A 144,179-nucleotide genomic window follows, 5' to 3' on the forward strand; every position below is an offset into this window, starting at 1 on the left:
CCTCTGTTCTCCTTCCAACCACATCATGTGAGGGGGGGAAGTTTAAACACACCCCTACAACCAAAAACTGAACAATAGAAACTCTACCAAATTTTTAGAGAGCTCAGGTGAAACAAGAAACTCAGTTCTGCCCAACTCGGTGATTTTTGAGATTAGACTGTATTATGGTGGTAATGGCACTGTGGGCTCTTTTCCTTTATTCAACTAAAATTTGTTGAATAGTAAAATTAAAACTAATAGGCAGCTTGGTGCAGCTTTAACAAGTCTTTATTACAAATTCAGTAGGAAATAGAAAAAAAAAAAGATAAGAAAAAGCTGGGTGTTGGCATGCATGCTGGACCCCAGCCTTTAAATAGGTTTTGTATTGGTATCTTCTTTTCAGTATTACCAAGGCAATGGGCTAGTAACTTATTTCTTAGCCAGGTGGTGCCTCTGTCTCTGGACAGTGCACTTACTAAATGTAAGGATCAATACACTACCTGGCTTCTGCCTTTATTGTATTGGGCAGTATTGGTTGCTCATCAACTATGGATGCTTTGAAGCAGCACATGAAGTTTACATTTCCTACACTCCGGCTAGGTCACAAAGGAGAGGAGGTAAACAGAGGTACTCATTGGCTCTACAATTTTAGGGATAAAGGCTTTCATTGTCTCTAAGGCCTTAATTTCCTTTACAACTTTACTATAAGTTAATCATTAGAACAAAGGGCAAAGAGAGAGAGGAACTCTGTATTGTAACAGCTGCCTCCCTTCACTGCCTGAATACCTACATAGCACCCAGGCTCTGATTGCTTTTTACATTTGGGAAATTAATACCAAAGCAATTTTCCAATACCCGCACAGGCTGCAGCCATCTATTTATGTGTAAATTTAGCTGTTAGAAATAGCTTTCTGACCTCAGCTACAAGGGTCCCCTTGCCCTGCAGCCCATAGTGGCCCATAAACAACCTGACTCACTGGGTGGGTGCATCTGCATGCCAACTACAGAGAAAACTACCACCCAGCAGAAGAGTGCAGGGTATAGAAATATGAAAGTTTAAGTCAGGGAAACATAGATGACAAGACAGCTCCCTCTCACAAAAGCAGGGGGTCCTGGAAAGAGAGTGACTTCAAAGCCCTTGAGGAGTAGGCTTTTTTTTTTTTTTTTTTTTTTTTTTTTGGTGGTACTGGGGATGGAACCCTTCTACCTTCAGGCTACATTCCCAGACCTATTTTTTATATATTTTTTAAAATTTGGAAACAGGGTCTCTTAAGCCAGCAAGGCTGGCTTCAAACCTGCATGATCCTCCTGTCTCCGCCTCCCAAGCACAGGGATTACAAGCATGCACCACCATGTCCAGCTGAGGAGTGGGCTTTAAAACCTTCCTGAGGTTTTCTATATGTTCTTTATGATTGGTAAGAATTGGGTTCTGAGGAATCAATGACCTTTGCACAATTTTTACTCTTAATTTGAGTGATTATCTGTCAGGGCTGGTCAGGGCCCTGTTTTCTGGTACCCATCAGTCTCCTATCTTCCTGCTTGCTTTATCCAAACTCATAGAAGGGAAGATACAGATGGCTGCTTTATTTTTTTCTGTTCAAAATTCCTCTGCTCTGCCTCAAAAGTAACCCAGAAAGAACTATATTTTGTGGTAACAAATGGATATCCTTTAAGGATAGTTATGTATCTGCCCCCCCAGAGAGAGTGAGAAAATATCCAGGAAGTGATTTGTTCAAAAGCTATCGTGATAAACGGTCATTATTCCTCCAGTTCTTGTTGCGTCTTTTTGCTTTGTTCTCCACTCTCTCTGACCTCTCCATCCTCAGGGCACCTCAAGCCAGTGCTCCTTAAAGCACCCTATCCTTCTTCTCTCCTGCCTACTCGCTCCCTTTTCCTCTCAGCCCTCACTCTGCCCTCCTGAGGAAGGGAAGGGCAAGTGCTGGAGCTAGAATGGAGGACAAGCCCCAGGGAAGCCTGATTTCAAACTCTTTTAATTGGCAACTTCCCTTGTCCAGAGAGCAGAAATCTTTCCATTTTGATCCCATGGACTGTGCTTTGTGGCTCCTTTGGGCCACACCTGATCCAGTCATTGCTCTTGACTGGTGCCAGCTGCCACTGAGCAGCTGAGGTCCCCCAGCTCCTGGGCTTGCTCCTGAGTGCCATTTTCCACAGGAGCTGGCAGGGCTGAAGAGCTTCTCTCTTCCATATTCATGGTGGGCCAGCCAAAGCCTCAAGACATTGCCTTGCTTTGTTCAAATGTAGCACATTGCAAACTTTATGGTAAAATATTTTAGAGCAACAAGGAAGAGTCATAGAAAGCTCAAGCAAAAATTTAATGGGCATGTTTTAACCAATTCCTCTGCATTCTAGGCCTGAACATAGCAGACACAGACTGTGGAATCTCAAATAATTTTATATCTGGGGACCTAGATTTCCTTCTCTCTAAAAGAGAAGTGGGTAGGAATAATAACTGTTCTTCTTCTTTTTTTTTTTTTTTTTTTTGCAGTACTGGGGATGGAACCCAAGGCATTCTAGCTCTGAGCCACACCCCCAACCCCATTTTTTATTCTTTTATTTTTGAAACCTGGTCTTACTGCGTTGCAAAGGGCCTCACTAAGTAATGAGGCTGTCCTCAAACCACGATCCTCCCATTTCAGCATCCCAAATGCTGGGATTACAAGCGTGCACCAACACACCCAGCTTGTAAATGTTCTTGAGTTCCTTGCAAAGCAAACATGCTGAGAGTCTAGAAGGGGACATAGATTTTTATAAAATAGCAGACTTAAGTTTCCATAGGTAATTTTATGCTAAGTCTAGATGACCTAACACCAAAGATGCTCATTTCAGGATCTCTTAAGTATGAAGCCAGTGGCTCTTGAAAGCACCAGTTGCCATCAGTTGAAGCAAAAATATTTTTTTAAATGACTAATGTATACCTGCCACTGAGCTAAGATATACCTATACTAGCCCTTACCATCATACCAGCCCTAAAAACACTGTCATGGAAAAAATAGAGGTCCTTATTCTTCAGGAATATGTGTACAACTCTTTCTCACCACCAGCTCTGTAGAGCACATGCATTTTAAATCCAGCTGAAGGAGGAGGGGAGAAAATGGCGACAGAGAGACACAGCATATCTCACTAGCTGAAACAAATTAAGTTCAAGTACTGAGAAGGCAGTGTCTTAATAAACAAAATTAAATTCAGCTTACGACCCAAAACAGATTCAGATACTACAGTGGGAGAAATCCAGTAACTCTAACCTGTGAAATTCACTGCAACACTAAAAAAAGTACAAGTGAGCTGCAGACATGGGTGGCTGCCGAAGCCATAGCGGGCCATCAGACCAAACAGGGTTTTTGGGCGCAGCAGTCCAAGAATTGCATAGAAAAACCCAAGAGTCTGAAAGTGGCCATAGAACTCCAACATCTTAAGCTGCGAGCTCACCCAAGCACCTGAACAGCACTGTTTGCTCAACCGAGGTGGCACCCACAGGGGCGTAGAGAGACATTCAAGGGATCCGGACATTCACAGACTGACATTCACAGACTGAAAGTGAAAGGATGGAAAAAGATATACCATGCTATTGGAGACCAAAAAAAAGCAGGGGTAGCAACCCTGATGTCCAACAAAACAGACTTCAAGCTAAAACACATCAGAAGAGACAAAAACAGGGCACTTCCTTTTGTTAAAAGGAACAATCCACCAAGAAGATATAATGATAGTAAATGTTTATGCACCAAATGTGGGTGCAACCACATTTGTAAAACAAACCCTTCTGGACATCAGATCTCAAATATACCCAAATAAAATAATTCTGGGAGACTTTAACACACCTCTCACACCACTGGATCAATCTTCAAGGCAAAAGATGAGTAAAGACTCTTTAGAACTAAAGAAAACTATAAACCAAATGGACCTAATAGAAATATACAGAATATTTCAACCAGGAACTACAGAATACACATTCTTCTCAGCAGCCCATGAAACCTCCAAAACAGATCACATCCTGGGACACAAAGCAAGCACCAGCAAATTAAAAAGATGTAATATAATTCCTTGCATCTTTTTAGACCATAATGGAATGAACGTAGAAATCATCAACAGGAAACTAAAAAAAAAAAAACTATTCAAATACATGAAGATTGAATGATGAATGGGTAAGAGCGGAAATTAGGGGAGAAATAAAGAAATTTATGGAAATAAATGAAAATAGAGACACAATTTGCCAAAAATCTATGGGACACTATGAAGGCAGTATTAAGAGGAAAGTTTACAGCATTGAGTGCCCACATAAGAAGAACAGAGAATCACCACATAAAAAACCTAACGACACAACTCAAGGACCTAGAAAGACTGCAACAGTCTCATCACAAAGCCAGCAGAAGGCAGGAAATTATTAAAATCAGAGCAGAAGTAAATGAAATAGAGAACAAAAAAATAATTAAAAGAATCAACGAAAGCTAATTCTTTGAAAAGATTAATAAAATTGATAAAACTGTAACCAACTTAACCAAAAGAAAGAGAATCAACTCAAATTATTAAAATCAGAAATGAAAGCTGGGCGTGGTGGTGCACACTTGTAATCCCCGTGCTTGACAGGCAGAAACAGGAGGATCATGCTGGTTCAATGCCAGCCTTGTTGGCTTAAGAGACCCTGTTTCTAAATAAAAATGTAAAAATAGGTCTGGGAGTGTAGCCTGGAGGTAGAAGGGTTTCCAGGAACCCCAGTACCACCAAAAAAAAAAAAAAAAAAAAAGAAAGAAAGAAAGAAAGAAAGAAAGAAAGAAAGAAAGAAAGAAAAAGGAGACATCACCACAGATAGTGGAGAAATTCAAAGGATTATCAGAAACTATTTTGAAAATTTATACTCCAATAGACTAGAAAACATGGAAGAAATTGATAGATTTCTAAGCACATATAACCTACCTAAACTAAACCAAGAGGACATAGCAAGCCTAAATCAACCAATAGCAAACAAAGAAATAGAAATGGCAATAAAAATTCTTCCATCAAAGAAAATTCCAGGCCCAGATGGATTTCCAGCTGAATTCTACAAAACCTTCAGTGAAGAACTAATACTAATACTTTACAACTTGTTCTGGGAAATTGAAAGAGATAGAACTCTGCCACATTCCTTCTATGAGGCCAGTATCACATTAAACCCCAAACCAATAAAGATACCTCAAGAAAGGAAAACTACAGACCAATATCCTTAATGAACATACATGCAAAATTATACACAAAATACTAGCTATACGCATTCAAAACCATATCAGGAGAATAGTACACCACGACCAAGTTGGTTTCATCCCAGAAAAACAAAGATGGTTAAACATACACAAATCAATACATGTTATTCACCACATAAATAGAACCAAGAACAAAAACCACATCATCATGGCAAGAGATACTGTAAAAACATTTGACAAAATCCAACACCCATTTATATTAAAAAAAAACACTGCAGAAAATTGGAATAGAATGAATGTATTTCAATATCATTAAGGCAATAAACAACAAACCCAAAGCCAACATTATATTGAATGGGGAATAACTACAAGAATTTCCTCTATAATCAGGAACAAGACAAGAATGCCCACTATCACCACTCCTTTTCAATATAGTCCTTGAGACTCTTGCCACAGCAATAAGACAAGAGAAGTAAATCAAAGGATTTCAAATAGGAAGAGAGGAATTAAAATTATCCTTATTCGCAGATGACATGATGCTTTATCTAGAAGACCCAAAGAACTCAACTAAAAGACTTATGGAGCTGATTAACAAATTCAGCAAAGTGGCAGGATACAAAATCAACCTAAAGGAGAAAAGTGGGGCTTAAGAGCCCCGCTAACAACCAATCTCCATTACCACAAAATCAGTGCCTTTCATAGCCAGAAAACACCATCACCAGAGAAACAAAAAAATCACCAGGCTCCAGAGAGAAAGCAGACTGAGAACAGAGCTCAGAGCCACAGAGGAGATACACCGGCCTCACGCCCGAGGACGCGGCAGCAGCGCCATACTGCCGGCGGCAGCGGCAAGTTCACCGGATGGCTACAGCAAGCCGAGGTGAGCCGCTGAGGAACAGCCAGGCGGGATTTCTCGGCGCACGGAGCATCTAAAGCTCCCAGAGGCTGAGCTCAGCACATGCTGCAGGAATTCAGAGTGGAAATCAAAACCAAGAAGAAATATGCCAGCCTCATGGCTGAGGGCGTAGCAGCAGCGCCATATTGCCACAGGCGGCAGCAGCAGCGAATTCACCGAGTCCAGTACCGCTACATCTGCGTACTCAAGAACAGTGAGTCAAATTGCGGGCCACAGAGGAGAAATCCCAGTACTGTACTCCCTGGGACTTGACCCAGTGGGGGAGGGGCGGTGGCAGAGATATCACACCATAGGAGAACGTGCAACCTGGCACCCCCCATAGTCTAAAGCAGCCTCTATCGACTCTCTGGGTCAGAGACTCTGTGATACAACCCAGTAAAGGAGTAGTGGGGTCTGAGATACTACAGACTCGAGATCCAGAACACCTTAAGTGAAGTCATAGTGACCCAAGGGAAGAACCCAGAGAAGGCACAAACTTCCTAAATCATGGGAAAGAGGAATAACACTGGAGCAATGAATGCCCACAACCCCACAACATCAGAACCCGATAAAATAGAAAATCAGAGATTTCTAGAAGATCAAATTAGGAAAATTACTGTAGAAATAATAGAGGTGCTTCAAAAAGAATTCAGAGAGAGCCAAAAAGAGATAAAGGATGCAATTAATGAAGTAAAGGCCTCAATTCAAAGCACAAACAACCAATTAGACCACATGGAGAACAGAATCTTGCTCTTAGAAGATGATCATTCCAAAAATGAACGCATAGTTTCTAATCTAGAAAAAAATATCCGACAGCAGGAATCTGATATTGAAGAAATATGGGCCCATTTTAAGAGAGCTAACCTAAGAATAATTGGAATAGAGGAGGGAAAAGAAAGTGAAACCAAAGGGATCAACAATCTCTTCAAGGAAGTAATAACAGAAAATTTTCCAAACATAGAGCAAGAGGTTGATATACAGGTCCAGGAAACTTATAGAACTCCCTTTAGACAGGATCGGGGAAGAGGATCCCCATGCCACATAATTGTCAAAATGACCAATGTGGAAGCCAAGTAGAGAATCTTAAAGGCAACAAAAATAAAGGGCCAAGTGACATTCAGAGGCAAACTGATTAGAATCACTCCAGACTTCCCAAACCAAGTCATGAGAGCCAGAAGGGCTTGGAGTAACATATTCCAAACTCTGAAAGAAAACAACTTCCAGCCAAAAATTTCCTACCCAGAAAAACTTTCTATCAAATTAGATGGAGAAATAAGAAGCTTCCATGACACACAGAAACTGAAGGAATTTATGTCTTCAAAACCAGCACGAGAGAAAATACTCAAAGAGATTAACTACAAAGAAGAAATAGGTAACACATACCAGAACCAGAGAAACAAGAGTTTCCATCCAACAGACAACTAAGATTGGTTATCTGTGGAGATTCATTACTTATGTTAGTCTTTTACCTATCTCTAAATGGTATTGTTTGCCTTTATTGTTGTTAATTTTTAGGATTTCTAGTTGGAATATTAATATACCTTCAGATATAGCATTTGGAAATATTTTATCCCATTCTATCAGTAACTTTTAACTCTGTTTACACTGTCTTTGGATATACAATTTTTTTTAATTTTTAGGGAGTCTGTATACTCTTCTGTTGCCTGTGCCATTGAAATCATATCCAAGAAATCACTGCCAATTTCAATGTTGTGAGGTTTTATGACCCAGATTTTCTCCAAAAAGTTTATAGTCTTAAGATTTATATTTAGTTCTTTTATCTATTTTGAGTTAATACTTGTATATGGGATTAGGTAAGGGTCCAATTTTATTCTTTTCCCTGTAATTATTATTTCTCAACAATATTTAGTTAAAATATTATTATTTCCACCACCAAATGTTCGTGGAAACCTGGTCAAAAATAACTTGACAATATAGGGAAGAACTTAGCTCTAGGCTTTTATTTAAATCCAATGGTTTTATATCTGCCTTTAGAATAGTACTACACTGTTTCACTTATTGTAGCTTTATATGGTTTGAAATCAGAAAATATATATCTTCTAGCTTTGTTCTTTTTCAAGATCGTTTTGGGTATCTAGAGTCCATATTCCATATTAGGATAGATTTTTTTTCTGAAAAATAAATACATAAATATATGATAGTTTCACCTAAAAAAATAGAAAAAATATTCTCTGGTAAGAAAGAAAGTAAAAAGAAATATTGAAATGTTATCTTTAAGTCATCAAAAGCTTGGTATCAGACAAATGAAACTGTTATGTGAGATTATCATTTTTAATTTTGGATCAATTGCTATAATACTAGATGTCAACCACTAAGCCAAGAATGGGAGGGAGGGATGGGGAGATAATGGGGTGGGGATCGGGTGGGGGCTGACTCGGTGATGTGTGCATGTATGTCTACAAAAGTTTGTATCCCACTATGATGTATGAATACAGTGCACCAATAAAAAAAATTATAAAAAAAATCAACCTAAAGAAAGCAGTGGCTTTTCTTTACACCAACAATGAATCCACAATGAAAGAATTAAAGAAAACAATTCCATTCACTATAACCTCAAAACCAATAAAATACCCAGGAATAAACCTCAACAAAGATGTAAAAGACCTCTACAACAAAAACTATAAAACATTAAAGAAATACATTGAAGAAGACCTTCGAAGATGGAAAGATCTCCCATGCTCATGGATAGGCAGAATAAATATCAAAATGGCCATTCTGCCAAAAGTGATCTATAGATTCAATGCAATTCTCATTAAAATAACGACATTCTTCATAGACCTAGAAAAATCAATCATGAAATTTATATGGAGAAAGAAAAGACCCAGAAGAGCCAAAGCAATCCTCAGCAATAAGAAACATGCAGGAGGCATCACAATCCCAGACTTCAAATTATACTATAGAGCAATAGTAGTAAAAACAGCATGGTATTGGCACACTAACAGGTATACTGACCAGTGGAATAGAATAGAAGATACAGAAAGAAATCCACACACCTATAGTCAATCTGTGACAAAAGGGCCAAACTCATACGCTGGAGAAAAGACAACCTTTTCAACAAATGGTGCTGGGAGAACAGGCTATCCATTTGTAGAAAGATGGAACTAAATCCTTACCTCTCACTGTGCACAGGAATCAACTCAAGATGGATCAAAGATGGATTAGACTAGAGACTGTGAAGTTATTAGAGGAGGGCTTAGGCTCAACACTACAACATATAGGCACAGGCAGTAACTTTCTCAACAAAACCTCCAAAGCTCAGGAAATTAAAGCAAGAATTAACAAGTGGGATGGCATCAAACTAAAAAGTTTTTTCTCATCAAAGGAAACCATCAAGAACCTGAAGAGGAAGCCTACCGAATGGAAGAAGATCTTTACCAGCCACCACTCTGATAGAGGGCTAATATCCAGATATACAAAGCAGCTCAAAAGACTCTACACTAGCAAAAAAAACAACCCAATCAAAAAATTGGCAATTGAACTGAACAGACACTTTACAAAAGAAGAGATACAAATGGCCAATAGATACATGAAAAGAAAAGATGTTCAACATCATTAGCCATCAGGGAGATACAAATCAAAACTACGCTGAGATTCCATCTAACCTCAGTCAGATTGGCAAGCATAAAGAAATCAAATAACAACAAATGCTGGCGAAGATGTGGGGAAAGAGAAACTCTTACACTGTTGGTGAGAGTGCAAACTAGTTCAGCCACTATGAAGAAATGTGTGGAGATTTCTTAGAAAACTGGAATAGATCCACCATATGATCCAGCTTTACCACTTCTGAGTATTTTTCCAAAGGGGTTGAAATCAGAGAACTACAGCAACAAATGCATACCTATGTTCATAGCACCACAATTTGTAATAGCCAAAATATGGAACCAACCCAGGTCCCCATCAACAGATGAATGGATTGTAAAATTATGGGAAATACACACAATGGACTTCTATTCAGCTATAAAGAAGAGCGAAATAATATCATTCACAAGAAGATGGAAAGTCCTGGAGAGCATTATGTTAAGTGAGATCAGCCAAGCACAAAAAAAGAAGGGACATATGTTTCCTCTAATATGCCCAAACTAGGGAGCATTGGGGATATCAGAGGAACTCCAGATAATGGAGGGAAAACCTCAGCAAAGCTAGAATGGAAGGATAGGAGATGAAGAAGGCTGAGGTTGATTAATAGAGGAGTTACATCCGAATATGTGTAAAAGTATGAATATAGCATGGTTACCCTGGACAATCATTGGTGGGAAAGGGGGAGGGAAAACAGGGGTGGGGGGAGAGGGCACGAAGTACAGTTTAAATGTATACCATTTATTTTCAATTTAAAAAATCCAGATGGAAGCTGACTTTTATACTATGTGCAAATGTTGGGAGCTACTGATTTATTCGATTAATACTTGTCTATTTTAATATAGGAGGGGTGTGTGTGTGTGTGTGTGTGTGTGTGTGTGTGTGTAGAAGCATACTGTCACTTTTCTTAGTTGTCTACACCTAAGAAATAACCAACTGAATGGTTACCATGCCTATAAACTTTTAGACGAAAAAAATATTTTTCTTTTCCATTGCTAGATCCATGGCTGAACTATAATAAAAGAAAGAATGACAAGAAAAAAGCATATACATTTATTTCTATAGGTCTTAAGTGACACAGGAGCTGTTAAAAGGAAATGGAGACCCAAAGAAATAGGTATAGTGGTGTACTTTTGTGCTTGAATATGATGAAGAGTGACATATGAAATATGATTGGAGGATAAAAGTCTATGATCTAAGGCGGAAATCTAGCAAGGCCTGATTGTTCAGATTCTTCTCTCTGTCCCTGTATCTTCAGATATAATGGTGTTTTTTTCCGCTAGGTCTAAACACACAGCACCTCTCAAATGAGGGCCTTATGGTCTCCTTTAGGAGAGAAGGGATTGAGGATGGTTAGAGTGACTTTTCTACCTCGGCTATTTTCTCCAATGCCAGGGTATTTTAGAGTAAAGTGTCCTGAGTCCCATCAAGCCAAAGTTTCAGTGCTGTATTAGTCAGATTTTTGTCACTCTGACCAAAATATCTGACAAGAACAACTTAAAGATGAAAAGATTTATTTGGCTCATGTTTTCAGAGATTCAGTCCATGGAAGGCTGTTCCAAGGCAGAAACACTGGGATGAAAGGGTGTTATGAGTCTGACATAGTGGCAAAAATGACAGGTCACACTTAATGTCTCTCACGAATACTGTTTATTTAACAATGCTCATAACACTCCTGTCCTTCTCTAACTAAGCCACTGGCCAGATAGCATTTGGTTACCTGAGGCAAACAGGTCCCCGCAGGTAACCTAGGTTCAGGATCGCTGTCACAGCTGTCATCAATGGTCGAGGTGCAAATGCTTGAGGTCTGGGGAGTCAGATAGAGATGAGCCCAACTATCATCTAGAGGAATCGTCCAGGGGAGTGTCCCTGGCTGGGCTACCTTTCAGCCTCTTGGAGACAGTTGGGTCAGAGCCGCCAGTATGGCCATTTGCTAGGTCATATATACCTAAAATGATGTCACTGATTACGTAGGCTCATTGCTTTGACTGTCATCTTGCTCTCTCAGCTGTTTCATCCTACGGACACATGTCCGGGATGTGTGTCCGTTACTTCGTCCTTATCTTGTCTTCCAGTTGTTCCATCCTGCAGATGTGTGCCCGAGGTATGTGTCCATTAATTTGTCTTGGGCATGTCAGTTACATCCTTCTTCTGCCCCATTTTATTTGCATACCTGGCCAGTCCATCTGTCCCTACAATATTCCTATACCCTGACATATATTTCATATATTCACAACATTTTTGACATATATTTTGTATGCTCTCAACAAAGGGCATGACTGAGGAAAACTGCTCAACTCATGACAGCTGGCAAGGAGAGAGACAGACAGACAGACACAAGTAGTGGCCAGGGACAGATATACTCTTTAAGGCCATTCTTCCCTGTGACCTACCTCCTCCATCCATGTTGCACCTCTGAAACTTGCTGCATTGGAGACCAGGCTTTAAACATAAGAGCTTTTGTTGGGAAAGTCCATATCTAAACCAGAAAAAAAGTACCTTATGTGAATATAAGACACATTAAGTAACAGGGAATTCTATCTGGGAACTATAGACATGTCTACCTTATGTATTGTTTGTTCCTTAAAACTGTACCTAACTTATAACAATAATAACAGATAACATTTTGGAGCACTCCTGGGTGCTACCTCATTGACTCCCACAGCCACTCCACAGAATACAGGAAGTCAGTGCTTTAAGAGGAAGAAAGGGAGGCTAACAGAGATAAGGCAACTTCCTCCAGGTGGCACAGCTGGGCAGTATCAGACCTAGGGTTAGACCTCAGGTTTTGTCTGCTTCCAGAATCCATGCTCTTAACCCTACACGTCATGTTGGGATAAAATTGACTGATGTGCTAATAACTTTTGATTTAAAAAATGAGTACTGGGAGAAGATAGAGCAAACTGAGGAAATCCATGAACTAATATGACCTGACCTATCCAGTGGAAATCTTGCTGATTCCTTTGGAAAATGGAAACCTCAAGCCACAGGGAAGCAAAAAAAAAAAAAAAAAAAAAAAAAGGTCAGGAAACCTTATTCAGGAACTTCACAGAGTGGGGGTGGGAGCTTTGTGTTACACCTCTAAGCTTTCTTGAATTCACTTCATTTTCTCTGAGCCATACCATTCAATTTCAACAATGCCCTTTCTTCCTACTTCAAAACCATCATCTGTCCCTGCCAGTTGATTTTTATTGACATCCAATTCTCTTTGAGACTACTGACGTATAGTAATGCATATTAGGAATTTATAAACATGCTTTCAAAGATACCCCAGGAACAGTATTCAATTTTTCACACATTGCTTTGTTCCCACCTAAGGAAAAAAATAAGCGTACAATGGAATATAGTGAGTTAAAGGAAAGGTCTTAAGTGATAACAATTGATTTTCTGTGAAGTCTTTTCTTAGAATGCCTTTTAGAGAACAGCAGGGGTCCCCTTCACACTTCCCAGGGGTTCTTAGAACCATTATTCCCTCTTATCTTACAAGTGGAGGTGTCAAGCCACACAGGAGAGCTATGGGCTTAGCCCAACCCTCATTATCCATTCAGGGAGGACAGCTCCCTGCTCTCTAAAAGTTGTCTGAAACCAGCTCTAATGACAAACACCAGCAGCATTTAGACAGACAATGTGGTCATAATTGCTGCCTTCAATCTGGGAGTTTTGGGAGGAGGAGACAAATAGTCAAAAGCTTTATCAAATGGCTTCTGTATTAGGCCAGGTTTCAGGGCTGGCAGCCACAGTAGGAAAGCGTCCTGGAAGATTTAGCCCATGTCACTAATGATTTCTGGATTCTTTCCTTCTCAACTGAAAAGGCACAGGGGAGAAAGGTGGTAACTCTCTTCCTAAGGAAAGACACGTGTTTTCAAAAATTTTAACAGAATAGGAAATACTTCAGACAAGCATTATCTAATAGAAACCTAATGTGAACCACATTTGTAATTTTTTTCTAGTAGTCACATTAAAAAGGTAAAAAAAAAAGGCATAATACTTTTTATTTAATATAGCCAAAACAAAGTGAATATGAAAACATTTACTGGTGAGTTATTTTACATTTCTTTAGTCTATATTAAATCCCTGAATTCAGGTGTGTATTTTACACATACAGCACATGTCAATTTGGACTAGCCACATTTCAAGTATTCCACTGAGGGACATGTGGTTCACAGCCATTGTATTGGATAGGACAAATAGAGATGTCACTTAATGTCTGCTATGGCTTGGTTCTGGAGTGTCCCCAAGAGCTCATGTGTTGGAGGCATGGTGCCTAATACAGCCAGGTTAACTGGGAGGGCTCTTGGGAAGTGACTGGATCATGGGGGCTTTGACACTCATCAATAGAATAATACACTGATAGATTCATAGCTAAATGGATGACAGGAGGTGGACCTAGTTAAAGGGAGTGGGTCCCTGGTGTATTCCCTTAGGATGGTATCCTTTCCTCAATCCCTTGCTCCTTCTTCTCTCTTTCCTGGCTGTATGAGGTAAGCAGTATACCCTTCCACCATAATATTCTGCCTTACCATAGACCCAGAATCAATAGAACTAACTGGCCATGAACAGAAACCTCTGAAATTGTGAACAAAAATAAACCTATCCTTTTTAAACTTTATTTTCTCATTTATTTTTCTACGGTGATAGCTGACAAACACAGTATCAGTACAGGTACCCATTTATAAGGGCTAAGGAAACTTTCCAACCACACTCTTAAGATTTGATGATTGAGTCTGCTGAAGCAAAATGACAGTAGACAGATGAACAGGAGAAAAGGCAGACAAATGTATTAATATACAAGCACATGGAAGTCATTCATACAGACTAAGAAACTCAAAGATGGGCCAGATTGAGACTTAAATATCCTCTTCACAGGGTGGAGGGAAGTGGGGGCTGTTTGCAATTTTAAAAGGAGTGTAAATGATTTGTTGAGGAAATGAATGAGCAAGAAGAACAGACAACAGCCTGGGATTTTGGGTGTGCTGTGGATTCTCATCTTTCTTTGTGCCAGTTAATCTTGTAGAGGAACCAGCCTTTTACATAGACTGTGAAACTTCAGACAAAATTCCTCCTTGCACTTCAGGAGAGAAAGACGATTGAAAGGCAGCGGGCAGGGGAAGATCAGAGAGACCTTAGGCTGCTTCTTGATTCAGTAAGTCAAAGGGCCATACTTTGGAACATTTTTTTTTTTTTAGTTCGTTTCTGAGTCCCAACTCATGCTTTAATGGGATTGTAAAAATAAAATTCAAAATTTATTATCAAAGTTTACATAAAAACAAGGCACATAATTTTGTATTATTATTTTTGCTTTCTCCCAAGTCAGCTGCAAATACCTTGAGGAAGAAGGAACCCAATTCATAGCCAGGTCTATTGATTAAATAATAAACATTTTAGAGGAGGGTTTGATTTATACATTTGTAGGGTTTCTTTAAATACTAATTGTTAGTTTGTTAATTTTTATGTTACTCTATTTTCAAACATTTGATTTGGGGAGTGATGGCCACAATCTTATATTTAACCATATATCCAACCATTTAAAGACATTTCAAAAACAATATATCTAAGACTAAATTTTTTATCCATCCTCCCTCAAAAGAAAAAGCTTGCTACACCTCCAGTCTTCTGCATCTTAGTTGATAACAGCTCTATTCTTAAATTCCCAAGGCCAAAAAATTGAGTCATCTAGATTCTTGTCTTTCTCTCACATCACACATCCAATCTGTCAACTCATCTTGTTGGCTGTACCTTAAAATACATCCAGTTCTAACCACTTCACACCAACTTTCCTGTGATCAGGTTCAGGACACACTCTTCCAAAATATAGCACCTTGGCATTTCAGAAAATAACAGAAGCAAGCCAGGAGTGGTGGCTCATACCTGTAATCCCAGGACTTGGGAGGCTGAGATGAGAGGATCACAGGTTCGAGGACAGCCTCAGCAAGTAATGAGACTCATCAACCTAGGGACATCCTCTTTCAAAATAAAAATTTAAAAATAAGGCTCGGGGTGTAGCTAGGAGGATGCCCCTGGGTTCCATCCCCAGTACCACACATGAAAAAAGAAAATAGCAGAAGCAAAAAGGTCACTCTTACCTTCCTCTCCTAAATCAAGTCATAAAATCTAGGAAGTTATATTCTGACCTTCTCCCACTCTTCTTCCCTACAGTATATCATAAGACCCTTATTCAAGAGGCAATAAAATGGAGACATCTCCTCTTATTGTGTTATTGTCCAGTGTTTGTCCAGCGTATTTCAATGAATGAAGTCCAAGGAACAGTGAAGGGTACAGAAATAGTAATGCTTATTTTAAGTCAGGGAAAGACAGAATCAAAAAACAGCTCCTCTATACATTGCACCAATAAAAAATAAATTAAAAAAAAAAGTTAAAAAAAAAAAAAACAGCTCCTCTACCACAGAGGGGAAGATGAAGGGGTCACCCAAAGAGTAACCACTGAAGCTCTTGGGAGGAGGGTTTTCAACCTTCTGAGGTTCCCTACCTGCTCTTTTACGATTGACCAGAATTGGGTTTGGGGGAACCAACCTCTTTTTCCCAATTTCAGTCCTTAAATTGTTATCTTGTGGGCTTGCGCTCTGATCTCCTGGTGTTGGCCGGTCTCTTCCCTCTCTGCTCACCTCCCCACCCCCTCACAGAAAGTGATACAGATGGCCGTTTTTTTTGTTTTTGTTTTTGTTTTTTTTTTGGTGGTGGTGGTACTGGGGTTCCTGGAAACCCTACTACCTCTGGGCTACACTCCCAGATCTGTTTTTATGTTTTTATATTTTTTTATTTGGAAACAGGGTCTCTTAAGCCAGCAAGCCTGGCTTCCAACCTGCACGATCCTCCTGTCTCTGCCTCCCAAGTGTGGGGATTAAAGGCGTGCACTACTATGCCTGCCAGATGGCCTTTTTTAAATCCAGCCTGTTCCCAGGTTATCCACCCTGTCTCAGTAACCAATCTCAGAAAAAAGAAGCACCATTATCTCTTGTCTTAATAGTGTTTAATGCTATAACAAAATACCTTAGACTGGGCAATTTGCTAACAAATGACATTTCTCACAGTTCTGAAGGTTAGGAAGGCCACTACAGAAGCACCAGTAGGTCCCATGTGTGATGAGGGCCTATTCCATGGATGTCATCTCCAGTGGTACTCTCACATGATAGGAGTGATGGAATGATCATTGGGGGCCTAGCTAGTTCCCTCCAGCTCTTTTGAAAGGCACTAATCCCATCCATGAAGGTTATAGGAGCTTCTGCCATGGGTAGGGAAAAAAATTATTTTCCTCTACATTTGCTACCAGTCTAATCCAAGCCACCACCCTTCATTTCAGGATCAAGATGAATCTTTTAAAATCTAAGTCAGATTAATCTGCCCTACCTAAAAATACAAAAACAAAAACAAAAAAGCCAATGACTCCCATTTTCATATCGTGTAAAATCCAAAGTACTTAGGAAGCTTTAGTAGAATCTGTCCTTCTTCCCCATTACCTCCTGGACCTTGGGTCTCTCGCTCTGCTGGCCGCACTGGTCCCTGCTGTTCCTTGACTGTGCCAGGCACACTCTTGCTTCAGGACCCTGCCCAGGCAGATGCTCTTCCTCTCAGTAATCACATCACTCACTTGCTCCCCTTTTGCTGAAATCTCCCCTTTTAAAGTGTGCGTCTCTCATCAATCTACTTAACCCTCCCCTCTCTTTCCATCTTTTTCCACCTCTACGGTCTGAGTCCTTCTTATCTGACCTACTTCTCCCCCCGTAGCCCTGTAACACTCTTTTCCCAGTTACCCACACTCCCTCCCTTACCTAGCACATGTACTTGGCATGAGAGGCATTTGATAAAATATTTGTTGAATGAGTGAATTTTTGTCATGCAAAATGATGTACACCAATAAAATGTCCAAGAGCATAAAAATATTTATTGAGCGATCCTTCCCACACCTTCCACAATTTATGGGAAATTTTGTTTGGTGTTTGTGACTTTATTACAACAAATGCAAGATTGGTTCTTTACAAATTTATGGAATCAATAAAATTTCTTTTCCTAGCTAGGTGTAGTGGCACACCCTTGTAATCCCAGTACTTGAAAGGCTGAGACAGGAGAATCACAGGTTTGCAGCCAGCCTCAGCTACTTAGTGAGGCCCTCCGTAACTTAGCAAGACCCTTTTTCAAAAACAAAGAATAAAAAAATAGAGCTGGGGGTATAGCTTAAAGGTATAATGCCCCTCGGTTCCATTCCCAGTACTGGAAAAAAAAATGTGCCTGCTGCAACTAAATAACAGAGTTTAAATTTTTATTTAACTTTAACTGGTTTACATTTAAATGGCTGTATCTGTCTGGTGGCTAGCATATCGGAAAGGACATCTCTATCTGTAAAGAGAATGTACAAGCTCTTTGAGGGACATGTTTTGTCTTTTTACCAAAATATCCTTACAAATATCTCATTCATCATTATATGAGTTAACAAGAAAGCCAGTTGGTATTCCCTCCTATTTAGAATTTGGAGAAGTATCATAGAAAGAAATGACTTATTGAGAATCAAGTTTTAGACCACATATAAATATGTGTATGAGTGTGTGTGCGCACACACATACACAGCACTGGTGACTGAACCCAAGGTCATGCTATCTCTGAGCTACACCCCCATCTCTATTTTATTTTTTATATTTTATTTGGAAACAGGGCCTCACTAAGTTTCTGAGGCTGGCCACGAATCTGCTATCCTCCCAAGTTATGCTATCATCATACCCAGCATAAACTTTTAAATTAAACTGAAGATGGCCAGGGTTGTGAGAAGGGACTTGAATGAGAGGGATAGGTTTCCACTTCTGTTTTTTCTACATTTCACTTCCAGTAATGAAGACCATAATCATAGTATCCCTCTCTTGAGCATTGTACCAAGCATTCCACAAGCATCCTTACTTATAACCCCATCAAATTCTCACAATAACCTTGTGGGCCACTGGAGTATTATCATCCCCATTACACAGAAGAAGAAACTGAGCTGAAAGAATCCTCACTTCCCCCCAATCCCTCACTGCTAGCTGCCCTGACATTCTGTGTGTGTGATCCCTAGGCCAGGCAATGTGTTGACTTACCTCTCTCCCCTGCCAGGGATGAGACTCAAACTACCTTTAAAATAAATCAAAGCAAGCTGGGCATGGTGGCACATGCTTGTAATCCCCACGCTTGGGAGGCGGAGACAGGAGGATCACGCAATGTTCGAAGCCAGCCGCGCTGGCTTAAGAGACCCTGTTGCCAAAAATAAAAAATATAAAATAGGTCTGGGAGTGTAGCCCGGAGGTAGAAGGGCTTCCAGGAACCTCAGTACCACACACACACACACACACACACAAAAAAAAAAAAAAAAAAAAAAAATCAAAGCAAATGAAGAGCATTTCTACCATCACTGCTATATCTATACATTAATACTACATCTACACAAAAGATTAGGTAGCCTAGAAGTCACTTATTAAATTGTTTATCTTAATAATAAGGAGGATCAAGAGCTGGGGATCCAGAGAGTAGAATGTTAGGCTTTTGTCTTGCAGTAGAAACAGTTGCACCAGTTTACTTTCCCCTCCTCATTTTGGCTTTATGAGGGTAACAGATATTTATCTATGACCTCATTTTCATTCCTCTCTTTGTAAAAATGTGAAAATAATAATTCACCCATAGTTAGTAGCAATGAAGAATCCCCTAGCCTCAAGCATCCCCGCCCCTGCTTTGGGCTTTACTTCTCTACCCAGCAGGAGAGCCCTAGCATTTTATAATTGCATGTTAATGAAGAACAGAATCCTTCCTCGTTTTATTTTGCATTTCATTTCGAGAGTAATTTGATGTGTGTGTGTGTGGAGAAGGGCGGGTGTGAGGAAATGTAAACAGTATTCATTTATCACAGCTTTAATTTAGACCAGATCTCCCCCTAATCCAATTCTGCGCAGCACAGTTTATGCCAGTGAGCAGTAAACACTAATGAAGATCAGCTGCAGGAATAGGGGGTGGACAAGATTTCTGCTGGGTATGCCTTCCATTGAAAAGCACAAGCAAAAACCCCAACACATTCATAATTTGCCACATGATTTGACCAGTGTACAAAAATCACTATAAGTTTTATTTTAAACCATCTAGTCTAGGAGGTGTGTTCTTTCAACAATCTGCCACCCTTACCTCAGACTCACAGAAGGTCATATTCTAGGCCTTGTTACCACTAAAGCTAAAACCAATCCTTTTGTAATCTTAAATGCAAATTCTGAATTTTTAGCTCATTCCCTCCAGTATCCTGTGGTTGCGTTCTATTGCTACTATAATCAACTACCACAAACTTAGCAGCCTAAACCATACAAATTTATCATACAGCTCGGCAGGTCAGAAGTATGACATGAGTCTCAAGGGACTGAAATCAAGACTGTCAGGGCTATGTTCCTGTCTATAAAGTACAGATAGGATTCATTTCTTTCTCTTTTCCAGCTTAAAAAGGCTACCTGCATTCATTCCATGACTTGTGGTTGTTAGGGTTTGGATATGAGGTATCCCATAAAGACTCCATGTGTTGAAGGCTTGGCTCAGAGGTGGGGCTTTGGCAAGTGGTGGATCATGAGGGCTCTGACCTCATCAATGGGTAGTCTATTGATAGCTGAATGGACCACTGGAAGGTGGTGGAAACTACAGGCAGGTGGGGCATGGATGGAGGATGAAGACCACTGGAGGAGTGAGCTTGGGGACTGTATTTTGTCCCTGGCCTTGTTCTTTCTCTGTGTTTCCTGGCTTCTTTCAGTTGAGCAGCTTTCCTCCACAACACAGTTCTACCACAATGCTCAGCCTCATCTCAGGCCCAAAGCAATGAGGACAGCAGATTAAATACTGGAACCAAAACCAAAATAAATATTTCTTCCTCCCTTTTTTATCTTGTCAGATGTTTGGATCACAGCAACCAAAACTGACTAACAGTGGCAAATTGGATGCTTCTAACACTGTGTCATCCTGGCCTTCTTCTGTTGTCTCATCTACTTCTGATTCTCTTCTTCTACAACCCTCTTCCATTTTTAAGAACCCTGCTGTTACCTTTGATGATATTCCTATCCTAATTTTTCTGGTTAGCAACTTTAATTCTATCTGAAACTTTAATTCCCCTTTGTCGTGTAACCCAAAATATTCACAGATTCTAAGGATCCCCATATGGACCTCTTGCAGGGAGGCCATTATTCTGCCTACTCCTTATCCCAACCCAAGTCATCTTTTTATCTTCTGGACCCTAAAATCAATTGTTCCCACAGCTTGAGCTTTCTCTCGCCCTTCATATTCTTCATGTCTTCATTCCTCTCTTTAAGCCAGTCTGAATTCCATGATCAATTACAATCTGTTTCCCTTGTCCCCTCTCTTGCTTCATTGTTCTTTACTGGAAAAATAACCAACACCCTTTCTACTCTGAACCTGCATACCTATTGCTAGAAAATAAACAGAGTAAATAGACCATCACATAATAACCTTAATGTTGCTCACCAACTTATACGACATTTTCCTGATTCATTCATCCTCCTACTCTCTTACATGATAATTTCTGTTCTCAAACTTCCTGCTCCTCCTCTTCTATTCACATTTTAGCCAATGACCTAATTCATTGAGAAGACAGAAACAATCAAAAGAGAATCTTCTGCAAATTCCCTCCAACACATCTATCTACCCATAGCTTGTTTTCCCAGACACTGCCTTCCCTCCTAATATTCTATGAAACTTGTTCTCCTTATCCAAGTCTAATTCCTCCTTTACTATCCATGTTTCAATCCTTCCATTGAATCATTCTCATTAGCACAAGAGCATGCATTATCTCTCTTAAAAACAAACACACCCATCCATCTATTGACCCCACTGATACAGCTGACACTGTTTCTCACCTATCTTTTAAAGTAAAATCCCTCAAAAGTGTCACCCATATTTTCTGTCCCCTGTTCCTCTCATTCAGTTCTCCCTTCAACTATTGTAGTCGGTTTTTGATCCCACCATGCAACTCAAACTGTTTGTTAAAGTCACTAATGGCTGCTGTGTTGATAATCCAATGGCTAATTTTTAGCACCAATCTCACTTTACATATTGATTCCTTCATCATCCTTGAACCACTTTTTTGACTCAGATTAAAAAGCTCTTCTGGTTTTCTTCCTACTTCATTAGTCACTTCTCACATATCTTTCGGTGGTTCCTTCTAGACTGAAGAACTAGTATGGAACTCAGTCTTCATTTATTATCTATCCATACAGTCTTTTTAGTGAACTCATCCACTTTATTGGCTTTAAATAAATCTACATGCTGATGGTATTGACATGTCTGTATCCAAACCTAATATTCCTGGGCTCTAGACTTTATCCAGTTGATTACTTGATGAGAATTTAAATGTCTGTGTTTCAGACAATATCCCCACAGTTGTGACCCAATAACTTACTACACAATGTAGAGGAAGGATTATTTATTTGCTCACAATTTTTAGAAATTTCAAAGTTCAATTCATATCACTCCTGGTCTGCAGAGTTCAGGACATGGAGGTGGAAAGTAGAGAGAGAGAGAGAGTGCAAGCCTCTGCTATCATATCACGGAGGCTGGAAACAAAGAGAGTAAGGGAAGGAGAGACCATGCATAGTCTCCAAGGTCACAACCCTTCAGCAACCAACTGTACTTTTCCTTAGCAACCAAACATCACCTCTATCTTGTTTCCATGAGGACTAGGGCAAAATTCTATACTCAAACCATTACACTCTGCCTCTGGCCCCCTAGACTTCATGGCCACCTCACAATGCAAAATGCATTTAGTCCACCTCCAGTAGTTCCATAATCTTAACAGTTTAGCATTACTCAAATGTCCAAAGTCTCTTCTGAGTTTAAGATAAACTCTTGGCTATGAGCCCCTATGAAAACAAAAAAGCAGGTTACAAATATTCGATGTACAACGGTACAGAGTAAACATATGCATTCCAAATGGGAAGAATAGGGCCACAGAAAGGAATGAGACAAAAAAAAGTACTTGAATCCAGCACGAAAATCATTTAATCCCGTAGCTGCACTTCCGGCATCTGGGCACCTGGTGCTGAGATATGATTTACAAAGGGTTTTAGCAACCTCGCTCCTACAACCTGGTTGATCGCAATGGGCAGTGTACTGGCTCTTCTAGCCTGTTCTCCATGGCTAGCAGCTTGCAGATTTTCCTCACAGTCATTCCATGTTTTTAGCACTTCTAAATCTCGGGGGTCTTTTTTGCAACCTTGGCTTCACCCTCACAACTTCACAGATTTTGCCATTTGGGCCTGCTTTCAGGGGTTCCAACACTACCACATGTTGCCTGGCTTCCCAGGCCTCCCTTTGAAATCTAAGGGAAGACTCCATGACCCTCTCTTTTCTTTTTTTCTAGCAAATCCAGCTTTGCATGAGTACTGAGTTCAACTACAAGTGAAAAAGAATAGTCACACCCTCTTTAACCACTGCCACTGGGCACGTTTGAATCCTAGCCTCTAGGCTCACCTCTATCCTTACCACCACTGGGCCTGTCTGTATCTGGGCTGCCATTAAACCCCTCCTCATCATGGCTGATGCTGGTCCTGTCTTAACCCAGGCTGCCATTGGCTCCACCTCAATCATGGTCACTGCTTTCTCCTTCCTTTCATCCATTTTACTTTCTTCTACAACATCATATCTCTGGGCCTCAATTTTACACATGTCTTTCTAGACAATGTGCAAATCTATGAAATCTCTCTGCTTACTTTCTGCTCCCTAATTTTGGTGTACAATTTGCTGAATGGAGACATTAATGTTCTTAATGCAGTATGGATATTTTGCTGTTTTGAAACTTCCTCCACCAGCTTAATCAGTACACCATCTTTACAAAAAACACAAAGTTTTTGGACATGGGCAAAATGCCCATAAGTTCTTTGCCAGAATATAACATGTGGCCTCTGCTCCATTTTCCTATGGCGTCCTCTTTGCCCCCAAAATATCCTGAGCATAGCCTCTTTATTAGCCATTCTGGCCTTTCCAACTTCTTCTCACAAACTAGTTTCTCAGACTTAGATACAGTAGTGGCCCTACTCCTGGTACCAATTTCTATTTCAGACAACAGTCCCACTGCTGTGACACAATAACTGGCCACACAACTTAGAGAAAGTAATGTCATAGCTTTTGGAGATTTCAGGGTTCAGTCCATGTTAGGCTGGATCTGTTGAGCTAAGGGCATGGCAGTGGGAAAGAGAGAAAGAGGAGGGGGGAGGATGCAAGCCTCTACTGTCACATTATAGAGGTTGTAAGCAGAGAGAGTAGGGGGAGGAGAAACTTTACATAATCTCCAAGGCCACACCTCCACGTACCCCTCCCTAACAACCAAGCCCTGCTTCCAAGATTGCTACCTTGTTTCCATTACAGTCTGATAGACATCTTAAAACTCATTATGTCCAAAACTGGCTAATAATCACCTCAAAATCTGATCTGCAGCAGTCTTCCACATTTCAATATATCATAAGTCCATCTTCTTTCTTCATAGGACAAGAACCTTAATTTACCTTGCCTCTTTCTCTTATATCTTTATCCAAGCTCCTGCAAATCTGCACTTTACTTTAAATGTATACCCAATCTCTGTCCACTTCTCACCAGTTCCACTGCTACCATTCCTGGTCCACGCCACAATTATCTGCTCCATTGTTATAGTAATCCCTAGACTTTCTGCTTCCACCCTTTCCTCTCCACCAAAATGTAAGTCATGTTGCTTTGTCAGTGTTTCCCCCCATTTTACCTAGAATAAGAGCCAGAGACTTAATTTGATACATCTGGCTCTAGAGGTTCTGGTCCCCATTATCTGCACTGTTCTGGCTCCACCCCAATCACATTGAAATCCTTGGTGTTTTTTTTTTAACCCACTAGACATGCCACTCAAAGCGTTGGATTTGCTAGTCCCTTTGCCTGGACTAGTCTCATAATCCCTTATCTCCCATGTATAACTATATGGTTTTCTCCCTTGATAAGGTCATTCCTCCCCCCCCCCACACCTCCTCCCAAAACACTTTGACCTTATGCTATTCAACAGCTCTGCTCTAAAAGTAAAACCCAAATGCCTTACTTGACCTATGATTCTTAGAACGATTTGGTCCCTACCCACCTCTCTTTTCTTTGATTACCAGAGTCCAGATACTCCAGTATTTTTGCAGCTTTTGGAATGCACCAAGTTCTTTCCTGTCTCTCCTTAGAACTCTTTTTCCATCTCCTTCCCACTTGGCAACTCCAACTTGTCCTTTAATTCTCAGAGGAAATGTCACTTTCTGAGGGAAGCCATCCCTCAGCACTCCTGCCATCTATATTTGGGCTCTCACAGATCTCTATATAGTTTCTTCATAGAACTTAACACAACTTATAGCGTACTATCCTCTATATGGTTATTTGTATAATAAATGTTTCTCCTGCTCCACCACAACCTCCATGCAGTCAGAGATCTTTGCTGTCTGGTTAATCACAGGGCCTGGATCATCACACTTATTATAAGTAGATAGATGTGATTTAATCATACCTCAATCCAACTTGATAATTTTTAAAGAGAATTTTTTACCCCTTTACTAGAAAAATAAAGGCTTTAATTCTAACTTCTGATAGACTTCTGCATTTCCATATAAAATACTATATTCTTCTAGGATTCCTGTGAATAAACAAATAGCAAGTAATTCTCCTTGGTTCATAATATACAATATATTTCTATAGAAACTTCTTTGGAAAAATTTAAACATAAGATTATGCTGAAAGGCTTTTATAAGCATAAACTGAAAAAGTTCCCTTGAGGCTTAGATTCTCAACAAAGCAGTAAGAGCCCCATTATTTATAGGTCTCACTGAGTCCCTCTACAGCACTGCCTTAAGCTCAGAAAGCTTCTGGAACCCCTAGCAGTATGAAGATAAGAGTGTACATTTCCACATGGCAGGGTAATGTTTACATTGTACATTGAGCACACTTCTGATAAATCTGAATTTCTCTCCTCAAGGTAAAGTTACTGGGGTGTTGGGGTCGGGGGCTGCTATAGTAGGGTTGGTTGCTGGGAGATTGTTGGTATAATGAGGTGAGGAAGCTGGACATGGTGGCCCACGCCTATAATCCCATTACTTGGGAGGCTGAGACAGGAGGATCACAGGTTCAAGATCAGCTTCAGCAACTTAGCAAGACTCTCTGCAACCTAGCAAGATCCTGGTTCAAAAAAAAATCAAAAGGGCTGAGGGTATAGCTTAAAGGTATAATATTTCTGGGTTCAATCCCTAGTATAAAAGAAAACAAAAGAGAATATGGGGGTGTGGAGTGCAATGGTAGAACACTTGCCTAGCAAGCACAAGGGCCTGGATTCCATCCTCAGAGCACACAGATGTATATATGTACATCCTCAGAGTGTACATATGTGTATATATATGTATGTATATATGTATATGGATTACTCAGGGGCATTCTACTTTCAAGCTATAATCCCAGCCCTATTTTTATTCTTTATTTTGAAACAAGATCTCACTAGGTTGCAGAGGGCCTCACAAGTTGCTGAAGCTGGTCATGAACATGCAATCCTCCTGTCTCATCCTCCCAAGTACCAGGATTACAAGCATGCACCACCACACATGGCTAAAAAAATATTTTTTAATTAAAAACTAAATGAGAAGCCAGGCATGGTGGCCTGTAATCCCGGAACTTGGGAGGCTGGAACAGGAGGATCAAATGTTAAAGGACAACCTTAACAAGGTAATGAGACAATCACCAACCCAAAGAGACCCTGTTTCAAAATAAAAAAATAAAAAGGCAGGAGGTGTAGCTCAGAGGTAGAATGCCTCTAGGTTCAACCTCCAGTACCACAAATCTAATTCATTTCAAAAGGAGAGCTAGGTGTGGTGGCACATGCCTGTAATCCTAGTACATAGGAGGTTGAGACAGGAGAATTGCAGGTTTGAAGCCAATCTCAGCAATTTGGTGAAACTTTCTTTCAAAATAAAAAGGGCTGAGTATGTAGTTCAGAGATGGTATTATGTCTTTGAGTTTGATCCCCAGTGCCATAAAACTGAATAAATAAAAAGATAAAGTGTTTATGAAAAGCAGTGAAGTGGTCCAGGAAATTTGATTCAACCGATTCTAAGGGAGATGTAATCAGTATTTAACCAGAGAAACAGAACCACTAAGAAATGATATACAATAAATAACTTATTTAAGAATTTGACCTTTCACATTTATGGGATTTGGTTATAAAGTTCTATAAGGAACAGGGTATGGTGGTGCACACTTGTAATCCCATTATTTGGGAGGCTGAGGCAGAAGGATTGCAGGTTTGTGGGCAGCTTCAGCTACTTAGGGAGGCCCATAGCAACTTAGTGAGTTCCTGTTTCAAAATAAAAAATAAAAAATAGGACTGGGGGTGTAGCTTGGCGGTAGAATGCGCCTGGGTTTAGTCTCCAGTACTGAAAAAAAAAATCTCTATAAGGCTTTGTGCCTGGTGGTACAACCTGAAATCTTTGGCAGGTAGTTGGGAAAAGAAGATGGATATAAAATAGTAGTTCTCAGCCAGGGCCGATTTTGTCCCCAGGAGAAATTTGGTAATGTTTAGAGACATTCTAGTTTGTCATAACTTAGGTGGAGGATACTGACATAGAATGAGTACTCGGGCCAGGCTACAAAACATTCTGCAATGCACCAGGAAGGAAATGTATAATGCATTATTATTAACTATAGCAACCATGTTGTGCAGTAGATTCCTAGAGTTTATTTTTCCTGTCTAATTGAAACTTTCTACAATGAATAACCTCTCCTTTTCTCTTTCTCCAGCTTCAGGTAACCACTATTCTACTCTACATTTTACTTAGCTAAAAGGATTTTTATTTTATTTTTTAAAATCCATACTACTTATGTTGTTGAATCTACAGTTTGCTACTTCTCAATGGCATTATTTGGATTATGTTTTTAACTTGTTTTTGAGTTTACCTTTGATTGAAATGCTTATTCCATCAGCTTTTAAGGTTATTTCTAGTAAGTTGGTATTTATGAGGACAATGACACTGTCATTTGTTTTTTCTATGCCTTATGTTTATTTTGTTCTGCTATACTTCTACTACATTTTTCCTATTTTTAAAATTTTTTATTGGTGCACTGTAGTCATTCATCTTGATGTAGTACAAGTTGGTAGAGGTATACATACACACATCACTCATTTAGCCCTTCCCCAATTCCCACCCCATTCCCTCCCCCTGTCTTTCTCATGTTTGGCTTAGTGATTGTCTTTGATAGGTTTGTGAATATACATCATGTACATTAGGGAATTTCTCTCTTCCCTCTCCCATCCCCCTCAGGTAGGTCACCTTATTTGCTCATCTATGGTTTCTCCTTCTTTATCTTCAGTTCCTCCTATGACCCTTTTTCTCCCTAACCTCTGCATATTAGGGAGAACATCTAATTTTTTACTTTTTGTGACTAACTAATCTCATTTAGCATAATATTCTCCAGTTCCATCCATTTCCCTGTCAATGATGTAATTTTGTTCTTTTTGGTGGATGAATAAAATTCCATTGTGTACATATCTCATATTTTGTAATCTATTCTTCTGTTGATAGACATCTTAACTGCTTCCATAGTTTGGCAATTGAGAATTCTGTGGCTATGAACATAGATATGCATGTATTAGTTTGATATTTTGGTTTCCAATCTTTTGGGTAGATACCCAGAAGTGGTATTGCTGGATCATATGGTAGGTTTGTTCCCATTCTTCTGAGAATCTTCCATACTGTTTTCCAAAGTGGTTGCACTAATTCTCAATCTCACCAACAATATATTAGATTTCCTACTTCACATCCTCTCCAGCATCTGTTGTTGTGGTTTGAATGACTGCCCTTCTAACTGGAGTTAGGTGAAATCTCAGGGTAGTTTTGATTTGCATCTCTCTGATTGCTAATGGTGTTGAACATTTTTTCATACATTTATTGGCCATTTAAATTTCTTCTTTTCTGGAGTGTCTATTTAGTTCACTTGCCCATTTTTATTGGGTTATTTATTCTTTTAGCTGTAATAAGACAGTCTTTAAAGATGTACCCAATCCGAATGTCAGTAATGCTTATGCTGAAACATCTCAATGTAAAGAAAAAGAACCTTCGGAACCTATAAGTGCAAGCTGGAGCCCAAGACGATGGAGCTAGAACCAGTGCTTCTTATTGCTTCCAACTCCAGTGATGCAGGTATCCTGCAGTAGAAGCAAATGCCTTTCATGGCAGAGCTAATCATGTACTTCACTCACAGCATAAAATCCAAAAAAGATCCAGGACAAGTTGAAAAGCTGTAGGCCCAGCAGCTGCTCCACACCAGTGAGGCAGAGCAGCCAACAGCAACAAGACATGAGACCTGCAGTCACCACCCCAAAGCCCCCAAAGCCACCCCAAAGCCCCCAAAGCCCCCAACGCACCCCTGCAGTGCAGTCCCTGCCTCCAAATCTCATGCAAATGTCTCAAATGGCTCACCTTGCACACACAGAAGAGAGAATCTTAAAATCCAGCTGAGTTTAGTCAAATCGACACTTTATAAAGCCTCCACAGGATGTATACATCAAAGAATTATATACTATTCCAGGTTCTTCAGAGAAACAGAAACAATAAGAGAGAGAGAGAGAGAGAGAGAGAGAGAGAGAGAGAGAGAGAGAGAGAGAGTGTGTGTGTGTGTGTGTGTGTGTGTGTATAATGGGCTCACATGATTATGGTGGCTAAGACCCAAGATCTGCAATCAGCTAGCCATCTGGAGGCCCAGGAGAACTGATGATCCAGTCCAAGTCTGAAAGCCTGAGAATGAGGAGAGCCAACAGTGTTAAGTTCCAGCCCCAAATGCAAAAAAGTTTAATATCCAAAAAGAGCCAGTGTTTTAATTCAACTTTAAGGCAGGAAAGACCAATATCCCAGCTCAAAGGCAGTCAGGCAGAAAAAAAATTCTTCCTTTGCTTTTTGTTCTATTCAAACTTTCAACTGATTGGACAAGAACCACCCACATTAGGGAGGACAATTTGATTTACTCAGTCTAGCTTCTTTTTTTTTTTTTTTCAGTACTGGGGATGGAATCCAAAGGCATTCTACCACCAAGCTATATCCCCAGTCCTATTTTTTATTCTTTTTATTTTTTGAAACAGAGTATCACTGAGTTGCAAAGGGCCTCGCTAAGTAGCTGAGGCTATCTATGAACCACAATCCTCTGGTCTCCACCTCCCGAATGCTGGGATTACAAGCGTGTGCCACCATACCCAGCCTAGCTTCTTACATGTTACTTTCACTCAGAAACTCCAATATACATACTCAGAATAATATTTGACCAAATATCTGGGAATCCTGAGGCCCAGTCAAGTTGATCTTTAAAATTAACCATAAAAAGCACTTCTTAAGTTATACATCAATAACCATAGGGAGCTAGAATAAAGGTCCTCTCTTCAGATCTTCTGTAGAACTCTGAGTTTGTTTTATTATACCATATGTCTAGTTTTAAAAATAATTGCTTTTCACTGGTATCCAGCTATTTATTGGATCTGTATTTTATTCATTTTTGCATCTTCAGCTCTTAGCAAAGGGTTGGCACATAGTATGTGCTCAGTTGATATTGTCTAAATAAATGTAGGATTTTAATTTGGTCCATACAAAGAATTCTTGTCCTTTAAAAGTTCATTGGAGGCGGGCATGGTGGCGCACGCTTGTAATCCTCCCGCTTGGGAGGCGGAGACAGGAGGATCGCGCAGGTTCGAAGCCAGCCGTGCTGGCGTAAGAGACCCTGTTTCAAAAATATAAAATAGGCCTGGGAGTGTAGCCCGGAGGAAGGAGGGCTTCCAGGAACCCCAGTACCACTAAAAAAAAAAAAAAAAGTTCATTGGACTTCTAAAAAGAGTTCTCTTCTAGCCAGGCATGGCAGTACACACCTGTAATCCCAGACAGGTGCCTGAAGCGGCAAGATTGCAAATTTGAGGCCAACCTGGGCAACTTAGTAAAACTGTGTCTCAAAATAATCCTCAATGTTTCAATATATAAATTATAAATAAATAAATAAATAAATAAATAAATATTCTAGCTTTCCTACACCATTATCTTCACAGGCCTCCCTATGATATTGCAGAACTGACCTGTTGGGTGGCTTTTTTTTTTTTTTTTTTTTAGTAAAAAGCAAACTTGCCTTTTTCTACAGAAATAAATAAGGTAGAAATAAAAGTCTGAAGACAAATATTACAACTGCAATCAACTCTTCAGTTGTATGGAGATTATAGATTCAAATTAGGCAATTTTGTGATTTTATTATATTAATAGACCTTTAAAATCGTTTGCCACCACATCTGGCAGAATTTATCTTACTTTTAAAAACAGGTTCTAAATAGAACTATTTTGGTTTGGTATAGTGTTATACACTTATAATCCCACCTACTCCAGCGGCTGAGGCAGGAGGATTATAAAATCAAGGCTGGCCTGGACAATTTATGGAAACCCTGTTTCAAAATAAGATTTTACAAAGATCTAGCCATGCATGGTGATGCACTCTTGTAATCTCAGTAATTGGGGGGCTGAGACAGGAGGATCCGGGTTCTCAGCCAGACTCAGTTACTTAGTGAGGTACTCTGCAACTTAGTGAGACCCTGTTTCAAAAGAAAAAATAAAAAACAGGGCTGAAGGGGTAGCTCAGAGGTTGACTGCCCCGAAAAACAAAACAAACAAACAACAACAAAAAAAAAACGATTTGAGGATGTAGCTTGACTAGCATATGCAAGGTCCTAGTTCTAATCCCTAACACCATAAAAATAAAATAAAATAATTTCAGCCAAGTATGGTGGCTCACATTTGTAATACCAGTACTTGGGAGGCTGAGACAGAAGGGTAACAGATTTGTGGCCAGTGTCAGCAACTTAGCAAGACCCTCCACAACTTAGACCCTATTCCTGTTTCAAAATAAAAAGGGCTGACTGTATCTCAGGTAGAAAGCCCCTCGGTTCAGTCCCTAGTATAATACGTGCATACATACATACATAATTTCTAAAGATTATAAATAAAATCTCTATATGTTTAAGCAAAATTTTAAATTTCTTTATATTGAGTATCTGGGAATTAAAATATAACCCAAAGGCCAGGTGCAGTGGCACATGCTTGTAATCCCAGCATTCAGGAGGCGGAGACTGGAGGATCACCGTTCACTGACAGCCTCAGCTACTAAGCAAGGCCCTTTGCAACTCAGTGAGACCCTGTTTAAAAAAATGAAATGACTAAAAAAGTAGGGCTGGGTGTATAGCTCAGAGGTACAATGTTAATATACTTTAGTTAGTTCTTTTTCTTTCTTTTTTTTTTTGTGGTACTGGGGTTCTTGGAAACCCTTCTACCTCCGGGCTACACCCCCCAGACCTATTTCTTATATTTTTATTTGGAAACAGGGTCTCTTAAGCCAGCAAGGCTGGCTTCGAACCTGCGCGATCCTGTCTCCGCCTCCCAAGCGCAGGAATTACAAGCGTGCACCACCACGCCCAGTTTTAGTTTCTTAGTGGTACCTGTCTCTAAAATCATCACTAATATTTTAATGTATTTTAATAGGATATTACTGTTTTCATAAAATAACTTATAATCATTTTCATAGGTACACCTTATGCTTAATGATTTTGAAATTGCTAATACTTTCAATGACTCTTTTCTTTAAACCACACTACTTTTAATTGAAAAAAGTTCTTAAAAAATAGGTGCGAAGGTATCTGGTAAACTCAGTCAATTTTGTTGAACAGAGGATATGCTCATGTCTAATTGTTAAATTTAAACTTATATTTCAAAATTTTTTACATGTGTTATCTTTTTGTCTCCATCCAGAATGATCTTCTTTAATATATAATTTTATAAGACAAAGTCAGCAAACAAATCTTTATTATTGATTACCAAAATATGATACTCTCAATCTCATTACCTTCTAATAATGAATATAAATTTATCCAACTAAAAATAAAACAAAAAATAAATAAGAGTGCTCCAACCAAAGAGTAAATTCTCCTTTCCCTGGATAATTCTTAGTACTCTCCAAGTTTCAACTTATCTATCTTCCCCTATGTGGCCACTAAACGTTTTCTCCTCCCAGACTACTAGGAGCCCTTGGTATGCATTTCTACTCCCTCCTGGCAATGTCACTTAATGTTTCCTTCCACTAGGTTCCATAAGGTCTGTCTTCTTCACAATCATATGCAGCACCAACACAATGCCCAACACTTAAGTCCTCAGTAAGTAATAATTAAATAAATGAATGCTCAATTTAAAAGGGAAAATATAATCAGATTCAAATTGTAAGAACCCAGTAAGTTACCATGAACTTTGATTTAAAATAAATTGTTTTCCTAGTAGTGACATGACAGTGGAGAAATCTGGAAAACCTTCTGCTATGGTTTGATTGTATCCCCCAAAATTTATGTCCTGAAAACTTAATCCCCAATGCAACAAGTGTTGAGCAGTGGGGATTTTAAGAGGAGACTAGGTGCCTATGCATTAATGTTGTTATTTTAAGAGTGAATTCATTATCTTGAGAGTGGGTTTGTTATGAAAGTGATTTAACCTCCCTCTTCTCTCTGGCCACATGATGCTGTGTTAGTCAGCATTTCACTGTTGATCCAAAATGACTGACCACACAACTTAAAGAAAGAAATATTTATTTGCTCATACGTCTGGAGATTTCAGGGGTTCATTCCATGTCAGGCTGGGTCTGTGGATATCAAAGCATGGTGGCAGAAAACAGAGAGAGGGAGTGAGCAAGGCTCTGTTCTCATATCATGGAGGCTGGAAGAAAAAGAGAGAGTGAGGGATTCAAAGACACAGCACAGTCTCTAAGGCCACACCTCCAGAGACTCATCTCTTCCAGCCAGACCCCATTTGTTGGCAACCAAACTACCAAATTAATACATGAGTATCTATGTTCATAGCTGCACAATTCATCATTGCCAAAACTATGGAAATAGCCAAGATGTCCATCAACAGATGAATGGATTACAAAACCGTGGGATATGTACACAATGGATTTTTACTCAGCCATAAAGAAAAACACAATTAAATCATCTACAGGGAAATGGATGGAACTGGAGGACATTATGTTAAGTGAGATTAGTCAGTCACAAAAAATAAGAAATCGGATACTTTCCCTAATATGCAAAAGCTAGGGAGAAACGGGTAACAGGAGGAACTCTTGATGAGGAAGGAAATCCTATAGAGGAGCAAATAAGGTGACCTAACTGAGCAGATGGAAGGGGGGAAGAGATAAACCCTCTAAAGCACATGATGTTCTTAAACAAACATATCAAAAGCAATCACTAAACCAAGCATGGGTAGGAGGAATGGGGAGGGAATGGGGTGGGGATTGGGTAATGGCTAATTGGGTGATGTGTGCATGTATGTCTCCACAAGTTTTTTATCCCATTAAGATGTATGACTACAATGCACCAATCAAAAAAAAGAGAAAGATATGTTAATGAAAAAAATTATGTCAAAATAAAAAGTTTAATATTTCGTTAAGCTTGGCATGGTGGTGCATGCTTATAATCCCAGTATTTGGGAGTCTGAGACAAGAGAATCAAAGCTTCCAGGCCAGCCTCAGTAACTTAGCAATACCCTCCACAACTTTGACCCTATTTCAAAAATAAAATATAAAATAGGAATGGGGGTGCAGATTAGCAGAATGTTTCTAGATTTAATCCCCAGTACCACAAGAAAAAATTTTCTCTAGTGATTTTTTTTTGGTGTGTGTGTGGTACTGGGGGGTGGAACACAGGGGCTTTCTATCTCCGGCCTAATACTCCCAGATCTATTTGATATTTTTACTTGGAAACAGGGTCTCACTAAGTTGCTGAGAGCCTCACTAAGTAGCTGAGGCTGGCTTCAAACCTGTGCAATCCTTCTGTCTCAGCCTCTCAAGCGCAGGGATTACAAGGGTGTGCCGCCATGCCCGGCCTCCTCTAGTGACTTTTTTAAAAGAAAAAATAAATTAAACCTTAAACACCATCTTTACAGTGTTTTTCTCATGCCTGAATCTCTTTCATTGGCTCAGTATTATTTATCAAATTCATTGGCTCAGTATTATTTATCAAATCCATCTACTGCAAACTGCCCTAGCCTGACCACCTATGAGAACTCACTCCTCTCAGCCTGAGGCAGGCTTTCTGGGTTCATCGGTGCTGGGCCTCAGCATGTCATCTTCTGTCACTTGCCTAGTCTCCCAGTACCAATGACTTCCCCCTCTACCATTTCTGTGAAATCTTCCCTTCTGGAATCTTCCCTTCCCTGGGCTGATGATTCCTTCATCATGCTGGTGCATGAATGAATATGTGGGCTGGTACATGACTCTGCCATAGTGCTGTTAAGGCTTCCTTTGCATATATGCAGTAATGGCCAGATAATTTATAGGGAACCCTCTAATACTTATGACCCCAGGGTCTCTTCAGGCTCTAAACGTGTAAGTTACCTCTTAGCCCGTAATAGTTTATAAACGAGGAATGTACAGGTAAGAGAGACTCGGTGACTTTCCCAGGACCATACACATATAAGTGGCGGGGACCAGACCAGCCAGCTCTCCTGAGTGGCTGCGCATTGCTAAGCATGTGTATCAACATGCACTTGGTGGCAAGAGATGGGGGCAGGCCAGGTCCAGATCAGGCAGGTTGTTGCAGGTCAGGACAGAGTTTGGTCGTCAGCCTTCCAACAGTGAGGCACCACTAAGGATTATCAATAAGCATGGGTCAGCTCTGATCATATCACTCCCTTACCTAAAAAACCTCCATGGCTCCCACTGCAAACACAATAAACTCTAAAATCCTTAGCACAACATTCAAATATCCCCTCCTCAATCTGATTGTTATTGTTTGTGATGCTGGAGATCAAATCCAGTGCCTCACTGAGCTACAGTCCCAGCCCCCAGTCTGCCTTCGATTTACTCTTCCAACCTTCTCTCTTATGTTTTCCTTTCATGCTATCTAAATTCAAGCTAAACAAGCCGGGTGTGTTGGTGCATGCTTGTAATCCCAGTACTTGGGAGGCTGAGACAGAAAGATCACTGTTCAAGGACAGCCTCAGCTACTAGGTCCTCTGCAAGTGAGACCTTGTTTCAAAATAAAGAATAAAAATTAGGACTGGGAGTGTATCTCAGAGGTAGAATGCCCTGAGTTCCATCCCCAGTACCGCAAAAATAAACAAAGAAATAAACAAATTCAAGCAAAACAATATATTACCCATATACTCAACACCGTAGCCTCCCTAGCACTGAATGAAAGAATCCTGATTTTTCTCCCCAAGTCTTGGCTGTGACATTCCCTCATCTGGGAACATCAGTGAAGCTTTCTTTCATCTTTTTACATGGACTTCCATCTCATTTATTAAGGTGTAACTCAAATGCTCTCTTTTCCACAAAATCTGTTTCAATAAAATCTCTCCATCTAGAAGAGTGGTAGGATATCCCCTCCTCTCAGGACTCACAAACATCTCATCTCCTCACAAACATACCTATGGTGTAAGGCAGGGTCCATGTTTGTTCTGTTTCACCTCTGATACAAGAAAGACTGCAATATACCACCAGCTTCCTCTACCAGGCAGTGCATCCCTGCCCCAGCTTCTCCTAGGGTTGACAGCAAATGGCTCACAGGTGCCTCCTTTGTCCTGAGAATACGTCTCAGTTGTCAGGATCCCCCTTGATCCCTGAAGTGACATATCAGTCCTCACAGAGGCAGTCCACAGATAATGACTGACAGAAACAAGATACAAAGATCTGGGCCTTGCCTCAGTGGACAGTGACTTTGAGGTGCTGCTAATGCTCCAAAGGTCAGTACAAGCCTAAACTACCTGAGTTCGCATCTTCCCTTGGCCTCTTCCCCACCTTATCTTGTTTACTACCTTGGGCTTTCCTTTAAGTGCATTCCCTCAATAACTACTTTCACATAAAAAAATCTGATTTCAAGCTCTGCTTCTAGAGAAACTGACCTAAAACATCAGTGAACCTGTAAATACATAGACAAAGATGGCACTAAGGGTTACTAAATATTAGCAATGTGCCATGAACAATGTAAATATTTTATATGCAAGATCCATTTAATATTCAAAACAATTATGTGTGATAGCAACTATAATTGTTCCTAGTTTTGTAGAGAAGGCAATTAGGCTTAAATAGTAGTAATGACTTGAACACACATCTGTTCTTTCCATCACACCCAAGTGGTACACTAGGATAACCTCAACTATTACAGGAACTTAGTAAATGTTTGGGGAGCAAAAGAATGAGCCATATTTCTACCATATCAATATTCTCAACATGGCTCAGAGTTGGCTATTACTTTGTCCAGCTTAAAAAAAGTAAGAAAGTGGTGCATTTCTGTGATACTACTACTTGAGAGGCTGAGACAAGAAGATTGCAGGTTGGAGACCAGCCTCAACAACTTAGGGAGGCCCTCTGCAACTAAGTGAGGATCTATTTCAAAATAAAAAATAAGATAAGTCTGGGGTGTAACTGAGAGATAGACTGCCCCTGGGTTCAATATCCAGTGGAAGAAAGAAGGAAAAAGGAAAAGGGAAAAAGGAAGAAGAAAGAAGGAAGGAAGAAAGGAAGGACAGACGATGAACTAGTATTGTAGTCCCTGAAAATAATTACAATCTTCATGGTAAATACAATGTACTAAGTTGACCAAAGCAGTATGATGAATTTTAGTCAGTTAGGAACTGCATTTTACCACACTAAGTCATGATCATCTTTTTTTTGGGGGGTGGTACTAGGGATGGAACCTTTCTACATCCGGGCTACACTCCCAGACCTATTTTATATTTTTTATTTGGAAACAGAGTCTCTTAAGTCAGCAAGGTTGGCTTCAAACCTGCATGTTCCTCCTGTCTCCGCCTCCCAAGTGCGGGGATTACAAGCGTGTGCCACCACGCCTGGCTATGATCATCTTTTATTTGTTGTGTGCACAAATAAATCAAGCATCTTCAGTCTCTAGCAGCATTTTATAGTTTGTTTGTTCCGATCTTTATCTTCTACCTTTTCATAATGCCAGATGGTTTTCATTGACGTGGGAGGAAAGGATTAAAAGAAGTAGATAAGTTTGAAGAACCTGTTGTTTCCAAAACAGACTCTTGCAGCATGAAGAAAATAACGTTCTCTCATAACAGACACGAATAAAACAAAAGCACTCATACATGCCAAGCCTTCCTCTGTGAGGGCTGTCTCTTATTGTTATGGCCCTTATTTAAAATAGAGTTCTATATAGTCATGACATGAATAAACGAGATGTATTGGCTCACTTTATTTTTTTTTATTGGTGCACTGTATTCATACAACATAGTGGGATACAAACTTTTGTAGACATACATGCACACTTTTCCCAGTCAGCCCCCACCCAATCCCCACCCCATTCTCTCCCCATCCCTCCCTCCCATGCTTGGCTTAGTGGTTGACATCTAGTATTATAGCAATTTATCCAAAATTAAAAATGATAATCTCACATAACAGTTTCATTTGTCTGATACCAAGCTTTGGATGACTTAAAGATAACATTTCAATATTTCTTTTTGCTTTCTTTCTTACCAGAGAATATGTTTTTCTATTTTTTAGGTGAAACTATCATATATTTATATATTTATTTTTCAGAAAAAAATCTATCCTAATATGGAATATGGACTCTAGGTACCCAAAACGATCTTGAAAAAGAACAAAGCTAGAAGATATATATTTTCTGATTTCAAACCATATAAAGCTACAATAATTGAAACAGTGTAGTACTATTCTAAAGGCAGATATATAAACCATTGGAGTTAAATAAAAGCCTAGAGCTAAATTCTTCCCTATATTGTCAAGTTATTTTTGACCAGGTTTCCACGAACATTTGGTGGTAGAAATATTAATCTTTTAACTAAATATTGTTAAAAATAATAATTACATGGAAAAGAATAAAATTGGACCCTTACCTAATCCCATATACAAATATTAACTCAAAATAGATAATAGACCTAAATATAAATCTTAAGACTATAAACTTTTGGGAGAAAATCTGGGTCATTAAACCTCACAACATTGAAATTGGCAGTGATTTCTTGGTTATGATTTCAATGGCACAGGCAACAGAGGAGTATACAAACTCCCTAAAAAATAAAAAAAATATTGTATATCCAAAGACAATGTAAACAGAGTTAACAGTTACTAATAGAATGGGATAAAATATTTCCAAATGCTATATCTGAAGGTATATTAATATTCCAACTAGAAATCCTAGAAATTAACAACAATAAAGGCAAACAATACCCTTTAGAGATAGGTAAAAGACTAACATAAATAATGAATCTCCACAGATAACCAATCTTAGTTGTCTGTTGGATAGAAAATCTTGTTTCTCTAGTTCTGGAGTGTGTTACCTATTTCTTCTTTGTAGTTAATCTCTTTGAGTATTTTCTCTAGTGCTGGTTTTGAAGACATAAATTCCTTCAATTTCTGTTTGTCATGGAAGCTTCTTATTTCTCCATCTAATTTGATAGAAAGTTTTGCTGGGTAGGAAATTTTTGGCTGGAAGTTGTTTTCTTTCAGAGTTTGGAATATGTTACTCCAAGCCCTTCTGGCTCTCATAACTTGGTTTGGGAAGTCTGGAGTGATTCTAATTGGTTTGCCTCTGAATGTCACTTGGCCCTTTGCTCTTGTTGCCTTTAAGATTCTCTGCTTGGCTTCCACATTGGTCATTTTGACAATTATGTGGCGTGGGGATCCTCTTCTCCGATCCTGTCTAAAGGGAGTTCTATAAGTTTCCTGGACCTGTGTATCGACCTCTTGCTCTATGTCTGGAAAATTTTCTGCTATTACTTTCTTGAAGAGATTGTTGATCCCTTTGGTTTCACTTTCTTTTCCCTCCTCTATTCCAATTATTCTTAGGTTAGCTCTCTTAAAATGGGCCCATATTTCTTCAATATCAGATTCCTGCTGTCGGATATTTTTTTCTAGATTAGAAACTATGCGTTTATTTTTGGTTTGCTCATCTTCTAAGAGTGAGATTCTGTTCTCCATGTGTTCTAATCGGTTGTTTGTGCTTTGAATTGAGGCCTTTACTTCATTAATTGCATCCTTTATCTCTTTTTGGCTCTCTCTGAGTTCTTTTCGAAGCACCTCTATTATTTCTACAGTTATTTTCCTGATTTGATCTTCTAGAAATCTCTGATTTTCTGTTTTATCGGGTCCTGATGTTGTGGGGTTGTGGGCATTTATTGCTTCAGTATTATTCCTCTTTCCCATGATTTCGGATGTTTGTGCCTTCTCTGGGTTCTTCCCTTGGGTCACTATGACTTCACTTAAGGTGTTCTGGATCTCGAGTCTGTAGTATCTCAGACCCCACTACTCCTTTACTGGGTTTTATCACAGAGTATCCGACCCAGAGAGTCGATAGAGGCTGCTTTAGACTGTGGGGGGTGCCAGGTTGCACGTTCTCCTATGGTGTGATATCTCTGCCACCGCCCCTCCCCCACTGGGTCAAGTCCCAGGGAGTACAGTACTGGGATTTCTCCTCTGTGGCCCGCAATTTGACTCACTGTTCTTGAGTACGCAGATGTAGCTCTACTGGCCTCGCTGAATTCGGTGCTGCTGCCGCCGGTGGCAATATGGCGCCGCTGCTACGCCCTCAGCTGTGGGGCTGGTGTTTTTCTTCTTGGTTTTGATTTCCACTCTGAATCCCTGCAGCGTGTGCTGAGCTCGGCCACTGGGAGCTTTAGATGCTCTCTGCGCGGAGAAATCCCGCCTGGCTGTTCCGCAGTGGCTCACCTCGGCTAGCTGTAGCCATCCCGTGAATTTGCCGGTGCCGCAGGCAGTATGGTTCTGCTGCCGCGTCTGCCGCGTCCTCGGGCATGAGGCCGGTTATCTCCTCTGTGGCTCTGTTCTCAGTCCGCTTTCTCTCTGGAGCCTGGTGATTTTTTGTTTCACTGGTGATGGTGTTTTCTGGCTATGAAAGGTGCTGATTTTGTGGTAATGGAGATTTGTTGTTAGCGGGGCTCTTAAGCCCCGCTTTTCTTGGTTGCCATCTTCCCAGAAGTCCTTCGTATTGGCTCACTTTAAATGGAGAATTGGATTCTAAAACTGGATTTGTGGCTGATGGTGGCACAACTCTATAAATTTACTAAATACCATTGAACAATAAATACACTTACTATGTGTGAATTTCATGATATGTAAAGATATTATATCAATAAAACTATAGAGATGCATCAATCAGTAAGGGGTTGGGAAGGGAAGAATGGATGAAACAATTTTGACAGTATATTAATAATTTGTTGGGGGAGGCTATTGAGGATTAAACCCAGGAGCATTCTACCTCTGAGTTACACTCTCAGTGCTATTTTATTTTCATTTTGAGACAGAGTCTCGCTATATTGTGAGAGACTTAATATGTTTTGAGGCTGGCCTTGAACCTACAATCGTCCTGTCCCAGCCTTAAAAGTACTAGGATTACAGTCATGTACCACTGTGCCTGGCTTATTGGTAATTTTTGAAGTTGAGTGATGGGTAATGGTGGTTATTATACTGTGCCTTCTACTTTGTACATATTAGAAAGCTTTCATAATAAAATGCTTTTTTAAAAAATGGAGTAGCCGGGTGTGGTGGTGCATACTTGTAATCCCCACACTTGGGAGGCGGAGACAGGAGGATAGCGTAGGTTTCCAGAAATAAAAATGTATAAAATAGGTATGGGAGTGTAGCCCGGAGGTAAAAGGGCTTCCAGGATCCCCAGTACCACCAAAAAAAAAAAAAAAAAAAAAAAAAAAAAAAAAAAAAAATGGAGTAGAGCAAAAAGAGATTGTTACTTTGGTCTTCCCCATTAAATCTTGCCAAGCAAGTGGTATTTTGCCACTGATCCATATTATGAGTTACTATGATGATAATTACAATAATAATGATCTTTACAACAGCCCTATGAGGTAGGCACTGTTTTTATTCAACATTTTACAGATAATGAAATTGTAGTCTAGAAAGCGAAATAAATTTGCATAAGGCCACTTGACACTATGAACCACATGGTAAGTTCCATACTTTAGAGAATCAGCAGGCTTTAGAAATATAGGGAAAGGTGGCAGTTACTTTGGGCCAGAGTAGCAGGGATGGGAACAGAGATTTTTTTGAAGGATTTCACAAAGGAATAGAAATTCAAGCTAGGTGTTGAGGAACAACTAAAGATTCATCTAGCATGCAAGGGAATGATTTCAACCAGAGAACATCAAGAACGATGGCATAGTCAGGGGTGGTGGCACATACTTGTAATCACAGTCCTTGGGAGGCTGAGACAGGAGGATCTCAGGTTCAAGGCCAGCCTCAGCAACTTAGCAAGGCCCTCCTCAACTTAGTGAGACCCTGTTTCAAAATGAAAAATAAAATAGGGCTGGGAGTATAGCTCAGAGGTAGAAATGCCCCTAGGTTCAATCCCTAGTACCACAAGAATTGGAGAGTATTTGAAACCACAGATGGGAAAGACAGGCAGGGGTGAGGAGCTCACAGTGATTTGAGGAGGGGCTCTAAGCAGAAGGGGCAGGTCTGTGGTCCAGAGCCAACACCTGCAGAAGAGGAACTTAAATGACCTCCAATATCCTTGGACTGTCTCCTGACTGAATAGGCTCTGACTATCCCCCACACATGGGTGTCTAAGAATGATGGTACAAGAATGAGAACTGGTCGATATGCATCAGATGCTCCACCTAGCTCTAGGCCACTCAATACAATGTCTGGCACTTAGAGCTAGAAATAAGTATTTATTTAGCAGTAGCAGAATCAAAACACAGGTATTTTGTCAAATAAACAGCCTCACTTCACCCCACCTAAGCTCATATTACATATTTCATTTTGTCCTACTCACCAGAAATTGATCCAAGCATGTAGGAATTTACTGATAGGACATTTCACTTGGAAGGAAAGCTGAATTGCTTGCTCTTTTCTCCTCCTTTATCATAATTTTAAAAAACCAACAAAACCTGAGGGCCTTTCTTAAGGGAAACCTCTAAGTATGAATTCATACCTTAAGGCATAAGAAAAAATGTTGAGGGTTAGAGAGTTTCTGCATAAAGTTTCAAATGTTGTTTAAGCAAAAATGGTTTTTTTTGCAAAAATGTTTTTTAAGTTCCTAATTTCATACATCCTTAAGCTTCACTAAAATAGAAGATTCTCATAAAAACGCTCAATATATTGTTTTTACATGGATTTGAAGAGACTAGAACACACTGCACATATTCAATCTATGTCAGTAAAGAGCCATTAGTAACATTGCTAAATAAACCATTTTGCCCTGCACATTCATAATGAATTACATTCACCTAGTGACCTGGTTCTAAATTCTTTATTCCCATGTGCAAGGGTGACAGTAAATGAACTCTGCTAATTAGCCTTGGTGCTTTGTCTCGGAAAGTCCAAATAATTAGAGGAAGTGAAACTTACCTTGTGAGTTCACAGCAGACCACAGGAAGAGATTTCTGTGTCCATTGCTATTGTTCTGAGATTCTGTAGAAGGAAAAGCAGTGGGTGAGGCCTCTGTGTCTGGAGAACACCTGAAGCAGCATCTTCCTGTGTCAAAAACCTATCTGAAATGTAACCAGACCATGGCCACCACCGTCCTGAGCATGAGCAGTCATTAGCATGTGTCCATAGAGTGGAAACAGGAAGTTCTCATTCCCCTCCCCCTTTGCAGTTCAAGTAATTATGCTGGACTCTAAAACCCCTGTGGATCATGAATCAGTTACAAATGCTGGACATTTCCCCTGCCTTGCGGTGAAGTGCCCAGTGGGATGACAGAAGAACTGCCAGAAGTGAGACCACCAGACTCACCCTTATAGGCAGCCACTGCCCGCAAGGTGTTGATTTCAAGTCACTAAACCTCAAGCAACTGCTGCTAAGGGGACCTGCTCTGAACAGCATCTTAGAAGCCGTCTGTTCTGCTCAACTTGAAGGACTCCCTTTTGCCAATGTCCACTCTGTAAGGATGCAGTTTAGATTTCTAGTTACAGGTGCAGGGGATAGCCATTCTCCTACTTGGCAAAAGGGGCCCCAAACACTTGGCAGGTTATGTGACAGGTGAATGCAAAAGACCATTTTTCTTGATAAATCAATACAAAACAACAACAAAATCCAGCCCTAATCCTGATTAAGGGAAAACCAGGCTAACTAGAATCTTAGAATCTGGGATTTCCAGACACTTTAGAGAGTATCTCATCTGAGCATGTCATGTTACAGATGAGGAAACTGAGGTTCAGCAAGGCTACATGACTTATTTAAGTCCTTCCAATTAATTAGTATCTCCTGGAGCTAGAACAGAAGGTCCTGATCCAGCCCTTCTGGAGGTCAAAGTAACAAGAAACAGCCAAAGGGTTAACACAATCCATTTTTCTAGAGCAATTTTCATGCAGCAATAATTAATCAAAACATCATTTTTACACTAAAATATAATTATTAAATTAAAACAAGTCTCTTCCAGGAAATTTCGACCTATAGTAGCATTTAGAGACATGTTCCCATGCTGTAAGTCCTAAGACTACACTTTCTATATGTTAGCCACCAGCTACATATGACTACTGAGTACTTAAAACGTGCCTCGTACCAGTTGACATGTGCAGTAAGTTTAAAATATGCATCAGATTTCAAAGACTTAAATAATAAAACATCTCAATAAATTGTATGGCTACATGTTGAAGTAATAGTTTAGATACACTGGTTCAAATACAACAAATTATTAAAATTAATTTCACCTGCTTCTTGTCTACTATTTAATGATGACACTAGTGGATTATAAATGATCTCTGGGGCTTTCATCACAGTTCTTTCAGACAATGGCTGGATGCGAGAGTAGACATTATTTGATTTCTCTTCTTTCCAGGACACAATAACACTGCCCTAGTAACATGTCTCTAACCCCTTTGAAATTAGGTGTGGTCGTGTGTTTACTATGGGTAATGAGAGGTAAGTGGAGAGAGATGTGCTTCTTCTGGACAGTGCATTTAACTGCTCATGCATGACACTGCAATGCCCTCCAAGGAAATTGGGACCATGAATGTGGAGGTTGAACTTCTGTCGTGTTGAAATTAAGCTGAAGTTCCTACTGACCCACCTGCGATATGGAGTGTAGGTTCAAGATGAACTCTTTTAAGAGAAGGAATTGAGATTTGGGGGTTGTTAGTTTCTGGATCATGACCTGCCATATGACTAAGGGTAGCTTTCTGACGTAAAGAAGGTGGGCTGAGAACTATGCCACAGCAGAATTACCCAAGATTTGCCAGGTGTGCTGGCGCACACTTGTAATCCCAGTACTTGGGAGGCTGAGACAAGAGGATCTGGGTTCATGACCAACTCAGCTACTTAGTGAGACACTCTGCAACTTAGTGAGACCCTGTTTCAAAACAAAGAATAGGCCGGGTGTGGTGGTACATACTTATCATCCCAGCATTTTGGAGGCTGAGACAGGAGGATCTCGGTTCGCAGACAGCCTCAGCTACTTAGTGACACCCTTTGCAACTCAATGAGACCCTGTTTCAAAATAAAGAATAAAAAAAGAGGGCTGGGGGTGTAGCTCGGAGGTAGAATGGCCCTGGGTTCCTGCAAAGAAGGAAAGAAGAAAAAAGAAGAAAGGAAGAAAGAAAAAATAAAGAAAGAATAAATAAATAAAATCTGGCTGGGGACGTAGCTCAGAAGTAATAAGCCCCTTGGTTCAATACTGCAAAAAAATAAAAATAAAAAATAAAGTGTAATTCATTGAGAGGATATTAGTGAGAGCTCATGAGATATAACAAATACCTGGGTTACATTAATGAAGGCAACAAAAATAGTCATACTCATCAACTGAGCCAATGATCAAACTTTGACTTGCAAATCAATTTATAGGACAAAATCATAAGTAAGTCATTTCTATGTTAAGAATAAACCAAGTCAAGATAATCTAGTTTACTTTGGGGGAGGAGGGGCGGTCCTGGGGATTGAACCCATGGATATTCCATCCTCAGCCCTTTTTGATTTTCTATTTTGAAACAGTCTTGCGAAGTTGCTGAGGCTGGCCTTGAATCTGCAATCCTACTGTCTCAGCCTCCCAAATACAGGTGTGTGCTATAGGGCCCAGCTTCCATTTTACTTTTTTAAAATAAATTATATTTCACCAAAATTTTTTATGAGGATGTTTCTGTGAATTTAAAAATCATGAGACTCCTTAATATTAGAAATAACGGTGCTGATCAAGCACATCATATAGTGCCTTCCTAAAAAGAAACACACATTTTCTAAAAAATAAACAACAATATGATCAATATATGTTGCTATTTTCTATGATTTAATACTATTGAAGCAGGCTTCCCCAAAATTTAACCATTTCATCCTGAATAGCTTTTTTCCTTCTTTTTGTTAGAAAACATAGTCTGCGATTTTTCATTTTTCACTTTGAAACATTCACTTATTGCTTGCTTGAGATAAACACAGTATATGAGCCATCAGGACTGTCTTTAGAGCTGGGGATGTGACAGAGGTGGAGCACTTGCCTACCATGTATCAGGCCCTGGATTCCCAGCATTGAGTAAGAGAGAGGGCGGGAGGAGAGAGAGAGAGAGAGACTTTCTTCTTTCAATCTCAGCTCCACAGAGAGCAAATTTATAGAGTACAAATATTTTACACTCAACCCAAACTAAACATTACAAGTTGATGTCTTATTGAGATATAATGTACCACAACCTTTAAAAGTAGTTTTTAGCTTATTCACAAGTCATGCAACCATCACCACTAATTTCAGAATATTTTTATGCCCCAGAAGAAGCCCCATTCCCGTTAGCAGTCACACTCCCACTTTCCTCTTTCTCCGGCTCTTGGCAACTATTAGTCTATTTTCTGTTCCCGTGGATTTGCCTTTTCTTTACATTTCTTATAAATGTAATCGTGGGATATGAGTCATTTTGTGCCTGGTTTATTTCACCTAGCATAATGTTTTCAAGATTTATCTATGCTTCAGGGTGAATCAGCACTTAAATTTCTTTTTTATTGCTAAATAATATTCTGTTGCATGGAATTCATCGGTGAACAGACATTTGGGCTGTTTTCACTTTGAAAACATCAGGAGTAATACTGCTATGAGAATTCATGTACAAGTTTTGTCTGAAAGTATATTTTCAATTTTCTTGAGTCAAATTAAAAAATTTAAGACAATTCTGAGTTGAGAAACTCTAGAAGAGTCTCAAAAGTATAGCTAAACATGATTGCTAGAGAGGTTACAAACACAATTTGATTCCTGTTATCTTCTCTACCAATTCTTCCTGCTCACCAAAAATATACAGTGAAAAGTAGACAAATATATTTTGAATTTATTTTTTCAGAAAAACCACCTCAGATACATTGCAATGAGTGCCACTATTATATATAATTATTATGCACCAATAAAAATTTTTCCCGGTACTGAGGATGGAACCCAGGGGCATTCTACCTTCGAGTTACACCCCCAGCCCTATTTTTTATTCTTTTTATTTTGAAACAGGGTCTCACCAAGTTGCAAAGGGTCTAAGTAGTAGCTGAGGCTGTCCTCAAAAACCACAAACTCCTGTCTCAAAAGCCTGCCATTCCATGAGTCTGAAGGCAGAAGCTGCAGCCTGGCAAGGGCCTCCATGGGGCCAGGTCAGTGGGATACTGCCCACACCAGGTCAACGTGAGGCTGGTCCCCCAAGACCACCAGAAGAGAATGCTGGTTGGAGAGGTCCCAGCATGAAGCAGCTGCCTTTCTTCCTCCACCACCACTAGGCCTTATAGAATGTCTCTCTATTAGCCATGCTTTTTAAGAGAATCAGGAGAAAGAGGCTTTCAGCTGATCCTGAGATGCCTGGACTAAACTTGCCTCAAAAGGGTGACTCTAGCAGAGGCTGAAATACACCAGGAAGCCAGATTAGAGTTCGGATCACCTTGATTCCCTCCCTCCCTCCCTTTGAATATCCCCCTGGGGAGGGGCAGGTGATGATGAAAGTTAAATTTTAAAAAGTTAACTCTTTCTTGTATATCCGAATGTAGCATGAGGGAACATTTTCTCCAACAATCCTTGTGCTAGCAACAGCTTTGAGTTTTTTCTTTTTCAGCAGTGGGGATCAAACCCAGGGCCTCACACATATAAGTCATGCACTTCTACTGAGAAGCAGTAGATTTTTTTCCCCCCTTCAGTACTGAGGATGGAACCCAGGGGCATTTTACCTCTGAGCTATACCACTAGCCCTATTTTTATTCTTTTATTTTGAAACAGGTCTCACTAAGTTGTAGAGGACCTAAGTAGCCGAGACTGGCCGTGAACCCACGATCCTCCTGTCTCAGCCTCCCAAGTATTGAGAATATAAGCAAACACTACCATGCCCGGCCAAGTGGTAGATTTTTAGAGATGAGAAATACACATATCTATTGCCAACCCCATTATAGGAAAGTGTAATTCTTTTATAACATCATATCTTGAAGTACTTTTCTAAAATAATAGTGTTTAATTTTGTGTTGAGTGTAAGAGTACAATTTTTATACCTCTAATGTGAATGCAAAGTGGCAATTGTTTTTGCTTTGAATCAAAACAAAAAAAGTATTCCTCTTTTTACTATTTTGGATACATCTATGATCCAGTTTCAACATCTGGAACCGGCTGGATCTAGCTCTTTTTACAAACAAAGATTTCTAATATTAATTTTTTTTAGAGATGGATATTTACTTAAACTGGTGCTGTTTGATATAAAATTCACTGTTCAGTGCTAGAAAAAAAAGATTTGTTTAATTTGTAGTTTGAAACAAAAGCACTTAGTGATTCTGGAGAAAGTTTGTTTTTACTTGTCAGACTTTGCACAAATACCTATTAAACATTTAAATGGTCTATTTAAAGAGTAGCATTTATTTTTTAAAATGAGCAAAAATGTCAAGAGAATTAAAATAATTTTAGACTTGAACATAGCTAGGCAATCCTTCGTTCATCTTTAAATCATGTTTTAAATTAATAATTTCCAAAGTTCTTTAAGGAAAAATTTGTAATCATGTGTGTTAAATTTTCCTGTGAGGATAATACTCTTCTAAGATAAAAAGAAATCAAAATCATCCAATTTTTGTACTACTCAGGTAAAGCCATGGTTGGTGTCTCTAATGTGAAAGTGTATTTGTAGCAATCACTCAAACAAAAGAAGGAAACTAAGAAACATGTCTTAAATGGCCACATACAGTTTTTCCTCATTGCCCTTTTAAAATTAACTTTTTCTTGTTGTTTTTTACATAACCTGAAAGTAATTTATGTCACATGTGGAATCTTTGAAAGGTTTAGATTAGTACAGTGAAGAGCGACCCAGAGATAAGACTCATAATCCTACTTCTTTTCTCCTCCTTCTTCTTTTCCTTGGGTGGAACTGGGGTTCCTGGAAACCCTTCTACCTCTGGGCTACACTCCCAGACCTATTTTTATATTTTTTATTTGGAAACAGGGTCTCGTAAGCCAGTGAGGCCAGCTTCAAACCAGCACGATCCTCCTGTCTCTGCCTCCCAAGCGTGAGGATTACAAGCGTGTGCCACCATGCTCAGCTTGTTTGTTTATTTTAGAACTGGGGATTGAACCAGGTATACCCCCCAGCCCTTCTTTTCTTTCTTTCTTCCTTTCATTCATTCATTTTTTTCCTGCTTTATTTTTTTATTTTGAAACAGGGTCTCACTTGGTTGCTAAGAGTCTCACTACCTTGTTATGGTTTCCCTTGAACTTGTGATCCTCCTGTCTCAGCCTCCCAAGTACTGAGATTACAGGCATGTGCCACTTTGCCCAGCTTCATGGTCTTACTTCTTAGAGATAATACAATCACTGTTTCTATATTGCAATTAATTTCTTTATTCTTTTGTTAATTTACTATACTTCAAAAGACTTCACATTCATCAAAACAATAACTTGGAATTGCATTTTGCTAATGTAATAGATAACAATTCACTATGCCTCCCTTTATATTTGTTTCTGGGACCGCTTTAAAATATTAACAAAAAAACTAGCAACCAATAAAGCAAACAATCAACAAACATTAAGAAACCTTCATTAACCTCTTGTAGTTAATATTGTTTTAAGAACTGTAGGAAATAATGTATTCTGTTGAGTCCTGACTTAGTTTGTGAACTATGGGCCAGATGAGACAAACACTATAAAAACTAAAAAAACAAAACAGACCAGTTAATATTATTACAGGTATTATCTTAGTGATTGTTAATAATGACCATGTAAGTGAGTCTGTGGCTTAAACAAGGTTCACCTAATTTCAAGAAACAGAAACCCACTAAGCAGAGATTGTATTGGAAAGATGCAGGGGTTTATCACAGAACATCAGGTTCAGCTATACCACCAAGGTACCAGACTCAGGAGCCCTGGGCTCTTAACTCAAAGTATGATGGGAAAGAACTGAGTCAGCTTGGATCAGTTCTTCCCCCACCCTATTGGCTTTAGCCAGAAGAAAGAGGTCATATGACACTTCAAGTTGCCCAAAAAGTAGACACAGTGAATGCCCAAGTTATACTTATCCCATCTTCTTCCTTGATAATAGAACCCCATGGCTCGTTTCAGGTGGGAATCTGCCTAAGCCCAGAAGATGAATCAAAACTGGTTTCCTCAATTATGATAAGAGAATTTCCCTTTGGTCACATACGTACTTAACCCAGACTCCCTCTGAGCTGCAAGTGAATACATCACACAGTTCTGACTAATGAGACATAAAAGCAAGCCCCTTAGGAAAGATTTTCCTTCCAAATAAAAGAATTGTAAGAAGAGAATTTTCCTTCCTTCAATACTACTACTAAGCTGCATGAATATAAGTCATGCTCTGTGGTACTGATTCTTAGATGTACTGATCCAGAGTCTTTTTTTTTTTTCTTTTTTTGGTGGTACTGGGGATGGAACCCAGGGTCCCTCTACCTCCAGGCAACACTCCCAGACCTATTTTATATTTTATTTGGAAACAGGGTCTCACTAAGTTGCTGAGAGCCTCACTAAGTAGCGGAGGCTGGCTTCGAACCCACATGATCCTCCTGTCTCAGCCTCCCAAGAGCGGGAATTACAAGTGTGCGCCACCACGCCCGGCTGATCCAGAGTCTTGACACAAACACTAGAATGGTCTGCACTCAGATTTCATGTCAGTTTAGTTTATTTATGCTCTTATTATCATTCGGTTTAGTTATGCTCTTTAATCTGAATTACCTGATCATTTTTAATGAAGCACACTTTTACCTAAATCCAAAACACATCTAAAATATTAGGTATTATCTTCTGGGGTGTGACAGGGAAAGGTTCTTTCAAAAGGAGATATGAAGGCAGGAAGAAAATTATTGGCATCTCTGGTTTTTCATGTGCCGGGCATGGTGCTGAGCACCATCTGCCTGTCTTGCCGCCTATTCTTTTTTCCTATCCTCTTTGTTAAAAACAGTATCCTCTGCCTTTCACAGATGTGAAAATGGAACTTCAGATAGGGTAAGTAGCTTGCCCAGTGTGAAAGACAATGAAAGTCCAAAGACAATGTAATCCAAAGACGTGTTAAAATCGCTGTCCACTTCGCAGGTGTTACCATCCAAAACTGCATGCTACATACTATGGAGGTAAAATTATGCCACAGTTAAAAGCAATCACGCAAACCTTTATACCAACATGATAAATTTCTTAGTTGTGATGTTATTAAAGGAAAAAATCAAGTTATTTAACTTATGATTCCATTTATGCTAAAAACATACTACAACAAAATAACATATTGTTTTGTGTAAACACAGATATATACCATTAACATATATATATATATATATATATATATATATATATATATATATATATTACAAATATAGTAAAATTACTACATTTTTTTTCCTGTGCCAGGAGTGGAACCCAGGGACATTCTACCTCTGAGCTATACCCCCACCTTATTTTTTAGTCTTTTTAAAATTTTATTTATTTATTTGTGGGTCTGGGGATGGAACCCAGGGGCATTTGACCTCTGAGCTACACCCCCTGCCCTATTTTTTATTCTTTTAAATTTGAAACAGGGTCTCACTAAGTTGCAGAGGGCCTCACGAAGTAGCTGAGGCTGTCCCCAAACTGTGATCTTCTGGTCTCAGCCTCTGGTCTCTGCCTCCCAAATAATGGGATTACAAGTGTGTGCAGCCATGCCTGGCCATATTTTCTTTTAGAACAAATACTTTCTATAAATACAATACCAAGTGTATTATATTAACATATAAAAGAGAACACCTAGAAAAAGAACTGAAAGAAATCCATACTAAACGATCAACAATGTAACCCTCGAGAGGGATCTGGGATACAGAATTGGGCATAGTGGTGCACACCCATAAACCCAGCCACTTGGGAGGCTGAGGCAGGAGGATCCTAAGTTCAAGGCCAGTCTTAGCAACTTAGTGAGATCCTGTCTCAAAAGAAAAAACACTAAAAAGGCTGGGGATGTAGCTTAATGATAGAGCACCCCTGGGTTCATTCCCTAACTCCATAAAAAAGTGTATGTATGAGGAGATTTAAACTCTAGCTTTAATTTTTTTTTTTTTTTTTTTTTTTTTTGGTGGTACTGGGGATGGAACCCTTCTACCTCTGGGCTACATCCCAGACCTATTTTTACATTTTTTTTTTAAATTTAGAAACAGGGTCTCTTATGCCAGTGAGGCTGGCTTTGAACCTGCGCGATCCTCCTGTCTCTGCCTCCCAAGCGCGGGAATTACAAGCGTGTGCCAACATGCCCGGCTAGCTTTAATTCTTTTTTTTTTTTTTTGGTGGTACTGGGGTTCCTGGAAACCCTTCTACCTCTGGGCTACACTCCCAGACCTATTTTTACATTTTTATTTGGAAACAGTGTCTCCTAAGCCAGCGCACGCGGCTGGCTTCGAACCTGCGCGATCCTCCTGTCTCCGCCTCCCAAGCACGGGGATTACAAGCGTGCGCCACCACGCCCGGCTAGCTTTAATTCTTAAAAGGAAACACTTTTGTATATTTGAAAAAATGGGAAAAAATTAAACATAGAATAAAACCATGGAAATGGAGATGAGAGTAGGACCTTTAAGAGGAGTTTAAGTCTTTAAGGGGTTAGTGAAATACTGTCGTTGTTACAGCCGCATGTTAGATGTTGAGGGGTGAGTCCCATGAAAGCAGGAGTTGGCACCTTCCTCTGTTTCTTCTTTCTCACCCTCTCTCCCTTCTGATTGCCTCCTCTTGCCTTTCTGTCTTCTACCATAGGATGACGCATGGCAGCTTCTTTTTTGTTATTGTTTTGGTACTAGGGATTGAACCCAGGGCCTCACACATGCAACACAACACTTTACCATTGAGCTACATCTCTCGCCTCTTTTAAAATGTTTATTTTGAGACCAGATCTCAATAAGTTGCTGGGGTTAGCCTCAAACTTGAGATCTTCCTGCCTCAGCTTCCCAAGTAGCTGGACTTATGTGCCACCGTGCCCTGACAACATCATAGTATAGACTTCCCAGCATCCCAAACTATAAGAAATAAACCTGTTCTTCATGAATTAGCCAGTCTCAGATATTCTACAACAGCTATACAAAATAAGATAGTGTTTCAATCTGTTCAGACTGCTATGACAAAAATCACACTCCAGAAAATACTAAATCATGAACATCATTCATCCAAGTTCATGGGCACTTTATAATAAGGATTGACTTTTCTTCATGTCTCCAATAACAAGCTCCTCATTTCTATCTGAGATTTACTAAAGCCTTTACTCTGCTTATCTCTACCAATATTTTATTGACAAACACCTGGATATTTTCAAAGATCAAGGCCTTCTCTACAGCATTCCTCCTCTCCACTGAGCCCTCACCAGTCACCCTTCATAGTCAGGTTCATTCACAACAAAGCACTTGGACCCTTCTAGCTCCTACCCCTTACCCAGTTCTAAAGCTGCTTCTACATTATCAGGTATTTATTACAGAAACACCCCATTCCCCGGACCAATTTTCTCTCTTTGTCTTTTTGGGCTGCTATAAGACAAACACCATAAGCTGAGTGACTCATAAACAATAGACATGTGTTTCATAGCCCTGGAGAGTGAGGAGTCCAAAGTAATGAGTGACAGAATGGGCAGGTTTCAGTAAGGGCCCTTTTCTAGGCTACAGGTTGCCAATTTTTTGCTATATCATCATGTGGTAGAAGAAATAACAGCTCTCTTGGGCATCTTTATAAGGATAGTAGTCCTGGTCATAAAGTCTGTCCTCTGACCTAATCATCCCCCACAACCCCACCTCTTAACACCATTACTTTAGGGGCTAAGATTTCAACATCTGAATGGGTGTGAAGAAACACAAACATTCAGATCATAGTAGTTAGTTTGGATTTAGATTTGGGGCTTTGCGTCATTTTGATGGAATGCCTGATGTCCTGATCTTAACCCTATTAATGTAGATATACCAAAAATGGCTAAAATAAACTTTTTCTTTTAAGAGAAAAGACTTCACAACTTCCCTTTTTATTTGGCTACTGTCATGGAAACCAGGGAATTAATCCATAACTTTGTCCTGTGACATTAGTCTTTTCTTCCTCCATGCAGTTTACTAATATATCATAGTGGTTGAGAAATACTTTCAATCCAGACTGGGTTAAAATGGCAGCACTGATGCTTACCAACTGTGTGAGCTTGGGGAAGTTATTTAAAATCTGTTTGCCTCTGTTTTCTTCTCTGTAAAATGAGGACGTATTAACGCCAAGGATTAGATGGACTAAGAGAAGTAAAATGCCTACAATAATTCCTGGCACACGGTAAGTACCATACCAGTATCAGTGTCTACTGCCATTATTGTTAGTTACTTTTCACAAGACAATCATTCTCAGAGTTACCTGATTGGACGTGTCTTATGAGGCAAGGATGAACATTAGGTCAGTTTAGGTTAGACCAACTCCCAAATGCAGGCAACTTACTTAGGAGATTAAGTTTTTATTCATTTAATGAATAAACTATTACATGGGTACTAAAGTTAAAGGTGAACAGGCAGCCCTTAAGCAACTTTGCTCAGAGGACAGGCAGCTCTATGAGTATGCGTACTCTGTGAGTATGGCATGAGCTGTCATACCCTGAGATTTAAGTGGAACTGGATCAAACTCCAGCCCACATGCAATGCAAATGGTACCTCTTTCTTTGGAAATTCTAAGAGGATGATTTATGCTTTCCCAGCTTAATTTTGGCTCTAAGCTTCTATTCCTCCTAGTTACTTAATTTGTGGATCATCTTGCTGCCCAGCATGCAGTATTTGTCTATACCATGTTGTAAAAGAGGAGAGAGAAGGTCCTCTCCTTGACTCCTCTTAGAGTCATAAGGCTTTTGTGGAAGTCGTGGAACCTTAGGAAAGTTTGAAAGCAACATGCTTATAATCCCTGTGCTTGGGAGGTGGAGATAGGAGGATCACGCAGGTTCGAAGCCAGCCTCGCTGGCTTAAGAGACCCTGTTTCCAAATTTAAAAATATAAAATAGGTCTGGGAGTGTAGCCCGGAGGTAGAAGGGTTTCCAGGAACCCCAGTACCACCAAAAAATAAAAACCAACTTTCAAACTTGGCTGCATATTAGAATAATCAGAGATACATCCCTTTCTTCTTCTTCACATTTTTATTATTACTGTACTATTATTATATATAACAGTGGTATTCACTGATAGATATTTCTACAGGCATATACAGAATTTGTTCGATTTCATCTCATGGTACATTCCCTTTCCCTCCCCAAATCAAATCCCTTCCACTGGCCCCCTTTCTCTATTCTAGTGGTCCTCCTTCCATGAGCCTTCCCCCCTTCTTTCCTTTTATTTTTTCTTTGGCTTTTAGATATAAGAGAAAACATATGACCCTTGACTTTCTGAGTCTTGCTTCTTTTGCCTAACATCATGCTCTCCATTTACGTCCTGCAAATGATATAATTCCATTCTTTATGGAGGAATAAAACTCTATTGTGCATATATACCATATTTTCTTTATCCATTCATCTGTTGACAAACACCTAGGCTAGTTCCATAACACATTGTATAAATCACAATAGCTAAATTATGTCATTTACACTATAAATATGGTGTCTCAGTCAACATTCTCACTGATATAATCCAAAAGGCCTGATCACACAATTTAGAGAAAGGAAGATTTATTTGCTTACAGTTATTTTGGAGATCTTGGGAGTTTAGTCTATGTCAGGCTGGGTCTTTGGAGCTCAGGGAATGCTGGCAGGCAGGGGAGAGAGGAAAGGAGGAACACACATGTATGTGCATGCATGGGCTCTGCTCTCACATCATGGAGGCCAGAAGTAGAGAGCACCAACAAGCAAGAGGATTCAAAGACACAAGCACAATCCATAAGGGTGACTCCCAGGAACCCACTTTCTCCAGCCATACTCTACAAGCCTAGGATTCCACTCAGATAAATCCATCACAGATGAGACTACAACCCTCATGACTTTACTGTACCAACCCTGTGCTCTTCAAGGGACAATCTATTCTATATCTGGTCGTAACACATGGCTGTGTACATATTGCTATAATATACTGAATTTAATTTTTTTATTAATACCTAGGAGTGGTATAAGTTGGCCATATGGTGGTTCTATTTCTAGTCTTGTTGTTGTTGTTGTTGTTGTTGGTGGTGGTGGTGGTGGTGGTGGTGTGTGTGTGTGTGTGTGTGTGTGTGTGTGTTACTAGGAGTGGAACCCAGGGGCCTTCTATCTCCTGGCTATACCCCTAGCCTTATTTTATTGTTTATTTAGAAATACGGTCTTGTTAAGTTGCTGAGAGCCTAAATTGCTGAGGCTGACCACAAACCTGCAATCCTCCTCTCTCAGCCTCTTAAGTACTCGGATTACAGGCATGTGCCCAGCTCATTTCTAGTGTTTTGAGGAACTGTCAAACTGATTTCCATAGTGTTGATGTAATATACAATCCCACCAACGGTGTCTAAGTACTCTTATAACTCCCATCCTCACCAGCAGAGACACAATTCTAAAAATAAAATATTGATGTCTGGGTCTTACTCAAAGCTAGTTTAGTTGGTCGGGAGTAAAGTAAGGACATATGAATTTTTAAGGTCTAGAGCAGCACCTTTTACTGTAGGCACCAACTTTTTGTGACTTTGCAAGGCCATTTCTTTTTTCCAAATTCCAAGATTTCCCTTTCTAGAACTTGTTTAAGTTTTCTCCTTGAAATTCAATTACTCTTATTTATTATGCAGAACAATTTGACACACTACCTCTTAGTCTCTTGGCCCTAACTTTGTATTTTTAAAACTAGTTCATGAGTTCCTCAATAATCCAGTTTCCCAAAAGTATGTTACCTGTTGCCTTGAGAGAGCATAATTTGAAGTGATGCATGCACAAACGTTGTTTTAAATTTTAATACTTCCATATTTATTTTAAGGTGCCTTGCTAAAAAAGTAACACAATGAATCCGATGTCATAGATATTATCACTTAAGAAAACAATAAGTTAATTTGTGTATGTGGCAGGTTATTGGAGATTGAACCCAGGGGCATTCTACCTTCAAGCAACTCTCATCCATATTTTATTTTTTATTTTGAAACAGGGTTTTACTAAGTTACCTCATGCTGGCCTCAAACCTGTGATCCTTCTGTCACAACCTCCCTGGCACTAGGATTATAAGTGTGTACCACTGTGCCTGGCATACTAAGTCAATTTTTAAAAATAGAGAGATAGCCGGACGTGGTGATGCACGCTTGTAATCCTCGTGCTTGGGAGGCAGAGACAGGAGGATCGCGCAGGTTCAAAGCCAGCCTTGCTGGCTTAAGAAACCCTGTTTCCAAATAAAAATATAAAAGGATAGGTCTGGGAGTGTAGCCCGGAGGTAGAAGGGCTTCCAGGAACCCCAGTACCACCAAAATAAATTAAAAAATAAATAAAAAATAGATAATAGTTTCAAGATTCAGGGCAGATACATAAAATATAATGAAAATGGTTTGCAAACAAATGAAGTTCCTGTTAGGGCCTCAAACAAAAGTGACTCCATATATATATATATATATATATATATATATATATATATATATTTTTTTTTTTTTTTTTTTTTTCCCCCAGGTCTGGGGATAGAACCAAGAGGCAGTCAACCTTCGAGCTACACCCCTTGGCCAATTTTTTATTCTTTTTTTTTCCTTTGGTGGTACTGGGGTTCCTGGAAACCCTTCTAACTCCGGGCTACACTCCCAGACCTATTTTACATTTTTATTTGGAAACAGGGCCTCTTAAGCAGGCTTTGAACCTGGCGCCATCCTCCTGTTTCTGCCTCACAAGAGCAGGGATTAAAGCGTGCACCACCACGCCTGGCTCTTATTCTTTACTTTGAAACAGGGTCTGAGTTGCAAAGGGCCTCACTAAGTAGCTGAGGCTGTCTGCAAACAGCAATCCTCTGGTCTCAGGCTCCCAAATGCTGGGATTACAAGCGTGCATCACCACACCTGGCTAAAGTGACTTCATTTGGCCCAGAAATGTTCAAGTCTTGCTCAGTCCACCCTTCCCTCTGCTTCCCGAAATGTCCCCACTGTCTTGCATCAGACTTGCCCCACTGCTTATCACACCCCTCTGCTTATGGGAAATCCCATGGTCCTACTTACCCCTGACTAACAACCACCCTTGATAACTACTTACCACTCCCACTCCTTGTAGAATCTCTCCTTAAGCAGCCTATATAAACCTATAGAATCTTTTGCTGGAGACCCCCCTCTTCAGGTTTTATTCCAATAAGGCCTGTACTGCCCTTGAGCCATCTCCCATCTCCTTCCCCCGAACCTCTCCATTTCAGAGTGCCTATATCAATGTAAGCCTACTATCCAATCCTGGACAGAGATATTTAAAACATGGACAGAGATATTTAAAAACACCAGCCTTTTTTCTTACTCTGCTAATCAGTCCCTGGAGGATAAGGAAGAAACATAGAGATTTCTGATTCAAGTGAATTATGCTATTAATCTTTTTTTTCCTTTTTCTTTTTGTGGTACTGAGGATTGAAGCCATGACATTTACTTCCAAGCTACACCCCAAGCCCTATTTCATTTTTTTTATCTGGAAACAAGGTCTTGCTAAGTTACTGACAGCCTAAGTTGTTGAGGTTGTCCTGAAACCTGTGATCCTCCTATCTCAGCCTCCCAAGCACTGGGTTTATTTGTATTTTATAATATAATATTATATGTGCATCACCATACATGGCTGCTACTAATCTGAACACACTGAAATAGTTATGATTATGATCTTAACAGTTGTTTTTCTTCTATGAAGCAAAAAATTTCACTAGATTTTTAAGAAAACATAGCCAACTTTAAAATTTTCATGATCTAAATAAAAATAACCATAAGAATCACTTTGGGGATATAAAATGAGAAAAAAAAACAGGTAGATTCCTTAATCAGCTAAATGCTTGACAAAAAATGAGTAAAACTTTTTTAAATTGTTAAAAGTTAATACACAGAGCCGGGCGTGGTGGCACACGCTTGTAATCCCCGCGCTTGAGAGGCTGAGACAGGAGGATCGTACAGGTTCAAAGCCAGCCTTAGCTACTTAGTGAGGCTCTCAGCAACTCAGTGAGACCCTGTTTCCAAATAAGTATAAAATAGGTCTGGGAGTGTAGCCCGGAGGTAGAAAGCCTCTGGGTTCCACCCCCCCCCCATCACACACACACACACACAAAAGTTAATACACAAATCCAGAGAGCCATAAAACTTTAGAATTTTTTTTAAACTCCACATCTAGTCAACACCATTGTGAAATTTCAAAACACCAAAGAAAAATAGATCCTAACCCACAATTAGACTGACAACAGATTTCTCAGTAGCAATAGAAAACACAAGATAACAGAATAATATGCTCAGTATTCTGAGGGGGGGAAACACTCTGTAAACCTAGAATTATATAACCGGTAGAATTATCTTGAAGAAACACGGACAAATTTTTTTTTTAAATCAGAAAAAAAAAAAAACCCAAGAGTTTACCATATCCTCCCATCACTCAAGGAAGTTCTGAACAATTTTCTACAGGCACAAGGGGGAAAATCCAGGAAGAATAGCTGAGACATGCAAATAAATGATAAGCAAAGTGTGGGTGAGCCTAAAAACATGATACCTAATTTACAGGAGGAAAACAGGATAAAAGCAAAATAGGGGAAAATATAAAGTGATGGGGAGCATATTGCTGAGTTAAAACATCCCGAGGCCTTTGCATTATTCAAGAGGAAAGATGTTTATTCACTTTCTATTTTAAGTTTAGAGGTTAACATAATAAAATAATCACTCTGTAAAATGTCTTACTTTAAACAAATTGCAAGAAAAAGAAAACACACATACATACAACCTAAAAGAAGATGCTTCTGTAATTTTTTGTGTGTATGTGGTGGTCCTGGGGTTTGAACCCAGGACCGTTCTACCTCCTAGCTACACTCTTAGCCCTTTTTAATATTTTGTTTTGAAACAGGGTCTCACTAGGTTGCTGAGGCTGTTCTCAAACCTGCGATCCTCCTGTCGCAGCCTCCCAAGTACTGAACTATAGAGACCACTGTACCTGGCCTTCTGTAATTTTTGACATTTTAACCTTTGTTGAATGCCACTCTCATTCATGGTAAATGGTATTTTGTAATTTTATTTTGCTGTGAGCTTATCTTTAAAGTATCCTTTTCTTATCATATAGCCTAGGTTGTAGAATATCCCTCCAAGTTGGTTTTATTTATTTATTTATTTACCTTTTTTTTTTTTTTTTTGCAAAACTGGAGGTTGAACTCAGGGGCATTCTACCTCAGATGTACACCCTCAGGCCTATTTTGTATTCTTTATTTTGAAACAGGGTCTCACTAAGCTGCAAAGGGCCTAAGTAGCTGAAGCTGGTGGACAACTTGCCATCCTCCTGTCTCAGCTTCCCAAGTACTAGGATTGCAAGTATGTGCCACCACGCCCAGCTATCCAAGTTGGTTTTACAGTTGCTTCTGCTAGACCAGAAGCAACATGTCTAGGATCATTTTAGGGGGAAGAGGGAAGACAGGAGTGGGTAGGGTGGTCAATTTCTTTGCTTTGAGATTCCAATAACACATAAGTGCTGTAAATTTATTTTATTTTTGTACAGGGGATTGAACCCATGGGCATGCTACCTCTGAGCTATACCCCCAGTCCTATTTTATTTTTTATTTTGAAAGAGTCTCACTAAATTGCTGACACAGGCCTTAAAGCTGTGGATCCTCCTTTCTCATTCTCCCAAGTACTGTGATTACACAGACGTGCACCACCACACCTGGCATTACTATAAATTTAAATGCCAAACTCTTATGAAATGCAGGTCTAAAGTTTCAAAATCTAATAAAAGCAGCTCTTCTTCTCCTCTAAGTTTCCTTGTCAGCCTGTCCATGGTTGTTTTCAGATCTCCATTTTCCCTGGTCAGCCTTTTCTGGGAGGCTGATGCCTTTCAGGGCATTTCCTTTTTGCTGGGTACTGAGTGCCAGCCCCCACTCTGCACTACTTTTCTGCACTTGCCTTTCCCTCCTGCTGCTATACATTAAGGCTTGGAATTACCAGATTAACAACCATTTACTCACACTGAGGATGGCCTCCAATCCTCATTTGTTTGGGCTGTTGGTATTTTTCAGGATTAAAACCAGGAAAGTTCTAGGCAAACCAGTAGTTTGGCCAACCTAAAACCAAGTCCTCATATCCAAATAAGAGAAGAATTAATTTGTCACTGCTCTGGTTTTTGGCTTAATTTTTGGCACCTTGGGATTTTCCTTAAGACCACATTAAATAAGTCTAGGTATTATTTTATACAGCGTTACTAGGTGTTGCTAATGAAAGTTTTCGCATTTCTCAGCTCAAAAAGAACATTTTAGTGCTTTTCATCAGTATATAAAAGAAGTTTAAGGATAAAAGGTCATGGCAGTTAACGTTAAGCCTGTGGGTAAAAGGCTGGACTGGTTCCCAAAGTTGTGAGATTGTCTCTGTCAACTGCACCCTTGATGTTGGCCCTATTTTTCCAACCTAGAATGTTCTAGAATTCTCTAAGACAGGACTACCTTCTTACTGTAAAACACAGAAGAAAAACTCTCCCAATTGCAATTTAAACACCTTAAGGAAAAAATGTTCTGTTTATATGTTCACCCGTATCTGGGATACCTGGTCATTTTCGGCGCTCGGTAACTTTCCTGAGAGACCGAAAGTCAGGAAAGCCATACTAACTGACCCGTCTGGCATTTCCTTCTATCCAACCCCATCCACCTCAACACGTGACAGAAAAGTGTCCAAAAGTCTGGCCTATCGACACCTCTCTCCCTGTTTTCAGAGAGATTGCTCCTATTTGCTATTTTTGAAGGCATTTTAATAATTTTAGTCAAGCGACGAAGCTAATCGCGTTCCGGCAAACGCTGGGCGGTCGAGACGCCATTTTGAAACTCCGGCCTAATCACATTAATTTGGGTTTTTTTTTTTTAAACGTGAACATATATTGCTCCTATTTGCTATTTCTGGGGGCATTTTAATAATTTTAGTCAAGCGGCGAAGCTAATCGCGTTCCGGCAAAAGCTGGGCGGTCGAGACGCCATTTTGAAACTCCGGCCTAATCACATTAATTTTTTTTTTCTACGTGAACATATATTTCACCACGCATGCTTATTTCAAAGAGACCCCAAAATCATTTTTGAGGTGAGGCGAGTCCACAGGTCGGTCAGTCCGTCCATACGACGACCGCACCGACTACTGCACCTGCCGGGGTGCCCGGCCGCGTCCCGCGCGGACCCCCTTCGCGCCCCGGTCGGGCTGCCTCGTCCAGCGCGGGTCCCCCCCTGTGGGGGGCGCGGGCGCCGTTGCTCATTGGCTGACGCCGTGGTCACGTGCTCCCCCCTGGCGCCGAGTCACCTCCCGCCGCCCGGCCGCCCCGCCCCAGTGTGCCCGCGCCCGTCCGCCAGGCCACTCGCCTCCGCTCCGCAGCGGCCGCCGCCGCGGCGTCTCCTCAGGCCTCCGCCTCTGCTCCCTGGGCCTGCCGGTGGACAGCGAACCCGCAGGCCGTCGCGCCGCCATCATGGTGAGCGGCGGGCGCGGCCGGGCCGGAGGGGTCTTCGAGGGCGGGGAAGCTGGGCCGGGGCGGGGTGGCAGGGCCGGGCGCGGGGTCCTGCTCGGGCGCCCCTCGAAGGCGTCGCGGCCTACCGCGCGGAGGGAGGGTGGCCCGGGCTTCCTCCCCGCCCCCGCCACGTGCGAGGCTTCGAGCGGCTCCCGCGTCCGCCGCCCTCCAGGCCGCGCCGCCCAGGCCCGGGCCGCCCGACAGGGTCGGCCGAGGCTTGGGCTCGGGCCCCGCCGCCCCGCCCCCACCCGCGGCGCCGCTTCCCGCGCTTTCTGGGTGGAGGCGCGGCGGCTTCCGCGAGGTGGCGTCGGCGGGCCGCGACGCGGGCGGGCGGCGCACGTGGGGAGGGAGGGCGAAGGCGGCGGCCACGCCTCCGGGGGCCTCTGGGTTTGCGCGGGCTAGGGGCCGACCTGTGCCCCCCCCCCCGCCGAGGCGGCGGGCCGCCCGCGGAGAGAGTCCAGAGCAGGAGACCCCTGGCGGTGTTTCCTTGAGCCGCCAGAGGCTAATGGCGACCCCTGACGTCGGCCCCTTTGCGGGGCGGCGTCAAAGCCCAAAGAAAATCGCCTGAGCCTAGTGAAGTGGCGCTTGTAGTCAGGTGCCTAGAAGGATCGCGGGTCCGCGGCCAGACCCCGCCACTTAGGGAGACCCTGTATCAATAAAAAGGGCTGGAAGTGTGGCTCGAAGGTGGAATGCCCCTGAGTTCAATCCCCAGTACCACCAAATAAATAAATAAATAAATAAATAGGAAAGAAAATAAAACTTGCCTGAACCTCCTGGCAGCAGTAGAGAAGTTGCCCCCAAGAATTATAGAAGTTTTAATTCAGGGATCTCTCGCTCTTAGGCTCTCACTCAGTAACCACATCTTTAATAAAATGTGCATTTTGTACATACTCTTTTGATGTGCTTTATATGCGTTTTTGTAAATGCAAACCAATTGGTTTGCCACTGCCACAAAGTACAGCTCTCGTGAACACATTGGCCAATCATCAAATCACAAACGTGTGCATTATTTATACAAGCATTCTGTTTTAGAAGTAAAGGGAGGAAAATCAATTCACAATTTATATTATGTTACGGCAAAATTTTATGATTTTTTTGTAAATAACTTATTTGTAATGATTTTTATAATATGTAGTTAGCTGTTGGTAATTATTAATCACTGAGTTATTGTAAGTAATGCGTATTAACAATTTTTTTCTTTCCATTAAGAAGTAAAGTGAGAAAAATTATGATTGCATTTTTCTCATTATAAAATCATATTTACTTACTTGAAAATAATCGAAAATAATCACTGTAAGAAAATACAGCTCTATCTCAATCTCAACACCTATTACTACTGTTCAGTTTTAATATATGTATGTCCTTCCATATTATTTGTATTTTTCTATTGCATATGGATGGGTGAATATTCTACAAAAGTTGTGCCACACAACATACTATTTTACAACCTACATCTTTAATAGTTTGTCATTATTCCAAAATAAATTTATTATATGATGTTAAAGATTGTATCTTATTTTATTGAATTTATTATGGATGATACTTTGTCGTATTGAAACAATACCAGATTTCCTTGTGCCAGGTGTCTTGGTATGTTATTAATTCCTTGAGATGAACTGCCATTTTGAAATGTTCTTGCTAAAACATTGGGAGCTAGTTTTTAACCTGCAGTCCTGTCTGTTAAGTACTGCCATTACAGTTGTGTGCCACCATGCCTGACAGATTTCAAGTATATTCAAGTATTTTAATTACTACTGTCTTTGGGAAGGGGTAGTGCTGCGTGCGCGCACTATCTCTCTCTCTCTCTCTCTCACACACACACACACACACACACACACACACACACACACACGTTTCTTTAAAAGAATAATGAAACCAGTCCCCAGGCATCATAGTGTTTCCTCTCTTAAGATTATTTTGTAAAGATACACATATACTTAGAAAATTAGCCATTTTGTTCTAGATTTCTATGTTTATATTCTTAGAGTTTAGACATTTTTATAACCTGTAGTCAATCAGCCTTTTCTTGTGTCTAATGTGTATTTTATTTTATTTATTTATTTGGTGGTACTGGGGGTCCTGGAAACCCTTCTACCTCCAGGCTATACTCCCAGACTTATTTTTATATTTTTATTTGGAAACTGGGTCTCTTAAGCCAGTGAGGCTAGCTTCGAATCTGTAGTATCCTCCTGTCTCTACCTCCCAAGAGCAGGGATTACAAGTGTGTGCCACCACGCCCGGCCTAATGTGTATTTTAGCTTTCTTAAATTTTCGCTTTCTTGCTTAGCTTTGCCAGGGTTTCTTATTACTTACGACAACCCTAACCCAAGGATCCACTCTTGGATTTGCTTAGTTTTTATTCTGAACAATTTCCTCTTAATTTTAATCTTTCTCTCAATAAATTTCTTCTCATTGCTCTGGATATAACTTTGATGATAATAAATTAATAAATAAATTTGTCCTGGCTAATATAAATAGATCTCAATTTGATTATTATATAGATGTAATAATTGAACTAAATAATGCTGCCTAAGGAGCTGACATCCCAGGAAACTTAATAATGATATTTTTGGCTTTATCTTTGAATATAACAGGATATATTACTGTAAGTAGCAGTGATGAGAATTATCTATATGATGGTTTCTAAGCTTACCCTTATTTATTAACATGTTTCTCATTTCAAGCCTCACCAACTCACTTGAAGGTATAATAAAAAATGATTTTCTTAGCCAGGCACGGTGGCGCATGCTTGTAATCCCAGCATTCGGGAGGCTGAGACTGGAAGATCGCGGTTCAGTTCACGGACAGCCTCAGCTACTTAGTGAGGCCCTCTGCAACTCAGTGAGACCCGGTTTCAAAATAAAGAATAAAAAATAGGGCAGGTGGTGTATCTTGGAGGTCAAATGCCCCTGGGTTTCATCCCCAGACCCGCAAACAAAAAAGTGATTGTCTTATATTTAATATAATTTACTTTCAATATTATTGTGTGCTATTAATACCCAACTTTATACTTTAATATTAAATTTTTTTGCTTATCCTGAGAAAAAGTGTATAGTATTTTTGGTCATAGTTTAAAAGTAACTAAAGGTTCTCTTATTTTTTGTTTGTTTGTTTGTTTGTTTGTTTGGTGGTACTGGGGTTCCTGGAAGCCCTTCTACCTCTGGGCTACACTCCCAGACCTATTTTATATTTTATTTGGAAACAGGGTCTCTTAAGCCAGTGCAGCTGACTTTGAACCTGTGTGATCCTCCTCTCTGCCCTCCCAAGCGCGGGGATTATGCCGGGTCAAGGTTCTCTTATTGATTATGGATGTTATATGTAGTATAGAAACACAATAGGAATTTAAACATCCCTACTGTTCCAATTTTGTTAAAGTTGGGTACTTTCCTTACTTTGTTAGCTTGGAGCACCACCTGCTGGCTAAAGACTAGGACATGGTATCTTCTGTAAGCTATCACACTGAGATAAGATGAATTTCATGTTTACTATCTCAGTTAAGCAAGCAGACAATTTGTAAGACCTAAGAACAAACCAGATTTAACTAGCTGGGTGTGGTAATCCCTGCGCTTGGGAGGCGGAGACAGGAGGATCGCGCTGGTTTGGAGCCAGCCTCGCTGGTTAAGGGACCCTGTTTCTAAATAAAAAACCATAAAAAAAATAGGTCTGGGAGTGTAGCCCAGAGTTAGAAGGGCTTCCAGGAACCCAGTACCACAAAAAAAAAAAAAAAACAGACTTAACTATAATATCCAGTGCCTTTTTACCTTCTTACTAAATTACTCTTAGCTCAAACATCCAGTTGACTTTTGTAAATAGAATATAAAAATTTAAAGGCATAACAGATCTTTTTAGGCACTTGTTTTCCAAGCAAGGAAACAGGTTCAGAAATGTATTATTTTGCTGAACAATGCAAAGCATCTTCTTCCCCAAGAGTAATTGTCCTCTTCAATTCTATTAACACTGTGACAGGATTTCTTAGCCACATTCCTATTTAAATTTCAGACAGGGTAATTCCTGGTTGTGAAGGGCTGTCCTTTTTCTTGTGGGATGTTTAGGAGTAGCCCTGGCCTTTACCAATCAGATACTAGATACCTCACTGAAAACCAGAACTGCCTCTGATGTTTTAAGTACCCCTGGGACATAAATCTTCCTTGATTGAGAACCAGTGCATTATCATAACCCTTTATAATCTGGCATGGTTTTCTGGCCAGATGTTACACTAAGTACATCCAGTACAAAGGCAGATAATACTACAGTTTAATAACTAAAAACATATCCAGAACTCATTCACAGTTTAAGGGGAAATTGAGAAAAGTCTCTAAAAATTTCAGAACCATTGTTTTAGATTTTTGAGTGGTTTTATTAAGAAAGGGTTGATATGTTCTCAGTAGTCAAAGATATTGAGCTTATGTAATAAATCTTATTTAGAAAAATTAAAATAAGACATTAAAAGAAATGCTTTGGAAACTATTTTACTCTGCCATTTTATTATGAAATACATGTGTATCATATAAAGGAAAGAATTAGGAAGTATTTATTTATTTATTTATTTATTTATTTTGGTGGTACTGGGGGTGGAACCCAGAGGCTTTCTACCTCTGGGTTATACTCCCAGATCCATTTTTTATATTTTATTCGGAAACAGGGTCTCACTAAGTTGCTGAAAGCCTCACTAGCTGAGGCTGGCTTCGAACCTGCTCCTGTCTCAGCCTCCCAAGCGCGGGGATTACAAGTGTGCACCACCATGCCCGGCGGGAAGTATTTAAATAGAATACTCTCACAGCCTTTAGTATTAACCTCTTACAGTGAATTTACTTCATAAATGAATTTCAAATGAATGTGTTCATAAAGTAGTTTTCTTAAGCTTCAATTATTTGTAATAAAGTCCCTAGAAAATATTGTTATAATCAGTTTACTTCATAGATGGGTTCCAAATGGGTGGATGTCTTAAAGTATTTTTCTTTCTTTTTCTTTTCTTGGAGGTACTGGGAATGGAACCCAGGGACATTGTACCTCTGAGCTACACCCCAGCCTTAATTTTTAGTTTTATTTTTGAAAACAGGGCCTCTCACTGACTTGCAAAGGGCCTCCCTAAGTCAACAACTACAATCCTCTGGTCTCAGCCTACTGAATGCTGAGATTACAAGTATACACCACCATGCCTGGCTTCAAAGTATTTTCTAATAATGTTTCAATTAGTTGTTAATAAAGTACCTATAAAATAAGTTATATGGCCAGGAATGATAACACGCCTCTTTATTATCAGTACTTTGGAGACAGGATTGCAAGTTTGAGGCCAGACTTAGCAATTTAGCAAAACCCTGCTTCAAAATTAAAAGGACAGGGATGTAACGCAGGTAGAATGCCCCTGGGTTCAATCCCCAGTACTAAATGAAAAAAGAAAAAGTCATCTAAACTAGTAAAACTGGGAGAGAAACTTTTTTTTTTTTTTTTGTGGTGCTTGGGTTCCTGGAAACCCTTCTACCTCCGGGCTACACTCCGAGACCTATTTACCTATTTTATACATTTTTTTTATTTGGAAACAGGGTCTCTTAAGCCCTCGCGGCTGGCTTCGAACCTGCGCGATCCTCCTGTCTCCGCCTCCCAAGTGCGGGGATTAGGAGCGTGGGGCACCACGCCTGGCTAGGAGAGAAACTTTTGAAAAAAACCTATTGGAAATAAATTTAAATAACAGAATACTAAATTATACTGGCATACCACTTTATATTTTACAAAATGAATTCACAGATGTTAGCTCATTTCATTCTCAAATTTTCCTAGAGATAACATAGCTGGCAAGTAAGTGGCTTATAACCTAGTAAAGGACATGAATCTAGATATTCTGACTAAATCAAAATCAGTTTTTATTTCACTGTGCTATTTTTCTTCTCCAGTATATATAGTATCATCAAATTCTGCTTTAAAAACTATTTAACCTTAGAGTTTATTATAACGATACTAAAATCAGATCTCATCAGAATGTAGAAAAATAATGGGCTATCTGTATATGTAGGTTTCTTTACCTGAAAGTAAAGATGTTACCTTCTATATCTTTTGGCCCACTGAAAATTAGAATTATCAGTGAGACTGATTTGGTATTATTCAAGAAAAAATAATGTTATTTTAAAAGAATGTTACAGTTGAAAATTTTATGTTAATTCTGCTGGATAGAAAAGTGAAACAACCCATGGAGCCCAGGGCATTCTACCTCCAGTCTACCTCCCAGCCCTATTTTTTATTCTTTATTTTGAAACAAGGTCTCACTTAAGTTGCACAGGGCTTCACTAAGTAGTTGAGGCTGTCCTCCAAAAGATCCTCCTGTCTCAGCCTCCCAAGTACTAGAATTAAAAGTGTACATGCATCACTGTGCCTGGCTCTTGATAGTTTTTGTTATTGTTTGTTGTTTGTTTTTTGTTTTTTTGTGGTACTTGGGTTTCTGGAAACCCTTCTACCTCCAGGCTACACTCCCAGACCTATTTTATACTTTTTTTTTGGAAACAGGGTTTCTTAAGTCAGTGTGTGGCTGGCTCTGAACCTGCAGGATCCTCCTGTCTCTGCTTCCCAAGCACCGGGATTAAAAGCATCTGCCACCACACCAGGCTTGATGTTATCTTTTAATATAGCTTTTTTGTTTACTTTGTGTTTTTTTTTAAGATTTACTGTGTTTTTTATTAATGTATTTTTTAACAATTTATACAATTTTATAAAATATAAAACTAGTATTATACCATAGCATTGTACAAATGATCGTAATGAGTAACAATGGATTTAAGAAAAGTCTGTATTTTCTTGTTAAATTTTTATGCTGCTCTATTCCAAAAAGTCCTGAGCCTGAACTAAGCTATTGGTATCTAATTTACAATGAAAGTAATTTAAATACAATTGTTTCACATTGTATATGGTTTTTGTCTGTGTACCTAATTATGTATGATGTTTTGCTTTCCAAATTACAGTCTGCTGCAAATTCTGAGACTCCAAACTCAACCATTTCCAGAGAGGCCAGCACCCAGTCTTCATCAGCTACCACCAACCAAGGCTATGTTTTACCAGAAGGCAAAATCATGCCAAACACCGTTTTTGTTGGTGGAATTGATGTTAGGGTACTGTATTCAAATTTTTTTACACTTATAAATATGTTGTGAGTAGTTAATTGTATTTGGGCCCTGTTGCAGACATCATTTTTGTACTTAATGCAGTTTTTAATTGGCTTTTATTTAATCCATGGAACTAAAAATATTTGACGAAGAGACATAGGCATTTTGGGATACTATAGGGAGATATATTTGCATCAAATCCCCTTTTTACAGTAGAATTAAAAATCCTAAATGCTAATTTTTTATTCTTAAATTTAAATTCTTTTCTGTAGATGGATGAAAATGAAATCAGAAGTTTCTTTGCTAGATATGGTTCAGTGAAAGAAGTGAAGATAATTACAGATCGAACTGGTGTGTCCAAAGGGTGAGTAAAATATATGTTCATTCTATGTATCAAAAATAACTGTACTCTTAGCATCTAAGAGTATTGAGGACTTCAGAACTGGTATTCTGAAGCCAGCCATGGTGCCTTAATCCCAGTACTTGAGAGGCTGAGACAGGAGGATCACAGGTTTGAGGATAGCTTTAGCAAGTAGTGGACTCTCATCTCCCTAGTGAGAAACCTGTTTCCAAAAAAAAAAAAAAAAAAAGTAGCTGGGTATGGTAGTGCATGCTTGTAATCCTTGTACTTGGGAGGCTAAGACAGGAGGATCCAGGTTCTCAGAAAGCCTCAGCTACTTAGACCCTTTGCAACTTAGTGAGACCCTGTTTCAAAATAAGAGGGAAATTACTTAATGTACATGATTTACATTTACAAGCATATTAAAGGCAATCACTAAATCAAACATGAGAAGGAGGGAATGGGGTGGTATCTGGATAAGGGCTAAAAGAGTGATGTATGCATGTATTCATTAAGATGTATGTACAGGCCGAGCATGGTGGCACACACTTGTAATCTCAGCATTCTGGAGGCGGAGATAGGAGGATCGCGGTTTGTGGACAGCCTCAGCTACTGAGCGAGGTCCTTTGCAACTCATTGAGACCCTGTTTCAAAAAATAAAAATACTAAAATTAGGACTACAGGTGTAGCTCAGAGGTCCATTGTCCTTGGGTTTCATCCTCAGTACGGGGGGGAAAAAAAGATGTATAGCAATAAAAAAAATTTTAAATTAAAAAAATAATTTTTTTTACACATCTCATAGCATTTTAAATTTTAACTATCTTGCCTTGGATTATAAGTTAATTCAGGTTCATAGATATAACTTTGTTAATAAGTGAGGTTTCCATCTTAATAGTAACACATCCTAACATCAGGTTAAAAAAAATAAAAAGTAGTGGTATTTTAGGGAACCTATTATATATATATATATATATATATATATATATATATATATATATATATATCAAAAATCACAATATGTTCTTCATCACTTATAATTTTTATAATTTCACAGAATACTAGAAGTTCTAAATCATACTGTATTGTGATGATTTTATATTTTATCTTTCTAGCTATGGATTTGTTTCCTTTTATAATGACGTGGATGTGCAGAAGATAGTAGAAGTAAGTAATGGTCATATGGAAAACTCTTATTTCGCTTATTGATGCCATATTCAAGGTTGAGTCCCTGAATATACTCATTCATATAAAATAGAGAAAAAATATACTTCTATTCCTATTTGAAATCAAAACTTAGAGTAATCTTCCATTGTCATAACCTATTCACTTTTGGGCATCTAGTTTCATGAACTAGGGAAAAGAAGGATAAGGAATAGGGTTAAAGGATTTTGACCATTTTACATTTTGATAAGAGCTTTAAGAGGACAAATATTTATTTGATGTATATGTATCATTGATCTTACCTAATAATAGGAACATTGAAGGACCTGAGGTATTGCCCAACCCTTGAAAATAAAACCTTAAAAACTATAGTTTTGTTACTGTTTTCTTTCTAGTCACAGATAAATTTCCATGGTAAAAAGCTGAAACTGGGCCCTGCAATCAGGAAACAAAATTTATGTGAGTAAAAAATGAAACTGTTCTTAATGAAACATCCTTGAGTTTTCAGAGAACTAAAAATAAGTTTTCTTTTCTTTATTAATTTGTAAAAGGTTCTTATCATGTGCAGCCACGTCCTCTGATTTTTAATCCTCCTCCTCCACCACAATTTCAGAGTGTTTGGAGCAATCCAAACACTGAAACCTACATGCAGCCTCCAACCATGATGAATCCTATAACCCAGTATGTTCAGGTAAGAATTGCTTGCATTACTGTTCTCTGATTTATTATAGTCTTCTTACCCTCTGAAATCATATTCATAGTTTCTGTAATATATGATAATTCAATATATGATAATCCAGTCCCTATTAGAATACTTTGAGTAATAGAAGACATGTTACTTAGCTAAAATTTACTCCTATGTGCATACAAGAACCTCCATAGCCTCACAGAATGAATCGTTTTTTCTCATATGATAACTCCTAAAATATTCTAAGACAGCTTATTTTTTGTGTCTGCCTACTTTATTTTCTGAGATTATTGATTCTAGTTGTTCTTTGTCAATAATTTCCAGATGCCTTCTTACATAGGCTGCTGACTTCTGGACCTAATTCTAGTTCTGGAGTGGGTAGATTTCTGATATATTTTACTAGAGCTATAAACTATTGGTAGAACTTGACACTATTGGCTATTAATGATAAATAACTTTCTGTTTCCTTCTTAATTTTATTTTCTTTGATAGAAAAAGAATAAGTAATAGTAAAATAGTTTCACAATATTTCTTATATTTTCCATTTACCTGAAATGTAGGATATATATTTTTATGTTTATTACTCTTAACATGATATATAAGAAAAGCTCTACTTTTTCTCTTTATTTTTGGTCCTGCTAGAAATCACACCTGGGCTTTGTATGTAATAGGCAAGGGCTCATTTACTATGAACCCTTATGATTCTAAGTATTCATGTTTGCTACTACTTAAATGTTTCCAGTCAATAAATACCAAAGCATGTAGGACATTATACTGTTCTTTTTTAGTTTTGGATTATTCTGCCCTTAATTTTTAGAAGTGAAATAGCAAAATAGCATAAAATATTCTTAATATTGCAATACCCAATATATTAACTTACTCGAAAATGTGTCCTAAGGAAGCCTTATTGCCTGGATAAGGATATCTTTCTGGGTGGGAATAAATATACAAATAAGGTAAATGGAGGCTTGCAAAATCATTCTCCTTGTCAATTTATCCCTTCCTTCTCCCAGCAGAAAAGGCTAATATTTGTTTTTATTTTTTGCGGTACTGGGGGTGGAAGCCAGGGGCATTCTACCTCCAGGCTACACCCCCCAGCCCTAATTTTTATTTTTTATTTTGAAACAGGGTCTCACTGAGTTGCAAAGAACCTCACTAAGTAGCTGAGGCTGCCTGTGAACCGCGATCCTCCAGTCTCAGCTTCCCGAATGCTGGGATTACAAACACGCACCACCACACCAGGCTAAAAAAAAGTCTAATACTTGTAGAAGAATATTATCATCTTCATAAAGCTAGTCATTGATATATAATCTTGCATTTTTGTTATAGAAAAACAAATTTAGCCAGGCATGGTGGTGCACACTTATAATCCCCGTGCTTGAGAGGTTGAGACAGGAGAATCACACAGGTTCGATGCCAGCCTCAGCTACTTAGGCTCTCAGCAACTTAATGAGACCCTGTTTCCAAATAAAATACAAAAAATAGGTTTGGGAGTATAGCCCAGAGGTAGAAAACCTGAGTTCCACCCCTAGTACCACAAAAAAAAATTTTATTAGGCTGGGCATGGTGGCACATGCTTGTAATCCCCATGCTTGGGAGGCGGAGACAGGAGGGAATAGCGCTGGTTCAAAGCCAGCCTCTCTGGCTTAAGAGACTCTGTTTCCAAATAAAAATATAAAATAGGTCTGGGAGTGAAGCCCAGAAGTAGAAGGGTTTCCAGGAACCCCAGTACCACCCCCCCCAAAATAAAAACATATATTAATCTTTATATTTTGTTATATTGAGAATTATATTTCTTCTAATATTTTAGATAATATGCCTTCTTCATTTTTTCTCTAAAATTTATTTTCAGGCTTATCCTCCATATCCCAGTTCACCAGTTCAGGTCATAACTGGATATCAGCTCCCTGTTTATAATTATCAGGTAATTTGGAATATTGTTGTGACCTTCAATATTTATATAAGTGTTTCCAAATTGTATGTTGTTTAACCCAGTTAAGTGAGCCTAACATTAAAGAAAAATATAATTAGTCTAGAATTAAGACTATGATATCTTAAGGTTATTTCTGTATTATTTAGAAATAATGGAATGATATTTTGTGTGTGTGTGGTATGCTGGGGATTGAACCCAGAAGTTTCTATCTCTGAGCTATACTCTTAGCTGTTTATATTTTTTAATTTTAAAGAGTTTCACTAAGTTGCTGAGTGAAACTTGTGTTGTTCTTGTTTCAGTTTCCTGAGTACTGGGACTGCAAGCAAGGCCACCATGCCTGGCTGGTACTTTGACTAAGAAAGAACTTTTCTGTAGAAATTTTCTAAGATTTGGCATTTCCTATTTTATTTCAACATGTATTTTTCTATCATTGCTGTCAAATAGCTGAAACATCCAGGATGACCTTTATAAATTTTTCTAGGCACATAGGTTAAAATTATTACCCAATTCTTAAAAGTACAGAATTGTAATTATATTTGATAGTATTTATTTTCACTGGCTGCTATGAAATAGTAGTTTTCTGAATATGTTTCCATATATTATAGCCATATTTATTATCCATGATCTAACCTATGATAATAATTTCAAAAGAATCTTTGAGTTTTCCTCAATGCTAGCTCCAGAAAATTTGAGGTTAAGGTGGGTTTTATATGTGGGCATAACAAAATGAACTTTAAGCATTAGAAACATAAGTATTTCTTGGCTCTATTTTGTATTTTATTACAATAACAAAGGAGCCAGTATGATAAATACTTCGACATTGTATATCATCTGTCTTTGTAAAAATGTATAGGAATGGTTGAATAATTTTGTTTCTTTTTTTTAAGATGCCACCACAGTGGCCTGCTGGAGAACAAAGGAGTTATGTTATACCTCCGGTAAAATGAATTATTCAAACATTTACTTTCTAGTCTTAATTTTAAAGTATTTTCTTTTAAATTTAATTTATTATAGATTTCCTGACCTTTTTGTATCATGTATGTCTGTAAGGTTTTTTTGTTTTCTGTGGTACTGGGGTTGAACCCAGAGACATTTTATCTCTGAGGTATACACCCAACCCTTTTTAAAAATTTTTTTGGGGTTGGTTGTTTGTTTGGAACAGGGTTCTCACTAGGTTGCTGAGAGTCTTGCTAAGTTGATAAAGGCTGGTTTTGAACCTACAATTCTCCTATTTCAACCTCCTGAGTATTGAGATTATAGGTGTACACTACCACACCCATAAAATGATTTTTACCTTTTTTTTTTTGTTGTTGGCCCAGTTATTACTTTCACAGGAGAAACTGCTTTTTGTTTCTCAGGTTGTAATTTTGTATGTGTAAGCAATTGGCCATTCTGTAGCCAAGAAGTGCTCAATTTCAAGAAAGTATTAATATGGATTTAGAATTAACATTTAATCTGCCTAGACTGTGTCCCTAGTTTTGCTGTTTATAAAAATGTGTTGAAAATAAACAAATGCTTTTATGTCGATACAAAGTAAGAAAAGGAATAAAATAAAAGGAGTGCTGCCTCTCAAACACCTGGGGCTTTTGTTACCTTCCATCTTTTATCAGGATTGGATATTTGGAGGTTATATTAAGTGTTAAAATTCTCAGGCACACTTTTACTGCATATTAGTTTCCTTTTATCATATTCCTTCTAATTATGATTACATTGACATAAGAAAATTTTAAATGATTATATTACTGCATTTCAGCTTATTCAGCAAAATTTCTAAAATAAAATAACTGAATGTCACCATATCCTACATCATTTGGGATAATAGATTGCTTACAAGTATATCTTTTTAATTGCATTTTTATCCTTATAAATGTAGGCTTATACAGCTGTTAACTACCACTGTAATGAAGTTGATCCAGGAACTGAAGTTTTGCAAAATGAATGCGCAGTTCATGAAGCTACTCCATCCTCTGGAAATGCCCCACAAAAGGCAAACACCTAATTTTGTTCAGTGATACTTGTATTTTTTATTTATTTTCTCAAGTTTTAATAATGGCCCTTTGAGAATCAGGCATCTTTGCCCATATTTAAATACAGAGGCCATAAACTTCAGAGTTTAAGTAAATGAGTAATATTCAGCAATTAATGCAGTGCTAATGAATTTTAGACATCCACAAACTTTCAATGTATACAATGTATACATACCATTTCTGACTCAGCAGTCCTTTCCTCTCCTAATATTATTTTTTGGGTTTTTAAAAATCATACTTTACCAAATATTGTTACTAATATGATTTTGTAGAATGCAACAGGCAGGTTTCTGCAAGAACTTTACTCTTTATAAAAGGAATTAGTGTGAATTTTATCTAGTCTTTTACAAACAACGTTAAATATTTACTTAGCTAATAAATAGTAAAACACATTGTGATATTCTCTTCATAACATTTTATATGACAACTCTCAAGAGTGGTAGAATTGTAGTAATTATTCAGATATTTGAAGTAGGCAGTTTCTGATCTTAATTCTTAGGTGGGGATACCTATAACAACAGTACTCTCACTCTTCTAACATGTTGTTGAATGGAAGTGTGGAAGTAGCTGATGTACTGGGGATATTCATAACTCTGAATGATTGCATTGTAGGAATCCTTTATCCATTTGTTTCTTGGTGAAAAAAAAATGTTAACTACTGAACCATAGAGTGAAAAAATTCCCTGATTTGGTACACAATTTTTTTTTTTTTTTTGGTGGTACTGGGGTTCCTGGAAGCCCTTCTACCTCCGGGCTACACTCCCAGACCTATTCTTGCATTTTTATTTGGAAACAGGGTCTCCTAAGCCAGCGCGCGGGGCTAGCTTCGAACCTGCGCGATCCTCCTGTCTCTGCCTCCCAAGCGCGGGGATTACAAGCGTGCGCCACCACGCCCGGCTTGGTACACAATTTTAAAGTTTGAAAAAAAATCATAAGAGCTTACAGTACAATTATATTAAGTCAGGTTTTTGTTATGAATATGTTGTTTGAAACATTTAATAAGAGTGTCCTATTTTTATCTAATAAGAGTAAATATCTTTAAGCAGAATATTAAATGGTTTAAATAAATTTAGCTTTTAAAACCAGTATTATGTCAATAAGATTCCAAAATATTTAATTTGAGAGAAAACTAAGTAATATGTTGTAAGAATTATGACTCACATAAGAACTTTTTAGAAATAAATGTTCTTGTTCACTAAACTTTCAAAAAAAAATGATTAACTGTAAGAGTATCCTTTATTGAAAAATTCTGTTTCAGAAATCTGTGGACCGAAGCATACAGACAGTGGTATCTTGTCTGTACCCAGAGAACAGACTGAGAAACTCTGTTGTTACTCAGGATGACTACTTCAAGGTATGAAAGGAATGGTACGCAGGATAAAAAGTACATATGTTAGCTTTGATGCATATTTTTATTGTGGTTTTTCCTATTGTTACCATGGGGAATTGATTTACTGTTCATCTTGCTTCACAAAAATTTGGGAAGTAGATTGGCAAGGAAAACAGACTTATTCAAAGCCAGCTTTGCAGAAAATAGAGGAGCCTTTTTCTGTGTCAAATCTTCATTTTCAGGGGGCTCCAAAAGCCAGGAAATGCATATATGCAGAATTTGTTAGCTAGAGAACCTGTCAGTCTTGCCAAAGCATCTGTCCTCAGCAGGAGGAAGTTTTTATTCAGAAGTTAAAACAGTTTGGAAATTTAATTTCAAAAGGGACTCTTTTGTCAAATCCTGCTGTTAACCAGAAAGTTGCCGTTAATTTCAGAGAGTCTGTTTCACAGGGGTGTGCATACTTTGAGATTACTTAAAGCATTTAAATGAAGTGTCTTTTGAGTATAATCTAGTAAATCACTGAGTGGATTTTACCTGGCAGTGTGTTTTATGACACTGATACCTTAATAAAGTATAGTTCATCTTTAAGGAATAAATTTAGCAGAAACTTCTAATTTAAAGAGTTTGTGAGAGGCTGGGCATGGTGGTGCACGCTTGTAATCCCCGCGCTTGGGAGGCAAAGACAGGAGGATTGTGCAAGTTCTGTTTCCAAATTAAAAAAAAAAAATGTAAAATTAGGTCTGGGAGTGGAGAGAGAGAGGGAGGGAGAATCATTACAGAAAACATTGGCTTGACTGAGTAATAAAAGAAAATTTTATAAAGCTGAACTTAATACACCAATATTGAATTAAAGAGAACAAAGGAAATGGACCATTCAGATGACAGACTTGAACAATGTAGAGAAGAAAAAGAAGTAAAGTTGAGAGTTTTAAAAGGAACTGAATAGAAAGAAAATGAAGTTGGTTCAGAGTTGTTAAAATGGAAGACAATGTATGTTTTTTGTTTTGGTACTGGGGATTTAACTCAGAGGCATTCTACCTCTGAGATATACCCCTGGCGTTATTTTTTTTATTTTGAAACAGGCTCTGAGTTGCTGAGGGTCTCACTAAATTGCCGAGGCTAGCCTCATACCTGCCATCATCCTCCTGTCTTAGCACCTCACTGGTTACTGTAGATTTTTTAAATTAAGAAATATTTAGTTTCGCCGGGCGTGGTGGCGCACGCTTGTAATCCCCGCACTTGGGAGGCAGAGACAGGAGGATCGCGCAGGTTCGAAGCCAGTCGCGCGCGCTGGCTTAGGAGACCCTGTTTCCAAATAAAAATGTAAAAATAGGTCTGGGAGTGAAGCCCGGAGATAGAAGGGCTTCCAGGAACCCCAGTACCACCAAAATATATATATATATTTAGTTTCTAATAAGTTTCAAATCAACCTTTGAGACATCACTTAAATCTTACTAAAACTACATTTTTGGGTGCAAGGATGCTGTGAATCAGACTCAGCCTCACATATGCTAATCATATTTTCTACCACTGAACTATATTACCAGCCTCTTGTTTACAAGTCTAAATGAGGATGCCCAAGGTTAAATACTAAAGGGATTAAGACTAAATAACCTAGAATCCCTTTAGTATTCTGAGTCTATGAATATGAAAAAGAGGTAACTGGTTATTCCACTGTGGAGGAATATTGTGTTTGGTAAGGGAAGATTTTTTTAATAGTAGATTTATAGAGATTATATAATTTGTACACCATACACTTTCTACAGAATTATACAACCATGACCATTATTGAGTTTGTGTGTGTGTGTATGTGTTTTTAGTGGTACTGGGGTTCCCGGAAGCCCTTCTACCTCTGGGCTACACTCCCAGGCCTATTTTATATTTTTATTTGGAAACAGGGTCTCTTAAGCCAGCATGGCTGGCTTTAAACCTGCACGATCCTCCTGTCTCTGCCTCCCAAGTGAGGGGATTACAAGCATGCGCCACCACACCCGGCTATTATTGAGTTTAAAGTATCTTAATTAACCCCAAGATAAAGCTTCTACCCATTAGCAATCACTCCCCATTTCCTACTAATGCTTCAAAACTTAGGCAACAAATTATATACTTTTTCTAAGGGTTTTACTATTCTAGACATTTTATAAATAGAATCATAGAATGTGTGGCCCTTCGTGAGTATCATCTTTCACTTAGCATATTTTCAAGGTTCATCAGTGTTATGGCATGAATTAGAATTTAATTTTCCTGCCGGGCGTGGTGACGCACGCATGTAATCCTAGCACTTGGAAGGCTGAGACAGGAGGATCGCACAGGTTCGAAGCCAGCCTCAGCTACTTAGTGAGGCTCTCAGCAACTTAGACCCTGTTTCCAAATAAAATACAAAATAGGTCTGGGAGTATAGCCCAGAGATAGAAAGCCTCTGGGTTCCACCTCTACTACCACCAAAAAAATAAAAGAAGAATTTAATTTCCTTTTATTTTATAACAGACACATTTTATTTATCCATTCAGTTGATAAACATTTGAATTATTTTTACTTATTGGCTGTTGTTGATAATTCTATGTGAACATTCATGTACAACTTACTGGACGTACACTTTCGTTTCTATTGAATATATTTCTAGAAATGGAATTGTTGTGTCATATAATGACAATTTTTAACCTTTGAAGAAATGCCAGAATTTGTCCAAAATAGATATATCATTTTATATGCAAAGGGAAGGTTTTTTTCTGTTTTTTTGTGGGGTTTTTTGTTTTTTGCGGGTCTGGGGATAGAACCCAGGGTCATTCGACACCTGAGTACACCCCCTGCCCTATTTTTTTTTATTCTTTATTTTGAAACTGGGTCTCACTGAGTTGCAGAGGTCCTCACTAAGTAGTTGAGGTTGTCCACGAACTGCAATCCTCCGGTCTCAGCCTCTGGAATGCTGGGATTACAAGTGTGCACCGCCATGCCTGGCTCAAAGGGAAGTTTTAAGCTATCACTTTGTGTCTTTAAACAAGAATAGCTTTGTTTCATCTACAAATGGACATAGGATGATGAGCCTTAAAAAGCCTTTTTAATGAGTATACCAAGGACCTCCTATATTACAGAAGAGCCGAGCCATGGAAGAATTAAATTGACATTTTTATAAAGGGAGTAAACATACTCATTTAAAGATGTTGTTCATTTGTTGCTTCATTTCACCGAGACAGTACAACACTGAAATGTGCAACATGGAAAATATTGAGGTTATATGACAGCTTACCTTGTTCAAAGTTCTAAATGCTTAATTGATAGTACTTAAATAGTTTGTGTGAAAACAGAAAATAGTCTTTACATTTGAGTTTTCACCTGGTATTATACAAAAGCCTCCCTTTGAACTCCAAAGATTTCTGTTTCTCTGAGCTGAGTCAGAAGTTGGCCAACTGTAGTTGTCTAACATCTAGATTTATTTTAGTTGACTAAATGTTGTTTTGATTGAAATTGAATGCATCCAGATATTTGAATGCATCTATTTTCATGTTAAATTCTACTTTTTTGTCTTAGTTCCAGCCACTTCATAATTATATGTTTACTATCTGACTTACGGATATATATGAGTTTGTGAGCATTTTTGTAGTTTTTAACCTAAAAAGGATACTACCCTGATGACAGGTCACATCACGTTATATGACAACTGAATCTAATCCCTCGGTGAAGGGCACAGTTGAGCTAATTATTGTAGAGAGAAAATACTATTGTATTACTGGTTTACTCGGCCCCATTACAATTTTTAAGGCCTCACTTACTTATATTTACATCTCTGTAGGCAACACAGATTTTTAAAAATTGCTTGTACAAGTCAGTCTTCTGTATCCATAGAATCCATACCCTCAGATTCAACCAATTATTTATACAGTTTTTTAATTGTATTCAACATGTACGAACTTTTCCTTGTAATTATTTCCTTAACCATATAGTTTACTGTTTCTATAATTCTTATGTTAGTATAAGTAACTTAGATATTATTTAAAACATGCAGGATGGAGCGGGGATGTAGCTCATTAGAATGTTTGCTTTGTGTTTTATCCATAATACTACAAATAAAAGAAAAAATATAGGATAATATAATATGTGCTATATTATAGTATAGAACTACTCAGGTTATAAACAAATACAGTGCCATTTTATATAATACCTGAACATCCTCAGATTTTGTTGGTATAGGGGTTTCTGGAACCAATTCTCTGAGAGGACAGCAGCTGTTGCAGTTTTTCCCTTCATTTTCTAAAGAATTATTTATCTTCATAGGTAAAGGGTATGCCTTTAAGTATACTAAAAATTTAGATATTTTAGCCTAAAAATATGGGATTTCAGGTTGAGATGGAGTGCTGTTCTCAAGCAATACTTTTAGGCATTATTATATGCCCTTTCCACCAGCTGGCCTGTGATACCACTGAAAAGTCAGTAAGAAGTACCTAGAATGATAATTGTTTAAAGAAAACTTATTTCTAAAGTTACTGGGATTTCTGTTTTAACTAAACTGCTTAGTAAAACTAGCCAATATTAGTACATTTATAATTGCAAAATTCAGGAATGTGTCTCCAAAAGGATCACCTTTTATCATTATTTATAGTACATAAGCCTAAAATAAATGTATTTTAGGTATTTTTCAACTCTCTTAGGTCAGTAGTGGTAAGGGGGAACTTTCAGTGAAGTAAATACTGTTTCTGTTTTTTGTAGGATAAAAGAGTGCATCACTTTAGAAGAAGTCGGACAATGCTTAAATCTGTTTGATCCTCTCTGCTAACTTTCTAGTCTCAGAGAAATTGCTGGCTTTATATTACAAAGAGACTGAAAGTTGTTCACTATTATAGAAACTTAATTCTAAATTTTGATAAATCGCATTCAGACTTTCTCTACATGTTATAGTAGATTATTTTAGTTTTATTTTACATTGAAACTGTTCCTAGATGTTTATTTAGAAACTGTTCTATATTCAGTATATAATTGAAAGTAAAATAATTGGAAGTAAAAAATAATTTTGAAATTGCAAAATAGTTGTCAGGAATAGCTTTTAGGATATATCTGTTAGGATTTTTTTTATTGGAACTGGCATTTTAAGAGTCTAAAAGCAAATACTAATTTTCAAACAATAGTTTTTAAAAGCCTATTTTGAAAGGTCAGAATTTAAATACTTTGAATACAAGCATTCACATCTCCAACAAATACCTATGAACAGTACAGTATTTACAGTATTGTGCTTTGAATTTATGATATAATCTAAAAATTTACCACAAAAGCAGAAGTTTTAAAACTGCATTTTTAATCAGTGGAACTCAATATACAGTTAACTTTATTGAAGTTTTCCTCATCTAAACCCAGTAAAACAGATTCTAAACAAACAGTCGAATCAGTGGGTCTTAGATTTATTCAAAATGTTTTATCCTTTATTTAGAATACACACACACACACACACACACACACACACACACAATTTGATTTGGATGCTAATTAGGATAACTAAAATTCTGGGCCTAATTTTTTTTTTTAAAGAAGTCAAAAACTAAACTACTAGGTTCATAGCTTCTTAGAGAATTAACATTCTTCTTTTTTTTTCTTTTAATTTTTTCCTGAAATGCTAAATTTAATGGCTATATCTTAAATTGTGCAAAATATTGGTATTAAAGAATACTGAAATTTTTTATGTCACTTAAAAGTTAATCAGAGTATCTGAAAGGAATTATTTTTATAAAAACATTAAAATATTAGTTATTTGCTGTAGATTTTTATTTTTGTTAGCCTATTATATTTCCTTTTGTAAAGTAAAATATGTCCTTAAGAGTCAAAGTGTAGGTAGTTTTGGCATTTCTAAACCACAAAAATTGTTTCATAAGTACATCTCAAGAATATATTAGAGTCAGAATTGACAATCTATTTCTGGATTAGCTGGTGTCCTCATTGAACATTGGGCAACATGACAGACAACTAGAGCACCAGAACCATTGTATCCAGTCTGTACTCCTATTCTTCTGGGAGATTTACTCCTAGAAGTGATAGTATGAAGGCAAATTTCAATATGAACAGTTTGAGGGCTAATAAGCCTTGGAGGGGTATCAATGTGATAATATGTTTCTAAGGGAAGCAGTTGTATCAGAATCATTTGACTTGCCATGGACATGAGTTTAAAATACCTCCCTGGCCTTTATTAAACTGTTCCTTCCCTTAAAATGCAGAGATTCTGCTTATCCCTAACCTGATATAACTATGGGCCATATCACCAGTGCCCATATGGTTTATGATTCTTAATAATTTTCATTCTGAATCTGAAGGTCATGGTCTTTTAAATTTAAGGTGCCCTAAGAGGGTTTTCTTACATCTCAGAGTTAGAAATCTGAAATTTGTTCTTTTAAAATTCCTTGTATTTTTTTTTTTTTGCTGTTGTAGTATTGTTACATGCATCATTCTTTGATTAAATCTCCAGCTTACTAAATTCTGAAGAACTAACTCTCATTGTCCCAATATGACCTTAAGGAAAAGTAAGAAAATAAACTTGTCTGCATTTTGTTGGAGTGAGATATTTAAAAGAGTAATGTTAAAAAGACTAAGTCCTGAACCTTTCAAAATGGAAGATTAATTTTAAACTTAGAATATGTTTCTTTTACCTATAGCTGATACTATCTTTGCATAATGAATAAAAAACTTTTTTTCAAAAGCATTTTTTATCTACTTATTGATGTCATATTATCTACAGAACTAGAGGGAATTGAGTGCATAGTATGTGATGGTTTAAATCCTTGAGATTCAAAAGTATAAGTACTCAAATTTACTAAACTTACAGAGTGAACTTAGAAAAACAAAATTTGGGTACATTGTATTTTGTTGCTTTCTCCTACAAGAAATCAAATGTGTGTGTACATGTGTACACATAGGTACATATACATGTTTTCATGAGACAGCCCCACCTATGTTGAGTTGAAAACCTTTAACAGTGGTGCATGAATAGAGTGTCTAGTTGGGAATGCCAGAGAACTAATCTGACTCTTCAGTCCCGTGGCCAAGGTTTCTCTCATTTTGGCACTTTGTGTACTTTGTCCATTACACATTGGGCCTGATTTCCCTGACCCTTTTGTGGGTTTTTTTTTTGGGGGGGTGAGGGGTTATCCAATAGAGTTAGATCATTCAAAGTATACTTCATGGAATGATTCACTTAAGAGATAAGTATTCCTCACCTATTTCAGAAACTATTTCAGTACTCTTAATTCTCCCTGACCCCTTTTTTTTTGGGGGGGGGTGTCCAATAGAGTTAGATCTTTCAGATTGTACTTTATAGAATGATCTATTTAAAATATCAGTTTTCTCACCTATTTTAGTTACTATTCCAGTATTCTTAATTGTATAAGCTGAGGTCATGCGAGGAGAAATTCTCCCTTCCAGACATTGTTATGCTATATTTAGTTAGTTGTTAAGCTCTTATTAACTGACTCATCAGAAAATTGATTACAACACCAAGTTATACAACATACACAAAAGTGGCTTCTGAATCACTAAATACTAAATTTTAACATTTAAACTTGCTGAAAGTTAGTAATCCTCATATATGTATAACCAAATATTCTGAAAAGTGGTTAGCATCTGTACATATATGTTAATATATATTGGTTATCTCTGACAAAGTTTTAATATTTTGAGATCTCCAAAACTAGACTTTAGAAAGTTGCTTTAAACTTGTTATCTATAGCATATTTGCAGTTGAGAATTACTTACAGAATTCTCAACACAAAACCAAGTCTTTCGGCATTAAGAATTTCAGACAGCACTTTTTCATAAAAGCTATGGAGAAATCAAAACTCCAATAATGCCAGTCTTTTTAAAAAAATAAATTTTCTTTTGTAATCATTTATTCAATATTGATACACCCTTATTAAAAGGAAGTTATTGGCTTTTAAAAATAAATACCCTGCAGCAGTTCCCTGTAGTTTTAAAACCCCTCTACCCACTCTTAAGATTCTTTTGGTTGCCTTCAAAGGTAAACTCATAAAAATGGGCTGCCACACTGTTTAATCGCCTTGCTTGCTTTCATCGCTGTCATCTGAGGGTAATAAAGAGCAGCAGTGGTGAGGCAACATGCCACTCTGCTTCACAAAGATGGCAATAGAGAAGGTGGGAACTTAAGGGGGAGGAAAGCGGCAGTATTTTCCATTGACCAAGTCTTGCAAATAAGACCAGCTGTTGACTATGATCATTTGGAATTCCTGGAACACTTCATTTAGATGAGGATTGCTCCTATACATATTTTGATAACTGTAATCTAGGCCTTCCCAACATTATGTGTAGTACATCTCTCTTTGTGTAACTGTTTCTTGAGCAATTCCTCACCACCCATCAAAGACTCTTGAGTTTTCCATCTGTAGACAGTACATTTGGTGGTAGAAAACAATAAACATGAGAAGTTCAAACTATAAACACGCGTTTTTGAATGTTCATGCAAAATATTCAATCTGCATAGCAAAGAAATGATAGGTAATTCTGTGTTGCATTTAGAGTTAAAAACATCTGTCCAATATGGCTGTAGCTGTAGGCCAATCCCAAGAAAATGCAAGAAAATTGTCTCCTGGTATAGAAGTTGAAACTACCACTGTACAATTAAGCTCAGTGGTAGCTATATTTTACATTTTAACTGGTCTGAAACAAAGTTTTGTAGTTGAGTCTTTAGTTCATTTTCCCAAGGCAAGACTTTGTGTCTTATGTGCACCTCCATTAAGGCTACATGCCAGGAATATGCCTTTTCCTACAAATAAAACTCCCAGAAAATAGTTCAGTAGGTCTTTAGCAATAGAACAAATGATTGCATAACTGATATAGTCAGGTCATGAAAGCACTTTATAAATTTCAAACAATAGTAACATTGCAAGCAACAGAAAGTTGGAGGTTTTATAATCCTTAATTCTTTTTATAGAAAACAAATCTAGGAAAAATACATTAAGGCTGCAATCCTATCTCTTTCCCAAAATGCATAGAGACACTATCTGGCTCAATATTGGATGAAATATTTATAGAAGACAAAGCTCACAATTGATCTGCACTGATAGGCCCACTATTTACAGGCATATCCCCTCTGCCCTTGAATGCTGTCAAAATGTTTTGACATTTCCCCTCCTCTCACCTGGCTGGGTCAGTGAGAATGGGAAGAGAGACTTTGAAATACAGAAATTATTCTAACTGCCTCTTTTTTTTTTTCTAACTATGTCTTGGTTATTGTTCCTCATTTTGGTTGATGGTATGTCTATTTGGATAAAGCAAAACCTATAAAGTCACCAATTGAGGTTATATCCATGGTTATATTAGACCAAAAGTATTTGTTAGCTACATTTCTTCTATGATACTAGTCTCCCGGGTAAGAGCATCTGAACTATCTCTGGGATGCTTTTCACAGATGCAGACTCCTGGCCCCCTTTGTCAGGTGCTCTTACTTTAGAGGGCTGGGGGCTTGGGGGATCTTTCACTATAATATCCCAGGCTACCCCTAGTTTTAGGACCGCTAGACTGGGAAAACACCCTTCAAGTCCATTATGACTCATAAGGGATTTTGCTGGCTTAATTCGTCTTTCCCCCCACAAGCCTGTTACCTGGAGTGCCAGTTGTTCATAGGCAAGGCTGACTCTTGAACAGGCTGGAAGTGTATTTAATGAATTTTGAAAACCAAGACTTTTGGCTAAGAAAGAATGGTAGGAGGGAGTGACTGCTGAGGCAAAACTGGTTTCCCAGGCCAAATGCAGGCAAGTGGGGGTGAGAACGAGGCTCAGCTGGGAGGGGGCAGACGGGAGACCTCCATAATGTCTCCTGGGGAAAAGAACCATGTCTTTGGACCACTTGGAAATTTATAAAATGGTAGTAGCATTTTTTGCTTTATGGAAAGTGTGGCCTGACGTTGCTCTTTCTCTTGCCTGGAATTAACAAACATTTCCTTACATTCTTAATTAAAGAATTATAATAAGTATCAGAAATAGTATGATAAAAGATCAAGTTTTGACATTCCCCCTCCCCTCACCTGGCTGGGTCAGTGAGAATGGAGAGAGGTAATTTATTTTTTTATTTTTTATTTTTTGGTGGTACTGGGGTTCCTGGAAGGCCTACCGCCAGGCTACACTCCCAGACCTATTTTATACTTTTTAATTTTTCGAGACGGTCTCTTAAGCCAGCGTGGCTGGCTTTGAACCTGCGTAATCCTCTTGTCTCCACCTCCCAATCGCGGGAATTACAAGTGTGGGCCACTATGCCCAGCTGAGAGAAGTACTTTAAAATACAGAAATTATTCTCTCCTTAACTGCCCTTTATTTTCTAATTATGCTTTGGATAAAGCAAAACCTATAAAGTCACCATCTGAGGTTATATCCATGATTATATTAGACCAGTAGTATAGTCTTAGATTTCTAATATCTGTATTGATATCTGTATCACTTGGTACTATCTTGTTTATGTTTGTGTTTTAAAAGTTTATAAAAAGCTTGTTTATGTTTGTGTTTTAAAAGTTTATAAAAAGTTTATAAAAAGCTGGCGCACACTAGTAATCCCAGCATTTGGGAGGCTGAGACAGGAGAATTGTGGTTCCCATACAGCCTCGGCTACTTAGTGAGGCCCTTTGCAACTCAGTGAAACCCTGTTCAAAATAAAGAATAAAAAATAGGGCTGGGGGTATAGCTTGGAGGTAGACTGCCCCTGATTTCCCTCCTCAGTACCAAAAAAATAAATTTATAAAAGTTACACAAATGTGTATATAATTAAGTATATCTTTAAATAATAATGATCTAAATACCTAGTTTTGCTTAAGAAATACTAAATTTATTAATTAAAAATTATTTTAGCCAGGTGTAGTGGCGCATGCTTGTAATCCCTGCGCTTGGGAGGTGGAGACAGGAGGATCGCGCAGGTTCGAAGCCAGCTGCACTGGCTTAAGAGACCCTGTTTCCAAATAAAAATATAAGAAATAGATCTGGGGGGTGTAGCCCGGAGGTAGAAGGGCTTCCAGGAACCTTAGTACCACAAAAAAATTATTTTATATGCCACCCTGATTACACCCTTTTTCTCTCCAATAACAGGTAACCACTAAATTTAATTTTGGTTTTATGTAGATTTTGCTTTTCTCATGGCTTGAACTTTAAAAGAACTTATTCTGCATCTTTTTTGTCTTCTGTGTGTCTACTGCTAGACACATAGATGTTGACAGGAGATGGTATTTTCATTTCTCCTTAGTATATTATTTGATTATCTTGTGGTTTACTTATCCTTTCTCTTGCTGAGGGACAATGGGTCTTATTTTTAAAGTTTAAATTTTATTTGTTGGTTGAGTGTTGTTAGTATGCTACTATGAGCATTCTTAAAGCCTTCATGCCTTTAATCGCTTTAGAGCCCATCTGCAGGTACTAGATGTGTTATGATATACTAGAATGTCATAAAAAGAGTGAACATTTAAGTCATAGCTCAAATCACTTCCTGATTAAGCTTGGACAAGCTTCTCTCTGACCTTCAGTTTCTTCCTCTGTAAGATAATTCTAATATCTACTTTATAGGGTAACTGTGAGATGTGTGCATGTGTGTGTGTTTTACTAGGTATTGAACCCAGAGGCATTCTACCTCTAAGCCACACCCCAGTGTTTTTTATTTTTATTTTTGAAATAGGATGTTGCTAGGTTGCTGAGAGTCTCGTTAAGTTACTGAGACTTGGCTCAAGGCTGCTATTCTCCTGTATCACCCTCCCAAGTATGGGATTACAGGCATGAACCACCACACCTGACTAGTGATACTTTTTGTGTGTGTATGTGTGATGCATGGGATGGAACCCAGGGGCATTCTATCTTCAAGGTATACCTCCAGCCCTATTCTATTTTCTATTAGGAAACAGGGTCTCACAGAGTTGCTGATAGCCTTCATAAATTGCTAAGGCTGACTTCAAACCTTCAATCTACCTATTTTAGCCTCCCAAGTACTGGGATTACAGGTATGTGGGATTATAGGCATGTGCCACTACACTTGGCTTAAAAAAATTATATATATATATATATATATTTGCAGTACTGGAAATTGAAGCCAGGGGCATTCTACCTCTGAGCTATTCACCCAGCAGGATGTTTTATTATTTTGAAACAAAGTCTCACTAAATTGTGGAGGGCCTCACTAAGTAGCTGAGGCAGTACCGGAACCCATATCCTCTTGTCTCAATCTTACAAGTACTGGGATTACATGCATGCATGTACCACCATGCTCGGCTTAGTAATACTTTCTTGATAGAATTTCAGAGAGTTTTCAATTTTCTTTTTTTTTCTGAATTCTTTGCATTTTCTACAATGAGAATATAAAAGAAAAAGAAATATAAAATGTTCAGTGTTAAAAGATACCCTTAAGCTAACATTTACATGCTCTTTGCAATTTCATAGCACCTGTAGTATCACTATTTCTTTGTAAATTCTTCCAGGACAGGACCTCTGTTATACTCATTGTTGTATGCCCAGCATGTGGAACCTGCCACAAAATAGGTATTCACTAGGCCTCGCAGAATGAATGCAAAGTGCAATTGTGAACTATAGTTCATGCATTCTTCAATAGACACCTAGGGGGCCTCAGAGACCACATGAACACTGGTTCTACCTGAACGAAATTTCATCTCTTGACTGATTGGAGTTGCCATGGCACTCCAGAGACTAGGAACCCTGGTAAGGAAGTTTTATGAAGCCCAAATGGCAAAGTTGCAGTTTTGTCTTACCTGGTCTCAGATCCTACTTCAGCACTACAAAAACTGGATCTTTCAGAAATAAGATTTATAGAACAGTTGGTGATTTGGCAATGTTCCTCTGGTATTTCAATGTAACCTTTTGGTTTTTTGGGTTTATTTTGTGTATGTGTGTGGTACTGGGGGTAGAAACCCAGGGGCTTTTCTACCTCTGGGCTATACTCCCAGATCTATTTTATACTTTTATTTGGAAACATACCTTTTTTGTTATTTTAAGTAGTATTTATTTTTTTCCGTACTGGGGATGGAAACCAGGGGCATTCTACCTCCAAGCTACATCCTCAGCCCTATTTTTTATTCTTTATTTTGAAACGGGGTCTCACTGAGTTGCACAGGGCCTAAGTAGCTGAGGCTGTATGGTAACCAGGATTCTCCTGTCTCTCACTATGTAGCTGAGGCTGTCCACGAACCGTGATCCTCCTGTCTCAGCCTCCCAAATGCTGGGATTACAAGCATGTGCCACCATGCCCGGCTTAAGTTGTATTTATAAAGTTTCACTTCCTGGTGGTTCTTTGCTGGTAGGTAGAAATATTGATATATTTCATTGATCTTTTATCCTACAGCCTTAGCTAAGACCAACAGTCACTTCTTTTTTTGTGGATTCTATTAGATTTTCTAAATACATGATCATTTTGGCTATGTATGAAATAGTTTCACTTCTTTTCCTCTGGATGTCTTTGCGTGTGTGTGCTTGCGTGTGTGCATGCGTACGCACGTGTTATGTGTGTTACTCTAAATTGAACCTAGTGGCATCCTATTTCTGAGCTATACTGCCAGCCTCCCTAAGTTGCTGCTGAGTCTGGCCATTAACCTGCGAGCCTCCCGTCTCCACCTCCCAAGCACTGGAATTAGAGGAGTGTACCAACATGCCTAGCTCCCTTTGTATCCTGTCCACCTGTGTGTGCCAGAACTCCCAGTACAAGATTAAATACAAATTGTGAGAGTAGTCCATCCTTTGTTCTCAATCACATAGAGAAAAGTGTTTTTATCTTTAACCTCTAAGTGTGATATTACCCATACATTTTATAGATTCCTTTTATTAGTTTGAGGAAATTTCTATGCTTAGCTTTTTGAGAAATGTTATTAATATGTTAGATTTTTGCTAAATGTTTTTCTGTATCTATTGAGAAGACTATGTTTTTGTATTAATATGGAGAATTACCATGATTTGTTTGCAGTGTTAAATCTCCTGCATTCCTGTGAGAAATGAGCATGATGTATTTTTTAATTTGACTTGCTAAAATCTTGTTTAATGGTTTTCTTCAGTGTTCATGAAGGATATTGAGCCTACAGTTATTTTTTCTTTTAATTTCTTTTTTGTGGTTTTGTATGGGGTAATTCTGGGCTCATAGAGGTATCCATACCTCTTCAATTTTCTGAAGTAGTTTATATACAATTAGTATTATTTCTTCCTTACATGTTTGCTAAAATTCATCAACAAAGTTGTCTAGGCCTAGAATTTTCTTTATGGGAAGTTTTAAGTACAAATTGAATGTCTCTAAAAATATAAGGCTATTCAGATTATAGTTTTCTTCTTGACTGAGATTTAGTATGTTGTGGTCTTTAGGGAATTTTTCAATTTCATCTCAACTGCAAAATTTATAGGCACAATGTTTTTTGATTATTTTGTTGTGTTTTGTTTTGTTTTGGTGGTACTGGGGTTCCTGGAAGCCCTTCTACCTCCGGGCTACACTCCCAGACCTATTTTTACATTTTTATTTGGAAACAGGGTCTCCTAAGCCAGCGTGCACGGCTGGCTTCGAACCTGCGTGATCCTCCTGTCTTTGTCTCCCAAGCGCGGGGATTACAAGCGTGCGTGCGCCACCACGCCCGGCCTATAGGCACAATGTTTTAAAAATAATTTTCTCTTTGTATTTTTAATATTCATAGAGATGAGTGATATTACTGTTTTCATTCCTGATACTGATAATTTGTGTCATCTCTTTATAATTGGCTAGAGATTTATGTGGTGCCTTGCCTAGGTATGAGAAAAGTGAGAAGGGATAATTGCCAGTTATCAAAAGGAAAGGGGAAATAACCTTTTTTTTTTTTTTAAAGAAAGAAAACAGGAAGAAGAGAAAAGAGATTGTGGCTTTAAATCTAAAAATTCCATGATCATACCTTCCCTGCCACAGCCCTGCTGGACTTGGGCCTCTCTGGGAAGCCATGTTGGCTCCCCTGGACTAGATTTCCTGGGAGATGGCACCAGCTGTAGTCCTCCCTTCAGATAGCAGCTTTCAATATTGTAGGAAGTAGTTTGAGAAGCCCCACACTCCTAGGGCATTGATGATGATGATGTACAATCAAAGGAATTGAGCTCACCCCTCGTTCACTATTTACACCGTTTGCCCACCCCATTTGCTCACCATTTACAGAGTCCTATAAAAGAAGCCCCTTCCAATCTCTCTCTACCCCCAGAGTTGGTGGCCTCTCTCTGCTGCTTGCCTCTCTCTGCTGTCTCTTTTGCTCTCATGAGCTGGCACACATTCATTGTATGAGTGTGTATTTCTGCCTTCCCTTAAATAAACCTGTCTGTAGTTTTACTCTTGTCTTGGAAATTCTGCACCTTTTGTGCATGGCATGCAATTTACAATTTTATTTTTATGGGCAATGAACCAGTTTTTGTTCATTTTCTTTATTGTTTTTCTGTTTTCTAAGTCATTGATTTCTCTTCTGATCTTTATTATTTTCTGTTATCTGCTTCCTTTGGGCTTAATTTGCATTTTTAAATAATTTCTTAAGATAGATGCTGAGGTAATTGCTTTGGGTCCTTTCTCCTTTTGTAATATGGGCATTTAGTGCTATAAAATTTCCCCCAAAGCACTATGTTAGTGGCATCTCACACATTTTCATATGTTGTGTATTCATTGTATGTTCATTTTTATTCAGTTTAAAATACTTTCTAATTTCCCTTTGGATTTCTTCCTTGACCTCTCGGTTATTTAGAAGCATGTAATTTAATTTCCAGTATTTAGGTATTTTCCAGTTATCTCTGTTATTGGTTTCTCATGTTATTCCTGTGTGGTTAAATAACATATTTGAACAACTTGAATCTTTTTACATACATTGAGAATTGTTTCATGGCTCAGAAATGTAGTCTGACCCATGTGTATTTGAAAGTAATGTATTCTACTGTTGGGTAGTGTTGCATAAATGTCATTTAGGTCAAGTGTGGAGTAGTCAACTAAGAAAACTGGTCAAAGGCAAAGTAACAAGACTTTTTTCCACTTACTATAGTGCTGTAAACAAGAGGCAAAGAGGAAAGAGTACCAGTTCCCCCAGCATTCCGCCCATGTATTGGTATAGGTAGGGGACTGTCTCCCCACTAAGGGAGAGTGCGCCAAACAGAAGGTTTTTACTAATCTTCTATTTGTATTTTTTATGAATCTTTTGGTATAAGGTGGAGGGAAGGTAGAGAGGTCTAGGAGTACTGAATTAGAATGGGGAAAAAGTGTCTTCAAGGCCCCTTAAAAGGTGGTCTCAGTAGAGGCACCTGTGAAAGGCCCTCTAACTGGAGGTGTCTGGGTAGGGCGTGGATTTGAGGAAGAGCATGGGGCAGGAAAGAGGAATGGGGAGCTGAGCCCTCAACCACAAACCCCTCCAGAAACCGTAATATACTGGCTGTGCAGGAGGCTGGCTGGGGAAGGCACCTTTCCCTGCAAACCCAAGATTACCGAGAGGTGAGACTTCTGGGTCAAGCCCTTGTAATGGCATCTAGCCAGGCCGAAAATTTAAATATAGGGTTTGGCCCACAGCCAAAATCCTCAGCCGCTCCATCTTCCCTTTGATGAGCATTGGCATGGTGGATCTGTATCAAAGCTTTCACTTTTAACCTACGTGTGTCTATATCTTTAAGTTGCTTTCCTTGCAGGCAACCTTTAGTTTTGCTTTTTTTTTCAATATGACAGTATTTGTTTTTAAATTGGGGTATTTGGACTATATTTAGTTGTATTATATGGAAAGACTAGCTTTAACTCTCCCATCTTGGTATTTGTTTTCTATTTTTTTTAATTTAGTCTTCCTTTTTCTCTGTCTTTTGAACTAATTGAACTAATTTAGATGAATTGGACTAATTTGGATTATACTTATGATTCTATTTTCTCTCATTTATAAATTCCCTAGCTTTATCTCTTTATTATTTTGGTGGTTGCAGGTTCACTTGTTAAACAGAAATAAGTTTGGCCTAAACTTGTCTCTGTACTTGGATGATAAAGTTTGGCTCAAAGCAGCCTCTTTACCTAGCTTGATATGTAAGCAAATTGTAACCCAAGTGTGTACCCTTGTAACCAAGCAACTTAGTCTGCCTATCACAGCAGTTGAGCATCAGCCAATCACACTGCCAACCAATAAGATCATATCTGTGTAAGGCAAATGCTTCATCTTACCGTGCCCTTCTATTTCAGTCAAATGCCAACTGCAACCAATTAGGTGCTTCTGTATATCACTTTCTTTTCTCTCATTATAAATACAAACTGCGGAAGTGGTGGCAGAGCATTCTGAACCATCTTTAGTCTGGAGCTCTGCCAGGTTCTAGAACTTTTGTCTTCTTCAAGTAAACTTTGCTAGATTTAGCTAGTCTTAGGTTTTCTTTCAACCTATCTTTATCTTATCACAAGTGGTCTAATAGACAAGTGATACAGAATAAGAACCTTATATTACTATACTATTTCTTTCCCCCAGACTTTATGTTGTTCTTATGCTTTTAACATATATATGTTATATATATGTTATATATATGTTATATATACGTTATATATGTTATATATATTATTGTATATATTATACATATATATGTTATGTTATATATATAGTAACCCCATAATACATTGTTATTAGCTTTGATTAAGCAATTATCTCGTACATAGTAATTTTTGTTTGTTTTTGTGTGGTATTGGGGATTGGACCCAGAGGATCTCTACTTTGAGCTACAACCCCAGCCCTTTTTAAATATTTCATTTTAATATTTCATTTTAAAATATTTCATTTTGTATATACATAACATTAAATTTGCCATTTTAACCATTTTTAGTGTATAACAAGTGATGTTAATTACATTCATAATGTTGTACAACCATCACCACTATCTACTTCTAAAAGGTTTTTATTACACCGAACAGAAACTCTGCCTTGGGTAAACATGGGTGCCGGTGTGAATCCCTCCACCAGGTCTTTCTCTGTCTGTGGTAGTTCCTCGCCTGCATGTACTCGTCTTCCTCCAGCTGAACGCCTGAGAGAAACCCTTTACAAATTGTTTAAGGCTGTCCCTCTAGACAGCCCTGTACTCGTGGTACTATCTTGACAATCTGTCTTGATCTCCCTGGACTCTTAGCTCTTTCTCCTTCATCCATAGAGTTGCTGTGCTCTACCTCAATTTCCCCTCCCCATGCTGCAGCCTGAGAACGCAGTCAAGGAAATAAGCTTGGACAGTTAGAGGGCTCACTTTATTACCTGTTTTTCAGTGATCGGTGTCCTTCAATGTCTAATATCGGTGTCTTGAAAACCATTGCATCATACATTTGTGTTTTATTATGATTATTTCAAGTGGGGAAGATACAGTTGCTTTTATTTTCTTTTGGATGCAGGGTCACCCTGTTCATTTTTGTGTATGTGTGTGGTTCTCAGGGTTGAACCCAGGGGCATTCTACCTCTTAGCTACACCCTCAACCCGATTTCTTATTCTTTATTTAGAAGATAAAGTTGCGAAGGGCCTCACTAAGTAGCTGAGGCTGGCCCTGAACCCGGAACCTACTGTCTCAGCCTCCCAAGTACTGGGATTACAAGTGTGCACCACTACACCTGGCTTCCCCCTGTTCATTTTGACAAAGAGAAAAGGCAGTTATTTCAGTGTGCACAACAGTGGGCTGACACATACAGTTGGCTGTGCAAAGGGTCTATTGCGAAATTCTAAAAGACTGTAATTGGAGTCAATTGTAATTTTATTTATCATGCTCATTTCCCAGCAGGTGGCAGTAAAGTGTTTTGAGGAAGGAATTATATATACATACATACATACATACATACATACATATGTGTGTGTGTGTGTGTACACACACACACACACACACACACACACACATACCTAAATGTATATGGAATGGATACTACACCCAGGACCTCACACATATTAGGCAAGTGCTATGCTACTGAACTACATCTCTATCCTCTCCTTTCTTCTTTATAATACATGTATATTTTGTGGAGATCAACACTGAAACAATATAAATATCCCTTCCCTATGAAACTTCAATTAATGCCTTCATTTATTTATACCTGTGTAGACTTAAATTTCCTGTTATATTAAATGTGTTATAAGACATTACTATAAATCTTCGATTACCCCAATCTCCCATCTGCACTACCACTGTCTGTAACATGGATTATCTCCTTGACCAACTTGCAGCAGCACATTATACCAGGACATCCCTCTATGCCCCTTATCCGGATGACAGCATCGCCATGCTTGGTTTCTGAACCCACACTCCAGGCCACACCCCTACACACTCACACGCACGTATGCACATGGAGGCCCTCCTTACCCCACTCAGGCTTTAAATGTAATGCTGCTTCTCTGACATCTTCATTGCTATAATACAAAGTAACTGATCTTCCAATTTAGAGGAAGATTTATTTGTTCACAGTTTTTGGAGATTTGGGGGTTCAGCATGTGAGGCCAGCATCTGCAAAGCTCAGGGCATGTTGGCAGGACAGAGAGAGCAAGGTCTCTGCTCCCACAGCATGGAGGCCCGAAGCAAGAGAGAGCGAGCCAGCAGGCAAGGGATCCAAGGGCAAAAGCAGTCCCTAAGGCCACTCCCCCAGGGACCCACCACCCTACCAGCCTAGGTTATCACCCAGGCTGTGGTAAATCTAATATCATTGACTTTTCTACTGATAAGATTCAACCTTTGTGACTTAATTACGTCAACTTGAACATTAATACATGAGCTCTTCAGGGACATCTGTATCTAACTCTTAACAGGTGCTGCCTTTACCCTGCCCAGGGTCTGTCACCTTGCCACAGACCACCCCAAAGCATTCATTCACATCCTCTTCGTCCTGTTCGAAATCTCACACCTTGCTTGGCTGCCTCTCCCTCAGGTCACTGTCTAGCCCTGCTCAGATGTGACTGATGCACTAGCAGCGGTCCTGTGTCGATACCAGCAGCCGTCCTGTGTAGACACCCCCATGGCCTGCTCGGGCTCAAGAGCTGCTCTGAGCTAGATGAGGCTCGGTCCCCCAAGGTTCCTGTGCTCTGTGTCCTCAGTTGCCAGTATAACTGCCTGCTTGTTTGTGATTTCTTAATTGCCTGTTTTGTTTCTCCCACTAAACTTTAAGCTCCTCATAGACGGGGACGATGCCTATAGGATTCCCCTGCTGCATCTCCATCACTCCCTCACATCTGATCCATGAGCAAGTGCACCCTATCCCTCTACATCTTGCCTCTCCACCACAAGCCTGACCCAACCCCTCCACCTCCTGCTCCTGAGTTACTGGCTCCATCTCTGAGGCTGGTCCTGCTGCTGCTGACCTGCCTGGTTACAGTCTATCCTCCACATGGGGAATGAGTGATCTGTGAAAAAGGGGACTAAAATGTAGGGCGAATCATGTCTCTCCTGTGCTCGGAGTTCTTCCTCGGCTCTTCACTCTTGGGTCCAGACTTGTCTGGTTGATAGTGAATGTTTAACACTTGGCCGGCAGGAAGGACCCTGACTAGTGAATCGATGTTGATTGTGCACGCTCTCGTCCTGACCCATCTCAAATCTCTTTCCTTTTTCCTCCCTTACTCACTCCCCCCTTGCTCATTCTCTTTGCCCTTCCCTTCCTGCTCACCTTCTCTTCTTCCTTTTCCTGTTGTCTACCTCCTACTCTAGTGACAGGAAGATACATGTTTGTTTAGTCATTGCCTGGCATGTAATGGATTCTTTGTTAAATGGAAGGTTGACTAAATGATAATGGACAGGTGGTGTGTGTGTGTGTGTGTGTGTGTGTGTGTGTGTGTGTTATTACAAGAGGTCAAACCAAGGGCATTCTGCCTCTGAGCTACACCCCCCAGCCCTATTTTATTTTTTAATTTAGAAACAGGGTCTCATTTATACACCACCATGTCTGGCTGTGGTGTCTTTTTTAAAATAACCAATACTGCTGAGCACTTTTAATTTCACAAAACACTGCCTCATTCTCTATGGTCAGGCACCATCCTAAGAATCCAGGAAAGTCATTTCTCTCCCTACCCAGTTTACATACCAGGAAACAGGGACTCAGAGATGTGGAGGCACCTGCCCAAGGCCACACAGCAATCTGGATTCTCACTCCCCACCTGGAGCTCTTCCTGCTGGTCTCCAGGGACTGCTTGGTTCTTGGGTCTTCTCACAGGGAAGCCTGGAGGCTCTGGGGAGAGAGGAAATGTGAGATGGTGGGCGGGGAAGGAAGAGGATTGCCCAAGCTCCATCTGGCTGAGCCTCTCACCTCAGGGCCAGTAAAATGGTAAGTCCACACACCCCCTCATTCCTCTTGGTAGATTCCCACTTTCTCCTCCCCCAAATGGGAGTGCTGAGCTCCCCTTCCCCACACTCAGCATCCCAAGTAGAGCAGGCTGCATTTCGACTACCCCACTGGCATGTCATAGGAATACAGCAAGCACAAGCAGAAACTAGAGACAGACAACCGAACTCAGCCTCCACGGGTCATTTCTTAGCCCTTGTAGTGTTTAAAAAATTTGTACAACACTTAAAACACAGGATTCCACATGGGTAGTTGTTTTATTTTGGTAAATGGGAGAATCTAGCCATATCTCTTGGCTGTTTTCTGCTGGCGACCCCCACCACAAAACAATACCTCAAAACAAAAGTGAGGATCCTCAGTTCAGAGGGCGCAGGACTTGCCCGAGGTCATATAAAGAATTAGAAGAAGACTTAGAACCCAGAGATAAGAGCTCAGTGGGCACAGAAATCCTCATAATTACATTCTCTGCTCCACCTCAGTGTCTACCATTGTGACCTTGTGCAACTTGCAGACAGCCCTCATGTGATCCACCACATCCCCAGTAGGTGGCGCCATAAGCCAACAAAGCTTTCCAGGACAATGCCTTTGTGGAAATTGGTTTTCTTTCGTTATTAAGGGATTTTAAGTCAGAATGATTTTTTTCCTCTTTCTTAAAAAAAAAAAAAGTAGTCTTTCAGCACACAATATAGCATGGCTTTTGTGCCAAGCATAAAATGAAATTTGTCTTAATCCATCGCCTAGGGAGAAAGTGTTTATGTGTCACAATTGACATCTGTTAAATTTCAAATGAAGTAGGCAAGCAATAGAAAGGTCTGAGATGCATTCTTTGTTTAAGAAGTCGCACAGACACTGATCAGCTGCTCTGTACAATTAGGAATTAAACAGGCACCTTTTTTCCCCTTCAACAAAGCTCTGCTGAAAGCCCCAGTGAGGGCAGAAAAGCAGAGCTTGGATGGACTCGCACTCCACAAAGAGGTTAACACTTCTGTTTCAAGTTCAACCAAATTGGCTGGGCACAGCAGGGACTCTGACAGCCCGGGTACCTGCTTTGCCGGGGGGTGAGCACCAGCCCTGGCCTGCCCCTCCTTACCTGCCACTTTTCTTTTTGCAAAGTGTAAGAAAGTGTAAGGGGCTTCATCCAGAAATGTCAGAGCAGTGTTAGCCATCAGCATATTATTATAGTGAATCTGTACTTAAATCAGAATACATTTTCTCTTTCGTATTTCCCACTAGCAAGTAGGAATCACTCTAACGTTAGGCCTTGCGATTATTCAAGCATCATTATCAGCAAGAGAATGAGAACAGCTATAATTCTAATATGCGTTAATATCAGTTAGCAATTTGCCTCTATAAGGATGTACTCACATCATCAAATGACATAGGGAAGTCTTGCCTGTAAAATTAGATATTCTGATTGCAGAATGATGTGTTTTGGGTATAGGAACTTTTTGATAAACATAGAAAGGCCTTCAGCTTTAATCCTTTGTTTCATCTGTTCTGATTGCTAGAAAAAGGCTAAGTCTCTATGGCAGTAGGAATAAGCGATCCCCAACATGCCGGGGATCTCTCCCAGCCTCCCTGCAGCTGACCGGAGCTTCACGGAAGAGTTTTTGGCAAATGTGAATGGGTGGGGGTGAGGGGTCCCAGTCAGAGTCACTTAGGAACCAGTGTGCATCTGCCAGCTTCTCCTTCCTGCTTCACAGATCCTGGAGGCCACATGTGCTACATGGCATTTCTTCAAGGTGGCAGGGTAGCTGTGGGAAGCAAAGCTCCCTTCACCAGTCTGCACTGGTCACCTTACAGTGGAGAGAAGCCATTTTTGTTGGGTGAAGCCACTGAGGCAGGGGCTTACTTGAAATTGCAGAAGAGCCTAACCCATCTGAGAGGGCAGGACTGCAACTCACTTTGGAAGCCGGCCCCGAGTAAGATGACAAGAAATGTCTGCTGAACACCTGACTTGTTCTGATTGTCTCACTGCTGATTGTTCAAATGCCACAGACTCCTCATGGCAGCTTTTCTTTCTGAGCAGACTACACTGAGTTGGGATTTTGAATCTTCAACGTACACTTCTGTTTTAACATAGGGAAGTCAAGAAATGTTTACAGTTCGGTCTTCAGTTCTAGAAACTTGTCTTCTTTTCAACTTTCTTTTGTCTTACAGCATACTGGTTGACCAAAGTGTACAAATGAGGGGCATACTAATATTTTTGTTTATTCAGGAAATGTTTTTAAGTTTAATAATACTCTTGTTTACAAAGTATGATATAGTTATTAAAAAGTAAAAAAATTAGAAAATATATATAGGTCATGTGGAGGGTGCTCAGAATCCCTAATGTCCAGAGAAAAAGCCATGTAGCTATTAAAATACGATTTTTATGCCAGGCATGGTAGTGCACACTTGTAATCCCCATGCTTGGGAGGTGGAGACAGGAGGATCGCGTAGGTTCGAAGCCAGCCTCTTAAGCCAGGCTTGAGACCCTATTCCATATATATATATATATATATATATATATATATATATATATATATATATATATATATATATGTATATGAGAGAGGGGGGGGAGGGAGAGGGGGGGAGAGAGTGAGTGTGTGTGTGTGTGTGTGTGTGTGTGTGTGTGTGTGTCTGGGAGTGTAGCCCAGAAGTAGAAGGGCTTCCAGGAATCCCAGTACCACCAAAAAAATATGACTTTTACAAAATTGTGTCATACACATTTATTTATTTTATTTTTATGGAACTGAAGGTTCCACAAACTGAAGGTAGACCTAGGGATATTCTAAATCTGAGCTATAGTCCCAGCCCTATTTTTATTTTGAAACAGAATCTTACTAGGTTAATGAGAGTTTCACTACTTGCTGAGGCTGTCCTTGAACCTATAATCCTCCTGTCTCGGCTTACCAAATACTGGGATTACAAGTACAAGCAACCATGCCCACCTTACACATCATTTTAAAAAACCATTCTTTTGTCCATCGGAAAAATAAAAAATATTTTTGCATGTCAGTAAACATACTTCAATGATTATTAATACTCCATAATAATAGTCCATGTTGTGGCTATGTGACAATTTTTTTTACTTTGAATTTTTTATTTTATTTTATTTTATTGGTACATTATAGTCTCATATCATAATGTGAATCATATTGGCAATGGCATACATTCACACAGTGCTTGGTACCCTACCCCCACCCCCCGCTTCCCCATTTCCCCCCACTCCCAACACTGAATGTCCAGGTTAACCATGCTACACTCACACTTATACACATATTGGAATGTAGGTCCTCCATTAATCAACCTCAGTCTTCTTCCTCTCCTACCCTCCCTTTCTAGCTTTACTGAGTTTTCCCCTCCATTATCTGGAGTCTCTCTGGTATTTCTAATAGTTCTAGTTTGGGCATATTAGAGAAAAGATATGTCCCTTCTCTTTCTGTGCTTGGCTGATCTTACTTAAAGACAAGGTTCTCCAGGTCTTTCCATCTTCATGCGAATAACATGATTTTGTTCTTCTTTATTGCTGAGTAGAATTCCATTTTGTGTATTTCCCATAATTTTGCAATCCATTTATCTGTTGATGGAGACCTAGGTTGGTTCCATATTTTGGCTATTGTGAATTGTGCTGTGAACATGGGTATGCATATGTTACTTTAGTTTTCTGATTTCAACCTCTTTGGAAAGATATCCAGGAGTGGTATAGCTGGATCATATAGTTCCAGTTTTCTAAGGAATCTCCACACTTGTTGGGGCCCTCTGGGCTAGACTGGGATGGGGCAGTGGCTCAAGATGGTGCCTAGGCATGTTGCCAAGTCACGAGGCTCACAAGGCTGGCGGCGCCCTGAGCCTGCGCAGTGAGCCCTATCAGGCGCCCTACGGATGATCAGTGACGCAGCGCCTCATGCTACCACCAGCCCGCCTAAGCTTGGGGTTGGTGGAGTGATGAGGGAGGGGTTATGATGCTGATATATATTTGCTTGCTGTGCGCATTGAAAGAGAAGCATTAAAGAGGAAGTAGCATCATCAGCAGAGTTGGCGTTCTTGTGTTTCTTCCCTGGGCTCTGCTGGTCAGAGCCTTAGGGTCGCGACAAGTGGTGCCGAAACCCAGGAACGCCATGGGGTAAGTTCGGGACAAGTGGTGGCCCGTACGGGGAACGCCGGGGAATGTACGGGGAACGCCGTGGGGTAAGTTCGCAGGTAAGCGATGAAGGGACAGCGCTGTGTAGGTTTGCAGGATTTAGCGACGAAGTAGAAAGCTCACGGATTGCGACGAAGCAAGACTGATCATGGGGTCTAAGGTTACTACTATGAAAGTCAAAGAGGCTCTCTGTAAGATTCTTTTTAAGGAAGGAGTGAAAGAAATAGGAAGCTTAAAGCAGGCATAATGATGGTAAATCAAAGAGTGGACCTATTACAAGAACAGGTCGACATCTTGGGACAGATGGCCATGGTAACATGTATTCAAAAATTGTCTGGATTATGCATAACCTCTGTGCAGTATCAGAATTTTTCCCGTGCAGGCAATCTATCCCGATAGGCAGAATGCTTCTGGGAAATTGGAGCCATAAATTTGAACAGACTATGACAGAACCTCAAGCATCCATTGTCGCGATCAAATCTACCCACGTGGAGATTGCCTCAGTACAACAATGGATGGACCTGATACAGGGGACAGTGGGCTTCTTAAGAGATTGGGGTGGCGTGGCATTCTGGGCATTTTTTGCTGGTGGTAGTATGCTGTGTCCTGGTTGGATATATCAGGCGTATTTGAAAACAAACTGCAAAAACAGCACATACTGGTGCAAGCTCTGGCTGCCCTTGAAGCTGGCTCATCTCCTCACGTATGGCTCAATATGCTGGATTTGTAGTCAAAGATGGGTACGATCGTCCCTGGGATCATATCAACCTAAGACAGAGGAGTAATCATGCTATTGCTTTCCCGATGACGGGTAAGAATGATCCTTGAGGTTCGACAACCTAAGACAGACACGGTCCCGAGCCTTAATTTTAATAAAACAAAAAGGGGGAGATGTTGGGGCCCTCTCGGCTAGACCGGGATGGGGCAGTGGCTCAAGATGGCGCCTAGGCATGTTGCCAAGTCACGAGGCTCACGAGGCTGGTGGCGCCGTAAGCCTGTGCAGTGAGCCCTATCAGGTGCCCTACGGATGATCAGTGACACAGCGCCTCGTGCTACCACCAGCCCGCCTAAGCTTGGGGTTGGTGGAGTGATGAGGGAGGGGTTATGATGCTGATATATATTTGCTTGCTGTGCGCATTGAAAGAGAAGCATTAAAGAGGAAGTAGCATCATCAGCAGAGTTGGCGTTCGTGTGTTTCTTCCCTAGGCTCTGCTGGTCAGAGCCTTAGGGTCGCGACACACACTGATCTAAATAGTGGCTGAATTAGTTTGCACTCCCACCAACAGTGTAAGAGCTCCTCTTTCCCCACATCCTCACTATCATCTATTGAAATTTGACTTCTTTATGCTTACCACTCGGATTGGGGTTACATGAAATCTCAGGAGATTTGCATCTCCCTGATGGCTAATGATGCTGAACATCTTTTCATGCATCTATTGGCTATTTGTATTTCTTCTTTTATGAAGTATCTATTCAGTTCAATTGCCCATTATTTGTTTTGCTAGTGTAGAGTCTTTTGAACTCTTTGAATATTCTGAATATTAGCCCTCTATCAGAGTGGTGGCTGGCAAAGATCTTCTCCCATTCTGTAGGCTTTCTCTTCACGTTCTTGATGGTTTCCTTTGAGGAGTAGAAACTTTTTAGTTTGATGCCAATCACTTGTTAATTCTTATTTTAATTCCTGTGCTTTGGAGGTCTTGTTGAGAAAGACCTTGAAAGATGGAAAGATCTCCCTTATTCATGGATAGGCAGAGTAGATATAATCAAAATGGCCATTCTGCCAAAAGTGATCTACAGATTCAATGCAATTCCTATTAAAATACCAACGACATTCTTTATAGACCTAGAAAAATCAGTCATGAATTTTATATGGAGAAATAAAAGACCTAGAATAGCCAAAGCGATTCTCATCAATAAGAATCATGCAGGAGGCATCACAATCCCTGACTTCAAATTATACTACAGAGCAATAGTAGTTAAAACAACATAGGTCAGGCGTGGTGGCGCACGCTTATAATCCCAGCACTTGGGAGCCAGAGACAGGAGGATCCAGGTTTGTGGCCAGCCTCAGCTACTTAGGCCCTCCACAACTTAGTGAGACTCTGTTTTCAAAAAAGAATAAAAATAAAGGGGGTATAGCTTGAAGGTGGAATACCTTTGGGTTCCATCCCCAATACTGGAAAAAAAAAAAACCATCATGGTATTGGCAGAACAGACACACAGACCAATGGAACAGAATAGAAGATACAGAAACAAATCTACACACTTAATTGTCAATTGATCTTTGACAAAGGGCCAAACTCATATGTTGGAGAAAAGTCAGCCTTTTCAGCAAATGGTGCTGGGAAAACTGGCTATCCATTTGTAGAAAGATGGAACTAAATCCTTACCTCTCACCATGCACAGGAATCAACTTGAGATGGATCAGAGACTTGGAAATTAGACCAGAGACTACGAAGCTATTAGAGGAGGGCATAGGCTCCACATTCCAACATATGTGACAATTTTTTTTTAAATTCTATACTTGTTAAACATCATAAACAGCTACCAAACTTTTGCCCATATCTTTTATTTTCTTAAGATAAATTTCTATACACGTAATTTCTGTCAATGCATAAGCACATTTAAAGACTAGTGATACATATTGCCAAATTGCCTTCCTGAAAGATTCTACCAAATTACAGAACAATTCCCATTTTCCTGTATTATTGCTTAGCATTTAACTTTTAAAATATTTCTAATTTGATATAAAACTCATTATAATTTATATTTTTAATCACTAGTAAAGTTATTAGTAAGCTTTTCATGCTTGCACATCTAACAATTTTCTGTTTATATATTATTTTTTCACTTTTTTTCATTTTACTTTTTGTACTGGGGATGGAACCCAGGGGCTTTTTACCTCTAAGCTATACTCCCAGATGCTTTTTATATTTTATTTAGAAACAGGATCTCACTAAGTTGCTGAGAGCCTCACTAAGTAGCTGAGGCTGGCTTCGAACCTGCGGGATCCTCCTGGCCCAGCCTCCCAAGTACTGGGATTACAAGCATGTTGCCTCCACACCTGGCCATTTGTTTTACTTTTCTATTGAAATAGATACTGTATTATTGATTTATATGAGCTTTTTACATGTTTTGGATAGTACCTTAGCCTGTTTTTTGTTGCCATAACAAAATATAAGACCAAGCAATCTATAAAGAAGTTTATACACTTATTTGGTTCACAGTTATAAAGGCTGGGGGGCCCATGATTATGGTGTCAGCAGCCACACGGCTTCTTGTGAGGCTTCTGGCTGCATCTCCAGGGCAGAGGGCATCACCATGGTGAGACCGGCAAGCCGGTAGCTCGGGTCTCTCCTCCTCTTTTTATAAAGTCACTAATGCCCCAGGGGCCTCGTTACTGCATCTAATCTTAATTATCTCCAACACATGAACTTTTGGGGAAACATATTCAAACCATGGCAGATATTAGTTACTTACTATCATATATACTGTAAATATTTTCTCCAGTTTTTCATTTGCCTTGTAACTTCTTCTTATGTATAGACTTACCTACCTTTCCTTCCTTCTCTCTCTCTCTCTCTCTCTCTCTCTCTCTCTCTCTCTCTCTCTCTCTCTCTCTCTCTCTCTTTCCTTTTCTTTTCTTTGTACTAGGAATTGAGGCATTCTACCTCCAAACTACAATCCCAGTATTTTTTGTTTGCTTTTAAACAGCGTCTCCAAGGTGACTGAGAGTGTCTCTGCACTGCTGAGGCTGATCTTGAAGGTGCAGTCCTCCTGCCTCTGCCCCCAAGTGCTGAGATTGCAGGCATATATGTCCCACCACACTCAGCAGTCATTTCTTTGAAATTTCTGCCCCTAGAGTTCTGTTCAGCCAGGCCTTATGTTTAGCCTCACCTTATTATCACATAAATGTTGACTTATATTTTCTTCTAGGTCTGTTGTGATTTTGTGGTATGATTTTTCTGTCTAAGCATTTTACTCACTGAGAATTTATTTTAGTATACAAGTTAGCTCTTAAGTGTTCCCATACTATTCAATTAACCTACTCTTCCCTCATATTGCAAATGCCAGTCTTGTATATGGTACTATACGGTACATTCTGATTTCTGGTATGATAATCTTTTTTTTTCTTTCTTACCTGGGTTAATAACACACTTTCTTAATTATAGAAATTTTAAAATATACTTTATTATCCAGTAGGGTCTGTCTTCTTTTATTTTTAACAATAATCTTAGTTACTCTCACAAGTGTATTTTATTTAAATTTTAAATTCCAATGGAATTTAAAATCAAATTATTGAATTAATAAACTAAAGATCAGATTTACATGTTGATTCAAATATATATTTACATATACGCATATATGTACAAGTGTGTGTGTGTGTGTGTGTGTGTGTGTGTGTGTGTGTGTGTGTGTGTTACTGGGAATTAAACCCAGGGGCATTCTACCTCTGAGTTATACACCCAGCCCTATTTTTTTTAATTTTGAAATTGTAGAGAACCTCACTAAGTTGCTGAGGCTGGCTTTGAACATGCAATTCTCCTGTCTCAGCCTCCCAAGTACTGAGATTAACCATGCTGGATAATTGATATCTTGACATTCCTGAGCCTTCTTCAGATGCATGCTGTTCCTCTACATTTCACGTTTTCTTTTATGTCCTTACTAGATCAAGTTTTGTATTTCTTCTGTATTTGCCTTATCATACAATATTTTATTATTTTTGTAAATGGAACTTTTTTCTCATTAGATTTTCCAGCTTCTAATGGCGGAATAGCCCATCGTGTGTAGATTTCATTTATCCATTCATTCACGGATGAGCACTTGGTTGGCTTCCACCTTTTGGCTATTGTGAATAGTGCTGCCATGAACATGTACTGATTAGAGCCTCGGTTTTCAGTTCTTGTGTGTATGCACCTGAGAGTGGAACGGCAGGATCCACTCTCTGAGGAACTGCTAACAGTTTTTATAGCAGTTGGGCTATATTACATTCACACCAGAAACGCAGAAGCTCCAGTGTCTTCACATCCTAACACTTGCGATTTTCTGCTTTTTAAAATGAATTATCATTATAGCCATAATAGTGAGTATAAGTGGTGCCTCATTGTGGTTTTGCTATGCATCTCCCTAGCCACTAATGATGCTGAGAATCTTCTCATGTGTTGTGGGTTGTTGTTTATCTTCTTCGGAGAAATGTCTATTCAAGTCCTCTGACCATTTCTAAGGATTGTCATTTTGCTGTCAATTTCCTTACTTTTTTTTGTGTGTGTGGTACTGGGGTTGGAACCCAGGGGCTTTTCTACCTCCGGGATATACTCTCAGACCTATTTTATATTTTATGTGGAAACAGAGTCTCACTAAGTTGCTGAGAGCCTCACTCAGTAGCTGAGGCTGGCTTCGAACCTGTGCAATCCTCCTGTCTCCGCCTCCCAAGTGCGGGGATTACAAATGTGCGCCACCACATCCGGCTCAATTCCCTTACTTTTTAGTAAGAAAGAAATAAATGGGGAGTTGTGACTTATTAAAAAACTTAAATGCTTGCCGGGCGTGATGGCGCACGCTTGTAATCCCTGCGCTTGGGAGGCGGAGACAGGAGGATCACGCAGGTCCGAAGGTCAGCTGCACTGGCTTTTAAGAGACCCCATTTCCAAATTTTAAAAAAGTATAATATAGGTCTGGGAGTGTAGCCTGGAGGTAGAAGGGTTTTCAGGAACCCCAGTACCACCAAAAACAAAAATAAAACTTAAATGCTTGAGTGGCTACAAATTTTAAGTTGTTTTTAATTGTTTGGTCCCGAATTGTCCTAGTATTCTCTACCTATTATTATCATTATTACTATTTGTGTATGTGGCACTGGGGATTGAGCCCAGGGGCATTCTACCTCCAAGCTACACCCTAACCCTATTTTTATTTTTATTTTGAAACAGGGTCACTTTAGGTTGATGAGAGTCTCACTACTTGTTGAGGCTGTCCTCAAACCTGCAATTCTCCTGTCTCGGCCTCCCAAGTACTAGGATTACAGATGTGCACCTCCACTCACTTCCGGCTTAATTTTTAAATTTTAACAACAAGCTGCAGTGTAGGTATGATCAGTATCTCCGTTTCACAAATCAAGACTGTGAAGCACAGAGAAGTCCAAATTCACACAGCTAGTAGGTGGTAAAATTGGAATTTGAACCTGGGAGGTCTGATTCTACAGTTTCGTCTCCAAGTGACTTAGCAAATAAGAAATTTTTTTCTCACACAGTAATAGCTCTAGAGGGAGCCAGTGGCAGCGTTGATTGAGTCTGTGCCATAATATCATGCAGAACTCAGGACTTGGAGTCTTTCTCCTCTGCCACCCCAAGTGTGTGGCCCTTGCTCGGGCCTCTCCCCTCATGGTTGCAGAATGCCCACAACAGCTCCAAGCATCTCTTTGGCATCTTTTTTTAGGGGCTGGGGTCTGGAGATGGAACCCAGGGGCATTCTACCTCTGAGCTATACCCCCGGCCCTATTTTATTTTTTCATTTTGAAACAGGGTCTAAGTTGCAGAGAGCCTCACTAAGTAGCTGAGGCTGGCTGCAAACCTGCGATCCTACTGTGTCAGCCTCCCACGTACTCAGATTGCAAGCATGGGCCACTATGCCCAGCTGGGCTTCTTGTTTTTAAGAGTGAGGAAAACTTTCCTAAGAGTACCTACAGCAGATTTCTCACTAAAAGAACGGTGTCACGTGTTTCAGATCAATCACTGACAAGGAAAACAGAATTACAGTATTGGATACAGACTAATCGAGATTAGTGGGGCCGGCCTTCTAGAATTATCTGCTGTTCAATTCCTGAACAGAATTCATTTTTCACTAAGAAAGAAGGAAGGCCAGTAAACAGCAGCTCGGCCTTACCTGCCATTTAGCTCTGGGCTGCTCAAGGTCATGGCTTGTCTGTGGGTGGGTGATCCTCACCCTCAATTTCTCCCAAGCTGCCTTTGATTCCTTCTGGGCCCCCCACGCTTCTCTCTCTCCACATTTCTCTCTGTGGATCACAGAGGCACGCATCTCTTCAGACTGATCTTTGCACATTCGCACTAATCACGGATTTCAACTCCAAGTCCTAACCCTTATAAAAATCTAATCTTCCTTCTGTAAAAATTCCCCAAAGTAGTACTTAACCTCACACACTTGCCAACTCTTAAATCCAAAATCAAAAGCCATTTACCTTCATGTTAAAACTAAAACCAGGCAAAATTCTTGGCTTTGGGAGCACATAACAGTGTCTCCAGTAACACAGATTTAAGTTAATAGCCTCTCTGATATTTTAAAATGTCCTTGAACTATCCTGATTAAAAAGAAACGGAGGACGCTTTCTTCCACATTTACCCCCCAGGTCACAGGAAACCATTTTAAAATGGCCAAGTTGAAACAGTCCTAGACAAAACATTTTGTTCTATTTCATATAATGGATGCACTGCCCCACACATCTGTGAATCTACCTTTCCCATTTACTTTTCTGAACATCACCCCTAAGCCAATTTTAATGTATTTCTGCTAATAAAAACCAAAACAAACACACTTAACCTTCAAAAAGGGAGATAAATGACAATCACTTCAGGTTTTAGACAAATATCTGTAAACACCTGGCCCATGCAATCAGCATGATGATCCTTCTGCATTACTGGGGAGTGGAAAGCTCACCCCCACACACACACTCACCCTAGGGCTTGGAAGGGGGGGCTGCGGCTTAACCAGAGCAAGTGAAGGCAAAAGGCTCTGTGGGAGTGAGGTTCTCATCAAAGAAAGGTAGAAGGTTCCCGTCAGAAAGGAATCAAGCAGAGGGCAAATGATCTTTTGTCCAGGGTTTCTGCATTAGTCTTACTTATTTAAGGTTTCTCTGGAAAAATTTTAAGATAAGTCAGGAAAAAATACTTATATTCATATAGCGCTTTCCAGATCATAAACTCTTTTTTTTTTTTTTTTTTTTGTATTTTTTTGTCCTGGAGATTTAACCCAGGGGCACTCTGCCTTGGAGCTACACCCTCAGCCCTTTTTATTTTTGTTAATTTTCTTTTATTGCAAAACAGGGTCTCACTGAATTACTGCCTCTGGCCTCAAACATGCAATCCTGTCCTGGCACCACACCTAGGAATATTGTAATCTTTTAACTATTCTGTTGGTGATGTAATGGAATTTCTTTTGTGTGTGTGTGTGTGTGTATGTGTGTGTGTGTGGTACTAGGGATGGAACCCAGAGGCATTCTACCTTTGGGATACACTCACAGGCCTGTTTTTTATTCTTTATTTTGAAACAGAGTTTCACTGAGTTGCAAAAAGCCTCACTAAGTAGTAGCTGAGGCTGTCATCAAACCGTGATCCTCCTGTCTTAGCCTCCCAAATGCTGGGAATACAAGTGTGCGCCACCACACCCGGCTGGAATTTCATAGTTTTAATTTACATTTCCTTGATGCATAATGATGGTTAACACCTTTTCCTAGGTTTATTGGCCATTTGAATATACTCTTTTTTAAAAATGTTCAGGTCTTTTTGTCCACTTTCTCCTTTTTACTTTTTTTTTTTTTTTTTTTGGTGGTACTAGGGGTGGAACCCAGAGGCTTTCTACCTCCGGGCTATACTCCCAGACCTATTTTATATTTTATTTGGAAACAGGGTCTCACTAAGTTGCTGAAAGCCTCACTAAGTAGCTGAGGCTGGCTTCAAACCTGTGCGATCCTCCTGTCTCAGCCTCCCAAGAGCGGGGATTACAAGCGTGCACCACCACACCCAGCTTCCTTTTTACTTTTAAAGTTTTTATTTTCATATGTAACTCAGAGGTAGAATGCCTGGCTTCCTTTACATTTATTAATTTAAATTCTACTATAAGAAAGAGTTGGCTCTTCTTTTCTTCTTGTATATAATCATTTGTAGATTCATGGTTATTTTATTCTATAGGTTTTTTTTTTTTTCTTTTCAGTATTGAGGATGGAACCCAGGGGCATTATACCTCTGAGCTACACCCCAACTCTATTTTTAGTCTTTTTTTTTTTTTTAAACAGGGTCTCACTGAGTTGTGAAGGACCTAAGTAGCTGAGGTTGTCCGTGAACCTGTAACCTCTGGTCTCCGCCTTCCGAATGCTGGGATTACAAGTGTGTGCCACCACACCTGGCTTATTCTATGGGTTTTAATCCATTACTATCATTATTTATTTTTTTTATCCAGATTTGGCCATTAATAACTTCTTTTGTTGGGTCCTGTGTCCTTTCAACATGTCTTTTTTTTTTTTTAAGTGGTTTTCCTGTTTGTTTTGTTTTGTATTGTTTTTGGTACTAAGGATTTTTTAAAATTTTTTTTTATTTTTTATTGGTGCACTGTATTCATACATCATAGTGGGATACAAACTTTTGTAGACATACATGCACACATCACCCAGTCAGCCCCCACCCGATCCCCACCCCATTCTCTCCCCATCCCTCCTTCCCATGCTTGGCTTAGTGGTTGACATCTAGTATTATAGCAATTTATCCAAAATTAAAAATGATAATCTCACAGAACAGTTTCATTTGTCTGATACCAAGCTTTTGATGACTTAAAGATAACATTTCAATATTTCTTTTTGCTTTCTTTCTTACCAGAGAATATTTTTTCTATTTTTTTAGGTGAAACTATCATATATTTATATATTTATTTTTCAGAAAAAAATCTATCCTAATATGCAATATGGAGTCTAGATACCCAAAACGATCTTGAAAAAGAACAAAGCTAGAAGATATATATTTTCTGATTTCAAACCATATAAAGCTACAATAATTGAAACAGTGTAGTACTATTCTAAAGGCAGATATATAAACCATTGGAGTTAAATAAAAGCCTAGAGCTAAATTCTTCTCTATATTGTCAAGTTATTTTTGACAAGGTTTCCACGAACATTTGGTGGAGGAAATAATAATCTTTTAACTAAATATTGTTGAAAAATAATAATTACATGGAAAAGAATAAAATTGGACCCTTACCTAATCCCATATACAAGTATTAACTCAAAATAGATAAAAGACCTAAATATAAATCTTAAGGCTATAAACTTTTAGAAGAAAATCTGGGTCATAAAACCTCACAACATTGAAATTGGCAGTGATTTCTTGGATATGATTTCAATGGCACAGGCAACAGAAGAGTATACAAACTCCCTAAAAAATAAAAAAATATTGTATATCCAAAGACAATGTAAACAGAGTTAAAAGTTACTAATAGAATTGGATAAAATATTTCCAAATGCTATATCTGAAGGTATATTAATATTCCAACTAGAAATCCTAAAAACTAACAAAAAAAAGGCAAACAATACAATTTAGGAGATAGGTAAAAGACTAACATAAATAATGAATCTCCACAGATAACCAATCTTAGTTGTCTGTTGGATGGAAAATCTTGTTTCTCTGGTTCTGGTGTGTGTTACCTATTTCTTCTTTGTAGTTAATCTCTTTGAGTATTTTCTCTAGCGCTGGTTTTGAAGACATAAATTCCTTCAGTTTCTGTTTGTCATGGAAGCTTCTTATTTCTCCATCTAATTTGATAGAAAGTTTTGCTGGGTAGGAAATTTTTGGCTGGAAGTTGTTTTCTTTCAGAGTTTGGAATATGTTACTCCAAGCCCTTCTGGCTCTCATGACTTGGTTTGGGAAGTCTGGAGTGATTCTAATCGGTTTGCCTCTGAATGTCACTTGGCCCTTTGTTTTTGTTGCCTTTAAGATTCTCTGCTTGGCTTCCACATTGGTCATTTTGACAATTATGTGGCATGGGGATCCTCTTCCCCGATCCTGTCTAAAGGGAGTTCTATAAGTTTCCTGGACCTGTGTATCAACCTCTTGCTCTATGTTTGGAAAATTTTCTGCTATTACTTCCTTGAAGAGATTGTTGACCCCTTTGGTTTCACTTTCTTTTCCCTCCTCTATTCCAATTATTCTTAGGTTAGCTCTCTTAAAATGGGCCCATATTTCTTCAATGTCAAATTCCTGCTGTTGGATATTTTTTTCTAGATTAGAAACTATGCATTCATTTTTGGAATGATCATCTTCTAAGAGCGAGATTCTGTTCTCCATGTGGTCTAATCGGTTGTTTGTGCTTTGAATTGAGGCCTTTACTTCATTAATTGCATCCTTTATCTCTTTTTGGCTCTCTCTGAGTTCTTTTCGAAGCACCTCTATTATTTCTACAGTAATTTTCCTGATTTGATCTTCTAGAAATCTCTGATTTTCTGTTTTATCGGGTTCTGATGTTGTGGGGTTGTGGGCATTCATTGCTCCAGTGTTATTCCTCTTTCCCATGATTTGGAAGTTTGTGCCTTCTCTGGGTTCTTCCCTTGGGTCACTATGACTTCACTTAAGGTGTTCTGGATCTCGAGTCTGTAGTATCTCAGACCCCACTACTCCTTACTGGGTTGTATCACAGAGTCTCCGACCCAGGGAGTCGATAGAGGCTGCTTTAAACTATGGGGGGTGCCAGGTTGCACGTTCTCCTATGGTGTGATATCTCTGCCACCGCCCCTCCCCCACTGGGTCAAGTCCCTGGGAGTACAGTACTGGGATTTCTCCTCTGTGGCCCGTAATTTGACTCACTGTTCTTGAGTTCGCAGATGTAGCTGTACTGGACTCGGTGAATTCTCTGCTGCTGCCGCCAGTGGCAATATGGCATCGCTGCCACGCCCTCGGCCGTGAGGCTGGCTTATTTCTTCTTGGTTTTGAGTTTCACTCTGAGCCCCTGCAGCTGAGCTCAGCCACTGGGAGCTTTAGATGCTCCCTGCGCTGAAAAATCCCACCTGGCTGTTCCACAGCGGCTCACCTGGCTTGCTGTAGCCATCCGGTGAACTCGCCGCTGCTGCCGGCAGTATGGCGCTGCTGCCGCGTTCTCGGGCATGAGGCCTGTGTATCTCCTCTGTGGCTCTGAGCTCTGTTCTCAGTCCGCTTTCTCTCTGGAGCCTGGTGATTTTTTTGTTTCTCTGGTGATGGTGTTTTCTGGCTATGAAAGGTGCTGATTTTGTGGTAATGGAGATTGGTTGTTTGCGGGGCTCTTAAGCCCCGCTTTTCTCAGTCGCCATCTTCCCGGAAGTCCTCATAAACTCTTAAGACACATCTTTTATCTCATTTAATATTAGAAGCCACCCTTTGTGAAATAGAGGTCTCTCTTCTTATAGGGTTCTTGTTCAGTGGATTTCGAAGAGTTAAGTCCAAGGACTAGTGAAGGGTATAGAAATATGAAAGTTTAAGTCAAGGAAATAGAGAAGATAAAAGAAGGTTCCCCCATCGTGGGGGGCAAGGGTCCCCAAAAGAGAGCAACCCTGAAGCTCTTGGGAGGTAGGCTTTTAAAACTTACTAAGGTTCCTCACCTGATCTTTTATGATTGGTTAGAATTGGGTATGGGGGAACTGATTTCAGTCTTTAAGCTGTTGCCTTGTGGGCTGGTGGGCCCTGATCTCCTGGTGCCCAGTGGTCTCTCCCCTCTCCCCGCCTCCCCGCTTCCCCACACACACCTCCCCACACTCCACAGAAGGTGATGTGGCCTTTCTAATCCCTCCTGCTCCCAGGCCCTCAGCCTCAGTTGGGTTTATTATTCCTATTTCATAGAAGAAATTGAAGTTTAGGTAGAAGTTAATTGACTTATCCAGGATCACACATTTAGGAAGGAAAGGTCTTAGGATCTCATGTCTAAAATGTCTTCATACCCAGGACAGAGCAGATACAAAGCCAGCTCATCTCTGCATGGATGGATGTGGGCAGCTATACTGCAAAGCCCAGAAAGTGACTTATGGGCCTCCCTCTTTCTCCTGAGCCTTGATGCTGGTCTTCATAAAGCCAGCTCTTTTACGGGGTCCTTTTGAACTCTTCCTCAATTATGGGAGGTCAGAGCTACCCTGCTTTGTCAAAAGTGAGGCCTATGGTTTACACTTATTTGCCCTTTCAAACCATGTGAGGGCTATTTCCTCTTTAAAAGAATCACAGGAAGAGATACTCCAAAAAGGGGTCTATCCACCAGGCATGGTGGTGCATGCTTATAATCCCATATTTGGGAAGCTGAGACAGGAGGATTGCTGGTTTGAGGCCAGTCTCAACAATTTAGCGAAACCCTTAGTGACTTAGCAAGACCCCATTTCAAAATAAAAAATGAGCCGGGCGTGGTGGCACACTCTTGTAATCCCCGCACTTCGGGAGGCAGAGACAGGAGGATCGCGCAGGTTTGAAGCCAGCCGCGCTGGCTTAAGAGACCCTGTTTCCAAATAAAAATATAAAAAAATAGGTCTGGGAGTGTAGCTAGAAGGTAGAAGGTCTTCCAGGAACCCCAGTACCACATATAAATATATATATATGTATGTATGTATGTATGTATGTATGTATGTATAATAAAAATAAAAAATGATAGGGCTGGGATTTAGCTTAAAGGTAGAATATTCCTGGGTTCAATCCCTAGTACCAAAGAGAGATGGGGGGGAAGGTGGAAGAGGAAGAGGAGGACCCACCACAAGGCTATCAGGCCAGGCCTGTGCATCAGCATGGGAGAAGAGGAATACTCTGTCCAGTGGGGTCTCTCAGGTCACGCCAGGCAGGCCACTCCACCTAGCCCCAATTGTGAGAAAACACAAAGGAAAACACTGCTTGTGGGGAAGAATGCTGGTGGAGGGGACAGGATGCCTGTCCCCACTCCCCCACAGCCCCAGGCCGTGGCCCAGATGGGAGGGCAAATCCCCTGTGTAAGGGCCTGGGAACCACTCCGTTTTTCCTATCTGATTCTGCCCTATTCGTAATTCAATGGGAAACGAATCCACCCAGGAGCCAGGGCTGGCCCTCGAAAGGAAGGCAGATATAACAAAGAGAAAGTCATTGCCAATTCCAGCAGCCATGTGTTCACAGGAATAAACAGGAATATAGCTGAGTGGGAAAGTGGGCGTATCACCACACATTGCATTGAAACAGGTCAGCGCCACGCCAGAAACGTGCTTTGTATCTGCTTCTGTTTGGTTTAGCCAGAGGGGTTACAAGAGGAGGAATTAAGTGAACATGGATTGCATGTGTAGGCTTTTAAAAAACACCTTTTGTCTTGCTACTCTTAATGCAACAGGAGGTAGCTGCATTTTTTTGAGTGTGGAAGACTTTTATCTTTTTGCCTGGCCATCTCTGACCACACAGGATGAGCATCTAGCCATTGGTGATAGGTGTGTGATGCTAAGGGCCTGAAGAAACTGATGTTCAGAGAGAGGTGAAGTAGCTTGTCTGGAACTGCAGAGCTTGGAAATGTGAAGTTAGGTCGCAGAGTTCCTGACTCCCTTGCCCAGTGCCCTTCCTAGGCACCTGGAGAGGACAGTGGCATAAAGAGGGCTCAGATGCCCCACTGCATGGCAGAGCAGTGCGCTGATCCTACTTAGCATAATTATTTTTGCCCAGGGTTTGCTCCCATTCAAACCACATTGCCATTTTTTGTTGTTCAGAAATGATCAAATCGTTCCCATGCTTGGCTTAGTGGTTGACTTTGAAATCTTTAAGTACATTGTGTGCTTTAGAGAATTTCCTTCTTCCCCCTACCAGACCCTCATTTAGGTTGTCTTGTTTGCTCCTATATAGGATTTCCTTTTTTATCTAGCGTTCCTCCTATGACCCATTTCTCCTTAGCTTTCACATATTAGAGAAAGCATCTGATGTGTGTGTGTGTGTGTGTGTGTGTGTGTGTGTGTGTGTGGTACTGGGGATGGAACCCTTCTACCTCCAGGCTACACTCTCAGACCTATGCGTGATACCCCTGTCTCCGCCTGCCAAGCACGGGGATTACAAGCGTGCACCACCACGCCCGGCCCAATTTCTTACTTTTTGTGACTGACTTATCTCACTTATGGGGTGGGAATTGGGTAGGGGCTAAATGGGCGATGTGAACAGGTATGTCCACATGTTTTTTACCCCAATATGATGTATGAATGCAATGCACCAATAAAAAATTAAAAAAGAAATGATTAAGTAGCAGCAGCTTCATGTTCAGCATAACAATCAGGAAATCCTGAACTGCCTGTGATCAAGTGTCTATCATCTGAATGAATAAGGGTCTGAGATGGAAATCAAATCCAGATACAGACTTTTCTCCCAGCTGCCAGGGTTTGGAAGGAGCATGCGTGGAAGCAGGGCCAACTTGTTGTCTCCTTAAAATTCAGTCCAGTTTAACGTCTTACTTAGGAGCAAGGAAGGTTAAGGGAGGGTGTGCGAGTGTGGGGAATTAATGAAGGAGATATTTCCTTGGCATATTGCACGTATGTGAGAATACCAATGCTAATCTCGTGTATGGGGGGGTAGAGAGGGAGCTGAGGAGAAGTCCACCAAGTGCCGTGTGCATGTATCTACCACTCTGAACTACATTATGATGTGAGACTACAGTGCACCAATTTAAAAGTATGTAAAAACTAAAAAAGGACTAAAAGAAAGAAAAAGCCTTATCTGCGTCTATACCAGAGAGCTCATGCGCAAGTAACTTCAGAATACATGCAGGAGCCTACGAATCCTCACCTTGACTTTCTAAATATGGCGAGTTTTGCTTTAGGCTTCTCACTGGGGTAAAGCAAACTGGATGAGTAAGTTTGGCCCACACTGGCTGAGAATGGTAGCAAGGAAATTGCTGGTAAGATCACTCCCACTCACAACACCTGCCTTCACATCTGGGCTCATATGAAGGAGCTGGGAAGGGAAGGAGAAGTGAATGCCAGGGAAGTCCAAAGGCATCCTCCAAGCCGGGCGAGGGGGCCCAGTGCTTAGGAGGCCGAGACAGGAGGATCTCAGGTTTGAAGCCAGCCTCAGCAACTTAGCGAGGCCCTCAACAATTTAGTGAGACCTATTTCCAAATAAGAAATAAAGTAGAGCTCTCGCTGTCCCCAGCCGCCACCACCATCACCGCTGTCACTGTCAGCATGTTGGGCCCCACTATCAAAGATGCCCTCTGCCATCCAGATTTGCCGGATCATGCGACCAGATGATGCCAATGTGGGGACCATCCTGAAGATGACTGAGGGGCCCATTATCGACACCCGGCATTGCAGCAGCCAGAACTGCCAGAACCGACTTCCTGTCCCCCATGTGCATTGCAACAGCCAGAACAGGGACTGCTCATGGCTGCCCTGGCCCAGGTTGAGCGCCATGACTTCCTGCCCCAAGGTGCCTTGGTGAGCTGGCACACAGCATGGAGATCACCTTCACCCCCAAGCACTCTGTCAAGGTACAGGTCAATGTAATGTCCAAAAACATCCCTATAGGTACCAGAAAACTGGCCAATAAGGCCATGCTGTGGTACATCCCCCTGTAGCTGAAGAATGTGGAGAGGCCCTCAAGGCCTGGCAAGAGGAGGAGGAGGAGGAGGAGGAGGAGGAGGAGGACCTGGAGCATTAAGAAGCCCAGAAACTGGAGTGCGCGGAGTCTACAGGGACATTGTTTGCCCCATCCTTAACCCAGAGCCGACACCGTGAGCTACAGCCTGTCCAGCCTGATCCACCTGGTGGGCCTTTGGATTGCATCCTGATTGGTTTTGTGCATGTAGGTGTCACCATAAAGCTCAGGGACGAGGTGGCTGGGATTGTGACAGCCGCTACTGCAAGACCAACATCATCACAACTTCTGTGGACGCTATTAATTTTCACAAGATCCAAAAAGGCTGCGTGATCACCGGCTCTGGACACATGACCTTCACGAGCAGTAAGTTCATGGAGATCCAGGTCCTGGTGGATGCCAACCCTGTGGTCCGCTGGCAGTGCCTTCTTCACCTACATGGCCCTGAGCCAGGATGGCAACCAGCTACCTGTGCGCAGCTCCTGCCCGAGACGGAGACAAGAAGAAACACTTTGAGGAAGGCAAGGGTGGTACCTGCAGATGAAGGCAAAGCGACTGGGCCACCTGGAGCCGTGGCCCTAGACGCTTCACACCAGGCCTGAGCACCTCCCGGAGACAGCCCCCTTCTAGTCACTTAGAAGTTACCCCCAGACCAAAACCCCACTTGCCACTGAGAGCTGGTGTTGTTTGAAGTTTCCCCGTGGCAGTGTTAACCTATGTCTGGCCCCAAGAACCTGTCCACCAAAGCTTTTTTTTTTTAAATTTTTTGGTGATACTGGGGGTGGAACCCAGAGGCTTTCTACCTCCAGGCTATACTCCCAGACCTTTATTATATTTTTTATTTGGAAACAGGGTCTCACTAAGTTGCTGAAAGCCACATTAAGTAGCTGAGGCTGGTTTCGAACCAGTGTGATCCTCCTGTCTCAGCCTCCCAAGCACGGGGGATTACAAGCATGCACCACCATGCCTGGCCAAAGCTTTTCTTTATATTCTTCCAGTATAAATGCTACACAGTATTGTTCCACATGCTGGGAGGCATTCCACAGACACACTAGGGAATACTTCTGAGCACAGGTAAGGTATGTGAGAAATCCCCCCCACACTATTAAAGCTGCTGTTTGGCTGGGAGAAAAAAGGAAAGAAAGAAAATAGGGGGGTGTAGCTCGAGGTAGAATGCCCCTGAGTCCAATCCCCAGCACCACACAAACAAAACAAAAAAGCATCATCCTCCAGAAGTTACATCTAGGCATAGCACAGTGACCTGCATAGCCACAGGAAGAAGATAGCCATCCAGGGCATCATTCTCAAAAGTGTGTGCTAGCTGGGTGTGGTGGTGCATGCTTGTGATCTCAGCATTTGGGAGGCTGAGACTGGAGGATCTCAGTTTGAGGACAGCCTCAGCTACTTAGTGAGGCCCTCTGCAACTTAGTGAGACTCTGTTTCAAAATAAAGCATAAAAAAATAGGGCTGGGGGAGTGTAGCTCGAAAGTAGAATGCCCCTGGATTTCAACCCGGGTACTGAAAAAGAAGAGTGTGTGCTGAGGAGCACTGAGGTGCCTCAGTTTCCCCTTGAGAGTAACATATGATAGTTTAGAGTTTATTTATTTATTTATTTTGCAGTACTGGGATGGAATCCAGGGGCATTCTACCTTTGAACTACACCCCTAGCCCTATTCTTATTCTTTATTTTGAAATGGGGTCTCACTGAGTTGCAAAGGGCCTAAGTAGTAGCTGAGGCTGTCTGCGAACAGCGATCCTCCTGTCTCATCCTCCTAAATGCCGGGATTACAAGCGTGCACCACCATGCCTGGAATAGTTTAGAGTTTTAAAGAAAACTCATTAACATCTGCCAGATACTGTGCAAAACTACTCCAACTACTTCACAGTTTCAACATTAGATCATGACATCATTTCTTTGCAAAGCTGGGTTTCAGATGGTTGCTATGATAAAAATAAACAAACATTGTGAAAAAAAATCAATGTGGAATGGGAAGCAACAATGGCAGTATCCAGAGTCCAAGAAATTAGCAATTGTGCAGGGCCGGACAGGCACATACATCTCATTTTAGGAAATTGTGGTTATTCAAAGATGAAATAAAAACACTACTTCTATTTATTTGGAGTTTTTTATAATTGTTATTATTGTGTGTATATGGTATTGGGTATGGAACCCAGAGGCCTTCTACCTCTGGGCTACACTCCCAGACCTATTTTATATTTTATGTGGAAACAGGGTCTCACTAAGTAACTGAAGCTGGCTTAGAACCTGTGTGATCCTCCTGTCTCAGCCTCCCAAGCACAGGGATTATAAGTGTGCTCCACTACACCCGGCTTGGAGGTTTTTTAAAATTAAAATAGCTACTAAGTTGTTAGGACAGAGTATTACTATATTGTTTGGACCTGGCTAATTTAAAAATAAATCTTCTGGATAGTTCTTCTAAATTATAGAGATCATAAAAAAATTACTGAAATATTAAAGGATCTGTGAACTGAGAACATTGTATAATCCCAGGTCTAGAAGATGATAGAACAGCAAGGACAAGCTAAAATGAACTTGTGTCCCTTGGTCAGCTTCTCTGGGCTGCCACGACCTGTGGACTGTTAGAGAAGCAAACTTTTACTTAGGTATCCTTGTTACCCCAGACGCTCTAAACTATTTTTTCTAACCAACACATCTGGGCTCGGTAAATGTTTATTAATCAATAGGCCTAACGTTGATTCCTTCCATTATTTTAGAGTTTGGGATATGCTTCTGTAACAGCAATAAAATGAAAACTAAAAACAAGCAACCCAGTGTCACGGGAAGTATAGGAAGGTATAAGAGGCGGAACTCTCCACTCCTGCTGATGTCTGTCCTGGGTTAAGATACTTGAACATCAGGTTCCTCATCTGTAAAATGGAAACAATTTACCCACCTGTGTACTCTGTGGTGCTGGCAACTGGGTAGAATAGTAACAAACATACTTAGAAAAGTGTTGTGCAGAACAAGCAGTCCTCATGATTGAGAAGCCTCTGAAGATTCTCTTGGCTTTTAAAAGGGATCTTTTTAGCCAGGCATGGTGGCGCAGGCTTGTAATCCCCGCCCTCCTCCCCAGGCTTGGGAGGCTGAGACAGGAGGATCACACAGGTTCGTAGCCAGCCTCAGCTACTTAGTGAGGCTCTCAGCAACTAAGTGAGACCCTGTTTCCAAATAAAAAATACGGCTGGGAGTATAGCCCGGAGGTAGAAAGCCCCTGGGTTCCACCCCCAGTACCACCTAAAAAATAAAATAAAAGGGATCTTCTTAAGAGGGGCTTTTGGGTAGGAAGGAAAGCCTGATTAGCACCCAGAAACTGAATAATGAAGCTTCTTCTTTTTCTTTTTATAAATATCAAACTTTATTTGTTCATAAGCACTTCAGAGACACATTTAAGGGCTACTATTAATAATCAAAAGAAATCAAATTCCACTCCTAAGAGCTTACCAATTTGTGTTGCTTGACTATCACCAGGTTCATCAGGTCTTCAGACATGTAATTAGAGAGGTGGCTGTGGAGTAAAGAGGAAAGCCTGGAGGACACGGCTCATTTGGAGGCAGTGCGTCCCCTTGAGGGATTTCCCACTGTCTAGGGCCCGGGCAGGTGGGGCCACAGCGAGGGGAAAAGGCGCTGCCACTTGGCTCGGCTTTCTCTGGACTCAGGATCCTGAAACCCATGGGGCGAGCGGTGGTAATGGTCCATCTTGGGCTGAGGAAGTGCATCAGGCAGTTCCTGTGATACAAACATCTTCAGGAGGTCCTTGGCTCTGGGAACCCTGGCCTAACACCAGGTTAGTGAACCCCAGATACCGTTTTGAGCACTAGTAGCTCTCCAAGAAGAGGAAGCGAGACCCACGCGAGCGCGCATGCTCCGTGTCCATGTGATGCGCTCTGACACGTTTTGATGCAGCAAGTAGCCCGCACCAGAGGCTGAGCGGATGTCCACATCATGCCTTCGACTTCCCAGGCTCCAGAACCTAACTGAAACTCTATTCTTTTTTTATTGGTGCATTGTAGTTATGTATCGTAATGAGACTCGAAGTCATATATGCACACAGCGTCTCTTGGTGTCTCCCTCCACACCCACCTCCCTTCCCATGCATGCTAGTGCCATTGGAGCGATGCAATCATATAAGTACATTATCTGGCCTGTTTCCTTCCTCTAGGCTCTTTATTTTCCACCTCCCCGCCTCCTTCCCCTAATCCCCTCCCACTGTTCTCGCTCCATTTTTATAAAGTCCCTTTTCTTTTCTATTTTCTCTCTGCCTTCCACATATGCAAGAAAACATATAGCCCTTGATGTTTTTAAGTTTGGCTGATCTCACTTAGCATAAAGCCCTTCTAGTTCCATCCATTTTTCTACAAGTGACATAACTTTATTCTTTATGGCTAAGTAAAGCTTTTTTTGTATATATACACCATATTTCCTTTATCTATTCATCTACTGATGGAAACCTAGCTTGGCTTCATGACATGGGTGCTGTGAATTGTGTGGCTATAAACACAGGTGTGTATCCTATTCTTTATAAACTACCAAGCCTCGGGTATTTTGTTGTTGTGTTTGTCTTTGTGGTACTGATAATTCAACCCAGGGGGATTCTACCTCTGAGTTACACCCCAGCCCCATTTTATTTTTTATTTGGAAACAGAGTCTGGCTAAGTTGCTAAGAGCCTCACTAAGTTGCTAGGGCTGGCTGCAAACCTTTGATCCTACTGTCTCAGCCTCCCAAGTACTGAGATTACAGGCATGTGCCACCACACCTGGCCTCAGGTGTTTTATTATAGCAATGAAAAATGGACTAAAACAACTTCTAATGACTTCTCTTTTCATTCAAGTGAGCCAGAAATCAGTTTTTGTTATTTGTAACCAGATATCTTGACTAATGCAGTGCCTTTCCCAAAGAGTTTTTTTAGCCACAAACAACAACAACTCCTCCTCCTCCTCCTCCTCCTCCTCCTCCTCCTCCTCCTCCTCCTCCTCCTCCTCCTTCTTTGGGCTAATCTATAGTGTTGCTGGTGTAAGATGTTTAACAAAAAGGAAATTAGAGTGGTTTCAGAAACAAGAGCAATCATTCCTGTCTCAACCTAGAATTCCTTAGTTGAAGATTTAAGATGTATCTGGAAAGAGTCTGTATTCACTTAAAATAGCCATGTTCTCATAATTGACATATTATGCCTGGTTTATATTTTCATCTGTGTGTGACTGCAAAAATTATGAAGAAAAGTTTCTGTTCCCAAAGGAGAACTCTTCAATGGAAAAAAAAATTAAGCCACAACCATGTTTCTGAGAATGTTTATCTCCCTTTTCTAAAACAGCATATAATTCAACCTCACAGCATTCTTTATCCTGACACTTAGAGCTCTGAGTAAGAACACCATCCATCTTGGAAGAAAATGCAAAAATAGAATGTTTCTTTCATAAATATGCTTAACGTTTAATTTTAGGTGTATCTGCTGTGCAGAAAAGAGAGAATGCATTTTTCTTGAAATTTTTGAGGTGTAGTTATTCAGCCTTATCTATCATAAATAAACTATTTAATTCTGGGCATGATGGCACACACTTATAATCCCAGCATTCAGAGGCTGAGACAGGAGGATCCCGTTCATGGGGACAGCCTCAGCTACTACTTAGGCCCTTTGCAACTCAGTGAGACGCTGTTTTAAAATAAAGAATGAAAATTGGTCTGAGGGTGTAGCTCAGAGGTAGAATGCCCCTCAGTTCTATCCCCAGTACCTCAATCGATCAATCAATCAATAAACTATTATCTAAAACATTAAAAATGGGGGCCTTTGGATGCTGACTCTCTTGTTCTTCGAGGCAAATACAGTGAAAGGGGATGCGGCACTACTGACTGTCTTTATATTCACTCTGAAGAAGAGACTAGTTACCTAATTATGAAAGCAATTTTGCCTGTTTGTCAATAGAACTATTTATCTTACCATCTTAGATTCAGCTGTATCTGTGCCAATCATGTAATCAATTTTCTCAAGTTACCGACTTCTTTCCAACTCCACTGCCACCATCTGGCCCAGACTGTTTCACCTCCTGCCCCTGTTGTCACAGTGACCTTGGATCCATTCCTCCATTCTCATTCCAGACCCCTGTGCTCCACTCCATTTTCAAAGCTGTAGAACTCTGTTACAAACACAAACCTGTCACATATCATTCAATGCCTTTCCCTTGTTCTTAGGGTGAGATTCAATTATTAGTAGGCTGAAGAGGCCAACATCATCACTTATTTATGTATTTTGTGTGTGTGGTACTGAGGATTAAACCCAGGAGCACTCTTGTTCTGAGCTGTATCCCCAGCCCATTTTTTTTTAAATTCAGAAACAGAGTCTTGTTGAGTTGCTGAGAGTCTCAGTAAGTTGCTGAGGTTGGCTTCGAACCTATGATCCTCTTGTCTCAGACTCCCAAGTACTGGGATTATAGGCGTGCACACACCTGGCTGCTTTATTTTTAACACTGAAAAACAACCCAGGCCCAGGTGCAGTGGTGCACATCTGTGATCTCAGCTACTCAGGAGGACGAGACATTAGGCTCATGAGTTCAAAGCCAGCCCAGGCAACACAGAAATGCACAAGGCCTTGGGTTTGTTTTCTAGCACTGGGGAAAAGAAAAAAGAAAAAAATGACAACGACAAAAGCAACCCCATGAAAGGTGAAAAGGCCTTATAGTTCATTATTTCCAGTGAATTAACCAGAGCTGGATTTTTAAAACTCATAACTTGGTTAGCATCACCTTTCGGTAACACATTAGCAGTATGTGGTCAAATTTCATACATTTGCCAGGGAAAAACTGAAATGGCAAATTTAAACATCTGGCTTGATAGAAAGATGTTGAAACTAAGCAAAAATATGTAGGCTGGAAAAAATTCAAGCCACGAAAGGATAAAGAAAACAGCTGAGGCCATTCATCAGTCAGAGCCAGGTAAGTCCCCATATCCAGACTGAAAAACATCCCTAAAGTTGAAAATTTTGTGAGTAAAATGTAAGTTTGACCAGTAGTCACTCTTCCTTTTGTAAGGGAAAGGTGTGTGTATGTGTGTGTGTGTGTGTGTGTGTGTGTGTGTGTGTGTGTGTGTGTGAGAGAGAGAGAGAGACAGAGACATAAAAATAAAATTATATAACTTTAGAATAAAATTGTTCAGGTTGCTATAGCTTCCTCTGTGGGCAATTGGCCATGTATCATAAAGGTGCCAGAGGGAGATCTTTAATATCAGAAACGAATAACAGCTCTTTTAGCCTCTGACTTCAAAAGGATTAGCCATTGGCTTGACTTCCTCCAGAGGCCTCACCTGCCTACAGGAAAGGGCTTGTACAACACTTAGTTATTAGTATTAGTATTAGTTATTGGTATTACCCTGACAGGAAACAACATGTCACACATGTAGACGTCCACTGTCTCAGTTGAGGGTCAGGTCTGTCAACTGGCATGGTTGGACTGAAAAGGCATTTAATCTGTGTGAGGTGTGCGCTCTTTGCAGAGCCAGTGACCGTTTCTTCAGACAATGGAGGAAGGGTCTGGAGACTTGCACCCCAGGTACCCCCCTATGAGACACCCTGCATGTGATGTGTTCCTTACGTTTTCACGGTGTAGTCACAGTTGTTTCCATTCTACAGATGAAGAGTTGGAGTTCTAGAGAAAGGAACTAGGCCTCTGTCTCCTCCGTGCTCAGTGTCCTGCCCCCTTTCTCTAGTGCCAGCATCTCAGTGAGTCTTTCCTTCCTCCTCCCCACATTCCTGCCTTTCCACCCTCCCTCCCTCCCTTCCTTGATACTGGGTCTTGAAGCCGGGGGCATTTAACCTCCAAGCCACACCCCCTGAAGGATCAGGCCCCAAGCCCATCAAGCACTCAGTGCCTGGTGGTCATAACCACGGGCAGTGGGGAGATGAGGCAGGGGAAGGGAGGAACTAGTGTAGAGATGTGTGGGTAGGCAGCAACTAACCTCTCATTTCAGTCAGGGTCATCTGATTGCAAGCCACAGAAATGAACTCTGGATAGCCCACTCCAGGAAGGAAATATTACAAGGTAAGCTGAAGAACCAGACTATTCAACGGAAAGAAGGGGGTGATTGTGGCAGATACTTTTGGGGCAGGATGAATCAGTTCCTACCATTTCCCATCTGTGAGTTACTTTACCAAGATTTGAATTCTTTGCCAGAAGCATAGGGTTGGCCAAAGGAGAGCAGGACACTGTAAGTGGCAGCCTCTGTGTAATGGTTTGGGCTTAGAATGTCTCTCTACCTCTCACAGAAACAAGTTGGTAATATTGGAGAAGGGGCTTGATTGCTAAGGAGGCATCCCTGGGGATGTGGCCTTGGTGATTATATATGATTCTCTCCTCTCCTGGTTGGCTCTCTGCTTCTGGTCTCTGTGATTTAAGGAGCAGAGTCGTCGTCGTCGTCGTCGTCGTCCTCCTCCTCCTCCTCCTCCTCCTCCTCCTCCTCTTCCTCCTCCTCCTCTTCCTCCTCCTTCTCCTCCTCCTCTCTCTGCCATGCTCTGAGCTCCCCAGACCCAGTCTGACATGTACTGAATCTTTATATCTCAAAAAACTATGAAAAAACATATCTATCTTCCTCTAAGTTGTGCAGTCAGTTGTTTTGGTGTATGGCAGTGACAATGTTGACTAAGATGCTCTACCATCTGCCCATAAACACAGGGGAAAGCACACTCCTCCATTAAACCAACATACTAGCCCGGCGTGGTGGTGCCTGCTTGTAATCCCAATATCTGGGAGGCTGAGGCAGGAAGATTGCAGGTTCTGTTTATATTTCATTTGTCAGAATTCAGTCACATAACAAACCTATCTATTAAGGAAACTACAAAAAAATCTTTAGTCTGTAAGGCCACATGTCTAGCTAAAAACCAGGAATTCCATTACTGAGAAAGAAGCGAGGAGTGAGTATTGAGGTTGTTGGAAAGGTGAACTGTGTTAAATGAACATAAGTTACCCAACAGAGGGCTTTCCTGACATTTATTGCATACTAGATAAACACTCATCCTAAATCTCTCCTTCCTTCTTCTACAAGTTTCCTGGTAAAATTTTCTAATTTTGTCATATCTGCTTTCAATCATTGACAAAAGTCTGATCAAGCCCTTATCTTTTAGAGCTCTTATATTTTTGTAGTATTTTGTAATAGAAAAGCTTCTTTCTTTACTGTACCATTAATTTTTAAAGATCCTTGTTGTCCCCTGAGATTTCTTAGTAAAGAAATGGTCTTTATTTCTGAAGTTCTAAATCTAAGCTCACCACTTTCCCTCACTGTGATTAAGGCCCATCGAAGAAGGCAATGGAAAATGATGTGCGTATCATAATAAACTGCAGTACCTGGAAGAACAGAAGAACCTACTCACTCTTTCTTGGCCTTTGGGTCACTGTTGTTCACAGTACTTTACAGAAGGAAAGTAGGATCTTCCCTGTGCAAGCTACCAAGAGTTTGAGCTAGTCAGTGGCTTCCTCTAAGCCTCGGTGTGCCCAGCTGGATTCAATGGAATTGTTTGTGGAAGGAAAACTCACACAGTGTAAGTCCTCCACCAAGGTTCGCTCTTATCGTTTATTTTTCTATTTACAAGGGTAACAGGCTAAGTTGGAGATTCAAATTGAGACTTCAAACACATGACATTTTGCTTTTGTTACAATAAAAAATAGGACTTAACAAGATTGTTCCCAGCAGTTTTATTCATTATAGTCCCAAACTGGAAACAGCCCAGTCCATCAACAAAAGAATAGATAAATAAACTCTGACCAATTTATACAAATGAATACCGCTCAGCAATCAAAAGGACTGGCAACCACTATTTGCAACATGGATGCATATCAAAACCATTATGTTGATTGAATGAAGCCAGACAAAATATATGATTCCACGTATCTAACATTACAGGCAAAATTAATGTATGGTAGAAAAAAAACACAATAGCTGTTGTTTCTGGACTGAGATCTGAAGAAACTTTCTGGAGTGATGGTGATTTTTTTGTACCTTGACAGAGGTTTGAGATGTATTTGTTAGAACTCATCTAATGGTATACTTAAGATAACTTTTAGGCAGGTGTGATGGCATATGCCTGTAATCTTAGTACTTGGGAGGCTGAGACAGGAGGATTGCATGTTCAAGGCCAGCCTCAGCAATTTAACAAGACCCTTAACAACTTAGACCCTATTTCAAAATAAGAAATAAAATGGAGCTGGGGTTGTAGCTCAGAGGTAGAATGCTCCTGAGATCAATCCCCAGTCACACACACACACACACACACACACACACACACACACACACACACACACACACAGAGTGGGAACCATGGCCAAAAGGCACATGAAAAGATACCCAGCATCACCAATTATTAGGTAAATGCAAGCTAAAACCATAACGAGATACTATTGCACATCTACTAGGATTTTAAAAAAAGTTGAGAAGATATGGAAAGAGTAGGAGCCTTGTGCATTGTTGGTGGGACTGTAAGATGGTGCAGGAAAACTGTTTTTCTCAAAAACTTGAAAATAGGATTGACCATATGATCCAGAAATCCCATTTCTAGGTATAACACAAAAAACTTAAAAGCAGAGAAACAGGCAGTTATACAGCTGTGTTCACAGTAGCATTATTTACAGTAGCCAAGAGATGGAAGCAACCCCAGCATTAATCAAGCATGTGAAAACAGGTAAACAAAAGGTGATATATAGAGCCCAGTGTGGTGGTGCACCCTTGTAATCCTAGCATTGAGGAGGCTAGACAGGAGGATCACGGTTTGCGGACAGCCTCAGCCACTTTGTGAGGTCCTGTGCAACTCGTGAGACCTGTTTCAAAAAAATAGATATAAAATAAAAAAAAATAGGGCTGGGGATGTAGCTCGGAGGTAGAATGCCTCTAGGTTCCATCCCCAGTACCACAAAAAAAGGTGATATACATACATACATACATACATACATACATACATACATATTTATATCACAATATCACACACACACACATACGCACACTACATATATATATATATATATATATATATATATATATATATATATATATATGCTTGAAAAGGATACAGCATGGCTAGACCTTGAGGACATTATGCTAGGTGAAGTAAGTCAGCACAAAAGAAAAAATATTGTGAGTTTTCACTTCCGTGAGGTAGCTAGAGTAGTCAAACTCATAAGAGACAGCCAGGCATGGTGGCACACGCTTGTAATCCCAGCATTCAGGAGGCTGAGACAGGAGGATCGCGGTTCTTGGGCGGCCTCAGCTACTTAGTGAGGCCCTTTACAACTCAGTAAGACCTGGTTTCATAATAAAGAATAGGGCTGGGGGTGCAGCTTGAAGGTAGAAAGCCCCCGGGTTCCATCCCCAGTACCAAAAAAAAAAAAAGAAAAAAAAGCAAGAAGAAGAGGAAGGACTCAGGAGTTACTGGTTAATGAGCTTTGAGTATACAGAGACAAACTAACAACTCTGTCTCTTTATAGAAGTCCAAACAGATACTGGGAGGAAAGGCATGGGGACAAGAGGAAAGCAGAATTACTATTTTCCCTAGAAACCGATTCCATTCCTCTGTCCCCATACCTGAGGCTGCCTGACAGTGGCCCCGGCATGCTGTGCTGGGCATCATCGCCCTCTGTCTGGCCGGGCTCTGCCCGTCCTTCAAAGCTGTGTTCTAAGTCCACCATCTCCAAATAGCCCTGCAAGCCTCTTTCTGCCCAAGAAGCCCTCTCTTGGCCAGGCATGGCGGCACATGTCTGTAATCCTAGCACTTGGAAGGCTGAGACAGGTGGATCCAGGTTTATGACCAGCCTCAGCAATAGCAAGGCCCTCAGCGACTTAATAGGACTCTGTTTAAAATATATATTTATATATGGCTGGAGGTGTAGCTCAGAGGTAGAATGCCCCTGGATTCAATCCCCAGTACCAAAGAGGGGAGAGAGAGAGACAGAGAGACAGAGACAGGTGTCTTCCCCTCAAGCTCTCTCCTGGGTCTGTCTGGACCATGTTGGGAAGGACCAGGGATGGAAGACCAGACGCTGGGCAAATCTGAGCACAAGCGCCTGGCTCTAGAAGGTTTTGGAGGCAGCCTATAGACCACAGAGGCTTCAGGAAAGCAGGAACCCAAAGTAATCAGAGTCTACATGAATTTTCATGATGTGAATTCTAAATAACAGTGTAAACATGAAGTCTCGCTTTATATACAGGACACAAAATGACTCAAGCCCCAAAGTTTAAAAGCTTGTTAAGAATCAGGTCATATTTCTGAGCTGTAGGCTGGGTGGGTTAAAAGGCAGATTTACACCACTGGTGCACAGAGGAGCTACACCAGCCATGATGCAGAGTTCCACATCTCGTGTTGCACAGGTTACTGTTGAATTATGCAAATCCTGAATTATTCCAGGTCTCAGGGATGCATGACTTCTATGGTGAGCAGTCCCCCTGGAGGCTGAATCTAGAAAACTCAGGGCAGCAGAGGTCAATGAATGCCAGGACAGTGGAACAGAGATCCTGGCAATCAGCAGAAAGAAAAGGAGTGGTGCTCCTGTCTCTACATTCGGGACAACCACTAAAAGGAGGATTCGGGCTGTTGTGAGTTCGCTACGTGGGAGACATCCTGCCGCCCCCCCACCCTGCATCTGTTCCATCTACAGGTGATTCAGGAAGCCTTTTCAGTCCGTCCCTCTGCCATTGACTTCTCCTGTCCCCATCACTCCATCCACCCAAGGCCTCGCCACTCTTCCCAGGACAACTGCGTTGTCAGTTACCTGGACAACCAGTGTTAGGGTTTGATCTGAAATGTCCCCCCAAGCGCACTGTTGACGGCTTGATGGATGCAGGCAGCAGCTCAGCAGTGACTCCTGAGAGGCGGTCAGGACGTGGGCCCCGGCCTCGTTGCAGGGGTTAGCTGACTGATAGGCTCACGGCTTACTGGGCTTTGCGGGAGGGTGTTATGATGAAGGCACATGCCTGCTCTTTGCTTCAGACTGCCGGGAGGCACGCACCTCTCCTCCCTGAGGTATATCCACTGGCTTCTACCTTGCCACAGGCCTAAAAGCAACTGGGCCAAGTGATCACGGACTGAAACTCAACCCAGGAACCCAAATCAGCCATTTCTCCTGTAAGCTGATTTCTTTGGGGTATTTCCCCACAGTGATGGGAAGCTAAGTAACATAACCCTAATCGAATCCCTCTTTGCACACTGTTGCCCACAAACCACCCCTCCGCCCTGCAGAGTGGTCTCTAAACACAAGCCTGAGCATAACACGTTGATCCACATCAAAACCTCCAGTGGATGTAGGACCTGCGGGCCCCACCTGCCCCCTGCCCCTTATCCCTGCCGTCTCTCATGGGCACAGCCTTGGCACATGCCAGGCCTCGGGCACAACGCTCTTCCCTTCTCTCTTCACATACTTAACTCCTGTTGCTCCTCAGATCTAAGATCTTTGTCATTGGCTCAAGGGCCCTCCGCACTCCCAGCCAACCCTCCCCCCAATTTTAAGTTCTCACTGTCCCAAGACCCTCGCTCTGGAGCTTTCCTCACGCTGGTCCCCTGCTGGGATTCTTCCCTTCATATTTGTGTCCCATTGGACCTGGCTCACCAGGGTGTCTCCAGTCTTCTACAGCTGGCCTAGGATACACACCCACTCATTGCCGATTGAAGGAAGGAGTGAGAGGGAGCAGGAGAAGAAGGACATGAGAGCCATGCACACCCAGCAGGTGTCCAGCGCTGCAGCAGAGGTGGTCAAGGGCCCCATGGCCGACGTCTGGGGTCCAGCTCCATACAGTCTTGTGCATCGCTCCCAACCAGTGGCCGAGCACAGCGGGGCCCCTGAGGCAGTCCTGCTGGGAAACAGAGTCCTCACGCTCAAAAAACAGCTGTGAGAAGTTGAAGAAGTCAAGTGTGTTGGTGCAGTATGTAATCCCAGCACGTGGGAGGCTAAGACAAGAGGACTGCAGGTTCGAGACCCATCAGCAACTTAGTGAAACACTATTTAAAAATAAAATAAATAAAGCTGGAGGTCTAGCTCAGAGGTAGAACACCTCTGTGTTCAATCACCAGTACCACAAGGAGAAAAAAATGTTAAAGAAGCAATGTTTTGCAAACTGTGGTTGAGACCCATGACTGGGTCAATTTAGTGGGTCTCTACCTCCTTATTTAAAATTTTAAAAAAGGCTGGGCATGGTGGCGCACACTTGTAATCTCGGCATTTGGGAGGCTGAAACTGGAGGATTTGGGTTTGTGGCCAGCGCCAGCTACTTAGGCCCTTTGCAACTCAGTGGACACTGTTTCAATATAAAGAATTAAAAAAATTTAGAGCTGGGGGTGTAGCTTGGAGGTAGAATGCCCCTGGGTTCCATCCCCAGTACCAAAAATAAATAAGTAAATAAGTAAGTAAATAAATAAACAAACTGAAACAGAATCAAACAGACTAGAACAGAACAGAGTGCAAATATCAGGCTACATCACACAAAGTAGGGATCAGTTTTCTGCCCTGAATGCTCAGCTTCAGTTTTTCACACCTATGTGTTTGTACTGGATTGTGAAGCAAAATGGATTTCTTACTGTGGGTCATGTTGAAACTATCTGGAGAACTCTGATCTACTGGGATCCTGTCATCCCAACATTTCTCCAGGACATGGTTATCAACTGAGGTGTAACTTTTTTTTTTTTTTTGGTGGTATTGGGGTTCCTGGAAACCCTTCTACCTCCAGGCTATACTCCCAGACCTATTTTTCTATTTTTATTTGGAAACAGGGTCTCTTAAGCCAGCGAGGCTGGCATCGAACCTGCGTGATCCTCCTGTCTCTGCCTCCCAAGCACGGGGATTACAAGCGTGCGCCACCACGCCTGGCCAAGGTGTAACTTTTATAAAAGGAATTCCTCGTCAAACAGGCAGAGCACGTGACTGCTCCTCAGTCACAGACCAGAGCCGCCTCCTCCACTCTCACTGTCTAGAGATATGCCAGGAGCTGAGGGTATTAAAGCTCCATGGGCATCATCACATCTATGAAACAAAGAATTTTTCACATACATTGGAGCACTCAGCGCCCTCCTCCCTTTATTTTTAACGACTCAGAAGCACCTGTGACCCTTTCCCCAGGCACAACCATGGGGAGACAGTGGCCAGGCTCATTCTCCCACTCCGTGGATCCCTCTCTGTACTGATCCTCCAGGTGAGATGGCAGGGAGCGGGCGGTGGCTGGGCACATCCTGAGTCTGACCAAGGCTCCTTGGTGTCTGATTGCCGCTCAGGTGATGAGTTTGGATGCTCCTTCCTGATACACTCAGAGACCCTCCCCATGAAACATGAAGGCTAAATGGCGTTCCTCCCACTCTCTCCCAGTGGACCTCCAGAATGAAATTACACTGTCTCCTGGCCCTTCTGGGTGAAGTGCAAGCGTGTGCAAGAGAGCAGTCACTGGGGTAACTCCTGGGCCATGAAGAGAAGAAGGGAGATGGCCCACATGCGAACTGGACTTGTTACTGGGCTCATTCTTCATGCCTGGAAAAACAGTGAGATCATCAGGATGCTAGGCGACTCAGGAAAGGAGGTCCTGCCACCCAGAAAACCCTGCTCTTCTCCTGTGATTGGCAAGTCAGCCACCCAGAGGACATTTTAAGAGTCAGGAGGTCTTAGCTGTATCGGGTGTCCTGGCTGTGTGATCTGAGACGCTGCTGCAGGCTGTGGACAAGATCAGGAGGATGTGGTCCATGTGATTGTATTTAGATAAAACAGCAGAGGGGGGCTGGACTTCAGGAGGCTTTTAGGTCATACTTTTAAATTGAACACATGAAAAATATGGAGCCCAAGCACACTTGTAATCCCAGTACTTGAGAAGCTGAGACAGGAGGACCGCAGGTTCAAAGCCAGCCTCAGCAACTTAGCAAGGCTCTCAGTAACTTAGTAAGAACCTGTTTCTAAATTTAAAAAAATTAAAAATAGGGATGGGGGGATATAGCTTGGAGGTAGAATATCCCTGAGTCCAGTCCCCACCACCATAACACCACACACACACACACACACACACACACCACCAGCATCACCATAGAGGCTGCACAACTTGTATTAGTCCACACAACCCTTAGGTAGCACAGCACTGATAGGAACTCAGATCTCTGGCTCCTATTCCAGGCCATTCGCATCTGATCGTGTCATCTTTTAAATTATCTTCCATAGTAAGATTTTCCAGACCATAAAGTAACTATAGCAGAGGGGCAACAGCATAGGCAGCTCATCTTAGAGATCCTTAAATGACCTCTAACAAAGACAGAACACAATTACACATGTAATTGACAGCAACAGTTGCAGACTATGGTATTTCTAAGTGCTTAAAAAAATCTGTATTAACTAAATATAAATACATTAAACATTTCCCTGGTTTCCCCTTGGCAAACTTCTCCCTTAATTCAAAATAAGTAGCATTTGCATTATTGGGTGTTTTCCAGCCAGCCTCTTACTTACTCAAGACTCCCGCATGCACTGGGTAGAAATTCAGCTCTGCCAGTGTGAGCTGGAAGGGAGCTGGGCGCCACCCAGGTGGAAGTCTGTGCGCAATTCAATTCAGACTTCAACAAGATTGTCAAGTTTGTTTGCAGTTTGTTCTCTCCTTGCTGTCACATGCTTTTTTTTGTTTTGTTTTGATATTTGTGGTTTGGGGATTGATCTTAGAGGTATTCTGTCTCTGAGCTATACTTTCAGCCTTATTATTATTATTATTATTATTATTATTATTATTATTATTTGGTAGGTGGGTCTGGGGGTGGAACCCAGGGGCATTTGACCTCCAAGATATACCCCAGCCCTATTTTTTGTATTCTTTATTTTGAAACAGGGTCTCACTGAGTTGCAAAGGGCTTCACTAAGTAGCTGAGGCTGTCCGTGAACTGCGATCCTCCTGTCTCAGCCTCTCAAATGCTGGGATTACAAGCATGTGCCACCACATCCGGCTATTATTATTATTTTTTTTTTTTTGAAAGAGGATCACTCTAAGTTGAGAGGGACTTGTGAAAGTGCTAAGGGTGGCCTCAAATCTGCAGTCCTCCTGTCTCAACCTTTCAATTACTGGGATTACAGGCGTGCACCACCATGGTTGGCTTCTCCTATCCTTTCTTTTTTTTTTTTTTTTTTTTTTGCAGTACAGGGGATGGAACCCAGGGGCATTCTACCTCTGAGAGGCACCCCAAGCTCTATTTTTTATTTTTATTTTTGAAACAGGGTCTCACTGAGTTGTGAATGGCCTTGCTAAGTAGATGAGGCTGTCCGCGAACCCCAATCCTCTGGTCTCAGCCTCCCAAATGCTGGAATTACAATCTTGTACTACCACGCACAGCTCTTCATATGTTTTCTAAACTCTGTACATCTCTGTGTGGTTGTGGCCTTGTTTTCTTCTTCTAAAGGTACACTTTCTCAGCTGGGCGTGGTGGCGCACACTTGTAATCCCAGCATTTGGGAGCCCGAGACAGGAGGATCACAGTTCGCGGACAGCCTCAGCTACTTAGTGAGGCCCTCTGCAACTTAGTGAGACCCTGTCTCAAAATAAAGAATAAAAAATAGGGCAGGGGGTGTAGCTTGGAGTTCAAATGCCCCTGGATTCCATCCCCAGACCCGCAAAATAAATAAATAAATAAACAAACAAACAAACCCATTCTTCACATGGTATGGTCAGCAGCTCCTACTTTCAGCTCTGTCATCAAAAATGATAAGAGCTGCCAGGCGTGGCGATGTAAGCTTGTAATCCCAGTACTTGGGAGGCTGAGGCAGGAGGATCGCAGGTTCCCAGTCAGCCTCAGCTACTTAGGTCCTCTGCAACTTAGTGAGACCCCGTTTCAAAATAAGAATAAAAAATAGATCTGGGGGTGTAGCTTGGAGGTAGAATGCCCCTGGATTCCATCCCCAGTACCACAAAAAAAGAAAGAAAGAAAGAAAGGAACTCTTTTATCTCTAAGTTAAAAAAAAATCCTGGTGGACAAACACTTGATGGACCTGCAAGGCCATCTGGCCACCTGTAGGCTAGCCAGTGGATCAGGTAACTGAGTTATCAGGAAAATGAGGTGTAGGCCACGTGCCCACAGCTGTCTTGAGGGACCCATAGAGCCACCAGCACCTCGTGATGAAGCCTGGGAAGAAGCACTCCTCTAACCAGCATGCAGAGCCAACTGTGGGCCGCTCATTGACTAGGAAGCTGAGCCTGAGAGAGGCCAATGGTGTGTGTAAAGTCCAGGAATGACAACCCTGACTACGGCTAATATTTACTTGTCTACAACTTGCTCGCAGGTGCATGTGTGTGTGTGTGTGTGTGTGTGTGTGTGTGTGTGTGTGCACGTGTGTGTGTGTGTGTGTGGTGTGTTTGTGGTGCTGGGGATTGGACCCAGGGGTGTTCTACCTCTGAACGACACCCCCAGCCCTTTTTATTTTTTGTTTTGAAACAGGGTCTCTCTAGGTTGCTGAGTCTTGCTATTTGCTAAGGCTGTCATTAAACCTAGGATCCTCTAATCTCAGCCTCCCAAGTACTAGGACTCCAGACATGTGCCACCATGCCTGGCACAGGTATGCATTTTCAAAATGGATGCAAGCCAGGTGTGGTTGTGCATGCTTGTAATCTCAGTATGTGAGAGGCTGAGACAGGAGGATTGAAGGTTCGCAGCCAGCCCCAGCTACTTAGTGAGACTCTGTTTCAAGAGAGAAAATAAAATAAAAAGGGCTATGGTTTAGCCTAGAGATAGAATGCCCCAGGTTCAATCTCCAGTACCACACACAGAAGAAATTTTTGATGCCCCCTACCATGGATCTAACCCCAGTCTCAACCTCTTGCTTCTAGTTCTCTTTCTGTTGGAGGTGGTCAGACTACAAATTCTGACCAACAAGACAAAACTACATTCATTCTGAGGTTCTTGGGCAGGCAGGCATGTATTTTCCTGAGTATGAATATTGTCTCTCCCCTCTTCTTTTATGATGAAAGATGGTTTTGACACCTGGAGTCACAGTGGCCATCTTGCAACCATGAGGGAAGAGCCAAAACCATCATGAGCTGCAAACCAGAGCCAGCAGCTGTTGCCTTCAGACTTTTGAAGAAAGGCACCACCCCACTCACTTAAACTGCTAAAGTCAGATTATCTGATACAACCGAAATATTCTTGACTGTGGATACAATGGATAAATGGGAAATGTTTGTAGCCAGAAATAAAATCTCACAGGTTGTAAAAGCAGGTGCAAGTCTCTGTCTCTGTGTTACTCTGAGTTTTCTGTTATACATTCATTCAAACTTTGGGGAAGATAAGGGAGGCACAATTCTTTTGCCCAGAGGAATCTTACAATTAAATAGAGCTTAAAATTTAGGCCAAAGATGAACAAAGAATTCCTTCTCATGTTTAATTCCCCAGTGGTTCAATTAAGCTGATTTGCTTTTTATTTCATCCTCAGCAGAGCTTGAGAATGGCTAGTTACCATCTTTTTTAATAGGAAAGATGACTTAATTAAAATCCTCTCCCATCTCCGTTGTGTGTATGTGTGTGTATTTGGTTTGTTTCTCCTGGTTAATTAACATCAATTTCTTTGACTTTCTTCAGAGCTCTTATTTTACAAACCTCTAATCTTTATAAGCGATTTGATCAAACAAAACCTACTGGTAGAGTTTTTAAAACGTATGTGGTCACTAAGGACTCCCTGTGGTCTAGCTAGAGAACAAACTTGTTAATGATTGTTTGACCTGCTTTCAAATCCTGTAGGACCCAAGCCAGAGCCACACAACCTCCCCCGGAGGTCTAAACTTTTACATGCTTGACTCTGGCTCCAGATTTGGAGATCAATATTCTCCTTGGGCAGAGGAATGGCAAGCAATTTAGGATCGGGGTTGTCTGACTCCGAGGGAGCTGATGTGCCCACTGTGATCATTTTAACTTTGCTCTTCTCCTTCACTATGCCCGGATTCTCCACATGGTCTTTAATTTCCTTTGTTGAGAATATTTTTCCTGTCCAGTCTTCTCCCTTCTGGAAAGTGCTCCTTGCTTTTCCTGTGACACTGCCTTCCCTTTGCTCCCAATCCTTGCTGTTCTAGTGGAATTAACTCACCTTCACCCCCAAGGGTAGGTGCCTGACTCAGGCCTGGCCAGCTGAGCTTCACATCATGTTGGCCCCACTGATTGGCTCAGGAATAGCCATGTGACCCAGTGTGAGCCAATGGCGCTCAGCAATGGGGCTCTGGCAAGCTTGGATGGGGAAGGAAGCCCTTTTCTTACAGGGGGTGCTGAGAGAAGATATGAGCTTGGTACTCGTGGCAGTCATCTTGCCACAGAGAGAGAGAGAGAGAGAGAGAGAGAGAGAGAGAGAGAGAGAGAGAGAGGTATTTTTGTTTTAGGTCAATACATTTGAGACAGATCTGTTATTCAGAGATAACATCTAAAACGCAACCGAATAGGCCGGTGCTGGGACCAGCGAGGCTGGCATCGGAGCGTGCCGTGAGGCAAGGCCAGTACTGGGGCCTCCGAGGCCAGGATAAGAGCCTGCCAAGGGGTTAGGCCGGTGCTGGGGCCGGCGAGGCCGGCATCGGAGCCTTCCGTGAGGCATGGACGGTGCTGGGGTTTCCGATGCCGGGATCGGAGCCTGCCAAGGGGTTAGGCCAGTGCTGGGGCAGTGAGGCCAGCATCAGAGCCTGTCCTGAAGCAAGGCCGGTACTGGGGCCTCCGAGGCCGGGATAAGACACTGCCAAGGGGTTAGGCCAGTGCTGGGGCCAGGGAGGCCGGCATCGGAGCCTGCCATGAGGCAAGGCCGGTACTGGGGCCTCCGAGGCCAGGATACGAGCCTGCCGAGGTGTTAGGCCGGTGCTGGGGCCAGCGAGGCTGGTATTGGAGCCTGGCGTGAGGCAAGGCCAGCATTGGAGCCTGGCCGTGAGGCCTGGCTGGTGCTGGGGCCTCCGAGGCCAAGGATAAGAGCCTGCCGAGGGGTTAGGCCGGTGCTGGGGCCAGCGACGCCGGCATTGGAGCCTGCCGTGAGGCAAGGCCAGTACTGGGGCCTCCGAGGCCAGGATAAGAGCCTGCCGAGGGGTTAGGCCTGTGCTGGGGCCAGCGAGGCCGGCATCGGAGCCTGCCGTGAGGCGAGGCTGGCATCGGAGCCTGCCATGAGGCATGGCCGGTGCTGGGGCCTCCAAAGCCGGGATTGGAGCCTGCCGAGGGGTTCGGCCAGTGCTGGGGCCAGCGACGCCGGCATTGGAACCTGCCATGAGGCATGGCCGGTGCTGGGGTCTCCGAGGCTGGATAAGAGCCTGCCGAGGGGTTAGGCCAGTGCTGGGGCCAGCGAGGCCGGCATCAGAGCCTGCCATGAGGCAAGGCCGGTACTGGGGCCTCCGAGGTCAGGATAAGAGCCTGCCGAGGGGTTAGGCCGGTGCTGGGGCCAGCGAGGCTGGCATCGGAGCCTGCCGAGAGTTTAGGCCGGTGCAGGGGCCAATGGCCAGCATTGGAGCCTGCTGCGAGGCAAGGCCACTCCTGCGGCCTCCAAGGCTGGGATCAAAGCCAGCGAGGGGTTAGGCTGGTGTGGGGGCCAGCGAGACCAGAACCAGGGCCTCCCATGAGGCAAGGCCGCTGCTTGAGCCAGCGAGGTCTGAATCAGTCCACTGAGTAGCCAGGCCACTACTAGGGCCGTCAAGAGTGGGATTGGTACTTGCAACGCAGCATGCACAGAGAAATATCGCAGAAAATATAAATGAGACACTACCCCTTATCAGCAATAACTAGGAGGAAAGGGGCTACAAAGGGCCCTATATGAAGCAACTGTGACCAATCAGAGGGTATGTAATATTGGAGGACGGAGCCTCTTTAAAACGCAGGAGGTACATAAACAAATGTATTAAATTTAATCACCAAAGAAGCATGGGGTGGAGGGAGGGGGAGGGAATGGGATGGGGGCTGGATGAGGGCTAATTGGATGATGTGTGCTTGTATATCCTCTCAAGTCTTATACTCCAATGTGATTGATATATGACTACAATGTACCAATTTAAAAAAATAAAATAATTAATTAAAAAATAAAATAAAATAAAACACAACCCAAGACACCAATACTAAGTATCAAACATGTATTTTGACCTGATCTCCTATGGTCCTGTCTGAAAGTACAGAAAAAAAAATCAAGTCTTAGCTACTGATGGTCCCACTGGCAAACAGGTGTGGAAAAGCTCTGGCTTCCCGGCTGGGTTTCCAGCACCTGTAAGTGGGGCCCAGAGGACACCTGTGGGTGGCCATTGTCATTTAGCTAACACCCAGGAGGGGTTGTACATCAGGACTTGGCGCAAGCTGCTTGCAGTGTGGTGGTGGTGGGGAGATGAGTCAGGGCTCTATTTCCCCTCCTGAACACTTTTCCCTTGTAATATTAATACTTTCTGGGAAATCCCCAAATGTCAGGGTTTGAAAATCCTGAGGCAGCTGCTAATTGTGCCTCAGTTTTGTTTAAGTAAAAATACTAACGAAGGTTTCATCTGTCATAACGAAAACCAAAAATAGGAACTTGAAAAGAGGTAAGCTGCAGGTTCTCAAAAAGTAGCCGGATTGCTTTTGCCTTTTTCTCCATGTAGGTCACAGGGCTCCCTTTCTCCAAATGAGTTGAAGGTTGTTCCCCCCGCCCCCCCCCTATGTACTGGGGACTAAACCTAGGGGCATTCTACCTCTGAACTATACCACTAGCCTGATTCTACTTTTTGTTTTGAAACAGGATCTCACTAAATTGTGGAGGGCCTCACTAAGTTGCTGAGGCTGGCTGTGAACCTGTGATCCTCCTTTCTCAGACTCCCAAGTACACAGATTACAAGCGTTGGCCACCTTGTCTGGTTTGATGAGTCACAAAGTGTGACTCTGTGTGTGTGTGTGTGTGTGTGTGTGTGTGTGTGTGTGTGTGTGTGTTAAAGGGATAGGACTGGGGTTGGTTAGAGAAGGGACAAGGGGAGAGGTGTCTTTTGAATTTGGAATTTTCCTCCTTAATACAATCAGCACAATGACCTTGAGGGAGAAGGGGAGAGAAGAATGCAGCTTTGCCTTCCTATGTCTCCACCACCCAGACCATGTCCTATGTGGCATAATTAGCCATCTTTTCAAGAAGTGGCAATACTTGTACAATATTGATATTTCCTTAATAATAGCATTAGCAACGGCGCTGGCTGGAGAAGAAGGCAGATGTTTAAGCCTGGCCTATTACCATCCAGCTGTTTCCCAGCCAAGGCTGAGTGCCAAAGCCAGGAATTTAGGCCTGTTAAAAGCCTCTCATGTGCCTTCCCTTGACTGCCAGGACTGTCAGACCGCCATACGCTGGCCTGGACACTCGGGGCTGAAAGACCGCAGCGGTCTCTATGATTGACAGAGACCTCGATTCTAAAACCCCCATTTCGGCTGAGTAGAAAGTCGACCAGACAGTGAGAGAAAGTGGGCTGGCAGCCATGACACTCAGACCCTCTAAATGCCTTCGGAGGGGGATGGGGAGCTGGGTGAGTCCGGAGGGGGAAGAGCAGGCTTTACAGGAGATGCTGTTGACCCGCAGACCAGCTTTGGTTCCTGGCAGGAGTGCTTGCTTGCTTCTTCATTCCTTTATTCATTCATGCAGCCAGTCAGCATATCATTTTATAATCCAGAACTTTCTGGGTAACAGAGAAACAACTAGATCAGACCTTCATGGGGCTGGGCAAATAGGAGAGTGGGTGAGTGTCCCTGTGTGTGAGGTCATGTTGGAGGGGACGGAGGAGCAGCTATCTTGAGAAACTGTGCTCACACTTAAGAAGAGCGTGATAGCCGGGCGTGGTGGCGCACACTTGTAATCCCAGCATTCGGGAGGCTGAGACAGGAGGATCTGGGTTCGCGGGCAGCCTCAGCTACTTAGTGAAGCCCTTTGCAACTCAGTGCAACCCTGTTTCAAAATAAAGAATAAAAAATAGGGCTAAGAGTGTAGCTTGGAGGTAGAATGCCCCTGGGTTCCATCCCCAGTACTGCAAAAGGAAAAAAAAAAAAAAAGAGCCTGAGCCTTGGCTGACCATTGTGGGGAGACAACTCAAGTTAGAGTTTCTCTCTCTGTGTCCTGGGAAGGCTGGAAGGAGGCCCTTAGGCCTGCTAATCTTCAGTGTCAACCTTCAACTGTCTAACCTTCCCCATTATCTCCAACACACATATTTATCTCATAGTAGCGTAGTAGAAACTCAGATGTGCCAGGAATACCATTTACCTTCTGTCTCTATAACCCCATATCCGAGGATGGGAGAGGTGGCAAGCGGTGGGTTCCAGGACTGGTCGCAACCTGCCCAGAGCTGTGCCTAAGTTCTGAGCTAAGGCAGGAGCAGGGTTTACTGCCCAGACTCACGTCATCTGCATCCAGGAAGGCCTCCCCAGAGAATCTTGGCGTCACTGAGCTGCCTGTCGGTGTTTCACTCTGCTCTGTCTCCTGTCGGCCAGGTCTCTCAGCTGACTCCCCAGCATCCTGCAGGATACAAGAGAATTGCTGCTTTTGTACCTTCACTGACTGCGCAAATCTTTGTGGGTGGGACTATGTACAACCTTTCCCCTTACATCATTCCACGCTGTCACCATGGCAGGTCAGGGCCCAGGGAACCAGGGGCTTCCTCAGGCTCCTCTCCCTTGGTCACTCTGAACTCTGTCCTCTTATTTCTCAGCTGATAAGACTTCGGGTTTCTGTCCAAGTTTTGGTGTCCCGTGGGGCAATAGCTGAAGCCTGTTCTTAGGTGAAAAGTCACAGAAAAGCAGACAACCCTCTCACTGATGTCAATTCCAGCTATTAATTCCTGTCTAGTTTCTGCCTATTTGAAGCTGCTGTCTGCTGTCTTCAGAAAGTTGTTTTTTAGAGTTTTTTATAGTTTATCTGTAGGGAGTTGGTTCGACACAAATTACTTTACCAAGCCAAACTGACACATATTCCCCTTCCTTTTGGATAAACTACAGGAGCAGGTCATCAACTCACCTTTTCTCCAGGACCTATAAGCTCACACTCCTGCTTCTCTTCACAGTCTCTTCTCTGTCCTTGTAGGATTTTTTAGGGGGTGGGGATTATTGTACCCTGAAAGGCCAGAGAGACCTTTCCTGCCTATTTTTTTAAATTATAAGCCCTCTTAAAAATATAAAACTAAAAGAGTCCAAGCTTTTTTGTGTACATGTGGATTGAACACAAAGGTTCCATCCAGGCTCCCTCCAAGCTACACCCCCCAGCCCTATTTTATTTTGAAATAGGGTCTCAATAAGTTGCAGAGGGCCTTGCTAAGA

General features: G+C 40.7%; 1 protein-coding gene and 1 pseudogene across 2 annotated transcripts; both read left to right on the plus strand.

Annotated features, from left to right (window-relative positions):
* Positions 1-28,804: 28,804 nt before the first annotated feature.
* Positions 28,805-82,018, plus strand: DAZL (deleted in azoospermia like; the record flags this gene model as incomplete). Its single annotated transcript, XM_080715367.1, has 12 exons — positions 28,805-28,853; positions 62,293-63,077; positions 69,641-69,787; positions 70,054-70,145; positions 71,234-71,285; positions 71,678-71,741; positions 71,834-71,973; positions 73,823-73,894; positions 74,791-74,841; positions 75,777-75,890; positions 77,189-77,284; positions 81,965-82,018. The coding sequence occupies 12 exons, from the start codon at positions 28,805-28,807 to the stop codon at positions 82,016-82,018; spliced, it is 1,716 nt and encodes a 571-aa protein (XP_080571493.1).
* A 34,122-nt stretch (positions 82,019-116,140) lies between these two features.
* On the plus strand, positions 116,141-119,525 carry LOC308276535 (cytosolic acyl coenzyme A thioester hydrolase-like; annotated as a pseudogene). Its single transcript has 3 exons — positions 116,141-116,338; positions 118,554-118,688; positions 118,721-119,525. The product of its transcript is annotated as a cytosolic acyl coenzyme A thioester hydrolase-like (transcript).
* The last annotated feature ends 24,654 nt before the right edge of the window (positions 119,526-144,179 follow it).

The sequence above is a fragment of the Muscardinus avellanarius genome (genome assembly GCF_963383645.1).
Source record: "Muscardinus avellanarius genome assembly, chromosome: 18".
NCBI lineage: Eukaryota > Metazoa > Chordata > Mammalia > Rodentia > Gliridae > Muscardinus > Muscardinus avellanarius.